Below are 144,179 nucleotides of genomic sequence, written 5' to 3' on the forward strand. Positions count from 1 at the left end.
AAAGTTTCAGGCACAAACCATGGCTTTATGAACAAAACAATCATTTATTATTAATTTACTAGAAAAATTGAAATTACAATTTAATCAACATCTTTGGTTTAGCCAGATTTAGAATTGCTTTAACAACAATAAAACAACACACTCTGAATTCCCAAAATACATAACTGTTTGGAAATTAAATATGTATCTCAGACAGATCCCATAACAACAGTTATATCCTTATGTTTGGCTCAAGCTTGCCGGGAAGATTCCAGGTATTTTCAAGGATAATGTTGTAGTGTAGCGTGAGTTTCTCTTGTATCCAGGTCATCTGCTTCACAGGCAATCTGTAAACCAGCATCGAGGCATCAAGCTGGGAGTTAGCGAGCAATCATGGAGATTCCAGGTGAGGTGGTGCTGCCAGGAAGTGAAAGGGGAGGTTGGAGCAGTCGTGGTGGATCTGTGTCTCTCCACACTCAACATCTGCCCAGATTTTAAAGACCCTTTAAACAAACAATCACACCTCTGGGACGGCGGGTTATCAACAATTGGTTCAGACAAATATAACCCAAGATTGATTGACTCTCAATGTCCACAACGTAACCAAGTTAAGTCGGCAGGAGTTCAAACCACCTATAGCCCTCCTGGAATCGTTCTTGTTGCTATGGTGATCTATCCTCTGCTGTGGCATCTTTTACAATGTGTCATTAACAATCCTTTTAACAGCCCTTCCACCTTTTAATCGTCCTTTTCCTTCAGACATGCTGAAGCTGAATGAATCTCAAGCTTTCGTTTATCAGATGAATGTTTACGACACAGAGCAGCTGGGAAACTCCTGCAGTAAGTAATGGTCAGGGTCAGGTACACAAGGCTGAGTGACTTTATTGTGGGGCCTCCAGGCATCACCTCTCTCTTTGTTTATCTCTGTGGATCGACTTTTCCCATTTCATCCGTCTTTGTTCTATTCTGTTTGTTTCTCACTCTCTTCAGTTGTGCTTCTGTCTACTTCTTTCTCTCCGTTTCTATTTGACTTCTCGATCTCTTCTTTCCATCTGTTTCTGTATTTCATTCCATCTCTCTCAGTCTCCGTTTTAATTTTTGTATTTCTTCCATCTCTCCTGTTTTCTATTATTTTCCTTGCTTTCTGTTCCTCTTTCTCTCTTTCTCTTACTGTATTTTTATGTCTGACACTCTCCTGCTCTGCCTAGCTCTCAGTCTCTCGTTATTTTGAATTGATTTCTTCTGTCTATTTACCTCTCCGCTCCTATCACTTTATAATTATTTGTCAGTGTCTCACTCTCGTTCAATCCATATCTGTGTTGTCTCTCTCTCATTATAATATATGTTTTTTCTCTCTTTATTTTTATCTCCAATCTAAATAACCGACTCCTTGTTTCTCTCCATCTCCGAGTAACTCTGTCTCTGCCACTCTTTGTTTCTGCATTTTTGTAATTGATACATTTCTTTTGTCCTTGTGTACTCTCTCCCTCCGTCTCTCTCTCTCTGTCTCCGTCTCTGTCCTTCCCTCTCTCTGTCTCTCTCTCTCTCTGCCCTCCATGTCTCTCCCTCTCTCTTTCTCTCTGTATCTCTCTCCCTGCCTCTCTCTTTGTGTTTCTCTCTGTCACATTCTCTGTCTCTCTCTCTCGCCCTCTCCCTCTCTCCGCCTCTGTCTCTCTTTCTCTGTCTTCCTCTCTCTGCCTCTTTCGAATTGCCTATCCCTCTCTTTCCCTCTTTCGAGCATCCTCTCTCCCTCTTTCACTCTTTCTCTCTCTCCCTGTCTCTCCCTGTCTCTGTCCCTCTCTAATTGCCTCTCCCTTTCTCTCCCTCATTCTAGCTCCTTCTCTCTTTCTTTCACTCTCTCTCTCTCCCGCTCTCCACCCCCCCCCCCCCCCGCCTCCCTCTCTGTCCCTCTTTCTCTGTCTCTCATGCTCTCTCTCTCTCTGTCTCACTCTTTCTCTCTTCCTCTCCATTCCTCTCTCTCACCATTAATGTGGATTATACACATTCTGAACATGGCCACAGAAATGATTTTGATTTCCAGCTTTGGGCATTTTGCCTTGCACTCAGTCAATTAAAGTCCAGCTGAGCCCTTTAGTGCCGCAATTTTGAGTAACAATGCACGTGTCATCTAAAGAGCAAACTCCACCTCAATAGGTCAGATTATGAATAAAGTATAATCTTAGAATCAGTTTTAAGATCATTTCAGGGCTCTGTGCTGCTAATATAAAATGTACTTTCCATCCCCCGGGAAGTGTAGGGGATGGAGTATGAAATGGGATTTAGTTCTAGTGCTTGAAACCCTTCAGCTCTTTCTATGATTTCAATAATTCAACAATTAGATTGAGTGGGTATTTCACCGCGTTCTTCAGCTCCTCTCTGAATTTAGTCTGGGTCAGGACATAAATACACGTGTTTGTGCAGGAATTGAGAAGCTGCAGCATCTTTGCTGTGTGTTCTGTGATATAACCAGGGTCAGTGACGGAGGAATAATACCAATTGTCTGCAATTCGTATATAAATGTAAAATACAACCCGTGCCATCCACAACAGTATAAAACTGCCCGATATACTGAAGAGTAAAATGATAGATTTTTTTCGGTTCTCCATCTCTGGATCACTCTGATTCTCTCCATTGCTGTGGCCCCGGAGTCCCCTGCGGACTCGACTGGACATTAAAATACGCCTGACAGTCAGAACATTGAGCAGCAAAATCAGACAGAATGGGACAAAAGGGGTTAAAATGAGGTGAACCATGTCAAATGCGGCCCATGCTGGGGAAGTACGGAAGCTCTGTTTAACAACACAAAACCAGGGCACATCATCAATTATAAATCTAGGTTCATTCATAAAGTACCAGGGGACACTCACTGAACAGCCCAGCACACTCACTGTTCCCAGAACCACAGCCGCCGTTCTCTCGGTGCAATATTTAGTTTTCAGCTTCTCACAACAAATGGCCACAAATCGATCAAAAGTGAAAGCGACTGTGAGCCAAACAGAAACCACAGTGACTGCAGCATTCAAGGAGGTAATAAAACTACACACGGGAGTAATGAGCAGGAATGAATCTCTGAAATAAATCGCACTGATCCAATTCAATATCACACTAATGATGACGACCATGAGATCGGCCACTGCCATTCCCACCAGGTAGCGACTGATACATTTGGAGAGACCGCACTTTCCTCGGGACAGGATCACAATCGCCACCAAGTTAACTGTAAGAGAGAGAAAATGAATCAGAGAAATTACTGATCAGACCTGGAGTCAAAGCAGCAGTTTGAGAGGATCTGGGGTGAAATTTCCAGCTTTGTTGCTGCATCGAAGGGTGGAAAGTGATTCATTGACCAGGGCAGAGCTTTCGGGCAGAGAGATGTTTTTAAACACAATGATCAATAATGAATTGGGAGATGGATACAGAAAGTGAATAAAGTGAGCACCAGATCCATTGGAAGGGCTGAGTGAGGGCGCAGTGCCGGTTGGGAAGGGAAAAGGGGTTTTACACACCGGGAATCCAGCGGATTAAAGCCGGATTTGGGCTCCAGACTGACGGGAAAAAGGGGGAAGGGTCGGGAAGGTGAGGGGACAGGGGGAGTTACAGATGGTTTATTTTTCTGGGTCAAGTGAGCCGACAGTGGCTGGCACTAAATGGGAAAGGCTGCTAGAGTCCGAGCGAGTGAGTGAGATTGGGAGGGAGACAAGGAAAAGGACATGGAGGAGCTGGACGGGAGTCAGGAGCAGAAGATTTGGGAAAGTGGACAAATTGAAGCAAGGGATGAGGAGATAGAGGATCCAATGCAGTGGGAGGAGAGGCTGGGATTCACAGGGAGAGACTGCAGCAGAGTGTGAGAGGAAATCTAATCTATTGGTCCCACTAAAACAATCCAACTAATACATTCAACAGTTCATTTCTGTGGTTATTGATATCAGGGAACCTGTGTAGTTATAAAATGTGTGCAATAAATTTACTTTGTAATTCACTTGAAATTAAATTTAAAAGTATTAATTAAATCAACCTCGTTGTTTATTGAATTCACCTAACTTTAACGTACTGTATCCGAACAATTCATTACGATCAAGACATTTCTGATTATATTTCTTTCAGCAAATTTTATTATGTTTAGTGTTAAGTTGGAAAACAAAGAACATTCACAAAAACAGACTGAGGACCTGACAGGGATAGAAACATGAGGAGCGAGTCCCACAATAAAAACTCACCCAATCTGACCACATCATAATGACACATTCAAGTCATTTTTTCTCTGTTTAATTGTACTGGAAGTTTCAGCAGCTCATTCTGATGAATTATTCACACCATAACCTCTCGCTTTCCCTCTCAGTCGCCCTCTCTATCACTCACTCTACTCCCTATCTCAAGTCCATTTTCATATCCGATTAAATCCCATCATCCTGTGCCTGCATTCTGTTCCCCAGCCCCGTGTTCCACCGATCCTATTCTCAGTGTTAGTTTGTTAAATAATGAAGCCTCTGTGCAATAGTTTAATGTTTCTACAGATCATCCGATTCTCCACCTGTTCACTTACACTATTCACTTCATCTACAAATCATGGAATAAACAGAATCGAATCCCTCTCCCAGACAGATCTCACAATAATTGAGATTTCTTCTCCAAGAATTATAGGGTACAGGGATAGATGGCGGGACTGTTCAATTTACAAAACGCCAACATCATACTTATAAACTACAGGTAAATAGAAGGGCTACTGATTCCAACAGGGACAGTGCAAATTGAAACCACAAAACATTAAAACATTTCATTTTACAGTGAAGTCCAGCAATAGACTGTCAGTGAATTCATCCACAGTGAAAAAGAGAAGGAGATGTGAAAGATTCAGCACAAAACTCAGTTCAGTAACCAGACATCTGAAGCGGCGTCAGATACACAAATAATGAAATAATATTTCATAACAGTGATCACCAATAAATACATTGAAATCCCAGTTAAACTGAAGCATGTTATTGAGGAGGGAGGACATTCCGCTGCCTCCTTGTGACACTGAGACCGTGAGCTGTCTCATTATCAATCACTGAAAACACATTGATGAAAACATATTCCAGGACAGGTTAGTTCCACAACAAGAAATTGTTATCATCTCCTGATGGTCTGATACCAGCTCTTAGCCCAATACATTCAGTACAGAGAATAATGCAGTAACAATGCCAGGGTTGGATAGACAAATTCATGACAGATATAATGCAGCGCCTCAATACCGAAAGAGCAGAGACTTAACACATTCCACCATTCAACCAATAGAACAGAACAAGTGACTGTGTAAAATATGTCGGGACAAAAAACAATTTGCCAAGTACAGCAGCAGAGTTAACACCGATTTACACCTTTAACAGATGAGATAACGGCTTACCCGGAACTCCAAATGCTGCAAGAACTGGATAATAAATCCGTATTATCTGATGGATTACTGGATCTTCCATTTCTGTGAAAAGCACTGACTTCTGTTGGCCTGGAAACCACAGCTCCAGCAGGCACTCTGAGCTGATCCATTCCAACAAGCCCTGATTTATACAGGGGATAAGTCTCCACTGACACGGTTATACTCCTGATCATTGCTGTTAGTTACAGTCAGTTTAACAAACACATTATATCAGCAGCTTTGACTCCGCTGTAAATAATGTGGTGAATAAAACACAAACATCTCAAAGTCCAGGTTATTACTTAATCAGACCTCTCTCAGGAATAAAGTTTAAATCTGTTCTCATACAGGACTGATCCAACAATAATAAACGGCGTCATTTACAGCTTTTATATAACTATATTGACCATGTTCACTCCTGGTGCTTCATTTATAATTTAGACAGATGTCTCCGCAGTTTGCACTGAATCCAGGGACACGAGCAGACCCGTTTCACTCTGTTCCTGCAGTTTCCCAGTTAAAATATGAATTGTGAGTCTCTGATACGAGGACAGTTAAAGGGCAGGTTGAGAATTGCAGCCTAGAAATGACTGTGGGTGATATTAGGGGACGGACACTGAACGTGTCCCATTGACATTCCTCTCTCCGCTATTTTACTGCAGATGTTTCCCCGTTTATTCAACATTGGTTCACGGTTCCAGTAAAATTGGTCCCGTGTAAAACCGAGCTGAGCTCATGACCCTTTTTCACCTCCATCACAAGGCCCGGTGATTCCCTCACCCGCCTCCATTCCTTCCTCAGCCCATTGCCATTGAAACCCTCATCAATGCCTCTGTCCCCTCCAGACTCCATTCCTCCAATACACTCCTGACCGGCCACCCAATCCCCACCTTCTATAAACGTGAGCTCGTCCAAAACTCTTGTCCGTGTCCAACCAGCACCAGGTCCTGCTCGGACTCACTGACCCTCACTGGCTCCCAGTTACATATTCATTAAATTTAAAATTCTCATCCTTGGGTTTAAAACACTCCCCATTTCCATACCTACAGACAACCCACCCGTCACCATCTCATTCATCGGACACTGGCCTCTTTTGCTGGGAGTCCCCTCACTTGGTTCCACTCACCTATCTGATCAGAGCCAGGAGAAGCTTCTCTTCCCACCCTATCACCGTTGTCTCTGATGTTTCTAAAGGTTCAATCCTTGGCTCCCTCCTCTTCCTCATCTACATGCTGCCCTTTGGTGACACAGTCCACAGACACGGACCAGCTTTCAGATGGACGCTGACAAAACCACCGCCTCTCTTGACCCTTCCAATATCTTTGTGTTGTCAGGTCCACATTCTGTTTTAGATGAGCCACCAGTTCCTCCAGTTAAAAATTGGGAAGTCATGATCTTTGGCCCCAAAATCTCCACATCCTGGCAAGGGATTCCATCCACACCACTGGTTTTTTGATTGGTGACTCACTCACCAATCACTCAAGCCCTTACTGACTTGTGTTTATAATATATATATATTACCTGTATATTTATGATGTATTTGTATATTTGGAAGTGTATTTCCACAGGGGCAGCACGGCTGCAGGTACGGCAGCCGGGCTTGGACCGAATGGAGGCCAGCGGGGAGTCCGTCCCGGAAAAATGGGGGCGAGCGCGACCAACATTTTTTAAAAAGTCGCCGGTCACGCGTCTCCCATGCCGGACAAAATGAGGCCCGCGTCGCCACCACCTTGGACAAAATGGAGGCCAGCTTGGCTACCTCATTGGACCAAATGGAGGACAGCCAGGCCAACATTATGGAAAAATGGCGGCTGCGCCAGCCGGCATCTTGGTCAGATGGCGGCAAGTAGCCAACCGAGTGTCCCCAGTGATCCCACAGTCAACCCGGAATGATGCCAGGGTGCTGCCAGGGTTCCCAGCTTGCACCCAGTCATGCCAGAGTGATGCCAGAGTGGCGGTCTTGATGTTCAGACCACCACCACAACAATAAGAACTACCACAACAATGTCCCAGTGACCTCCCCCCAGTGTCCCCTGAATGTCCCAGTGACCACCCCAAGTGTCCCCTGAATGTCCCAGTGACCCCCCCCCCCCCCAGTGTCCCCTGAATGTCCCAGTGACCCCCCCCCAGTGTCCCCTGAATGTCCCAGTGACCCCCCCCAGTGTCCCCTGAATATCCCAGTGATCCCAGTGTGCACCCAGTGACCCCAGAGTAACCCAGACATTACTCACGTTCCCCCCATCGGGTCCAGGCTGTGGTGAAGGTCTCAGTCAGTCCGTCCCCAGCGGAGAGAACGATGCTTGGCCCAGGATTTCTCCCACTCCTCCTCCTCCTCACAAAATGTCTCTTTCTGGATCATCTCCTTGCAGCATTTCATCAAAAAGATTCCTGAGGGGAGAGAGAGGGAATTGATTAAAATACAAAAGCAAGGGATTAAAAAGGCACAGCAAGAGGCCAGAACTCTCTCCCTCCTACTCCCTCTCTCACTCTCTCTTTTTCTCCCCCCTCTCTCTCTCTCCCACTCCCTCTCTCACTCTCTCTCACTCTCCCTCCCTCCCACTCTCCCTCTCTCTCTCTCTCCCTCCCTCTCATTCTCTCCCTCTCTCCCTCTCTCCCTCTCCCTCTCCCTCTCTCACACTCCCCCAGTTGCACAGAATCTCTCCCTAATCCAAGTCTGCAGCTTGTTTCTCCCCTGCCTTTCCTCTGAATGCCTCTAACCGGTGCCGCACTGCCTGTCTGAGCTGCTCAGTGTTTGCTGCAGGGTCCAACCCTCCCACTGGGTGTGTTTTCTCTTCTGTCCCTGGGCCCCTCCCACACCTGCTCTGGACATTGTTGCAACTTTAATTCTGTCAGTTGCTGTCAGCGAAAGGTCAACAGCTTTTCCCTCAACTGTTATCTCCTGTTTGAATTAGAAACTCGCCCCTCCCTGTTCAATCTCTACCTTGTATTGTCCAGAATGTAATATAAGATATGGACTGAGTCCACCTCACCTTGTAATATACAGAATGTAATGTAAGATATTTACTGGGTCCACCCAACCTTGTAATGTGCAGAATGTAATATAAGATATGGAGTGAGTCCAACCCATCTTTTATTGTACAGACTGTAATATAAGATAGGGACTGAGTCCAACCCACTGTGTATTGTACAGAATGTAATATAAGATATGGACTGAGTCCACCCCACTGTGTATTGTACAGAATGTAATATAAGATATGGGCTGAGTCCACCCCACTGTGTATTGTACAGAATGCAATATAAGATATGGGCTGAGTCCACCCCACTGTGTATTGTACAGAATGTAATATATGATATGGACTGAGTCCAACCCACTGTGTATTGTACAGAATGTAATATAAGATATGGGCTGAGTCCACCCCAATGTGTATTGTACAGAATGTAATGTAAGATATGGACTGAGTCCAACCCACTGTGTATTGTACAGAATATGACATAAGATATGGACTGAGTCCAACCCACTGTGCATTGTACAGAATATGACATAAGATATGGGCTGAGTCCACCCCACTGTGTAATGTGCAGAATGTTATATAAAATATGGACTGAGTCCAACCCACTGTGTATTGCACAGAATGTAATATAAGATATGGACTGAGTCCAACCCACTGTGTAATGTGCAGAATGCAATATAAGATATGGACTGAGTCCAAACCACTGTGTAATGTACAGAATGCAATATAAGATATGGACTGAGTCCACCCCACTGTGTATTGTCCAGAATGTAATATAAGATATGTAATGAGAACACCAGATATTTAATGAGTAGCCAACAGAGTGTCCCCAGTGATCCCGCAGTCAACCCACAATGATGCCAGGGTGCAGCCAGGATTCCAAGCTTGCACCCAGTCAGCCCAGAGTGATGCCAGAGTGGCGGTCTTGATGTTCAGACCACCACCACAACAATAAGAACTACCACAACAATGTCCCAGTGACCCCCCCCAGTGTCCCCTGAATGTCCCAGTGACCCCCCCCCCCCCCAGTGTCCCCTGAATGTCCCAGTGACCCCCCCCCCCAGTGTCCCCTGAATATCCCAGTGATTCCAGTGTGCACCCAGTGACCCCAGAGTAACCCAGACATTACTCACGTGCTCCCCATCGGGTCCAGGCTGTGGTGAAGGTCTCAGTCAGTCCGTCCCCAGCGGAGAGAACGATGCTTGGCCCAGGATTTCTCCCACTCCTCCTCCTCCTCACAAAATGTCTCTTTCTGGATCATCTCCTTGCAGCATTTCATCAAAAAGATTCCTGAGGGGAGAGAGAGGGAATTGATTAAAATAAAAAAGCAAGGGATTAAAAAGGCACAGCAAGAGGCTAGAACTCCCTCCCATCCACTCCCTCTCTCACTTTCTCTTTTTCTCCCCCCTCTTTCTCTCTCCCACTCCCTCTCTCACTCTCTCTCACTCTCCCTCCCTCCCACTCTCCCTCACTCTCTCCCTCCCTCTCCCTCTCATTCTCTCTCCCTCTCCACCCATATCCCTCTCCCTCTCTCACACTCCCCCAGTTGCACAGAATCTCTCCCTAATCCAAGTCTGCAGCTTGTTTCTCCCCTGCCTTTCCTCTGAATGCCTCTAACCGGTGCCGCACTGCCTGTCTGAGCTGCTCAGTGTTTGCTGCAGGGTCCAACCCTCCCCCTGGGTGTGTTTTCTCTTCTGTCCCTGGGCCCCTCCCACACCTGCTCTGGACACTGTTGCAACTTTAATTCTGTCAGTTGCTGTCAGCGAAAGGTCAACAGCTTTTCCCTCAACTGTTATCTCCTGTTTGAATTAGAAACTCGCCCCTCCCTGTTCAATCTCTACCTTGTATTGTCCAGAATGTAATATAAGATATGGACTGAGTCCACCTCACCTTGTAATATACAGAATGTAATGTAAGATATTTACTGGGTCCACCCAACCTTGTAATGTGCAGAATGTAATATAAGATATGGAGTGAGTCCAACCCATCTTTTATTGTACAGACTGTAATATAAGATAGGGACTGAGTCCAACCCACTGTGTATTGTACAGAATGTAATATAAGATATGGACTGAGTCCACCCCACTGTGTATTGTACAGAATGTAATATAAGATATGGGCTGAGTCCACCCCACTGTGTATTGTACAGAATGCAATATAAGATATGGGCTGAGTCCACCCCACTGTGTATTGTACAGAATGTAATATATGATATGGACTGAGTCCAACCCACTGTGTATTGTACAGAATGTAATATAAGATATGGGCTGAGTCCACCCCACTGTGTATTGTACAGAATGTAATGTAAGATATGGACTGAGTCCAACCCACTGTGTATTGTACAGAATATGACATAAGATATGGACTGAGTCCAACCCACTGTGCATTGTACAGAATATGACATAAGATATGGGCTGAGTCCACCCCACTGTGTAATGTGCAGAATGTTATATAAGATATGGACTGAGTCCAACCCACTGTGTATTGCACAGAATGTAATATAAGATATGGACTGAGTCCAACCCACTGTGTAATGTGCAGAATGCAATATAAGATATGGACTGAGTCCAACCCACTGTGTAATGTACAGAATGCAATATAAGATATGGACTGAGTCCACCCCACTGTGTAATGTACAGAATTTAATATAAGATATGGACTGAGTCCAACCCACTGTGTAATGTACAGAATTTAATATAAGATATGGACTGAGTCCAACCCACTGTGCATTGCACAGAATGTAATATAAGATATGGACTAAGTCCAACCCACTGTGTGATGTACAGAATGTAATATAAGATATGGACTGAGTCCAACCCACTGTGTAATGTACAGAATGTTATATAAGATATGGACTGAGTCCAACCCACTGTGTATTGTACAGAATGTAATATAAGATATGGACTGAGTCCAACCCACTGTGTGTTGTACAGAATGTGATATAAGATATGGACTGAGTACAACCCATGGTGTATTGTACAGAATGTAATATAACATATGGGCTGAGTACAACCCACTGTGTAATGCACAGAATGTAATATAAGATATGGACTGAGTCCAACCCAATGTGTAATGTGCAGAATGCAATATAAGATATGGACTGAGTCCAACCCACTGTGTAATGTACAGAATGTAATATAAGATATGGACTGAGTCCAACCCACTGTGTATTGTACAGAATGTAATATAAGATTTGGGCTGAGTTCAACCCATTGTGTATTGTACCAACTGCAATATAAGATATGGACTGGGTCCACCCCACTGTGTATTGTACAGAATGTAATATTAGATATGGACTGAGTCCAACCCACTGCGTAATGTGCAGAATGTAATATAAGATATGGACTGAGTACAACCCATTGCGTATTGTACAGAATGTAATATAAGATATGGACTGAGTCCAACCCACTCTGTATTGTCCAGAATGTAATATCAGATATGGACTGAGTCCACCCCACTGTGTATTGTACAGAATGTAATATAAGATATGTACTGGGTCCACCCAAGCTTGTAATGTGCAGAATGTATTATAAGATATGGAGTGAGTCCAACCCATCTTGTATTGTACATATTGTAATGTAAGATATGGACTGAGTCCAACCCACTGTGTATTGTACAGAATGTTATATAAGATATGGACTGAGTCCAACCCACTGTGTATTGCACAGAATGTAATATATGATATGGGCTGAGTCCACCCCACTGTGTGATGTGCAGAATGTAATATAAGATATGGACTGAGTCCAACCCACTGTGTATTGTACAGAATATGACATAAGATATGGACTGAGTCCAACCCACTGTGCATTGTACAGAATATGACATAAGATATGGGTTGAGTCCACCCCACTGTGTAATGTGCAGAATGTAATATAAGACATGGACTGAGTCCAACCCACTGTGTATTGCACAGAATGTAATATAAGATATGGACTGAGTCCAACCCACTGTGTAATGTGCAGAATGCAATATAAGATATGGACTGAGTCCAACCCACTGTGTAATGTACAGAATGTAATATAAGAGATGGACTGAGTCCAACCCACTGTGTAATGTACAGAATGTAATATAAGATATGGACTGAGTCCAACCCATTGTGTAATGTGCAGAATGTAATATAAGATATGGACTGAGTCCAACCCACTGTGTAATGTACAGAATGTAATATAAGAGATGGACTGAGTCCAACCCACTGTGTAATGTACAGAATGTAATATAAGATATGGACTGAGTCCAACCCATTGTGTAATGTGCAGAATGTAATATAAGTTATGGACTGAGTCCACCCCACTGTGTAATGTGCAGAATGTAATATAAGATATGGACTGAGTCCAACCCACTGTGTATTGTACAGAATGTAATATAAGATATGGACTAAGTCCAACCCACTGTGTATTGTACAGAATGTAATATAAGATATGGACTGAGTCCAACCCACTGTGTAATGTGCAGAATGCAATATAAGATATGGACTGAGTCCAACCCACTGTGTAATGTACAGAATGCAATATAAATATGGACTGAGTCCAACCCACTGTATATTGTACAGAATGTAATATAAGATATGGACTGAGTCCAACCCACTGTGTAATGTACAGAATGTAATATAAGATATGGACTGAGTCCAACCCACTGTGTATTGTACAGAATGTAATATAAGATATGGACTGAGTCCAACCCACTGTGTGTTGTACAGAATGTAATATAAGATATGGACTGAGTACAACCCATGGTGTATTGTACAGAATGTAATACAACATATGGGCTGAGTCCAACCCACTGTGTAATGCACAGAATGTAATATAAGATATGGACTGAGTCCAACCCAATGTGTAATGTGCAGAATGCAATATAAGATATGGACTGAGTCCAACCCACTGTGTAATGTACAGAATGTAATATAAGATATGGAATGAGTCCAACCCACTGTGTATTGTACAGAATGTCATATAAGATATGGACTGAGTACAACCCATTGTGTATTGTACAGAATGTAATATAAGATATGGACTGAGTCCAACCCACTCTGTATTGTCCAGAATGTAATATCAGATATGGACTGAGTCCACCCCACTGTGTATTGTACAGAATGTAATATAAGATATGTACTGGGTCCACCCAAGCTTGTAATGTGCAGAATGTAATATAAGATATGGAGTGAGTCCAACCCATCTTGTATTGTACATATTGTAATGCAAGATATGGACTGAGTCCAACCCACTGTATATTGTACAGAATGTAATGTAAGATATGGACTGAGTCCACCCCACTGTGTATTGTACAGAATGTAATATAAGATATGGGCTGAGTCCACCCCACTGTGTATTGTACAGAATGTAATAAAAGATATGGACTGAGTCCAACCCACTGTGTAATGTACAGAATAGGACATAAGATATGGACTGAGTCCAACCCCCTGTGTATTGTACAGAATGTAATATAAGATATGGACTGAGTCCAACCCACTGTGTATTGTACAGAATGTAATATAAGATATGGACTGAGTCCACCCCACTGTGTAATGTACAGAATGTAATATAAGATATGTACTGGGTCCACCCAACCTTGTAATGTGCAGAATGTAATATAAGATATGGACTGAGTCCAACCCATCTTGTATTGTACAGACTGTAATATAAGATAGGGACTGAGTCCAACCCACTGTGTATTGTACAGAATGTAATATAAGATATGGACTGAGTCCACCCCACTGTGTATTGTACAGAATGTAATATAAGATATGGGCTGAGTCCACCCCACTGTGTATTGTACAGAATGCAATGTAAGATATGGGCTGAGTCCACCCCACTGTGTATTGTACAGAATGTAATATATGATATGGACTGAGTCCAACCCACTGTGTATTGTACAGAATGTAATATAAGATATGGGCTGAGTCCACCCCACTGTGTATTGTACAGAATGTAATATAAGATATGGACTGAGTCCAACCCACTGTGTATTGCACAGAATATGACATAAGATATGGACTGAGTACAACCCACTGTGCATTGTACAGAATATGACATAATATATGGACTGAGTCCAACCCACTGTGTATTGTACAGAATGTAATAAAAGATATGGGCTGAGTCCACCCCACTGTGTAATGTGCAGAATGTAATATAAGATATGGACTGAGTCCAACCCACTGTGTATTGCACAGAATGTAATATAAGATATGGAATGAGTCCAACCCACTGTGTAATGTGCAGAATGCAATATAAGATATGGATTGAGTCCAACCCACTGTGTAATGTACAGAATGCAATATAAGATATGGACTGAGTCCAACCCACTGTGTATTGTACAGAATGTAATATCAGATATGGACTGAGTCCAACCCACTGTGTAATGTACAGAATGTAATATAAGATATGGACTGAGTCCAACCCACTGTGTATTGTACAGAATGTAATATAAGATATGGACTGAGTCCAACCCACTGTGTGTTGTACAGAATGTAATATAAGATATGGACTGAGTACAACCCATGGTGTATTGTACAGAATATAATATAACATATGGGCTGTGTCCAACCCACTGTGTAATGCACAGAATGTAATATAAGATATGGACTGAGTCCAACCCACTGTGTAATGTGCAGAATGCAATATAAGATATGGACTGAGTCCAACCCACTGTGTAATGTACAGAATGTAATATAAGATATGGACTGAGTCCAACCCACTGTGTGTTGTACAGAATGTAATATAAGATATGGACTGAGTACAACCCATGGTGTATTGTACAGAATATAATATAACATATGGGCTGTGTCCAACCCACTGTGTAATGCACAGAATGTAATATAAGATATGGACTGAGTCCAACCCACTGTGTAATGTGCAGAATGCAATATAAGATATGGACTGAGTCCAACCCACTGTGTAATGTACAGAATGTAATATAAGATATGGACTGAGTCCAACCCACTGTGTATTGTACAGAATGTAATATAAGATTTGGGCTGAGTCCATCCCATTTCTGTATTGTACCAACTGCAATATAAGATATGGACTGAGTCCAACCCACTGTGTAATGTACAGAATGCAATGTAAGATATGGGCTGAGTCCACCCCACTGTGTATTGTACAGAATGTAATATATGATATGGACTGAGTCCAACCCACTGTGTATTGTACAGAATATGACATAAGATATGGACTGAGTCCATCCCACTGTGCATTGTACAGAATATGACATAAGATATGGACTGAGTCCAACCCACTGTATATTGTACAGAATGTAATATAAGATATGGGCTGAGTCCACCCCACTGTGTAATGTGCAGAATGTAATATAAGATATGGACTGAGTCCAACCCACTGTGTATTGCACAGAATGTAATATAAGATATGGAATGAGTCCAACCCACTGTGTAATGTGCAGAATGCAATATAAGATATGGACTGAGTCCAACCCACTGTGTAATGTACAGAATGCAACATAAGATATGGACTGAGTCCAACCCACTGTGTAATGTACAGAATGTAATATAAGATATGGACTGAGTCCAACCCACTGTGTATTGTACAGAATGTAATATAAGATATGGACTGAGTCCAACCCACTGTGTATTGTACAGAATGTAATATAAGATATGGACTGAGTCCAACCCACTGTGTAATGTGCAGAATGCAATATAAGATATGGATTGAGTCCAACCCACTGTGTAATGTTCAGAATGCAATATAAGATATGGACTGAGTCCAACCCACTGTGTATTGTACAGAATGTAATATAAGATATGGACTGAGTCCAACCCACTGTGTAATGTACAGAATGTAATATAAGATATGGACTGAGTCCAACCCACTGTGTATTGTACAGAATGTAATATAAGATATGGACTGAGTCCAACCCACTGTGTGTTGTACAGAATGTAATATAAGATATGGACTGAGTACAACCCATGGTGTATTGTACAGAATGTAATATAACATATGGGCTGAGTCCAACCCACTGTGTAATGCACAGAATGTAATATAAGATATGGACTGAGTCCAACCCACTGTGTAATGTGCAGAATGCAATATAAGATATGGACTGAGTCCAACCCACTGTGTAATGTACAGAATGTAATATAAGATATGGACTGAGTCCAACCCACTGTGAAATGTACAGAATGTAATATAAGATATGGACTGAGTCCAACCCACTCTGTATTGTCCAGAATGTAATATCAGATATGGACTGAGTCCACCCCACTGTGTATTGTACAGAATGTAATATAAGATATGTACTGGGTCCACCCAGCTTGTAATGTGCAGAATGTAATATAAGATATGGAGTGAGTCCAACCCACTGTAAATTGTACAGAATGTAATGTAAGATATGGACTGAGTCCACCCCACTGTGTATTGTACAGAATGTAATATAAGAGATGGACTGAGTCCAACCCACTGTGTAATGTACAGAATATGACATAAGATATGGACTGAGTCCAACCAACTGTGTATTGTACAGAATGTAATATAAGATATGGACTGAGTCAAAACCACTGTGTATTGCACAGAATGTAATATATGATATGGGCTGAGTCCACCCCACTGTGTGATGTGCAGAATGTAATATAAGATATGGACTGAGTCCAACCCACTGTGTATTGTACAGAATATGACATAAGATATGGACTGAGTCCAACCCATTGCATATTGTACAGAATATGACATAAGATATGGACTGAGTCCAACCCACTGTGTAATGTACAGAATGTGATATAAGATATGGACTGAGTCCAACCCACTGTGTAATGTACAGAATGTAAAATAAGATATGGACTGAGTCCAACCCACTCTGTATTGTCCAGAGTGGTGTGTTGTACAGAATGTAATATAAGATATTACATTCTGTACAACAGAATGTAATATAAGATATGGACTGAGTACAACCCATGGTGTATTGTACAGAATGTAATACAACATATGGGCTGAGTCCAACCCACTGTGTAATGCACAGAATGTAATATAAGATATGGACTGAGTCCAACCCAATGTGTAATGTGCAGAATGCAATATAAGATATGGACTGAGTCCAACCCACTGTGTAATGTACAGAATGTAATATAAGATATGGACTGAGTCCAACCCACTGTGTATTGTACAGAATGTAATATAAGATTTGGGCTGAGTCCAACCCATTGTGTATTATACCAACTGCAATATAAGATATGGACTGGGTCCACCCCACTGTGTATTGTACAGAATGTAATATTAGATATGGACTGAGTCCAACCCACTGTGTAATGTGCAGAATGTAATATAAGATATGGACTGAGTACAACCCATTGTGTATTGTACAGAATGTAATATAAGATATGGACTGAGTCCAACCCACTCTGTATTGTCCAGAATGTAATATCAGATATGGACTGAGTCCACCCCACTGTGTATTGTACAGAATGTAATATAAGATATGTACTGGGTCCACCCAAGCTTGTAATGTGCAGAATGTAATATAAGATATGGAGTGAGTCCAACCCATCTTGTATTGTACATATTGTAATGTAAGATATGGACTGAGTCCAACCCACTGTATATTGTACAGAATGTAATTTAAGATATGGACTGAGTCCACCCCACTGTGTATTGTACAGAATGTAATATAAGATATGGGCTGAGTCCACCCCACTGTGTATTGTACAGAATGTAATATAAGATATGGACTGAGTCCAACCCACTGTGTCATGTACAGAATATGACATAAGATATGGACTGAGTCCAACCCACTGTGTATTGTACAGAATGTAATATAAGATATGGACTGAGTCCAACCCACTGTGTATTGCACAGAATGTAATATATGATATGGGCTGAGTCCACCCCACTGTGTGATGTGCAGAATGTAATATAAGATATGGACTGAGTCCAACCCACTGTGTATTGTACAGAATATAACATAAGATATGGACTGAGTCCAACCCACTGTACATTGTACAGAATGTAATATAAGATATGGACTGAGTCCAACCCACTGTGTATTGTACAGAATGTAATATAAGATATGGACTGAGTCCAACCCACTGTGTGTTGTACAGAATGTAATATAAGATATGGACTGAGTACAACCCATGGTGTATTGTACAGAATGTAATTTAACATATGGGCTGAGTCCAACCCACTGTGTAATGCACAGAATGTAATATAAGATATGGACAGAGTCCAACCCACTGTGTAATGTGCAGAATGCAATATAAGATATGGACTGAGTCCAACCCACCGTGTAATGTACAGAATGTAATATAAGATATGGACTGAGTCCAACCCACTGTGTATTGTACAGAATGTAATATAAGATTTGGGCTGAGTCCAAACCATTGTGTATTGTACCAACTGCAATATAAGATATGGACTGAGTCCAACCCACTGTGAAATGTACAGAATGTAATATAAGATATGGACTGAGTCCAACCCACTCTGTATTGTCCAGAATGTAATATCAGATATGGACTGAGTCCACCCCACTGTGTATTGTACAGAATGTAATATATGATATGTACTGGGTCCACCCAGCTTGTAATGTGCAGAATGTAATATAAGATATGGAGTGAGTCCAACCCATCTTGTATTGTACATACTGTAATGTAAGATATGGACTGAGTCCAACCCACTGTATATTGTAGAGAATGTAATGTAAGATATGGACTGAGTCCAACCCACTGTGTATTGTACAGAATGTAATATAAGATATGGGCTGAGTCCACCCCACTGTGTATTGTACAGAATGTAATATAAGATATCGACTGAGTCAAAACCACTGTGTATTGCACAGAATGTAATATATGATATGGGCTGAGTCCACCCCACTGTGTGATGTGCAGAATGTAATATCAGATATGGACTGAGTCCAACCCACTGTGTATTGTACAGAATATGACATAAGATATGGACTGAGTCCAACCCACTGTACATTGTACAGAATATGACATAAGATATGGACTGAGTCCAACCCACTGTGTAATGTACAGAATGTGATATAAGATATGGACTGAGTCCAACCCACAGTGTAATGTACAGAATGTAATATAAGATATGGACTGAGTCCAACCAACTCTGTATTGTCCAGAGTGGTGTGTTGCACAGAATGTAATATAAGATATTACATTCTGTACAACAGAATGTAATATAAGATATGGACTGAGTACAACCCATGGTGTATTGTACAGAATGTAATACAACATATGGGCTGAGTCCAACCCACTGTGTAATGCACAGAATGTAATATAAGATATGGACTGAGTCCAACCCAATGTGTAATGTGCAGAATGCAATATAAGATATGGACTGAGTCCAACCCAATGTGTATTGTACAGAATGTAATATTAGATATGGACTGAGTCCAACCCACTGTGTAATGTGCAGAATGTAATATAAGATATGGACTGAGTACAACCCATTGTGTATTGTACAGAATGTAATATAAGATATGGACTGAGTCCAACCCACTCTGTATTGTCCAGAATGTAATATCAGATATGGACTGAGTCCACCCCACTGTGTATTGTACAGAATGTAATATAAGATATGTCCTGGGTCCACCCAAGCTTGTAATGTGCAGAATGTAATATAAGATATGGAGTGAGTCCAACCCATCTTGTATTGTACATATTGTAATGTAAGATATGGACTGAGTCCAACCCACTGTATATTGTACAGAATGTAATGTAAGATATGGACTGAGTCCACCCCACTGTGTATTGTACAGAATGTAATATAAGATATGGGCTGAGTCCACCCCACTGTGTATTGTACAGAATGTAATATAAGATATGGACTGAGTCCAACCCACTGTGTAATGTACAGAATATGACATAAGAAATGGACTGAGTCCAACCCACTGTGTATTGTACAGAATGTAATATAAGATATGGACTGAGTCCAACCCACTGCGTATTGCACAGAATGTAATATATGATATGGGCTGAGTCCACCCCACTGTGTGATGTGCAGAATGTAATATAAGATATGGACTGAGTCCAACCCACTGTGTATTGTACAGAATATAACATAAGATATGGACTGAGTCCAACCCACTGTATATTGTACAGAATATGACATAAGATATGGACTGAGTCCAACCCACTGTGTATTGTACAGAATGTAATATAAGATATGGACTGAGTCCACCCCACTGTGTAATGTACAGAATGTAATATAAGATATGTACTGGGTCCACCCAACCTTGTAATGTGCAGAATGTAATATAAGATAGGGACTGAGTCCAACCCACTGTGTATTGTACAGAATGTAATATAAGATATGGACTGAGTCCACCCCACTGTGTATTGTACAGAATGTAATATAAGATATGGGCTGAGTCCACCCCACTGTGTATTGTACAGAATGCAATGTAAGATATGGGCTGAGTCCACCCCACTGTGTATTGTACAGAATGTAATATATGATATGGACTGAGTCCAACCCACTGTGTATTGTACAGAATGCAATATAAGATATGGGCTGAGTCCACCCCACTGTGTATTGTACAGAATGTAATATAAGATATGGACTGAGTCCAACCCACTGTGTATTGTACCGAATATGACATAAGATATGGACTGAGTCCAACCCACTGTGCATTGTACAGAATATGACATAAGATATGGACTGAGTCCAACCCACTGTGTATTGTACAGAATGTAATATAAGATATGGGCTGAGTCCACCCCACTGTGTAATGTGCAGAATGTAATATAAGATATGGACTGAGTCCAACCCACTGTGTATTGCACAGAATATAATATAAGATATGGAATGAGTCCAACCCACTGTGTAATGTGCAGAATGCAATATAAGATATGGACTGAGTCCAACCCACTGTGTAATGTACAGAATGCAATATAAGATATGGACTGAGTCCACCCCACTGTGTATTGTACAGAATGTAATATAAGATATGGACTGAGTCCAACCCACTGTGTAATGTGCAGAATGCAATATAAGATATGGACTGAGTCCAACCCACTGTGTATTGTACAGAATGTAATATAAGATATGGACTGAGTCCAACCCACTGTGTAATGTACAGAATGTAATATAAGATATGGACTGAGTCCAACCCACTGTGTATTGTACAGAATGTAATATAAGATATGGACTAAGTCCAACCCACTGTGTATTTTACAGAATGTAATATAAGATATGGACTGAGTCCAACCCACTGTATATTGTACAGAATGTAATGTAAGATATGGACTGAGTCCACCCCACTGTGTATTGTACAGAATGTAATATAAGATATGGGCTGAGTCCACCCCACTGTGTATTGTACAGAATGCAATGTAAGATATGGACTGAGTCCAACCCACTGTGTATTGTACAGAATGTAATATAAGATATGGACTGAGTCCAAACCACTGTGTATTGCACAGAATGTAATATATGATATGGGCTGAGTCCACCCCACTGTGTGATGTGCAGAATGTAATATAAGATATGGACTGAGTCCAACCCACTGTGTATTGTACAGAATATGACATAAGATATGGACTGAGTCCAACCCACTGTATATTGTACAGAATATGACATAAGATATGGACTGAGTCCAACCCACTGTGTATTGTACAGAATGTAATATAAGATATGGACTGAGTCCACCCCACTGTGTATTGTACAGAATGTAATATAAGATATGTACGGGATCAAACAACCTTGTAATGTGCACAATGTAATATAAGATATGGAGTGAGTCCAACCCATCTTGTATTGTACAGACTGTAATATAAGATATGGACTGTGTCCAACCCACTGTATATTGTACAGAATGCAATATAAGATATGGACTGAGTCCACCCCACTGTGTATTGTACAGAATGTAATATAAGATATGGGCTGAGTCCACCCCAACGTGTATTGCACAGAATGTAATATAAGATATGGACTGAGTCCAACCCACTGTGAATTGTACAGAATATGACATAAGATATGGACTGAGTCCAACCCACCATGTAATGTGCAGAATGTAATATAAGATATGGACTGAGTCCAACCCACTGTGTATTGTACAGAATGTAATATAAGATTTGGGCTGAATCCAACCCATTGTGTATTGTACAGAATGTAATATAACATGTGGACTGAGTCCAACCCACTGTGTAATGTACAGAATGTAATATAAGATATGGACTGAGTCCACCCCACTGTGTATTGTACAGAATGTAATATAAGATATTTACTGGGTCCACCCAACCTTGTAATGTGCAGAATGTATTATAAGATATGGAGTGAGTCCAACCCATCTTGTATTGTACATGATGTAATATAAGATATGGACTGAGTCCAACCCACTGTGCATTGTACAGAATATGACATAAGATATGGGCTGAGTCCACCCCACTGTGTGATGTGCAGAATGTCATATAAGATATGGACTCAGTCCAACCAACCGTGTAATGTACAGAATGTGATATAAGATATGGACTGAGTCCAACCAACCTTGGAATGTGCAGAGTGTAATTTCAGATATGGACTGAGTCCACCCCACTGTGTATTGTACGGAATGTAATATAAGATATGGGCTGAGTCCACCCCACTGTGTGATGTGCAGAATGTAATATAAGATATGGACTCAGTCCAACCAACCGTGTAATGTACAGAATGTAATATAAGATATGGACTGAGTCCACCCAAGCTTGTAATGTGCAGAATGTAATATAAGATATGGAGTGAGTCCAACCCATCTTGTATTGTACAGACTGTAATATAAGATATGGACTGAGTCCAACCCACTGTATATTGTACAGAATGTAATATATGATATGGACTGAGTCCACCCCACTGTGTATTGTGCAGAATGTAATATAAGATATGGGCTGAGTCCACCCCACTGTGTATTGTACAGAATGTAATATAAGATATGGACTGAGTCCACCCCACTGTGTATTGTACAGAATGTAATATAAGATATGGGCTGAGTCCACCCCACTGTGTATTGTACAGAATGTAATATAAGATATGGACTGAGTCCAACCCACTGTGCATTGTACAGAATATGACATAAGATATGGACTGAGTCCAACCCACCATGTAATGTGCAGAATGTAATATATGATATGGACTGAGTCCAACCAACCTTGGAATGTGCAGAATGTAATTTCAGATATGGACTGAGTCCACCCCACTGTGTATTGTACGGAATGTAATATAAGATATGGACTGAGTCCACCCCACCGTGTATTGTACAGAATGTAATGTAAGATATGGACTGAGTCCACCCCACTGTGTATTGTCCAGAATGTAATATAAGATATGTAATGAGAACACCAGATATTTAATGAGTAGCCAACAGAGTGTCACCAGTGATCCCGCAGTCAACCCGGAATGATGCCAGGGTGCAGCCAGGGTTCCAAGCTTGCACCCAGTCATGCCAGAGTGGTGGTCTTGATGTTCAGACCACCACCACAACAATAAGAACGACCACAACAATGTCCCAGTGACCCCCCCAGTGTCCCCTGAATGTCCCAGTGACCCCCCCCCCCCCCACAGTGTCCCCTGAATATCCCAGTGATCCCAGTGTGCACCCAGTGACCCCAGAGTAACCCAGACATTACTCACGTGCTCCCCATCGGGTCCAGGCTGTGGTGAAGGTCTCAGTCAGTCCGTCCCCAGCGGAGAGAACGATGCTTGGCCCAGGATTTCTCCCACTCCTCCTCCTCCTCACAAAATGTCTCTTTCTGGATCATCTCCTTGCAGCATTTCATCAAAAAGATTCCTGAGGGGAGAGAGAGGGAATTGATTAAAATACAAAAGCAAGGGATTAAAAAGGCACAGCAAGAGCCCAGAACTCCCTTCCTCTCACACTCTCTCTTTTTCCCTCCCTCACTCTCTCTTTTTCCCTCCCTCAATCTCCCTCACTCTCTCTCACTCTCCCTCCCTCCCACTCTCCCTCTCTCTCTCCCTCCCTCTCCCTCTCATTCTCTCTCTCTCTCCCTCTCTCTACCCCTCTCTCTCTCCCTCTCTCACACTCCCCCAGTTGCACAGAATCTCTCCCTAATCCAAGTCTGCAGCTTGTTTCTCCCCTGCCTTTCCTCTGAATGCCTCTAACCGGTGCCGCACTGCCTGTCTGAGCTGCTCAGTGTTTGCTGCAGGGTCCAACCCTCCCCCTGGGTGTGTTTTCTCTTCTGTCCCTGGGCCTCGCCAACACCTGCTCTGGACATTGTTGCAACTTTAATTCTGGCAGTTGCTGTCAGCGAAAGGTCAACAGCTTTTCCCTCAACTGTTTTCTCCTGTTTGAATTAGAAACTCGCCCCTCCCTGTTCAATCTCGACCTCCACCTCACCTTGTATTGTCCAGAATGTGATATAAGATATGGACTGAGTCCACCTCACCTTGTAATGTACAGAGTGTAATGTAAGATATTTACTGGGTCCACCCAACCTTGTAATGTGCAGAATGTAATATAAGATATGGAGTGAGTACAACCCATCTTGTATTGTACAGACTGTAATATAAGATATGGACTGAGTCCAACCCACTGTGTATTGTCCAGAATGTAATATAAGATATGGGCTGAGTCCAACCCACTGTGTGTTGTACAGAATGTAATATAAGATATGGACTGAGTCCAACCCACTGTGTATTGTCCAGAATGTAATATAAGATATGTGCAGAGTCCAACCCAGTGTGTTGCACAGAATGTAATATAAGATATGGACTGAGTCCAACCCACCGTGTAATGTGCAGAATGTAATATAAGATATGGACTGAGTCCACCGCACTGTGTATTGTACAGAATGTGATATAAGATATGGACTGAGTCCAACCCACTGTGTATTGCACAGAATATGACATAAGATATGGACTGAGTCCACCCCACCGTGTAATGTACAGAATGTAATATAAGATATGTACAGAGTCCAACCCAGTGTGTATTGCACAGAATGTAATATAAGATATGGACTGAGTCCACCCCACTGTGTATTGCACAGAATGTAATATAAGGTATGGACTGAGTCCAATCCACTGTGGATTGTACAGAATATAACATAAGATATGGACTGAGTCCAATCCACTGTGGATTGTACAGAATGTAATATAAGATATGGACTGAGTCCACCCCACCGTGTAATGTACAGAATGTAATATAAGATATGTCCTGACTCCAGCCCACTGTGTATTGTACAGAATGTCACATAAGATATGGACTGAGTCCAACCCACCTTGTAATGAGCAGAATGCAATACAAGATATGGACTGAGTCCAACCCACTGCGTAATGTACAGAATGTAATATAAGATATGGACTGAGTCCAAACCCACTGTGTATTGTACAGAATGTAATATAAGATATGGACTGAGTCCAACCCACTGTGCATTGCACAGAATGTAATATAAGATATGGACTGAGTCCAACCAACTGTGTAATGTGCAGAATGTAATATAAGGTATGTGCTGAGTCCAACCCACTGTGTATTGTACAGAATGTAATATAAGATATGGACTGAGTCCAACCCACTGTGTAATGTACAGAATGTAATATAAGTTATGGACTGAGTCCAACCCACTGTGTATTGTACAGAATGTAATATAAGATATGGACTGAGTCCAACCCAATGTGTGTTGTACAGAATGTGATATAAGATATGGACTGAGTCCAACCCACTGTGTATTGTACAGAATGTAATATAACATATGGGCTGAGTCCAACCCACTGTGTAATGCACCGAATGTAATATAAGATATGACTGAGTCCAACCCACTGTGTAATGTGCAGAATGCAATATAAGATATGGACTGAGTCCAACCCACTGTGTAATGTACAGAATGTAATATAAGATATGGACTGAGTCCAACCCACTGTGTATTGTACAGAATGTAATATAAGATATGGACTGAGTCCAACCCACTGTGTAATGTACAGAATGTAATATAAGATATGGACTGAGTCCAACCCACTGTGTATTGTACAGAATGTAATATAAGATTTGGGCTGAGTCCAACCCATTGTGTATTGTACCAACTGCAAGATAAGATATGGACTGGTTCCACCCCACTGTGTATTGTACAGAATGTAATATAAGATATGGACTGAGTCCACCCCACTGTGTATTGTACAGAATGTAATATAAGATATGGGCTGAGTCCACCCCACTGTGTATTGTACAGAATGTAATATAAGATATGGACTGAGTCCAACCCACTGTGCATTGTACAGAATATGACATAAGTTATGGACTGAGTCCAACCCACCATGGAATGTGCAGAATGTAATATATGATATGGACTGAGTCCAACCAACCTTGGAATGTGCAGAATGTAATTTCAGATATGGACTGAGTCCACCCCACTGTGTATTGTACGGAATGTAATATAAGATATGGACTGAGTCCACCCCACCGTGTATTGTACAGAATGTAATGTAAGATATGGACTGAGTCCACCCCACTGTGTATTGTCCAGAATGTAATATAAGATAGGTAATGAGAACACCAGATATTTAATGAGTAGCCAACAGAGTGTCACCAGTGATCCCGCAGTCAACCCGGAATGATGCCAGGGTGCAGCCAGGGTTCCAAGCTTGCACCCAGTCATGCCAGAGTGATGCCAGAGTGGCGGTCTTGATGTTCAGACCACCACCACAACAATAAGAACGACCACAACAATGTCCCAGTGACCCCCCCCCCCCCCTGTGTCCCCTGAATGTCCCAGTGACCCCCCACAGTGTCCCCTGAATATCCCAATGATCCCAGTGTGCACCCAGTGACCCCAGAGTAACCCAGACATTACTCACGTGCTCCCCATCGGGTCCAGGCTGTGGTGAAGGTCTCAGTCAGTCCGTCCCCAGCGGAGAGAACGATGCTTGGCCCAGGATTTCTCCCACTCCTCCTCCTCCTCACAAAATGTCTCTTTCTGGATCATCTCCTTGCAACATTTCATCAAAAAGATTCCTGAGGGGAGAGAGAGGGAATTGATAAAATTACAAAAGCAAGGGATTAAAAAGGCACAGCAAGAGCCCAGAACTCCCTCCCTCTCACACTCTCTCTTTTTCCCTCCCTCACTCTCTCTTTTTCCCTCCCTCAATCTCCCTCACTCTCTCTCACTCTCCCTCCCTCCCACTCTCCCTCTCTCTCTCCCTCCCTCTCCCTCTCATTCTCTCTCTCTCTCCCTCTCTCTGCCCCTCTCTCTCTCCCTCTCTCACAGTCCCCCAGTTGCACAGAATCTCTCCCTAATCCAAGTCTGCAGCTTGTTTCTCCCCTGCCTTTCCTCTGAATGCCTCTAACGGGTGCCGCACTGCCTGTCTGAGCTGCTCAGTGTTTGCTGCAGGGTCCAACCCTCCCCCTGGGTATGTTTTCTCTTCTGTCCCTGGGCCTCGCCCACACCTGCTCTGGACATTGTTGCAACTTTAATTCTGTCAGTTGCTGTCAGCGAAAGGTCAACAGCTTTTCCCTCAACTGTTTTCTCCTGTTTGAATTAGAAACTCGCCCCTCCCTGTTCAATCTCGACCTCCACCTCACCTTGTATTGTCCAGAATGTAATATAAGATATGGACTGAGTCCACCTCACCTTGTAATGTACAGAATGTAATGTAAGATATTTACTGGGTCCACCCAACCTTGTAATGTGCAGAATGTAATATAAGATATGGAGTGAGTACAACCCATCTTGTATTGTACAGACTGTAATATAAGATATGGACTGAGTCCAACCCACTGTGTATTGTCCAGAATGTAATATAAGATATGGGCTGAGTCCAACCCACTGTGTGTTGTACAGAATGTAATATAAGATATGGACTGAGTCCAACCCACTGTGTATTGTCCAGAATGTAATATAAGATATGTACAGAGTCCAACCCAGTGTGTTGCACAGAATGTAATATAAGATATGGACTGAGTCCAACCCACCGTGTAATGTGCAGAATGTAATATAAGATATGGACTGAGTCCACCGCACTGTGTATTGTACAGAATGTGATATAAGATATGGACTGAGTCCAACCCACTGTGTATTGTACAGAATATGACATAAGATATGGACTGAGTCCACCCCACCGTGTAATGTACAGAATGTAATATAAGATATGTACAGAGTCCAACCCAGTGTGTATTTCACAGAATGTGATATAAGATATGGACTGAGTCCACCCCACTGTGTATTGCACAGAATGTAATATAAGATATGGACTGAGTCCAATCCACTGTGGATTGTACAGAATATAACATAAGATATGGACTGAGTCCACCCCACCGTGTAATGTACAGAATGTAATATAAGATATGTCCTGACACCAGCCCACTGTGTATTGTACAGAATGTCACATAAGATATGGACTGAGTCCAACCCACCTTGTAATGAGCAGAATGCAATACAAGATATGGACTGAGTCCAACCCACTGCGTAATGTACAGAATGTAATATAAGATATGGACTGAGTCCAAACCCACTGTGTATTGTACAGAATGTAATATAAGATATGGACTGAGTCCAACCCACTGTGCATTGCACAGAATGTAATATAAGATATGGACTGAGTCCAACCAACTGTGTAATGTGCAGAATGTAATATAACATATGGGCTGAGTCCAACCCACTGTGTATTGTACAGAATATGACATAAGATATGGACTGAGTCCAACCCACTGTATATTGTACAGAATATGACATAAGATATGGACTGAGTCCAACCCACTGTGTATTGTACAGAATGTAACATAAGATATGGACTGAGTCCACCCCACTGTGTATTGTACAGAATGTAATATAAGATATGTACGGGATCAAACAACCTTGTAATGTGCAGAATGTAATATAAGATATGGAGTGAGTCCAACCCATCTTGTATTGTACAGACTGTAATATAAGATATGGACTGTGTCCAACCCACTGTATATTGTACAGAATGCAAAATAAGATATGGACTGAGTCCACCCCACTGTGTATTGTACAGAATGTAATATAAGATATGGGCTGAGTCCACCCCACTGTGTATTGCACAGAATGTAATATAAGATATGGACTGAGTCCAACCCACTGTGTATTGTACAGAATATAACATAAGATATGGACTGTGTCCAACCCACTGTATATTGTACAGAATATGACATAAGATATGGACTGAGTCCAACCCACTGTGTATTGTACAGAATGTAATGTAAGATATGGATTGAGTCCACCCCACTGTGTTTTGTACAGAATGTAATATAAGATATGTACTGGGTCCACCCAACCTTGTAATGTGCAGAATGTAATATAAGATATGGGCTGAGTCCACCCCACTGTATATTGCACAGAATGTAATATAAGATATGGACTGAGTCCAACCCACTGTGAATTGTACAGAATATGACATAAGATATGGACTGAGTCCAACCCACCATGTAATGTGCAGAATGTAATATAAGATATGGACTGAGTCCAACCCACTGTGTATTGTACAGAATGTAATATAAGATTTGGGCTGAATCCAACCCATTGTGTATTGTACAGAATGTAATATAACATATGGACTGAGTCCAACCCACTGTGTATTGTACAGAATGTAATATAAGATATGGGCTGATTCCACCCCACTGTGTGATGTGCAGAATGTAATATAAGATATGGACTGAGTCCAACCCACTGTGTATTGTATAGAATGTAACATAAGATATGGACTGAGTACAACCCATTGTGTATTGTACAGAATGTAATATAACATATGGGCTGAGTCCAACCCACTGTGTAACGTACAGAATGTAATATAAGATATGGACTCAGTCCAACCCACTGTGTAATGTACAGAATGTATTATAAGATATGGACTGAGTCCACCCCACTGTGTATTGTACAGAATGTAATATAAGATATGTACTGGGTCCACCCAAGCTTGTAATGTGCAGAATATAATATAAGATATGGAGTGAGTCCAACCCATCTTGTATTGTACAGACTGTAATATAAGATATGGACTGAGTCCAACCCACTGTGTATTGTCCAGAATGTAATATAAGATATGGACTGAGTCCACCCCACTGTGTATTGTACAGAATGTAATATAAGATATGTACTGGGTCCACCAAGCTTGTAATGTGCAGAATGTAATATAAGATATGGAGTGAGTCCAACCCATCTTGTATTGTACAGACTGTAATATAAGATATGGACTGAGTCCAACCCACTGTATATTGTACAGAATGTAATATAAGATATGGACTGAGTCCACCCCACTGTGTATTGTACAGAATGTAATATAAGATATGGGCTGAGTCCACCCCACTGTGTATTGTACAGAATGTAATATAAGATATGGACTGAGTCCACCTCACTGTGTATTGTACAGAATGTAATATAAGATATGGGCTGAGTCCACCCCACTGTGTATTGTACAGAATGTAATATAAGATATGGACTGAGTCCAACCCACTGGGCATTGTACAGAATATGACATAAGATATGGACTGAGTCCAACCCACCATGTAATGTGCAGAATGTAATATATGATATGGACTGAGTCCAACCAACCTTGGAATGTGCAGAATGTAATTTAAGATATGGACTGAGTCCACCCCACAGTGTATTGTACGGAATGTAATATAAGATATGGACTGAGTCCACCCCACCGTGTATTGTACAGAATGTAATGTAAGATATGGACTGAGTCCACCCCACTGTGTATTGTCCAGAATGTAATATACGATATGTAATGAGAACACCAGATATTTAATGAGTAGCCAACAGAGTGTCACCAGTGATCCCGCAGTCAACCCGGAATGATGCCAGGGTGCAGCCAGGGTTCCAAGCTTGCACCCAGTCATGCCAGAGTGATGCCAGAGTGGCGGTCTTGATGTTCAGACCACCACCACAACAATAAGAACGACCACAACAATGTCCCAGTGACCCCCCCCCCCTGTGTCCCCTGAATGTCCCAGTGACCCCCCACAGTGTCCCCTGAATATCCCAGTGATCCCAGTGTGCACCCAGTGACCCCAGAGTAACCCAGACATTACTCACGTGCTCCCCATCGGGTCCAGGCTGTGGTGAAGGTCTCAGTCAGTCCGTCCCCAGCGGAGAGAACGATGCTTGGCCCAGGATTTCTCCCACTCCTCCTCCTCCTCACAAAATGTCTCTTTCTGGATCATCTCCTTGCAGCATTTCATCAAAAAGATTCCTGAGGGGAGAGAGAGGGAATTGATTAAAATACAAAAGCAAGGGATTAAAAAGGCACAGCAAGAGCCCAGAACTCCCTCCCTCTCACACTCTCTCTTTTTCCCTCCCTCACTCTCTCTTTTTCCCTCCCTCAATCTCCCTCACTCTCTCTCACTCTCCCTCCCTCCCACTCTCCCTCTCTCTCTCCCTCCCTCTCCCTCTCATTCTCTCTCTCTCTCCCTCTCTCTGCCCCTCTCTCTCTCCCTCTCTCACACTCCCACAGTTGCACAGAATCTCTCCCTAATCCAAGTCTGCAGCTTGTTTCTCCCCTGCCTTTCCTCTGAATGCCTCTAACGGGTGCCGCACTGCCTGTCTGAGCTGCTCAGTGTTTGCTGCAGGGTCCAACCCTCCCCCTGGGTGTGTTTTCTCTTCTGTCCCTGGGCCTCGCCCACACCTGCTCTGGACATTGTTGCAACTTTAATTCTGTCAGTTGCTGTCAGCGAAAGGTCAACAGCTTTTCCCTCAACTGTTTTCTCCTGTTTGAATTAGAAACTCGCCCCTCCCTGTTCAATCTCGACCTCTACCTCACCTTGTATTGTCCAGAATGTAATATAAGATATGGACTGAGTCCACCTCACCTTGTAATGTACAGAATGTAATGTAAGATATTTACTGGGTCCACCCAACCTTGTAATGTGCAGAATGTAATATAAGATATGGAGTGAGTGCAACCCATCTTGTATTGTACAGACTGTAATATAAGATATGGACTGAGTCCAACCCACTGTGTATTGTCCAGAATGTAATATAAGATATGGGCTGAGTCCAACCAACAGTGTGTTGTACAGAATGTAATATAAGATATGGACTGAGTCCAACCCACTGTGTATTGTCCAGAATGTAATATAAGATATGTACAGAGTCCAACCCAGTGTGTTGCACAGAATGTAATATAAGATATGGACTGAGTCCAACCCACCGTGTAATGTGCAGAATGTAATATAAGATATGGACTGAGTCCACCGCACTGTGTATTGTACAGAATGTGATATAAGATATGGACTGAGTCCAACCCACTGTGTATTGTACAGAATATGACATAAGATATGGACTGAGTCCACCCCACCGTGTAATGTACAGAATGTAATATAAGATATGTACAGAGTCCAACCCAGTGTGTATTGCACAGAATGTAATATAAGATATGGACTGAGTCCACCCCACTGTGTATTGCACAGAATGTAATATAAGATATGGACTGAGTCCAATCCACTGTGGATTGTACAGAATGTAATATAAGATATGGACTGAGTCCACCCCACCGTGTAATGTACAGAATGTAATATAAGATATGTACAGAGTCCAACCCAGTGTGTATTGCACAGAATGTAATATAAGATATGTCCTGACTCCAGCCCACTGTGTATTGTACAGAATGTCACATAAGATATGGACTGAGTCCAACCCACCTTGTAATGAGCAGAATGCAATATAAGATATGTCCTGACTCCAGCCCACTGTGTATTGTACAGAATGTCACATAAGATATGGACTGAGTCCAACCCACCTTGTAATGAGCAGAATGCAATACAAGATATGGACTGAGTCCAACCCACTGTGTATTGCACAGAATGTAATATAAGATATGGACTGAGTCCAACCAACTGTGTAATGTGCAGAATGTAATATAAGATATGTACTGAGTCCAACCCACTGTGTATTGTACAGACTGTAATATAAGATATGGACTGAGTCCAACCCACTGTGTATTGTCCAGAATGTAATATAAGATATGGGCTGAGTCCAACCAACAGTGTGTTGTACAGAATGTAATATAAGATATGGACTGAGTCCAACCCACTGTGTATTGTCCAGAATGTAATATAAGATATGTACAGAGTCCAACCCAGTGTGTTGCACAGAATGTAATATAAGATATGGACTGAGTCCAACCCACCGTGTAATGTGCAGAATGTAATATAAGATATGGACTGAGTCCACCGCACTGTGTATTGTACAGAATGTGATATAAGATATGGACTGAGTCCAACCCACTGTGTATTGTACAGAATATGACATAAGATATGGACTGAGTCCAACCCAGTGTGTATTGCACAGAATGTAATATAAGATATGGACTGAGTCCACCCCACTGTGTATTGCACAGAATGTAATATAAGATATGGACTGAGTCCAATCCACTGTGGATTGTACAGAATGTAATATAAGATATGGACTGAGTCCACCCCACCGTGTAATGTACAGAATGTAATATAAGATATGTACAGAGTCCAACCCAGTGTGTATTGCACAGAATGTAATATAAGATATGTCCTGACTCCAGCCCACTGTGTATTGTACAGAATGTCACATAAGATATGGACTGAGTCCAACCCACCTTGTAATGAGCAGAATGCAATACAAGATATGGACTGAGTCCAACCCACTGCGTAATGTACAGAATGTAATATAAGATATGGACTGAGTCCAAACCCACTGTGTATTGTACAGAATGTAATATAAGATATGGACTGAGTCCAACCCACTGTGTATTGCACAGAATGTAATATAAGATATGGACTGAGTCCAACCAACTGTGTAATGTGCAGAATGTAATATAAGATATGTACTGAGTCCAACCCACTGTGTATTGTACAGAATGTAATATAAGGTATGTACTGAGTCCAACCCACTGTGTATTGTACAGTGCCGCATTAAAGAGTAATTCATTATTGTAAATAATCGCCGCACGTTTCATCTCCAAAATTGCTGCTATCATGTGACTGGATCGCGTTCAGTCCGGCTTCAGGTAACCAGGGGCTGATTTTCCAAGGTCCCCGGCAGAGTTCGATAATCAGACAGTGCGAATGTGTGAACCCTTCACTGAGCTGAACTGTGTGTTCGGTCTGAACAGCTGGTCCCGCCTTTGATCAGTTGAATAAAAGTGTACCGGACACCAAACGGTTCAGTGAGTAAAAAGAGCCAGTGTTACAGGAAAAATCCTTACGGAGTTTGAACGACCCAGGTTCAACTTCTGTTTACTGAACTACAAATTCTAAAATCGGGAGGATGGTAAATCCCCAGAGTTCATGTTCCTGCTTTCTCTCCCGTAACCGCTCTTTTCATGTTGTGTCTGTGGGGAGACTAGTGGAGATCAGGAGAGGGTCTCACAGCGACACAACACTGACTGACTTAGCCCCACACCCCACTGAACCCTTCCCACGACCACACCCCAATAACACAGTCCCACACCCACACCCTACTGACCCAATCCCACAACGAGCCACTGACTGAAATCCCCGGTGTAAAATGGCCCGCCTTCAGTCACTGTCCGAGCGAACACTTAGTGAATTGTTACACCCGTGAGGAATACAGAGCTCCCCAATCCGGTGAACATATCTGACGTGGCAAATCGGCTTTAGAAACAAAGAGGAAGGGGTGAAAACGATACCAAAATAACAAAATGAAGCTGAGAAGCTACATTAACTTACCTTGATCCCGCAAGGATTTTCTCTCTCTCAATGTCCGTGTCGATTTTGCAACTTATATCCTTATTATTTCATTACACCCAATCAGGTAGAAATTGCTTGCTTTATGTTAACAAATCACTAATTGTGAATTTGATCTGAACCTTGTGATGTGAGATTCTGAACTCCGCTCTCTGTGTGAAAGCTGTTGTCAAACTTCAGGATGGATTTCAACTCAAACATTCCTCGTTTGTTTCAGAACAGGGAGCGGCCTTTCTGGTGAAATCTTTTCAAACCGGTTTGACAGTTCGCTGACACTTCAACTGTGAACACAGTTAGTTCTACATTTAACTTCATCTCTTGTTCCAGGGAAGCTCAGTGAAACAGATACTTGGTTATAAAGAAATCGTTATATTTCCATCTGGGACATTGTTTGCTGAAAGTTGCTGATGTTTTTGCCCTTTCAACCCGGGACCCAAGAGCCAGTGTGTGTCAGTGAGCTGAGGGGGAGGCTATGTCTGTAAGTGAGGACATTAACCATTTAATCGCCGAATTAAACAATCCCTGAGCATCAATCACCTCAGTTACTGGGGGAATGAGCACTGACTTTCCACAGTTACATTTATCATGGTAAATATTCAGCAGATACACCCGTTACATTGTTAAATCCAGAAGGGACTGTGCTGTGGCCGGTAAAAATATTGGATTATCCTCATTTTCAGGGAGGTTATCAGACAGTTATAAATATCCCTTTGCCCTGGCTCTGTACTTGCTCAAAAACTTTAACTCTTTAAACACCTTTCAGTTCCAATGAAATGTCTTCGACCTGAAGCGTTAACTGTGTTTCTTTCTCCACAGATGCTGCCTGACTTGCTGAGCTTCTCCAGCATATTCTGTTTTCATTTCAGATTTCCAGCATCCACAGTATTTTGATTTTGTATAAATATCCCTTCCCCGGGATCGAAGTGACCGCAGTGAGAAAGTGTTTGAGGACAGATTGTGGTGATAATTCCGAGGGACGGATTGTTGTGATCAATCCCAGGGACAAATTGCGATATTTTCCCTTTCTCTATCTCTAATTTCTCCTTTGTTTTTGACGAGGATTAAGGATTCTTTCGGGCCGGATGCACAGTCTGAAGCGACGGTACCAAAATCCCCCAATATTTGTCTTCATGTGAACTCTCCCTCCCCAGGCCTTCTCTTTCTTTCTTGTTTCAATCTACCGTTGTTTCAAGCGGAGAGTTATTCATTCTAACGAAAACAATCAAACGACCAAGACCATCTCTTTAAATTCACTATTACCTGAACAGTACGGCTATTTTGAGATTTGCATGCAGTCGAGGTGCATTGATTGATGTGTTTAGAATTATAAAACGACTCGATTCAGTAAATACTGAAAAGTTATTTCCAATGATGGGAAAATCCAGAAGAAGGGGGCCAATCTTAAAATTAGAGCCAGGCCAATCATTAGTGAAATCAGGAAGCATTTTTTTTACACAGGGTAGTGGAAATGTGGAATTCTCTCCCCCAAAAGGCCGTGGATTCTGGTCACTTGGAGCTTTCAAGACTGATATCGACACATTTTTATCGGATAAGTGTATCAGTGGATATGGTTCAAAAGCAGGAATAAAATAGGGTTGAGGTACAGATCAGCCCTGATCAAATTAAATGGAGGAACAGGCTCGAGGGTTTGAATGGCCTACTCCTGTCCCAATGTTCTTAAATTTAATCAGCACCCGAATAATGAATTCCGACATTTGGTAAATGTGAAGGCGAGTCAGAGTTTCAGGACATTGAATTCAGCTCTGGAGGGTTTGATCATTCCCTTTAAACGGATGTGTTTGGCTCTTTATTTTTAAGGCTGAGCTCCATCTTTTTTTTATTCGTTCATGGGATGTGGGTGTCGCTGGCGAGGCCGGCATTTATTGCCCATCGCTAGTTGCCCTTGAGAAGGTGGTGGTGAGCCGCATTCTTGAACCGCTGCAGTCCGTGTGGTGACGGTTCTCCCACAGTGCTGTAAGGAAGGGAGTTCCAGGATTTTGAACCAGCGACGATGAAGGAGCGGCGATATATTTCCAAGTCGGGATGGTGTGTGACTTGGAGGGGAACGTGCAGGTGGTGTTGTTCCCATGTGCCTGCTGATCTTGTGCTTCCAGGTGGTAGAGGTCACGGGTCTGGGAGGTGCTGTCGAAGAAGCCATGGCGAGTTGCAGCAGTGCATCCTGTGGATGGTACACACTGCAGCCACAGTGCGCCGGTGGTGAAGGGAGTGAATGTTTCGGGTGGTGGATGGGCTGCCAATCAAGCGGGCTGCTTTGTCCTGGTTGGTTTCGAGCTTCTTGAGTGTCGTTGGAGCTGCATTCATCCAGGCAAGTGGAGAGTATTCCATCACACTCCTGACTTGTGCCTTGCAAATAGTGGAAAGACTTTCGGGAGTCAGGAGGTGAGTCACTCGCCGCAGAATACCCAGCCTCTGACCTGCTCTTGTAGGCAAAGTATTTATATGGCTGGTCCACTTCGGTTTCTGGTCAATGGTGACCCTCAGGATGTTGATGGTGGGGGATTCGGCGATGGTAATGCCGTTGAATGTCAAGGGGAGGTTGTTAGACTCTCTTTTCTTGGAGATGGTCATTGCCTGACAATTGTCTGGTGCGAATGTTATTTGCCACTCATGAGCCCAAGGCTGGATGTTGTCCAGGTCTTGCTGCATGCGGGCTCGGACTGCTTCATTATTTGAGGGGTTGCGAATGGAACTGAACACTGTGCAATCTTCAGCGAACATCCCCAGTTCTGACTTTATGATGGAGGGAAGGTCATTGATGAAGTAGCTGAAGATGGTTGGGCCTAGTACAATGCCGTAAGGAACTCCTGCTGCAATGCCCTGGGGCTGAGATGTTTGGCCTCCAACAAACATTCGGCTCCAGACCTCATTACAGCCCTGGTCCAAACATGGACAAAAGAGCAGAATTCCAGAGGTGAGGTGAGAGTTACTGCCCTTGACATCAAGTCAACATTTGACCGAGTGTGGCACCAAGGAGTCCAAGTAAAATTGAAGTCAATGGGAATCAGGGGGAAAACTCTCCAGTGGCTGGAGTCATACCTAGCACAAAGGAAGATGGTAGTGGTTGTTGGAGGCCAATCATCTCAGCCCCAGGACATTGCTGCAGGAGTTCCTCAGGGCAGTGTCCTGGGCCCAAACATCTTCAGCTGCTTCATCAATGACCTTCCCTGATCATAATCTCAGAAATGGGGATGCTCGCTAATTATTGCATAGTGTTCAGTTCTATTCGCAACCCCTCAAGTAATGAAGCAGCCCGAACCCGCATGCAGCAAAGCCTGGGCAACATCCAGGCTTGGGCTCGTGAGTGGCAAGTAACATTCGGGCCAGACAAGTGCCAGGAAATGACCATCTCCAACAAGAGAGAGTCTAACCACCTTCCCTTGATATTCAACGGCATTACTATCGCTGAATCCACCACCATCAACATCCTGGGGGTCACCATTGACCAGAAACTGGACCAGACATATAAATACTGTGGCTACGAGAGCAGGTCAGAGGCTGGGTATTCTGCGGCGAGTGACTCACCTCCTGACTCCACAAATTCTTTCCAACATCTACAAGGCACAAGTCAGGAGTGTGATGGAATACTCTCCACTTGCCTGAATGAGTGCAGCTCCAACAACACTCACGAAGCTCGACACCATCCACGACAAAGTAGCCCGCTTGATTGGCAGCCCATCCACCACCCGAAACATTCACTCCCTTCACCACCGGCGCACTGTGGCTGCAGTGTGTACCATCCACAGGATGCACTGCAGCAACTCGACAATGCGTCTTCGACACCATTTCCATAACCTGCAACCTCTACCACCTAGAAGGACAAGGGCAGCAGGCACATGGGAACAACACCACCTGCACGTTCCCCTCCAAGTCACACACCATCCCGACTTGGAAATATATCATCGGTTCTTCATCGTCGCTGGGTCAAAATCCTGGAACTCCCTCCGTAACAGCACTGTTGGAGAACCTTCACCACACGGACTGCCGCGGTTCAAGAAGGAGACTCACTATCACCTTCTCAAGGGCAATTAGGGATGAGCAAGAAATGATGGCCTTGCCAGCTACAGCCACATCCCATGAACGAATAAAAACAAAGTACAGAATCAGGCCATTCAGCCAAACAGGTCTATGCCAGGATTCATGCTCCTCGTGAGGCTTCTTCCACACGACTTCATCTCACACTATCAATATGTCCTTTCAATGCTTTCCCCCTCATTTATTTATCCACCTTCCTCTAAAATGCTTCTATGGTTTGCCCCTGAACCATTCCTTTTGTTGGTGAGTTCCATATTCTCATCACTCAGAGGAAATAATTTTCTCCTCAATACCTCATTGGATTTATTCGTAACTATCTTCTATTCGTGGCCTCTAGTTTTGGACTGCCCTCGAGCGGAAACTTCCTCTCTACATCAATCCTAGCGAACCACTTCATAATATGAAAGACAGGTCACCTCTCAGTCTTCTCTTTAGCAGAGAAAAGAGCCTCAGCCTGTTCAGTCTTTCCTGATAATTATTGAATAAATAATGGATTGACGAAGGGACACCAGAAATGATAGGAAGGTAATGCCAAGAAGAACACCCAGGCCATAATATTCTCCCCCAGGATCGGATGAATGCCGATAATCTCGGCACAATCCAGAGCACGGTCGGAATGATTACAACTGCACAATAAAATGCCCGGAGCCGACAGGCCCTGTTTGCACATTGCTGCGCTTAAAGCAGATCAGTTGGTGGATTGCACTGTGAAACTCACATGTTAAAAAACAACGCCAGAGACAGTGCGATGTTCCGACCTGTGTCACAGTTTAAGTTTATCGAATGAAGGTTATTATTAAAACGTGGGTTACGGTGACGGAGGGCGGGGGGGGTGGGGGTGAGGGTGGGGCGGGTGGGTGGTTGATGGTGAATTGCGATCCACAATCCTGGAAACATCAGGTTCGCAGCTGGCCAGATACAAAAACATCAATTTGAGGACCTTAACAATTAAAATCTGGATAGAGAACCTACTGGATAGAACTTTGAACCGTCTCCGAAATAAAATCACAGGTGAAGTTTCAGGGGGTCACTGTTTAATTCTGACACTGGGCGGAACAGTGGGTGTTTTTACTAAAGGATATTTAACAAAGTTTGTCCTCCATTCTCTCGCAACTATTATCTGATCTTTTCTCTCCTGGAATTCTGTGAAGTTCAGACCAGATGGAGTTCAGTCTTAAATAAAAAGAGCCAAACACGTCGGTTTAAAGGGACTGATCAAACCCCTCAGCGCTGAATTCAATGTCCTGAAACTCTGACTAACCTTCACATTTACCAAATGTCGGAATTCATTATTCAGCTGGTGATTAAATATAGGAACATTGGGACAGGAGTAGGCCATTCAAACCCTCGAGCCTGTTCCTCCATTTAATTTGATCAGGGCTGATCTGTACCTCAACTCTATTTTATTCCTGCTTTTGATCCTTACCGCTTGATACACTTATCTCATAAAAATCTGTCGATATCAGTCTTGAAAGTTCCAAGTGACCCAAAATCCACAGCCTTTTGGGGGAGAGAATTCCACATTTCCACTACCCTGTGTGAAAAAATGCTTCCTGATTTCACTACTGAATGGCCTAGCTCTACTTTTAAGATTGCCCCCCTTGTTCTGGATTTTCGCATAAAAGGAAATAGTTTCTCTGCATCTACCGCATCGAGTCATTTTATAATTATAAACACATCAATTAATGCACCACGACTGCATGCAAAACCCCCAAAATAGCCGTACTGCCCATTGAACATTGAATTTAAGGAGATGTTCTTGGTCCTTTGATTGTTTTTGTCAGAATGAATCACTCTCCGATTAAAACAACGGTAGATTGAAACAAGCAAGAAAGAGAAGGTCTGTGAAGGGAGAGTTTACACGAAGACAAATATTGGGGGATTTTTGGGACCGCCCTTCAGACTGTGCCTCTGGCCCGAATGAACCCTTAATCCTGGTCAAAAAACAAAGGGGAAATTAGAGAGAAAAGGGAAATATCGCAATCTGTCCCTGGGATTGATCACAACAATCCGTCCCTCGGAATTATCACCACAATCTGTCCCTGGGATTGATCACAACAACCCGTCCCTCGGAATTATCACCACAATCTGTCCCTGGGATTGATCACAACAACCCGTCCCTCGGAATTATCACCACAATCTGTCCCTGGAATTGATCACAACAATCCGTCCCTCGGAATTATCACCACAATCTGTCCCTGGGATTGATCACAACAATCCGTCCCTCGGAATTATCACCACAATCTGTCCCTGGAATTGATCACAACAATCCCTCCCTTGGAATTATCACCACAATCTGTCCCCGGGATTGATCACAACAATCCGTCCCTCGGAATTATCACCACAATCCGTCCTCAAACACTTTCTCACTGCGGACACTTCCATCCCAGGGAAGGGATATTTATTCAAAAGCAAAACACTGCGGATGCTGGAAATCTGAATTAAAAACAGAAAATGCTGGAGAAGCTCAGCAAGTCATAGAGTCATAGAGTCATAGAGTTATACAGCACGGATAGAGGCCCTTCGGCCCATCGTGTCCGCGCCGGCCATCAAGCCCTGTCAGTCCGTATCTGAGGAGAAAGAAACAGAGTTAACGCTTAAGGTCGAAGACATTTCTTTAGAACTGGAAGGTGTGCAATGAGTTAAAGTTTTGAGCAAGTACAGAGCCAGGGCAAAGGGATATTTATAACTGTCTGAGAAACCCCCTGAAAATGAGGATAATCCAATCTTTTTACCGGCCACATCACAGGAATAGTCCTTTCTGGATTTAACAATGTAACGGGTGTATCTGCTGAATATTTACCATGATAAATGTAATTGTGGAAAGTCAGTGCTCATTCCCCCAGTAACGGAGGTGATTGATGCTCAAGGATAGTTTAATTCGGCGGTTAAATGGTTAATGTCCTCACTTACAGAAACAGCCTCCCCCTCAGCTCACTGACAAGACACTGGCTCTTGGGTCCTGGGTTGAAAGCATAAAAACATCAGGGATTTTAGCAAACAATGTCCCAGATGGAAATGTAACAATTTCTTTCGAACCAAGTGTCTGTTTTACTGAACTTCCCTGAAACAAGAAGAGATAAATTTAAATGTACAACTGAATTTGTTCACAGTTGAAGTGGCAACGAACTGTCAAACCGGTTCGATTAGATTTCACCAGAAAGGCCGCTCACTGTTCTCAAACAAACGAGGAATGTTTGAGTTGAAATCCATCCTGAGGTTTGACAGCAGCTTTCACACAGAGGGCGGAGTTCAGAATCTCACATCACAAGGTTCAGATCAAATTCACAATTCGTGATTTGCTAAAATAAAACAAGGAACTTCTACCTGATTAGTTGTAATGAAATAACAAGGATATAAGTTGCAAAATCTACACGGACATTGAGAGAGAGAAAATCCTTGCGGGATCAAGGTAAGTTAACGTAGCTTCTCAGAGTCATTTTGTGATTTTATTATCGTTTTCTCCCCTTCCTCTTTTTTTCTAAAGCCGATTTCCCGCTGTCAGATATGTTCCCCGGCGTGGGGAGCTCTGTATTCCTCGCGGGTGTAACAATTCACTAAGTTTTCGCTCGGACAGTGACTGAAGGCGGGCTATTTTACACCGGAGATTTCAGTCAGTGGCTCGTTGTGCGACTGGGTCAGTGGGGTGTGGGTGCGGGACTGTGTCAGTAGGGTGTGGGTGTGGGACTGTGTCAGTGGGGTGTGGGTGTGGGACTGTGTCAGTGGGGTGTCGGTGTGGGGCTGTGTCAGTGGGGTGTGGGTGTGGGACTGTGTCAGTGGGGTGTGGGTGTGGGACTGGGTCAGTGGGGTGTCGGTGTGAGACAGTGTCAGTGGGGTGTGGGACTGTGTCAGTGGGGTGTGGGTGTGGGACTGGGTCAGTGGGGTGTCGGTGTGGGACTGTGTCAGTGGGGTGTGGGTGTGGGACTGGGACAGTGGGGTGTCGGTGTGGGACTGTGTCAGTGGGGTGTGGGTGTGGGAAGGGTTCAGTGGGGTGTGGGACTGGGTCTGTTGGGTGCCGGTGTGGGGCAGAGTCAGTTGTGTTGTGTCGCTGTGGGACCCTCTTCTGGTCTCCACTAGTCTCCCCACAGACACAACATTATAAGAGCGGTTACAGGACAGAAAGTAGGAACGTGAACACTGGGGATTTACCATCCTGCCCATTTTAGAATTTGCAATTCAGTAAACAGAAGTTGAACCTGGGTCCGTCTAACTCCGGACGGATTTTTCCTGTAACACTGGCTCTTTTTACTCACTGGACCGTTTGGTGCCCGATACACTTTCATTTAGCTGATCAAAGGCGGGACCAGCTGTTCAGACCGAACACACAGTTCAGCTCAGTGAAGGGTTCACACATTCGCACTGTCCGATTATTGATCTCTGCCCAGCACTTGGAAAATCAGCCTCTGGTTACATGAAGCCGGACTGAACGCGAACCAGTCACAGGATAGGAGCAATTTCGGAGATAAAACGTGCCGGCGATTAATTACAACAATGAATTACTGTTTAATGCGGCAGGTAGCAACGGACGCGCATTCGGTGGGAAAATGGAGCAGGGACTTTTGTTTTTGCTAAAATAAGTTCATGTTAATGAGAAAGTTATTTGCCAAACTTACTCAACTGAAAAAAACAAAGGCCGCTCCCTTTAGACAGAAATAAACTTCAGGAATGTTTTCAATCGAAACTGATTCAGGGCTGAAACGATCTTTCAGACACATAGGAGGTTCCTGATCGTTAATCTTGGTAATTAGTGCAGTTACTTTTTATATCTACAGGTAGGAGGGTCCATCACTAATCTATATATAAAAAGTAACTCCACAAATTACCAACAGGGAGGAGAGTCCATCACTAATCATTATATAATAAGTAGCTCCTCAAATTACCAACAGCTCGGAGGGTCTATCACTAATCTATACATAAAAAGTAACGACACAAATTACCAACAGGTATTAGAGTCCAACAGATAGGAGGGTCCATCACTAAACTTTATATGAAAAGTAACGACACAAATTACCAACAGGTCGGAGGAAAAATCACTAATCTTTATATAAAAAGTAACTACACCAACTATGGACAGGTAGAATCGTCCATCACTAATCTTTATACAAAATGTAACGACATTAATCACCAACAGGAAAAAATCTTTCGATAAGATATAACTACTCTAATTACCAACAGGTTGGATGATGTCCGTGTGGCTGGGTCATTGGGCTATTGGTGTGGTACTGCCTCAGTGGGGTTTGGGCCTGGTCCAGTAGGGTGTCGGTGTGGGTCTGCATCGGTGGGTGTTGGTGTAGGTCTGGGTCAGTGGTGTGTGGGTGTGGGACTGGGTCAGTGGGGTGTCTGTTTGGGACTGGGACAGTGGGGTTTGGTGTGGGACTGGGTCAGTGGGGTGTGGGTGTGGGACTGGGTCAGTCTGGTGTCGGTGTGGAACTTGGTCATTGGACTATTGGTGTGGTACTGCCTCAGTGGGAATTGGGACTTGGTCAGTGGGGTGTCGGTGTGGGTCTGCATCGGTGGGTGTTGGTGTGGGTCTGGGTCAGTGGGGTGTGGGTGTGGGACTGGGTCAGTGGGGTGAGGGTGTGGGACTGGGTCAGTGGAGTGTGGGTGTGGGACTGGGTCAGTGTGGTGTGGGTATGGGACTGGGTCAGTGGGGTGTGGGTATGGGACTGGGTCAGTGGAGTGTGGGTGTGGGACTGGGTCAATGGGGTGTGGGTGTGGCACTGGGTCAGTGGGATGTGGGTGTAGGACTGGGTCAGTGAGGTGTCGGTGTGGGACTGGGTCAGTGTGGTGTCGGTGTGGGACTGGGTCAGTGGGATTTCGGTGTAAGACTGGGTCAGTGGGGTGCCTGTCCAGTCGTAGCCGGAGAACCTCCTTACATGGCTTCTCTGCTTCCGTACTGTGAACTCTGGGAGACCCCATGGATCTCACCTCACCCCTTCCTATTTCTCATCCACATGCTGCCCCTTGGAGACATTATATGAAGACAAGGGTTCAGCTTTCACATGTGCACTGGCAACACTCTGCTCGACATCTCCACCATCTCTCGGCCGATCCACTGCCTCTGCTTTTTCGCGCTGCTCGTCCAACATCCAGTCTTGGACGAGGGACACATTTCTCCAATTAAACATTGGGAAAAACGAAGACACCATCTTCAGACCCCGCCATGAATTCTGTTACTTCGCAAAACACACATACTAGTGGAGAATTCTGTTGTCGAACAGCAGTCATGCCGACCACTGAAATTCATGGTTTTATCGGAGATTCTAAAATCCCCAATGAGATTCCAAACATAAATTTTGTGAATTAGCTCACGGTTTAAAGTTATCGATTGATAACATTATAGCTTAGAGTTAATATTAGAACAGTGCTAAATTTCCTCACCTCCGAGAGTGCTCATTAGTGTTCATATTAGAACAGTGGTGAATCTCCTGACCTCCTACAGTGCTCATTAGTGTTAATATTAGAACAGTGGTAAATCTCCTGACCTCCTACAGTGCTCATTAGTGTTAGTATTAGAACAGGGGTAAATCACCAAAACTCCGACAGTGCTCATTAATGTTAATATTAGAACAGTGGTAAATCTCCTCACATTCTACATTGCTCATTGTGTTAATATTGGAGCAGAAGTAAATCTCCTCACCTCCTACGGTGCTCATTAGTGTTAATATTCGAACAGTGATAAATCTCCTCACATTCTACATTGCTCATTGTGTTAATATTGGAGCAGAAGTAAATCTCCTCACCTCCTACAGTGCTCATTCGTGTTAATATTAGAACAGTGTTAAATCTCCTCCCCTCGTACAGTGCTCATTGGTGTTAATATTAGAACAATGGTAAATCACCTCACCTCAGACATTGTTCATTTCTGTTAATATTAGAACAATGGTAAATCTCCTCACCTCCGACATTGTTCATTTGTGTTAATATTGGAACAATGGTAAATCACCTCACCTCAGACATTGTTCATTTCTGTTAATATTAGAACAATGGTAAATCTCCTCACCTCCGACATTGTTCATTTGTGTTAATATTAGAACAGTGGAAAATCTCCTAACCTCCTACAGAGGTCATTAGTGTTAATATCAGAACAGTGGTAAAACTCCGCACATTCTGCAGTACTCATTAGTGTTCATATTAGAACAGTGGTGAATCTCCTCACCTCCTATCGTGGTCATTAGTGTTAATATTGGAACAATGGTAAATCTCCTCACCTGCTACAGTGCTCATTAGTGTTAATATTTGAACAGTGGTAAATCCCCTCACCTCCTACAGTGCTAATTAGTGTTAATTTTACAACAGTAGTAAATCTCCTCACCTCCGACATTGTTGATTTGTGTTAATATTCGAAAAATGGTAAATCTCCTCACCTCCGACATTGTTCATTTGTGTTACTATTAGAACAGTGGTAAATCTCCTCACCTCCTACAGTGCTCATTAGTGTTAATAATGGAACAGTGGTAAATCTCCTCACCTCCTACTGTGCACATTAGTGTTAATATTGGAACAGTGGTAAATCTCCTCACCTCCTACAAATGTCATTAGTGTTAATATTGGAACAGTGGGAAATCTCCTCACCTCCTACAGTGCTCATTAGTGTTAATATTAGAACAGTGGTAAATCTCCTCACCTCCTACAGAGCTCATTAGTGTTAATATTAGAACATTGGTAAAACTCCGCACATTCTGCAGTGCTCATTGGTGTTCATCTTAGAACAGTGGTAAATCTCCTCACCTCCTACAGTGCTCATTAGTGTTAATATTAGAACAGTGGTAAATCTCCTCACCTCCTACAGTGTTCATTAGTGTTAATATTAGAACAGTGGTAAATATCCTCACCTCCAACAGTATTCGTTAGTGTCAATATTGGAACAATGGTAAATCTCCTCACCAGCTCCAGTGCTCATTAGTGTTAATGTTAGAACACTGGTAAATCTCCTCACCTCCTACAGTGCTCTTTCTTGTTAATATTTGAACAGTGGTAAATCTCCTCACCTGCTCCAGTACTTATTTGCGTTAATATTAGAACAGTGGTAAATCTCCTCACCTCCTACAGTGCTCGTTAGTGTTAATATTGGAACAGTGGTAAATCTGCTCATCTCCTGCAGTGCTCATTAGAGTTAACATTGGAACAATGATAAATCTCCTCACCTCCTACAGTGCTCATTAGCGTTAATATTTTTATTTTTTTATTTTTTTTATTCGTTCACGGGATGTGGGCGTCGCTGGCGAGGCCGGCATTTATTGCCCATCCCTAATTGCCCTCGAGAAGGTGGTGGTGAGCCGCCTTCTTGAACCGCTGCAGTCCGTGTGGTGACTGTTCTCCCACAGTGCTGTTAGGAAGGGAGTTCCAGGATTTTGACCCAGCGACAATGAAGGAACGGCGATATATTTCCAAGTCGGGATGGTGTGTGACTTGGAGGGGAACGTGCAGGTGGTGTTGTTCCCATGCGCCTGCTGCCCTTGTCCTTCTCGGTGGTAGAGGTCGCGGGTTTGGGAGGTGCTGTCGAAGAAGCCTTGGCGAGTTGCTGCAGTGCATCCTGTGGATGGTACACACTGCAGCCACAGTGCGCCGGTGGTGAAGGGAGTGAATGTTTAGGGTTTTGGATGGGGTGCCAATCAAGTGGGCTGCTTTATCTTGGATGGTGTCGAGCTTCTTGAGTGTTGTTGGAGCTGCACTCATCCAGGCAAGTGGAGAGTATTCCATCACACTCCTGACTTGTGCCTTGTAGATGGTGAACAGTGGTAAATCTCCTCACCTCCCACAGTGCTCATTAGTATTAATATTAGAACAGTGGTAAATCTCCTCACCTCCCACAGTGCTCATTAATGTTAATATTAGAACAGTGGTAAATCTCCTCACCTCCCACAGTGCTCATTAGTGTTAATATTAGAACAGTGGTAAATCTCCTCACCTCCTACAGAGCTCATTAGTGTTAATATTAGAACAGTGGTAAATCTCCTCACCTCCTACAGTCTCATTAGTGTTAATATTAGAACAGTGGTAAATCTCCTCACCTCCTACGTGCTCATTTGTCAGGTACTGACTCCATGAGAAATATGTTTAATATATATATCCAATAGACGCACCAACCAGGACCCATCTCCATGAATTCACGGAGACTGTCACTGCCGATAGACACCAGAGGAATCACACCCAGCTGTATTTTGTGTATGTCGATAGATATCATATTCATCAAGTACCAGGATTTAATATCAAAACACAACCAGTCAAAAATATAAAACACTTCTGTGAATAAAATAATAAAACAGCGCCAGAAGTTAAAACCGAGTGAAGGGTCATTTAAATCATCAATGATCACCCCGCTCCATATTTCCCTCCAGAATATTCACTGCCTCAGGAATAAAGCTTTTCTGGCCTGCACTATGATTAAACCTAACGAATGGGCGCTCCGAGTGCAGAGTCTCTGCCGATGGGAGCCAGTCTGGAACTTGGATATTGTGATCAACGGGACTCACTGGATTTCACTGGGCAGCTGTCTGTGTCACACCTGATGTGGAGTGTTGTTCATCACACTCGGGAAATGCTCCATCCCAGAGCTAAAAGCTGTTGAACTGATGGCGGAGGAGAGACTTGGTATCATGTTTAACAAGGGAACGTTCTCCTGCTCATTTTAATATTGCTGCCTAACCTCCTATTAATATTGTATTGATTACAGTTCATCAGAACCTGGGAACGTCTGTCACAGCCTTGGCTGAAGCTTCAAACAGGGGAGAAAATCCAACACCCTCAACAAGAATGACAATGGACACAGGTAGGTTCACAGAATTCTTTAAAATTTCAATTGTGTCCTGACAAAAGCTCCAGATCACAAACAAGAAACTGCAGCTCACACAGGAAGAGGTAACAGCACAGATACTGTGTCGATAGCGGGAAGTGAGTGACCATCAAGAAGGACAGTGCAGTCACAGGTGGAGGGATCTCCTGAGTATTGTAACTGTCCAATAGATACCTGGTGTTGGGGACTGTAAGGTGGAGAGAGACAGTGAATCAGAGAATGGGCTTTCCGAGTAACAGTGTGAGACCGGGGAGCAGGGGGACACCCCGAGAAGGGCAGGTGGTTAGAGGCAAGTACGACACAGGAATAGGAGAACGATAATAGTGGAAGATTCTATTGTCACGGAACAGACAGACTCTTCTGCAGCCCTGAGCACGGCCCCAAATGGTAAGTTACCTCCCTGGTGTCAGAGGGAAGAACATCCTGGAACAGGTGGGTCCATCTCTGGGAAGTAATGGAGAGCAGAAAATCGCCATGGTCGGAAACAATAACACGGATAGAAATACGTTTATCGAGGGAATATTGAGACTTAGCACTCGACTAAAAAACAAGGCTTAGAGTTGGCGATCTCTGGATTGTTTTCACTGGGCCGCTTAAAGGGGGAAATATGAGGCCGGTCAATGTGTGGCTGCAGGGCTGGAGCAGGAGGGAAGGGTTCACGGTCTTGGGGATAGAGTGAGTTCAGGGAGAAGGGAAGGGACGGTCACGGTCTGAACTGACCAACAATGGTTTTACAGACTGGGTGAATGGAGCAGGAGGGAAGGGTTCACGGTCTTGGGGACTAGCGTGAGTTCAGGGAGAAGGGAAGGGACGGTCACGGTCTGAACCGACCAACAATGGTTTTACCGACTGGGTGAATGGAGCAGGAGGGCAGGGTTCACGGTCATGAGGACTGGAATGAGTTCAGGGAGAAGGGAAGGGACGGTCACGGTCTGAACCGACCAACAATGGTTTTACAGACTGGGTGAATGGAGCAGTGGGAGGGTTTCAGCTCATATGACTGGAGGGTGGGAAATCTCAGGTTCTGAGATTAGAGATTGGAATTAATAAAACTGTTGGACCAGTACAGAAGATTTATAAAATAGTGAAAAGTTATTAGCAGGAAAAAAGCAAGGTGGTGTTGAGAGATAAAGTCACTTGGTATTTAAAAAAAGCAAAGAAACGGAAACGGGTCAACATTCCAAAAAATCGGAGTTAGGTTTGTGTGTTATGTCTGTGAATATACAGATCATTCCAAAAACATTCGGAAAATCAGAAGCATCAGAGATGTGATCGAGTATCTGTAAGACAGGGCCTGAGATTTCACAGGGTTCAGAGCGAAATGTTTCTGATTAAAACATTTTGAGGGGAGAGAAAAATAGTTCTGGACGCCAGTATTAATAAAAGTTTATAAGACAGAGTTAGAACAATAAAAAACTTGCATTTATAGCGCCTTTAATATTGAAAGACGATACAGGTTGCGTCAAGGTGCGATTATCAAACAAAATTTGACACCGAGACAAATAAGGAGATTTTCGGACGAATGACCAAAAGCTTGGGTAAAGTTGTCGGTTTTAAGGAGCGTCTTAAAGGAGAAGAGAGAGAAGGAGAGGTTTCGAAAATAAGGATGTTCCAGTGAACAATATTAAGATAGAATCCATATGAATGCAGTTAAGCAATAGGAAGGGAAATAGCACAATACTCGGTCGGTTTTGCAGGCCAGCAAGAAGTTGAGCTGAGATAGAGGGAGAACTGGGAGAAATTAGTTGTGGATGAAGGTTTGGGGAGATCAAAAAATATTTCCTTCAGTTTCTAAAAATGATGGTGGAATTGAAAATGTTGGTGTACGAGAGGACGATGTGGGACCATAGTTAGAGATAACTGTAGAGTAGGATTTGGATCTGAGAAACATCGCCGAGGTGGATAAATCACTGGGCCCAGAGATAACACACCCGAGGCTAATAAAGGAAGTCAGAGCGGAGATAGGATGGACTCTGATCACAATTTCTCAATCCTCGTTTGTTATCAAAAATATCCAGGTGGACTGAAGGAGCCCAAGTAATGTCTCTTTTAAAATAGGGAGAGAGCGCCAACGGGTAACTGGAGACCAACTAGTTTCCGTCAGTCGTCGGCAAACTCCAGGTCGAATTACTGAACATTTAGAGACACAGGGGATGATCAGGGGAGGCTGGAACGGATTCGCTGCAGACAAGTCGTATTTGACAAATCTGATACAGCTTTGTTGAGAGGTGACCATATAGATCAATGGAATGCAGCACATGCGGTGTATATGGGTTTTCAGAAGGTGTTTGATAATGTGGCTCACAGGAGGCTTCAGCCATTTGGTATAAGAGGAAATGTAGCCGCCCGGAGAGAAAGTCGATAATGTGTTTAGTTTTCTCCATTTTTTTTCACAGATCCGAACACTGCAATCACTGAGTTCCTGACAAATTGCGACGATTACCAGCTGTTCCAGTTGACGAAATTCTACCGGGACAGACTGGAACAGGCGATTGAAGAAGTGGTGGACGGAGTCAGCTCGTTGTTAACGTACGAGAGGCATTTCAGTGGACAGGAACATCGGGTAAGTGGGAGGGACACAGAATGAGTTTGGATTGTTTCAACATCACAGAACGAAAAGGATATCAGATCTTAGAATCATAGAATGTGACAGAACAGAAACAGGCCAAATAGGAAAGAAATTGATCAAACTGAAAATACAGTGAATCTGAAGCAATGATACGAAGACGTGAAAATACCCAGTGGATCGGTCAGTGTCTGTGCAAAGGATAGGGGAACGGTTCGGGTGTAACTCTTGTGTGGACTGAAAACAAAAGGGAATCAGTTTTACTGGGACTGGGAAAAGGAGAGACCAATATATTCATTGTTATTCTTTACAGAAAGTCATTGATCTCGTGGAGAAGGGAAACAGGGCGGACAGTTCCAAACTTGTCCTAAATCTGGTGATGGAGAAAGGCTCTCGGGCCCGAAGGGTGATGTGGGAATCCTTTGTGAAAATGCACCATGTGGTACCAAAGTTGGACAAAATACTGAAAGAGATGCAGGAACTTGGTACAGTAAAATCAGACACTGAATTCAATTTCAGATTGAAACACTGCAGAATTTACGATAACATTACACAGATCTGATTTCATGAAAGCTCAATGATTTAAACAGGTCCTGATCCATTTGATTATATGAACATCGGACGAGGTTTATCTGAAATACCCAGTCACCTGAAAGGTAAGTGATGAAATGGAAATTTTAAACCGTTTATTTCACTTCTGAGAATCAGAATGTTTGACTGTAGACTTTTGTTTAGAGATTGTCGGAATCTGGGAATCCGAAATTGAAAGGCTGGAGGGAATAGAAATGAACCTCGTTTGAACTTGTCATCAACACCCAACTTTTCAAGTTCTAATTCATGCGGTTTCTGACATATTTTCTAAATATACAGAAGTTCCACTGTTGCACTTAATCCAGATGCTGATCACTATCACTTCTTAATTCTTATACTCAACTGACATTGTCCTGATACACTGTGAAATCCCATGGACACCTGGCAGGATCCTGATGCACTGTGAATCCCCATACAAAACTGGCAGGATCCTGATACACTGTGAATCCCCATACACAACTGTCAGGATCCTGATACACTGTGAATCCCCATACACACCTGGCAGGATCCCGATACACTGTGAATCCCCATACACACCTGGCAGCGACCCGGTACACTGTGAATCCCCATACACACCTGGCAGGATCCCGATACACTGTGACTCCCCATGCACACCTGGTAGCGACCCGATACACTGTGAAACCCCAAACACACCTGACCGGATCCTGATACACTGCAAAACCCCAAACACACCTGGCAGGATCCTGATACACTCTGAAACTACATATACATCTGGCAGGATCCTGATACACTGTGAATCCCCATACACATCTGGCAGAATCCTGATACCCTGTCAAACCCCATACACACCTGTAAGGATCCCAACACTGTGAAACCCAATACACACCTGGCAGGATCTTGATACACCGTGGATCCCCATACACACCTGTCAGGATCCTGATACAATGTGAATCCCAATACACACCTGTCAGGATCCTGATACACTGTGAATCCCAATACGCACCTCCTTCGTGCTGCCCAGACATTCTGGTTTTCATAATTGAAGAGCAGTGCCTTGAGCCAGATGTTACTGCCCCCCCCCCCCTTGGAATCTCCCCACCACCAACTGGAAGGAAAGAGGTGGAGAAAAGCGAAACTTTAAAATGTTATCATTTCACAGCACAGAGCGAGACGCCAAAATGTTCGATCTGATCTGAGAAGTTCACACTTCCGAGATGTTCACACAAGGAAGTTATGGGCTGGCTCCCTAATGGCAGTGGAAGAGAGAACCTTATTTTACTCAAAGAATAGCCCTTTAACTCAGGGTCTTTTAAGACCTAATGTAATGACTAATGGAAACAGATTTAATTTCCCAAACCTTCATTGGAGGAATATCAGACCAAAATGAAACAACGGAGTATAATTACTGGGGAACAGTTGAAATGAACTGTGAATGTTTTCTGCTCTAACATTACACTGAGTGAAGTGAGCAACAGTTGTATTATTAATAATAATCGGTGATATGACAGGACTGTTATAAAAACACATTCAATTAATATACATAATAATTGCTGAAAAAGTGTTCACTATTTCTGAAACACAATACAACAGGAGAATGATTAGAGACAGGAAAAGACCATTTGGCCCAAATAAGCCTGTCCCTGTTAGAGAGATGACCCCACTTTTGCTTCCTCTCAGTGAATCCACAGAAACACGTTCAATTATCACTTCACCCCACTTACACTGTCCCTTTAGTGTCCTTCCCCGGTATCTGGTGCCTGCTTTCCAAAGCTTTGGGTGATTTCCCTTCGTATTTCTGACTTTCAATTTTCTCTGTTATTAATTATTTTGTTGATTGTGAGCCTGTTTCCTGCACTCATGTTCTGAATTCCATTAAAACATTTCAGAACCGAAGTTTCTCAGCCAAACAAAATACATTAATGCGCCACCCTTCCCTCAACGCAAACTCCGATATCTTAAATCATCTTTCTGATTCCCCACTGTACATTAAGAATGGCATCAAGATTTACTTGCTATCACGTGATATTGAACAACAGGTAATACCCCAGATAACTTATCCGAGTCCCGTTTCTGAAAGCTTCCCCTCCATCGAGGTTAAACAGTGGAACTTCTGTCCATTCACAGTCTGTCCCTCTCCCAGTGCCCACAATATCCCAGATAACCTGCCTGAGGTCTGATACAATAACAGTGGAACTTCTGTCCATTCATCGTCTGTCTCTGTCCCACTGATACGCAAAACCCTATTTACCATTTCCGCAGAAGGACAGCACCACTGACAGTTTCATAGATTGATCAAATGGAACCTCCACTGTCGTATAACCAGGATCATGTTAAGGTTTCTATCAGATGTCTCCAGTGCAGTTCAGGGCTGATAGGATTAATTATCAGAGCGAAAATATCACCTTCATCGAAATCTCCATGTTCAGTAAATATTAGAATCAAGTGAGGATTTGAAACTTTTCACAGCCCTTGTTCACTTTCAAGCGAGGTTTTCAGCAACTGAGTTTAATTTCCTGCTCGCACCTCAATTGAAGCTATGAATTCAATCTCGGAACATTTCACTGAATAGTAAAGTGATATTGAGAATTTGTTTTTATATCAATACAACTAACATTGAGAACCACTTTCTGTCTGTTCTCATTGAAGATGTTCAACAGAAACACAAGGAAACACTCCGGGTCCAAACTGAAACACTGAGAGTGAACACGATCCTAACAAAGGAGAAGGTTAAGATTTTCCAGCTGGTCAATCTATACACTGAACTAACGGTCATTTCCACTGTTCGTGATCGGACACTTGTAGAACATGAACTGCTGGCAAGAGGCCGAGACCATGAAGAGTGGAGAAAGAAACATCTCCGGAGAGAACTGGAAAAAATCCGAACTGATCAACTGTTCCAGAGCAGTTTTTCCCGGAGAAAATCCAAATCTGGGAGTTCAGCAGCAGTGAGCGGAGTCGCGGGGATTGGAAAAACAACAATGGTACAAAAGATTGTTCATGACTGGGCCACTGGGAAAGTATACCCACACTTTCAATTTGTTTTCAGCTTTAGGTTCCGGGATTTGAATGCTATTATCTGTAGAATAAACCTGAGGAATCTGATACTGGATCTGTATCCTTACTTTGGAAATATTCTGGGAGAACTCTGGAAGAACCCAGAGGGATTACTGTTTACATTCGATGGTTTAGATGAATTCAAGGACAGTATCAATTTTGCTGACAATCGGAGAAATACAGAACCTCAGTACATGTGCACAGATCCTGAAGACTGGTGTGAAGTGTCTGACATTGTGTACAGTTTATTACAGCACAAGCTGCTCCCAGGATGTTCAGTGCTAGTGACCAGCCGCCCCACTGCATTACATTTATTGGAAAAGGCTGAGATCAGTGTCTGGGCTGAAATCCTTGGATTTGTTGGTGAGGAACGGAAGGAATATTTCAACAAGTTTTTTGAAGATCAGTCGGTGGCAGCAGCTGTTTTCAATCATGTGGAGGAGAACGAGATCCTGTACACCATGTGTTACAACCCTTCCTACTGCTGGATCCTCGGTCTGTCACTGGGTCCCTTCTTCACACAAAGGGAAAGGAAACAGCAGCGTGTTCCCAAGACCATCACCCAACTATATTCCTACTATATTTACAACATTCTGAAAAACCATGGCCGAGAGATTGAATCCCCCCGTGATGTGTTACTGAAGATCGGTGAGATGGCTTTCACTGGGGTCTCCAAGAAGAAGATTGTGTTCAGAAATGGAGATTTGATCAAGTACAATCTGCAACCTTCCCAGTTCCTGTCTGGGTTCATGATGGAACTTTTGGAGAGAGATGATTCTGCCCAGAGTGTGGTTTACACATTCCCGCACCTCACCATCCAAGAGTTTGTAGCTGCACTCGCACAATTCCTGACTGCAGATCCAGGGGACATCCGGAAACTCCTCAGTGAAGCCCACAACAAGGAAGATGGGAGATTTGAGATATTTCTCCGTTTTGTTGTTGGTCTCTCCTCCTCACAGTCAGCTCGGCCCCTGGAGGAGTTTCTGGGTCCATTTCTTCATCAAACGATCTGCGGAGTGATTGACTGGGTGAAGGAGAAGGTTGAAGGACAGATTGGAAAGACAGAGCGTGAAACTGGGAAAAGGAACCTCCTGAACACATTCCACTACCTGTTTGAGTCTCAGAATAAAACACTGGCTCGGGTCACAGTGGGATCTGTGGAAACACTTACATTTCATGGATTGGGACTGACCCCGATTGACTGTGCGGTGCTGTCTCATGTCATTTGACTCTGTGATACAATAAAACACCTCAATCTGGGGGGCTGCTCCATTCGGTGTGAAGGACTCCAGCGGCCGAGATCCGTACTGCACAAATGCCAGGTGTTGAGGTGAATGATTATTTGTCTCTAACTGTCAGGCCAATTGTAGAACAGTCACGGATTGTATTGCTGATCCGAAATGAAGGGAAACAAACAGTTCAGTTAAACCAGAGAGAAACAGATTCAACACAAATATGACAAATGATAAGAGGATCGGTTAGTAATTCCCTCAGGACTGGAGAATCTAAAATGGATCCTTGTGAACAATTCGGGATTTCACAATTTTTATCCGATCAGTAAATACAGGTCACGGAAAGAGTCTGATAATTTAATTGTAATAAATGATATTTATTGTTGTTTTTCTCACTGACTGAGATGCGTCCATTGAAGAGGCTCCTTCTCACTGTTACTTACAAGTAGATCGACACTAATTGCAGCAGTCTGTGTGTCGGAGCATCCCACCCTCTTACCGAGGTGTGGGGGCAAGTGACAGTCACCGGACTGTCAACGTGTGTTGGAGAGGGAAGCAGAAACACCAAACATTCAGTAACAAACAGCAAAACACAGCTTTCGGGCAGTCAACCGCCAGTGGGCGAGCTGAGCTTTCCCCGCAGGACGACGGTCCGTTATCTTAACTCATCAATGACACAGCCCTTCACACTCTCCAATACATCCATCATCTCTTCACCCAGCTGGCAGCACTCGTGCCTCTGAGTCAGAAGGTCGTGGATTCAGGCCCCTCGCTCATTAATCCAGGCCGACACTTCAGTGAGATTTGGGAACTAAAATCTGCCTTTGAAAAGGTTCCAATCTAACGGGTTGTGGGGTATTAGGCCAGGAGTACAGACACACACCGGCCAGCGGTGGGGCCTCACACACAGCGGGAGGCTCCTGGGTCAACCAGGGGGCAGTGAACCCGGGAATTTCCCATAATCTGCCCCCTGTGTGTGAGGCCCCGCTCGGGGAGGGAACTTCAGAAAAATCCCCATAAACTGTCGGGAACGTTGCGCCTGAAATAAATGTGGAGAGAATTTAATGGGAATAAAGTGAGAGACTCCCCTCCCCGATAAACTAGAAGTACAGGGACATTTAAAACTAGTAACAGGACAGAATAAACTCTCCTTGTTACATAAAATCCTGGGGGATGGATTTTACAGCAGCCTTTAGTGCCGTTTCACAATATAACTCACCCCGAGGTTTGAAACAGATTAATATAATACTGCATAAAGTACAGGTAATCACCACTTTATCATTTAATTCAGGAAAATTGCCCCATTCCCATAAAATCTGGGATTTAAGAATCAGCAGAAATGAGACAATTTCCCCAAACATGACGGGACCTCCAGGAGGGTGATTCTGAAGGCTTCACACAGACAGCACTTTATTTAATAAATATATTTACTGACAGTCCCTGAATATATGGGGCGTTGGACAGAGTAAGATTCATTGTCAGCGACAGGGAAATCCAGTTATTAATTTCCTGAAGATACTACAGGAAACACTGAAAAATCAGAGAGAAATTGTGTCAGATCGGGGATTGGATTCAGTTTGTTTCTCACTCTCTGTATGTTTGTGTTCAGACTGGCAGGAAATCAACTGGAAGATTCAGGAGTGAAACTATTGTCTGCGGCTCTGAGGAACCCGGACTGTAAAATACAGACACTGGAGTAAGTATCAGACTGTGTGAGATTGTGTTTGTAATAACTGGATGTCTAACACTGTACATTAAGGTCAGTATAAGTAATAATAATACAAATAAATACTGGGAATTTACTCTGATTCCTGTTATCTCTGCTCGTCTCTCTCCTCACTCTGATCTCTAGGTTATGGTACAACGGTCTCACAGCTTCTTGTGCCGATGATCTCTCCTCCGCTCTCTGTACAAACCGGTCACTGACGGTTCTGAACCTGGGTAATAATAAACTGGGAGATTCAGGAATGAAACTACTGTTTACGGCTCTGAGGAACCCGGACTGTAAAATACAGGAACTGCGGTAAGTATCAGATTGTGTGAGATTGTGTTTATAATAACTGGCTGTCTAACATTAAACATTATTATTAGTAAAATTAAGTGTTACTAATAATGTACATTATTATTATTATTATCAGTAATAGTGTTATTAATAAACACTGGGGAATTACCCTGATTGCTGTTAATTCTCTCTCTCTCATCCCCAGTCTGGATGATGTCGGTCTCACAGATTCTTGTACCGAGGATCTCTCCTCCGCTCTCAGTACAAACTGGTCACTGACGGATCTGAACCTGGGATCAAACTCCTTCACAGACCGATCTGTCCCCGCTCTCCGCTCCCTCATACTGACCCGCAGGAGTCTGGAGCGGATCTGGTGAGTATTAGTGTTAATGTTTAATGTAATAAATAAAATATCAGTGGGATTCAGTCCCTTTTATGGGTAATATTTCTCTGTAATTATTATTGAAATATTAACCCCAGTCTCCCTGTTATTTCCACTGTTGTTCAATCTGTTTATTTCCTGTTTAATCTTTAATCTGTTTCAGGCTGAGGGAGAATCTGTTCAGTCCAAACGGAAAGAGACACCTGGAGTCACTGCGGGAATCCAGACCCGGACTAAGTGTGGAAATGTGAACATTGCAATTTATAACCATTCCTGGTCTCATTGTATGAACATTTCAATTTATAACCATTCCTGGTCTCATGATATGAACATTTTTGGCCGATTCTCTGTCCCTCCCCTTTAATCGGCCGCGCTCCAGGTTTAAATCCGAACGGCCCTTTAACGGTTTCCAGCTCGAGCTGAGCGAGCGTCGTCTCCCATTGTGACGTCAGAGGCCCAGCGACAGGGTCACGAGACTCAGTCACCCGGTCCCACAGCGCTGATTCTGCCGGATATCCGGGGCTGGATGGTCACCAATGGGGCACTGGGTCAATGTACAGACAGGAAGGGCCCAGGGTGGGGCTCAGTCTGGGCGGCAGTGGGACACTGGGTCAATGTACAGACAGGAAGGGCCCAGGGTGGGGCACAGTCTGGGCTGCAGTGGGACACTGGGTCAAAGTACAGACAGGAAGGGCCCAGGGTGGGGCTCAGTCTGGGCTGCAGTGGGACACTGGGTCAAAGTACAGACAGGAAGGGCCCAGGGTGGGGCTCAGTCTGGGCTGCAGTGGGACACTGGGTCAAAGTACAGACAGGAAGGGCCCAGGGTGGTGCTCAGTCTGGGCTGCAGTGGGAAACTGGGTCAATGTACAGACAGGAAGGGCCCAGGGTTGGGCTCAGTCTGGGCTTCAGTTGGACACTGTGTCAATGAACAGACAGGATGGGCCCAGGGTGGGGCTCAGTCTGGGCTGCAGTGGGACACTGGGTCAAAGTACAGACAGGAAGGGCCCAGCGTGGGGCTCAGTCTACGCTGCAGTGGGACACTGAGTCAATGTACAGACAGGAAGGGCCCAGGGTGGGGCTCAGTCTGGGCTGCAGTGGGACACTGGGTCAATGTACAGACAGGAAGAGCCCAGGGTGGGGCTCAGTCTGGGCTGCAGTGGGACACTGGGTCAATGTACAGACTGGAAGGGCCCAGGGTGGGCCTCAGTCTGGGCTGCAGTGGGACACTGGGTCAATGTGCAGACAGGAAGGGCCAAGGTTGTGGCTCAGTCTGGGCTGCAGTGGGAAACTAGATCAATGTGCAGACAGGAAAGGGCCCAGGGTGGGGCACAGTCTGGGCTGCATTGGAACACTGGGTCAATGTGAAGACAGGAAAGGCCAAGGGTGGGGCTCAGTCTGGGCTGCCGTGGGAGACTGGATCAATGTACGGAGAGGAAGGGCCCAGGGTGGGGCTCAGTCTGAGCTGTACTGGGACACTGGGTCAATGTACAGACAGGAAGGGCCCAGGGTGGGGCTCAGTCTGGGCTGCAGTGGGACACTGGGTCAATGTACAGACAGGAAGAGCCAAGGGTGGGGCTCAGTCTGGGCTGCAGTGGGAAACTAGGTCAATGTGCAGACAGGATGGGCCCAGGGTGGGGCTCAGTCTGTGCTGCAGTGGGACACTGGGTCAATGTACAGACAGGAAAGGGCCCAGGTTGGAGCTCAGTCTGGGCTGCATTGGAACACTGGGTCAATGTAAAGACAGGAAGGGCCCAGGGTGGGGCTCAGTCTGGGCTGCAGTGGGACACTGGGTGAATGTACAGGCAGGAAGGGCCCAGGGTGGGGCTCAGTCTGGGCTGCAGTGGGACACTGGGTGAATGTACAGGCAGGAAGGGCCCAGGGTGGGGCTCAGTCTGGGCTGCAGTGGGTCACTGGGTCAATGTATAGACAGGAAGGGCCCACGGTGGGGCTCAGTCTGGGCTGCAGTGGGTCACTGGGTCAATGTACAGGCAGGAAGGGCCCAGGGTGGGGCTCAGTCTGGGCTGCAGTGGGACACTGGGTGAATGTACAGGCAGGAAGGGCCCAGGGTGGGGCTCAGTCTGGGCTGCAGTGGGAAACTGGGTGAATGTACAGGCAGGAAGGGCCCAGGGTGGGGCTCAGTCTGGGCTGCAGTGGGACACTGGGTCAGTGTGCAGGCAGGAACAGCTCAGGTTGGGCTACAGTGGGACATTGTGTCAATATTGGATCAATGTTCATCGGAACACCAGGGGATTCCCCATCTCTTCTTGTGTTATTGTTGCTGGATCTGTTCTGTCCACCGAGGGGGCCCTGGTTTAACATCTCATCGGGAAATGCAACAGTGAATGGAAAATAAAATCTGGCAGCGTGGAAGACGAACTGCAAATACGCTATCGCCCGTTTTGCTCTCACGCCAGAGGTGATTTTATTCTCTCATCTGTTCCTTAAGCTGGCGATCGAATGGGGTTTAATTGTCAGATATCTAAATAGTGAATCCTAAATTAACCTGACCAATCTGCCCTCGTTTCAGACACTGATCTAAATTATAATGTGATAATCAGTGATCCAACTAATGCTGAATTACGGTGATAATCTCAGCTGCTTTTACAATCGGTATTCATTGTGTTAAGTATCTGCCGATTAGTTAAGTTATTAAAATTGCTGGATGACCCTGTCTACAACTGTTTATATGTGATTATTACTGGTGTACTCAATGATTAAATTATGATAATTATGAATTCCAAGTCAATAAACCATTGTTGTGCATGATTTGCTGTCCGATTTCTTCTTTGACGGTTTGGTGAGAAAGAAATTTCAGCCCTTCAATCAGTCGCCTGTGGGGATCCTAATTAATGGTCGGTGAGGTGAACTCATTCAATCTGAACTGGGAGATCGAAGACAGTTCAGCGAGCAACATGAGGCATCATTCACTTCTAGATATCGGTCACAATCGAACAGGAACATGTTAAACCGAGGCCCCAAAACCAGGGCCCAGAGAGGAAATTAAACCCCAGGGCAGTGAACAGACCGAACTCACTGGGCACTGTTTCGGTGCAGCCTGTGGAGGAGGCCTCGGTCGGTAATCTCTGGGGAAGGTCTCGATCGGTCCCCTCTGGGGAAGGTCTCGATCGGTCCCCTCTGGATGTGGCCTTGGCCGGTCCCATCTCAGGGAGGCACAACAACAACAACAACATGTATTTATTGTATATATATATATATATATGTGTGTGTGTGTATTCACACACGTCGAGCATGATCGATTCGTGGACAAAATAGCGGAAAGTGTGGCGGCCATCTTGCACAAAATGGCGGCAAGTCACGCGGCCTTCTTGGACAAAATTTCCTCAAGTATGGCATCGGTCTTGGTCAAATGCCGCGAGTGCGGCAGTCATCTTGGACAATATCGCGGAAAGTACCGGGCAGAGTGTCCCCAGTGATACCACAGTGAACGCATAATATTCCTTTTACCCCAGAGAGCACCCAGTCACCCCAGAATGATCCCATTGAGCACTCAGGGATCCCAGAATGGCAGTCTTTATATTTAGACCACGACCACAACAACAACTACTACAACAACAATGCGTATTTATAATAAATAGAATAAATATATATATATATATACTACGTATATGTGTATTTGCACACGACCAGCATGGCGGAATTTTGGACAAAATGGCAGCAAGTATGCCGCCATCTTGGATAAAATGGCAGAGATTACCATGCAGAATGTCGACATTGATACGACAGTCACCCCAGAATGTCCCAGTGAACGCACAGGGATCCCAGAGTACACCCAGTCACCCCAAAGTGCTCCCGGAGTGCTCGCAGTATCCCAAAATGAACCCAGGCACATCAGAGGGATCCCAGAATTCACCCAGTCAACCTAAATTGATCCCAGAGTGCGCCCAGGGATCTCAGAGTGCATCCAGTCACTCCAGAGTGATTCCAGAATGCACTCAGGAATCCCGAGTGCAACCAGTAACACCAGAGGGATTGCAGAGTGGCAGTCTTTATATTTACACCACCACAACAACAACTACTACCAAAACAGCAACAACTTGTATTTATAACATATATGTATGTATTTACACAAGCAAAGTACGGCGGCCATCTTGGACAAAATGGCGCCAGAGTTTCTGCAATCTTAGACAAAATGGCCGCAATGAGTGCAGCCATTTTGGTCAAAATGGCGTCAACCACTGCCGCCATCTTGGACAAAATGGCGGCAAGTACGGTGGCCATCTTGGAAAAAAATTGGCAAGAACGGCCTACCATCATGGACAAAATGGCGGCAAGTGCAACAGCCATCTTAGAAAAAATGGCGGCAAGTACAGAGAAATGGCTAAAATTAACATGCAGAGTGTCGACAGTGATACGACAGTGATCCCAGAATGTCCCAGTGAAACCTCAGTGACTCCAGAGTGCACCTGGTCACCACAGAGTGATTCCAGAGTGCACCCAGAGATCCCAGCATGCACCCAGTCACCCCAGAGTGATCCCTGATTGCACGCCATATCCCAGAGTGAACCCAGTCACCCCAGAGTGATCCCTGATTGCACGCCATATCCCAGAGTGAACCCAGTCACCCCAGAGTGATCCCTGATTGCACGCCATATCCCAGAGTGAACCCAGTCACCCCAGAGTGATCCCAGAGTGCACCGAGGGTTCCCAGATTGCATCCAGTAACCCCAGAGTGCAACCAGTCACACCAGAATGATCCCAGGGTGGCAGTCACTATATTTAGACCAATACAACAAATACTACTACAAGAACAACAACCTGAATTTATAACTTATATGTATGTGTATTGATACACGGCCTGCATGACGGTTGCCATCTTGGACAAATTGGCGGCAAGTACGGCGACATTCTAAGACAAAATGGCAGCATGAAAGGCGACCATGTTGGACAAATGGCGGCAAGCTCCTCAAGGCTGTAGGACAGGAACAGCAGGAGGACATTGAGCCCTTCGAGTCTGTTATACAGTAACAGGTGGAGACCATTTAACTCCTCGAGCCCGTTACTCCAGAACTGGAGGCAAATCATCCCCTCCAGCCTGTTACATCGGAACAGGAGGAGCCATTCAGCCCTTCGAGCCAGTTATTTGGTAACTGAAGTCTATTCAGACCCTCCAGCCGATTACACTGGAACAGAACAAGGCCAATCAACCCTCGAGCGTGTTAAGTAGGACCACGAGGAGGCCATTCAGCCTTTCGAGCCTATTATACAGAACAGGAGGAGGCCATTCAGCCCGTCGAGTGTGTTGCCTAGTAAAGGGAGTAGGCCATTCAGCCCCTCGAGCCTGTTACAATGGAACAGAAGTACACAATTCGGCTCTTTGAGCCTGTTCCGCCATTCAATTAGATCATGACTGATCTGTGTCTTAACTCCGTCTACCCGTCTTCGATCCAGAATCCTTTATACCCTTGCCTAACAAAACATTATCAATTTTCCTTTTGAAATTTAGTATTGAAATCCGCCTGAACAATCTTTTGTGGGAGAGAGTTCCAGATTTCCACGACCCTTTGTGTGAAGAAATGTTTCCTGACATCACCCCTGAACGGCCGAGATCCATTTTATGCCCCCTTGTTCTGGATTCCCCACCAGGGGAAGTAGTTTCTCTATCTACCCTATCAACTCCTTTAATCAACTTAAACAACTCAATTAGATCATCCCTTAACCTTTTATATTCATAGGAATACAAGTCTAGTCTATGCAACCTGCTCTCATAAATTAACTCATCTTGCCCAAACATAATTCTGCTGAATCTGAGCTGCAGCCCTTCCAAGGCCAATATATCCTTCCTGAGGGTCAGTGCCTAGAACTGAATGCAGGAACTCCAGATGAGGTCTATCCAGAGCTCTGTACAGCTGGAACATAACTTCCACCCCTTTATATTCCAGCCCTCTTGAAATAAAGGCCGACATTCTTCGCCTTTTTAATTATTTTTGTAACTCTCCACTAGCTTTTAATGATTCCTGTACTTGGACCCCCAAATCTCTCTGCTCCTCCACAGTTCCGAGCTCCTCACCATTTAGAAAACTCTCTGATCTATCTTTCTTAGATCCGAAGTGGATGACCTCACATTTCCCCACATTGAACTCCATTTGCTACAGTTTTACCCACTCACATAATCTCTCAATATCCTGGGAATGCTTGGTACTTTTGTTTGGTTGGAAAATGCTTTATGTCAGATCGTTATTTTAAAAAGATTACAATTGATTTTTATTTTGTACAGTTTGAACAAGATCATTATTCCCCGATCAGTAAAATGTCTGTTTTTCAGATAGTGGCGACAGTTCAGAGATAGTTGTCTTTATGCCGACTTTAATGAAGTGAAATTTTGCTGATTTAAAATCAGATATATTTCTAAGCTTGATAAAGCAGCTCCTCTGTCAGTTGAGGCTTCACTCCCAATGTCTCAGTGTTTCCGCTTGTCCTGATATCAATGTAACATTTGAAGGGCTCCAGATAATGAATAGTGCCTGCTCTTCAGAGGGTGTAGATTCACACTACACTAGGCCTTGTTTCAGACTTTAACTGTCAAACAAATTGATGAAACAGTAAGAGAGAAAAAACATAGTAGCAGTAAGACAATAGTTTTACTGTAAAGCTCAACCAGATCCTTATTGGAAAAGAAAATAATAAATAATTCACAAATACTATACGAAAATGTGACTGAACTTTCGATAATCCTCGTTCTTTGTTGTCTTTTTCTCACAAACTATGGAAACTGTCGACTTGATTAACATTCTCAGAGATTCCAAACAGACTCACCAGTTTGAAAAAGACAGGCTGATAAATGCCTTCAAAACAGTGACTGGGAGCCAGTCATTTTAAGCAATGGTCTGTTTAATTCAAAATAAACTTCCAATCAGAACTGTACGAGAAGAAATGACCCCGGAGGTTTGTATCTGAATCAAATTTTTGACATTGTGAGGTGCAGCCTGCCTTTCAGAGGTGCGAAGCACTGACGCAATATCTGGGCCCCCTGCTGGTGAGAAGCGGTTCAACAGCGCAGCCAGGCCTGACTGCTCGCAGGAATCAGGCAAATCACCAGGCAGCACCAATATCACGGACTGTCTGCATCTCAATGACCGGGTGCAGCTTCATGATCTGGGGGGTTAATCGACCCCCGCGCACGGATTCGGGGGTTATCGAATTTAACCCCGTACATATCTTTATATATATATTACATACAATACAGCACGGGACAGAAACAGGCCATTCAGCCCCTCTGGGTAAAGAAGTTCCCCTGAATTTCTTATTTGACAACAACTTCTGCAGTAGAAAATATAATACAAGTATAATCAAATATTATGTGTATATATATTTAACATCGAATGTACAGTACAGCACAGTACAGAGGCCATTCGGCTCGACTACTATTTCTGTTTTACAACAGCTACTTCCTAATATAAAATACAATACAATATATCTTTATATAAATATTACATAGAATTCAGCACGTCACCGAAACAGGCCATTCGGCCCACCTGGATAATTAAATATCCCACAGTGTTCCCACAATGACCAAGTGATCCCACAGTGCACCCAGTGATAGTGCCCCATTGATCCACAGTGTCCCAGTGATCCAAAGTGCACCCAGTGATCCCACAGTGATTGCAGAGTGACCCATTGATACCACAGTGCATTCGTGATATTGACTCAGTCATGCGCAGTGTCCCAATGATCCACAGTGCACCCAGTGATCCTACAGTGATCGCAGTGTGACCCAGTGATCCTACTGTGCACCCAGTGATATTGCCGCAGTGATCCAAAGTGTCTCAGTGATCCCAAAGTGCCCCAGTTCTCTCAAAGTGATCCCAGTGATCCCACAGTGCCCCCAGTGATTGCACGGTGCACCCAGAGGTACCAGTATCAAATTGCATTTGTGTAAACGTTTGAGAGACTTTCTTTATTTACAACAACGTGTGCATATAAAATAACGTGTTTTATATATGTATTACATATTACATAGAATGGGTAATGAAATTCCTCCTGAATTGCAATGAAGCTGAAACGAAATGGCGGTCATTAAGGCGGTCATCTTAAACAAGGTGGTCGCCAGTTTCCCAGTGCTCCCACATTAACCCAATGATTCCACAGTGTCCCACTGATCTCACAGTGTCCCAGTGATCCCATAATACCCCAGTTAACCTGCAGTGTCCCAGAGATCCAACAGCAACCTGTGACCCCACAGCGCACCCATTGATCCCACAGTGACCCAGACAAAACTCATGTAAGTGTCATTGGGTGCAGCCTGTGGTGAAGGCCTCGGTCAGTGCCCTGTGGAGAGAAAGCCTGTAGTTTGTGGTCAACTTACAGTTTGTGGCTTTTTCCAATCAGCCAAAGAGTTCAAAAAAATTCATGACATTCAAAAGAGCCAAAGCAAAAAGTTTTTTCAAAAACCTAACACACGGCATGATCCCTCATCAGTTGCAGGGACAATCTCTCAGCAACAGTCAATTACACAGAAACAAAGCCCAGTTTATAAAGGAGAAGAAACTAAGTAGTAAAAGATTGAGAGACAATCTTTATCGACAACAACTTGTATTAATATCTTACAGCAACTACCACAACATCAATTTGCATATATACATAAATATATATATTTACATAATACAACTACTCTTACAAAGCCTCGATAAAGGATGTGGGGAAAGATCAAAGGGGGAAATTGGACGAATTGGACAGCCGTTTCAAAGAGCTGGCACAGGCACAGTGGGGCGAAAGGCCTCCTCTTGTGCCATAGTTACCATGAAACCATAAAACTATGAACAACAACTTCAATGTCATGAAACCGAAACAAAATGGACACCAGTAAGGCAGTCATCTTATTGAGGGGAAAGCTGGACATCTTACTGAGGGGCAAGCTGGACATCATACTGAGGGGCAAGGCGGCCATTTAACTGAGGGGCAAGGCGGCCATTTAACTGAGGGGCAAGGCGGCCAAATTACTGCGGGACAAGATGGTCATATTGAACAAATTGGCCGCCATGCAGCTTGAACAAATTGGGCGCCTTGATCCTGAAACCTAATGGCCACCAAGAAGGCAGCCATCTTACTGAGGGGCAAGATGAAGCTGGCTGTGTTGTGAGACACGGAGAGGGTTCATTTGCTGTTCCTGTTAAATCACTGCTGAACGATAGTTAAAGATGCAAACGGAGTGAGACTGGCACCAGCTGGTGTTTAACACAAAGACAGCGGAGCAGTGAGGAAATCAAGGACCAAAATGTGAACTTCTGCAAAAAAATGGATTAATATTTGGTTATTTGGACTTAATTCTTACAGAGAAGGAGAGACCAGACATTCGGAGGAAAGGTCAAATGAGCCATGTGTGTAGAGAATGTAATTCTAGCTTCTATTAAATAAATCAGAGTAAAATTGGATTCAATCTGAATGTAGTTCTGATCTGGGATTTGGTTTAATTCTACATTTTTCATATTTTTCTTTAATCTGAAACAATAACAGTATTTGTAACAGTAACAGAACAGGAGAGTGCTGCGGGTCTCTGCCCGGTTTAGTGAGACAGCAGAAGGGGTAAGAGAACATTGTGATTTATTACAGAATCCCAGCAGCTCACTGGGAAAGTTACACATGGTACAGATGGAGGAATAAAAAGGTGCAAAGTGATTTTATACTTTAATTTGGGGCAGTGACTTTTTATCTCCAAAAGGTTAAAATTTATGTTTAAATAATGGGCTCTTTCTCCGAAAGAAACTTTAGGCACAAGCCATGGCTTTATGAACAAAACAATCATTTATTATTCTTAATACACTAGAAAAAATTACATTAGAATGTAATCAACATCTGGGGATTATACCCGATTTAGAATTGCTTTAACACCAATAAAACTACACATTCTGAATTCCCAAAATGAATAACCGTTTGGAAATCCAATGTCTATCTTCGAATAAGCTGATAACGAAAGTTATATCCTTGTGGTTGACTCAAGCTTGTCTGGAGGATTCCAGGTATTTTGTTGGATACCGTTGTAGGGTAGCCTGTCTTACTCTGGCATCCAGGTCATCTGCTTCACAGGCAATCTGTAAACCAGCATCGAGGCATCAAGCTGGGAGGTAGCGAGCAGTCATGAAGATTCCAGGTGAGGTGGTGCTGCCAGGAAGTGAAAGGTGAGTTTGGAGCAGCAGTGGTGGATCTGCGTCTCTCCCCACTCAACTTCTGCCCAGCTTCTTTGTAACACAGAACCACACTTCTTGGACGTTAGCTGATCAAAAATAGGTTCCTACAAATACAACCCATGATTGATTGACACTTCACTTGTTTTCTCTCAGTGTCCACAACGTAACCAAGTCAAGCCGGCAGGAGTTCAAACCATCTCCAGCCCTCCTGGAATCGTTATTATTACTATGGTGATCTATCCTCTGCTGTGTGATCTTTCACAACGTGTCGTTAACAATCCTTCCAACAGCCCTTTCTCCTTTTAATCGTCCTTTTCCTTCAGACATGCTGAAGCCGATTTAATCTCAGGCTTTCGTTTATCAGATGATTTTTTTACGACACAGGACAGCTGGGAAACCCCTGCAGTAAGTAATGGTCAGGGTCAGGTACACAAGACTGAGTGACTTTGTTGTGCAGCCTCCCGGCTTCAACTCTCTCTTTGTTTCTCTCTGTGCATATACTTTTCCCTTTTCCTTCTTTCTATCTGTCTCTTCCTCCTTCCCTTTCCATCTGTCTTTACATCATTCTGTTTGTTTCTCACTCTCTCCAGCTCTACTTCTGTCTACTTCTTTCTCTCTGTTTCTATTTGACTTCTCGAACTCTTCTTTGCATCTGTTTCTGTATTTCATTCCATCTCTCTCAGTCGCTGTTTTAATATTTGTATTTCTCCCCCTCTATCCTGTTTTCCATTTTCTCCCTGCTTTCTGTTCCTCTTTTCCTCTTTCTCTTTGTCGTTTTATGTCTGACACTCTCTTGCTCTGAATCTTCCTCAGTCTCTCGTTATTTTGAATTGATTTCTTCTGTCTATTAACCTCTCCTCTCCTTTGTAATTATTTGGCAGTGTCTCTCTCTCATTATATATAGAGAAAGAAAGTATAAATATATATATATATATATATATGTATATATATATATATATATATAGATATACTTTCTTTCTCTCTTTATTTTTCTCTCTTGTCTTAATAACTTACTCTTTATTTCTCTCCGTCTCTGAATAACTCTGTCTCTGCCTCTCTTTATTTCTGCACTTTTCTAATTGGTACATTTATGTTGTCCTTGTGTTCTCTCTCTGTCTGTCCTTCTCTCTGTCTCTCGTCTCTCTCCCTCTGCCTCTCTATCTATCTGTTTATTTCCCTTTCTCTGCCCTCTCTGTCTCTCATTCTCTCTGTGTCTCTCTCTCCCTGCCTCTCTCTTTGTCTTTCTCCTGGTCTCTCTCTCTGTCTCTCTCTCGGTCAATCTATGTGCCACTCTCTCTGTCTCTCTCTCTCTCTGTCATTCTCTTTCCCTCGCTTCCCTCTCTCTATATCTCCCTCTCTGTCTCTCTGCCTCTCCTTCTTTCTCTCCCTCTCTCTCTCCCACCCTCTCTCGCCCTTTCCCTCTCTCTTCCCCTTTGTCTCTCTTTCTCTGTCTCTCTTTCTCTGTCTCTCTCCAAATCTCTCTTTGTATCTGACTCTCCCTCTCTCATTCTCTCTGTCTCCCTCTCTCTGTCTCTGTCTCTCCCTAATTGCCGCTCCCTTTCTCTCCCTCTTTCTCGCTCCCTCACTCCTTCTTTCTCACTCTCTCTCTGTCTCCCGTTCTCCCCCTCCCCTCTCTCTCTCTGTCCCTCTCTCTGTCTCCCCTCTCTCTCTCCCTCTCTCCCTTCCCCTCTCCATCTCTCTCACCATTTATGTGAAGGACACACATCCTGATCAGGTCCACAGAAGTGACATTGATTTCCAGCTTTGCCCATTTTGTCTTGCGGTCAGTTAATTAAAGTCCAGCTGAGCTCTTTGGTGCCGTCGTTTTGAACAACAATTCACGTGTTGTCTGCAAAGCAAACCCTGCCTCAATAGGTGAGATTATCAATAAAATATAATCTCAGAATCAGATTTAAGATAATTTCAGGGCTCTGTGCTGCTAATATAAAATGTACTTTCCATCCCCCGGGAAGTGTAGGGGATGGAGTATGAAATGGGATTTAGTTCTAGTGCTTGAAACCCTTCAGCTCTTTCAATGATTTCACTAAATTAACAATTAGATTGAGTGGGTATTTCACCGCGTTCTTCAGCTCCTCTCTGAATTTAGTCTGGGTCAGGACATAAATACACGTGTTTGTGCAGGAACTGAGAAGCCGCAGCATCTTTGATGTCTGTTCTGAGATATAACCAGGGTCAGTGAAGGAGTAATAAGACCGAATGTCTGCAATTCGCACATAAATGAAAAATACAACATATGTCAGCCACAACAGTATAAAACTACCCGAGATACTGAAGAGCAAAATGATGGATTTCTTTCGGTTCTCCATCTCTGGATCACTTCGATTCTCTACATTGCTGCGGCCCCGGAGTCCCCTGCGGACTCGACTGGACATTAAAATACGCCTGATCGTCAGAACATTGAGCAGAAAAATCAAACAGAACGGGAGACAAGGGGTTAAAATGAGGTGAAACATGTCAAATGCGGCCCATGCGGGGGAAGTACGGAAGCTCTGTTTACTCACACAAAACCAGGGAGCATTATCAATTATATATAAAGGTTCATTGGTAAAGTACCAGGGGACATTCACCAAACAGCCCAGCACACTCACTGTTCCCAGAACCACAGCCGCCGTCCTCTCGGTGCAATATTTAGTTTTCAGCTTCTCACAACAAATGGCCACAAATCGATCAAAGGTGAAAGCGACCGTGAACCAGACAGAAACATTCGTGGTTACAAAACTCAAGACTATAATAAAACTACACACGGGAGTGATGTCCAGGAATGACATTGTGAAATAAATCGAAGTAATCTGACTCAATATCGGATCAGTGATAACGACCAGAAGATCGGCCACTGCCATTCCCACCAGGTAGTGACTGATACATTTGGAGAGACCGCACTTTCCTCGGGACAGGATCACAATCGCCACCAAGTTAACTGTAAGAGAGTGAAAAGGAAGCAGAGAAATTATTGATCTGACCTGGAGTGAAAGCAGCAGTTTGAGAGGATCTGAGGTGAAATTTCCAGCTTTGTTGCTGCATCAAACGGTGGAAAGTGATTGATTGACCTGGGCAGCACTTTCGGTCAAAGGGATGTTTTTAAACACAATGTTCAGTAATGAATTAAGAGATGGATGCAGAAAGTGAATAAAGTGAGCACCGGATCCACTGGAAGGGCTGAGTGAGGGCACAGTGCCGGTGGGGAATGGAGAAGGGGTTTTGCACACCGGGAATCCAGCTGATTAAAGCCGGATTTGGGTTCCAGACTGATGTGAAAAAGGGGGAAGGGTGGGGAATGTGAGGGGACAGGGGTAGGTACATCTGGTTTCTTGCTCTGGGTTAAGTGAGCCGACAGCGGCTGGCACTAAATGGGAAAGGCAGCTGGAGCCCGAGCCAGTGAGTGAGATTGGGAGGGAGACAAGGAAAAGGACATGTAGGAGCTGAACGGGTGTCAGGAGCAGATGGTTTGGGAAAGCGAACAAATTGAAGCAACGGATGAGGAGACAGAGGATTCAATGCAGTGAGAGGAGAGGCTGGGATTCACAGGGAGAGACTGCAGCACAATGTTAGACGAAATCTAATCTATAGGTCCCACTAACACAATCCAACTATTACATTCAATAGTTCATTTCTGTGGTTATTGATATCAGGGTACCTGTGTCGATATAAAATGTGTACAATAAATTTACTTTGTAATTCACTTGAAATTAAATTTAAAAGTATTAATTAAATCAACCTCGTTGTTTATTGAATTCACCTAACTTAAACGTACTGTATCCGAACAATTCATTCCGATCAAGACGTTTCTGATTATATTTTTTTCAGCAAATTTTAATTATGTTTAGTGTTAAGTTGGAAAACAAGGAACATTCACAAAAACAGACTGAGGACCTGACAGGGATATAAACATAAAGAGCGAGTCCCACAATAAAAACTCACCCAATCTGACCACATCATAATAACACCTTCAAGTCATTTTTTCTCTGGTTAATTGTACTGGAAGTTTCAGCAGTTCATTCTGATGAATTATTCACACCACAGCCTCTCGCTTTCCCTCTCAGTTGCCCTCTCTATCACTCACTCCACTCTCTTTCTCAAGTTCATTTTCATATCCGATTAAATCCTATCATCCTGTGCCTGCATTCTGTTCACCAGCCCCGTGTTCCACCGATCCTATTCTCAGTGTTAGTTTGTTAAATAGTGAAGCCTCTGTGGAATAGTTTAATGTTTCTACAGATCATTAAAGTCTCCACCTGTTCACCTACACTGTTCTCTTCATCCACAAATCATGGAATAAACCGAATCGAATCCCTCTCCCAGGCAGATCTCACAATAATTGAGATTCCTTCTCCAGTAATTATAAAGTAAAGGGACAGATGGCGGGACTGTTCAATTTACAAAACACCAACATCATACTTATAACCTACAGGTACATAGAAGGGCTGCTGATTCCAACAGGGTCAGTGCAAATTGAGACCACAAAACATTAAAACATTTCATTTTACAGTGAAGTCCAGTGACAGTCAGTGAATTCATCCACAGTAAAGCAGAGAAGGAGATGTGAAAGAGTCAGCAGCAAACCCAGTTCAGTAACCAGACATCTGAAGCGGCGTCAGATACACACATAATGAAATAATATTTCATAACAGTGATCACCAATAAATACATTGAAATCCCAGTTAAACTGAAGCATGTTATTTGAGAGGGGGACATTGCACTGCCTCCTTGTAACACTGAGACCGTGAGCTGTCTCATTATCAATCACTGCAAACACATTGATGAAAATATATTCCAGGACAGGTTAGTTCCACAACAAGAAACTGTTATCAGCTCCCGATGGTCTGATACCAACTCTTAGCCCAATACATTCAGTACAAAGAATAATGCAGTAACAATGCCAGGGTTGGATGGACAAATTCATGACAGATATAATGCAGCACCTCAATACCGAAAGAGCAGAGAATTAACACATTCTATAATTCAACCATTACAACAGAACAAGTGACTGTGTAAAATATGTAGGGACAAAAAACAATTTGCCAAGCACAGCAGCAGAGTCAACACCGATTTACACCTTTAACAGCTGAGATAACGGCTTACCTGGAACTCCAATGGCTGCAAGAACAGGATAATAAATACGTACTATCCGAATTATTACTGGATATCCCATTTCTGTGAGAAGCACTGACTTCTGTTGGTCTGGAAACCTCGGCTTCGGCAGACACTCTGAGCTGATCCATTCCAACAAGCCCTGATTTATACAGGGGATAAGTCTCCACTGACACGGTTATACTCCTGACCATTGCTATTAGTTACAGTCAGTTTAACAAACACATTATATCAGCAGCTTTGACTCCGATGTAAATAATGTGGTGAATAAAAGACAAATATCTCAAATCCCAGCTTATTATCTTAATCAGACCTCTCTCAGGAATAAAGTTTAAATCTGTTCTCATGCAGGACTGATCCAATAATAATGAGCGGCTCCATTTACAGTTTTTATATAATTGTATTGACCATGTTCACTCCTGGTGATTCATCTATAAATGTTATCGATTCTTCGCAGTGTAGACTGAATCCAGGGACACAAGCAGACCCGTTTCACTCTGTTCCTGCAGTTTCCAGTTAAAATATGAATTGTGTGTCTCTGACACGAGGACAGTTAAAGGGCAGGTTGAGGATTGCAGCCTAGAAATGACTGTGGGTGATATTAGGGGACGGACACTGAACGTGTCCCATTGACATTCCTCTCTCCGCTATTTTACTGCAGCTGTTTACCCGTTTATTCCACATTGGTTAACGGCTCCAGTAAAATTGGTCCCGTGTAACACCGAGCTGAGCTCATGACCCGATTTGACCTCCTTCACAAAGGCCCTGTGATTCCCTCACCCGCCTCCATTCCTTCCTCAGCCCATTGCCATTGAAACCCTCATCAATGCCTCTGTCCCCTCCAGACTCCATTCCTCCAATGCACTCCTGACCGGCCACCCAACCTCCACCTTCCATAAACGTGAGCTCGTCCAAAACTCTGTTGCCCGTGTCCAACCAGCACCAGGTCCTGCTCGGCCTCACTGACCCTCACTGGCTCACAGTTCCATATCCCTTAAATTTAAATTACTCATCCTTGGGTTTAAAACCCCCCATGTCCCACTACTGCACATCTTCATACCTGCACACAACCCACCCGTCACCATCTCATTCATCGGACACTGGCCTCTTTTGCTGGGACTACCCTCTCTTGGTTCCACTCACCTATCTGATCAGAGCCAGAAGAAGCTTCTCTTCCCACCCTATCACCGTTATCTCTGATGTTTCTAAAGGTTCAATCCTTGCCTCCCTCCTCTTCCTCATCCACATGCTGCCCTTTGGTGATACAGTCCACAGACATGGACCAGCTTTCAGATGGACGCTGACAAAACCACCGCCTCTCTTGACCCTTCCAATATCTTTGCGTTGTCAGACCCACTTTCTGTTTTAGATGAGCCACAATTTCCTGCAGGTAAAAATTGGGAAGTCATGAACTTTGGCCCCAAAATCTCCACATCCTTGCCACAGATTCCATCCCTACCCCTGGCTTTTTGATTGGTGAGCGGCTAACCAATCACCAAAGCCCTTACTGACCTGCATTGGATTCCAATCTCCAAAGCCTGTAGTATATTTTTGTTCCTTCTTACATTTAAATCTATCAGGGCCTCACCCTTCCCTATCTCTGTTACCTCCTCCAGTCCGACACCCCTTCGCAAACACTCTGCTCCTCCACCTGCGGTCACTTGTGCATCCGCAGTCCATTTGCCCTACTTTTGACAGCCGTGCCTCAAGCCATATCCACGTTCCAGAAAGCACAACCTGAGCCCCTCCATCTCCCTCTCCCCCTTTCAGGTCTCAGACGTGGCTCAGTGGCAGCAGTCTCGCCTCCGATTTAGAAGGTTGTGAATTCAAGTCCAACTCCAGAGACTTGAACACATATTCCGGGCAGACACCACAGTGCCATTCTGAGGGAGCACTGTACTGTCGGAGGGTAAGTACTGAGGGAGTGCTGCACTGTCGGAGGGGCAGTACTGATGGGGTGCTGGACTGAGGGAACACACTACTGATGGACGATCAGTACTGAGGGAGCTCAGTGCTGTCGGAGGGTCAGTACATAGTGAGTGTTGCACTGTCGCAGGGTCAGTACTAAGGGAGGGCTGCATTGCCGGAAGGGCTGTATGGACGGAGTGCTGCACTGTCAGAGGGGCAGTACTGCAGGAGTGCTAAACTATCATAGAGTCAGTAGTGAGGGAGTGCTGCAATGCGGGAGGGCCAGTACTTAGGCAACGCTGCACTGTCAGAGGGTCAGTACTGAGAGAGCACTGTACTGTCGGAGTATCAGTACGGAGGGAGCGCTGTACTGTCGAAGGGGCAGTATTGAGGGTGTGCTGCACTGTCGGAGGGTCAGTAGTGAAGGAGCGCTGTACTGTCGAAGGGGTAGTATTGAGGGTATGCTGCACTGTCGGATGGTCAGTAGTGAAGGAGCGCTGTACTGTCGAAGGGGTAGTATTGAGGAAGTGCTGCACTGTTGTGGATGCCGCCTTGCAGACGAGACGTTAAATCGAAGCCCTATCTGCCTTCCCAGGTAGATGTCAAAGATCCCACGGCACTGTTCGAAAAGGGCCAGGCGAGTTCGTCCCGGTGTCCTGGGCAATATTTATCCCTCAATGAACATCACTGAAGCCGATTTTCTGGTCATTCATCTCATTGCAGTATGTGGGATCTCGCTGTGAACAAATTGTCTGCAGCATTTCCAACATGACCACAATGACTACACTTCAAAATCAGAGAATCATGGAATGGTTACAGCACAGGAGGAGGCCATACGGCCAATCGATCCCGTGCCGGCTCTTTGTAAGAGCAATCCAGTTAGTGCCAATCCCCCGCTCTACCCCGGAGCCCTGCAAAGTTTTTCACTTCAAGCATTTATCTAATTCCTTTTTGAAGGCCATGATTGAATCTGCTTCCACCACCGTTTCAGGCAGTGCATTCCAGATTATAACAACTCGCTGTGTAAAAAAAGGTTTCCTCATGTCGCCTTTTGTTATTTTGCTAATCACCTGAAATTATTTTGAACGCTTTTATCAAATCACCTCTTAACCTTCTCTGCTCTAAGGAGAACAATCTCAGCTTCTCCAGACTCTCCACGTAACTAAAGTCCCTCATCACTGGAACCATTGTAGTAAATATTTTCTGCACCCTCTCTATCTTCTTCACATCCCTCCTAAAGTGTGGTGCCCAGAATTGGACACAATACTCCAGTTGTGGTCGAACCAGCGTTTTATAAACGTTCCACATAACTTCCTTGCTTTTGTCCTCCATGTCTGTATTTATAAAGCACTTGACGCCACATGCTTTTTTAACCGATTTCTCAAACTATCCTGCCAACTTCAAAGATTTCTGTACATATACCCCCAGGTCCCTCTGTTCCTGCATCTCCTTCAGAAATGTACCATTTAGTTTCTATTGCTTCTCCTCTTTCTTCCAGCCAAAATGTATCACTTCGCACTTCTCTGCGTTAATTTCATCTGCCACGTGTCCACCCATTCCACCAGCCTGTCTATGTCCTCTTGAAATCGATCACTATCCTCCTCACTGTTCACGACACTTCCAATCGTTGAGCCATCTGCAAAATTTGAAATTGTGCCCTGTGCACCCAATACCAAGTCATTGATGTATACCAAGAAAAGCAGTGGTCCCCGCACCGACCCCCGGGGAACACTACCTCCAGTCAGAAACACAATCGTTCACTACTACTCCCTGTTTACTGTCACTGAGTCAATTTCGTATCCATGCTCCCACTGCCCCTTTAATTCCTTGGGTTTCAATTCTGCTGACAAGCCTATTATGTGGAACATTATCAAACAACTTTTGAAAGTCCACATACACATCAACTGCATTGCCCTCATCAACCCTCTGTTACCTGATCAAAAAACTCAGTCAAGTTAGTAAAACACGGTTTGCCTTTAACAAATTCATGCTGGCTTTCCTTTATTAATCCACACTTGTCCAAATGACTGTGAATTTTGTCCCGGATTATCTTTTCTAAACGCTTCCCCACCACCGAGGTTAAACTGACCGGCCTGTAGTTGCCGGGTTTATCCTTGCACTCTTTTTTGAATAAGGGTGTAACATTTGCAATTCTCCGGTACTTGGACTCCACCCCCATATCTAAGGATGATTGGAAGATTGTGGCCAGAACCTCTGCAATTTCAACCCATACTTCCCTCAGCAATCTAGGATGCATCCCAGCCGGACCGGGTGACTTATTTATTTAAGTACAGCTAGCCTTTCTAATAGTTCCTCTAACAATTTTTAGCCTATCCAGTATCTCAACTTCCTCCTTTTTTTCTGTGACTTAGCAGCATCTTCTTCCTTGGTAACGACAGATGCAAAGTACTCATTTAGTACCTCAGCTAGGACTTGGGGACGTAGCCAAACATTTAGAGCCAGGACGTGCAGGAATGAAGTTCGGAAATGCTTCTACGCACTAAGGGTGGGAGAAGTTTGGAACGCTGTTCTGCAAGCGGCAGTTGATGTTAGCTCAATCGAGAATTCTAAATCTGAGATTGATGGATTTCTGTGAACCAATGGTATTAAGGGATGTGGGGCTAAGGCGGATATATGGAGTTAGGTCACAGGTCCACCCTGATCTGATCGAATGGTGGAAAAGGCTCGAGGGGCAAAATGCCACCGCCACTTGCTGCCTCCTGATATGTGCCAGCTTCTCCTGCAAGAAAGTGGGACGTGTGTCTGGGTGATGTTCCTATCATGTTTGAATAGCTGCCAGTGTGTGTGGCCTGTGAGTTGTGGGTGGGCGGCTTGCAACGGTGGTAGTGGGTAAGGGTGAGAAGATTTAGTACCGATGGAAATAGTTTGTTGGTATGTGGGTGATGGGGTGTGTCGTGCGTGGAGCAATGGGTGCGGCTATTGGTGTAGTTGGTAGGAGACGCCACTTGACAGTTGACCTCACTCATCTTGACCACTCATGTCAAAGCATTTAACTTCTTCCTTACTGCATCCATGTTCATGATGCTGTGCGCCTGGCATTGACCTCATCCCCTCGTGCCTCCCACTACCTTTTGGATGTATGTCTGGAGGATATATTGCCCTCCGCTGATATAGGATGTCCCTCCTTCAGTCCACCTCTTGCACCAAGGCCTCTGGTGAATCAGCAGATAACTTTGGTGCACGGACTCTCAGACCGGCGGATTGGTGAGGTCTGGCCTGCAGATTTGGAGGATGTGGGATTTAGTGGTGCACAACCTTTATTCAACATTTTAAATTAACTCATCAGTATGTAAAAATAGGGATGGGACCTGCATCTGTGCTTTCCGTGTGCGATGTCTGATCTCTGTTCAGACTCTGTGCAGATATATTCGGCATAAGCTGCACAGAGAGACCTCTGGTGATCAGCAGCCTGAAGGAGGAAGAGGTCTCGGTGCCGTCTTCACAGACCGACATACTGAGAATCAGCAAGTCCTTTCATGCCGGGCTCTATGACGCGAAGCCCAGAGACAACACGGCCTCCCAATCCTTCCTGTCCTCTCTCTCTTGGAGGAGAGCGAGCGGGAGGGCCTGGATTGGTCACTGACCTTGGAGGAGCTAACAAAGGCCGTCTGGTCCTTCGAGAAGAGTAGATCTCCCTGGAGCGATGGTTTACCCGTTGACTTGTACTCGGCTCTGTGGAACTGGATAGACCCAAACCTACTGGAAGTGTACGGGGGTATGCTTCTGGCAAGTAGCATGTCAGAATCCATGAGGAAAGGCTTCATCACCCTCATCCACAAGCGGAAGGGGGAGAGGAAAGAAATCTGAAATTGGCGACCCATTTCCTTGCTAAATGCTGACTACAAGATTCTGTCGAAGGCCATCGCCGACAGGCTCGAATCTGTTCTGGAGCGGAAGATCCACCCGGATCAGACCTGTAACTGTACCCGACAGGAAGATCTCTGATAGACTTGCGTTGCTCAGGGAAACGATCGCCTACGTGCAGGACAGAGGGGTGAACACATGCGTCATCACCCTGGACCAGGAGATGGCCTTCGACAGAATATCCCACGCTTACATGATTAACGTGTTATCCAAAATGGGGTTTGGTTCAGCGATTGGATCCGACTGCTCTACATGGACATCCATTGCACAGTCCTAATCAATGGGCGAGAGTCGGAGAGTTTTACGATCAGATCTGGAGTCAGACTGGGTTGTCCTCTCTCTGCGGTCTTGTTCATGTGTTGTGTCGAGCTATTTGCTGCGTCCATCAGAAAGGACAGAGTAATTAGGTAGGGTGAAGATCCCAGGCAACGGAGGCTCTCAGGTTCAGGCCTCCCTGTACATGGAGGACGTCACCGTCTTTTGATATGATCAGCAGTCGATCCACAGACTGATGGACATCTGCCATCGTTTCAAGCTGGCCTTGGGGTCCAGAGTGATCTGCAGTAAGAGTGAGGACATGTTCTGTGGCAGGTGGGAGAACCGATCCTTTGTTCCCTTCACCGTCAGGTCCGACTACCTGATGGTGTTGGAGATCGGGTTCGGGGGTCTCAGGACTCCACCAATAAATGGGAAGAGCGCATCGCCAAGGCCAAACAGAAGCTTGCTATGGTGGGGGGACGATCCCTCTCCAAAACCAACAGGAACCAGATGATAAAGTGTGAGGTACTCGCGCTTTTGTACTACGTGGCACAGATCTGGCCCATTCCCCACAGCTCCGTCACTACAGTCACCCGAGCATTCTTCCACTTTGTCTGCAGGTCCTAAGTAGAATGCGTCCACAGGGACACCATGTACAACACACTGAGAAAACTGGTTCCAGCCAACCGAGCAGACGCAGGAGGTCCCGTTCAGCTGGACTGTCCCCCACCACCTGTCCCAGGTGTCGAAGTTCCTGAGTTGGAGCCACTTCGACCACAAGGCCGTCAGACAGTGGAACGTTCAGGGGGCTCTGCAGGAAAAGGAGAGGGTGGATCCGATCGACCAGTTCCCCGACCAGATGGTTGATGCCATTTGACAGAACGTCTCGTCGCCAGAACTGACCAACAGGCACCAGGATGTGGCCTGGATGGTGGTGAGAAGGGCCCTCCCAGTGCGGTCCTTCCAACACGCATGGAATCTCAGCATCACCTCGAGCTGCCTTCAAGGCTGCGGGAATGGGACCGTCGTCTGTTTCCTGGTGGACTGGACCTTCATGCAGAATGTGTGGGGAGAGATGCGTTGGTATCTGTCCCAGTTCATCCCCAACACCTCAGTAACACAGGACGCTGTGCTCTATGGACTGTTCCCCGGGAGGCACACCGAGACAGATATCAACTGCTACTGGAAGACCATCAACTCGGTGAAGGAGGCCCTTTGGCCCGCCCGAAACCTGCTGGTCTTCCAGCTGAAGGAGCTGTCCACGACCGAGTGTTGCCGACTGGCACACTCCAAGGTCCAGGAGAACATGCTGCGGGACGCACTGAGGCGCGTTGCGGCCTACGCAAGGGCCCTATGGGGAAAGAGCACCGTGTAAAGCCATCCCACCTTTTATTATACGGAATGTATTATAAGATATGTCCTGTACTTTGTATACACTGTGTATTGTATTGAAATAACGGGATCATAGTGAGTGCGATCTGTTTTGTATTGTTTTGAATTGAAATTGCGATTCTTACCCTGAACTGCAGGTATCATTAAATATTATGAAATAAAGTATATTTTGAAAATAAAATTGCCGCTCAACCGCACTCCTTTGATCAGCGAGAGACCTGTCCGAAAGACTGACAGAATTCTTTTTTGCCTGAAAGTGAGTCCGGTTTGACGTGTTGTTGCACAAAGGCGCTCCCTGCTGGTGAGCAGAGGCAAATGCTCGAGCAAAACAGCCGTGTTCGGACAGACACAGAACGCGTTCAGGTTTGAGAAAGGACAAATGCCAACATTTGAAGCAGTAAGCAGTCTGTAAAGTTAAGAATGCGGCCTTGAGCTCAATACCGCTTACTCCAAAAGCACGTTCATTATTTTGAGCCAGAATTAAACCAACGATTTAAGAGTGATTGTGCTTTCAAGTTTGAATCTCTACAAGTTTTCCACACTACCAGCTGAACGATTGAAGGGAAGCAGCAAAGGTCTCTCTCTTTGGTGATTGCTCACCGTGTGCCTTTTGACACTCCCGGACTCGTGGAGACGCGTGGGCATGACCGAGACTGACTCGGTCCCTGCTCATACCGCAGCGCTGTGAGCGTGTGAGCTCCGACTTATTCTCCACACCTTTGGCCAGTCGAGCAATGGGGAACGTGTCTGACCAAAATTCAGAAGATTGTTGGTTCGATTTCCACCTGGATGGAGAGTTTTTGCAAACTGCCGATTAGTTTATGATTTTACACCTTGCAAACTGTCCTACTTGATAGTGCTGCCTGGAGTTTTATACATCAAGTGCCTTCTTAGCGCAGTTGGCAGCGCGTCAGTCTCATAATCTGAAGGTCCTGAGTTCAATCCTCAGAGAAGGCATCATTAAGCTTTTTTTTTTCCATCTTTGCTCAAGACCAAAATCAAGAATTTTTGCTTCCTGCAGCACACAAAAAGATTTGCTGCCCCTTGACCTCTCTGTACCGTAGCACGCAGTGAAGCTTAAGAAGCACATGGACCATGGGCTCGCTGAAAACTGACGCCACTTTTGTTTCTGGACAATTGACCCAAGTCAAAAGGTGAGTGGAGAATGCAAGAATCTATCTTGATATCTCTCACCTGCTCAGCGAGCATTCGACTTGAATCATAGAAACATTCCAGCACGGAAGGAGGCCATTCGGCCCATCGAGACCACAACAGCTCTGTGCAAGAGCAATCCAGCTGGTCCCACTCCACCGCCCCATCGTTTTTCCTCATGTCATATTTGGTGCTTTTGCCAATCATGTTACATCTATGCCCTCTGCTCCTTCACCCTTCTGCAAATAGGAACGATTTCTCTCTATACACTCTGTCTAATCCCTTCATGGTTTTGACAATCTCTATCAAATCTCCAGCTTCTCCAGTCTATCCACGTAACTAAAGTCCCTCATCCCTGGAATCATTCTAGTAAATCTCTTCTGCACCCTCTTTAACGCCTTCATATCTTTCCTAAAGTGCGGCGCCCAGAAGTGGACAGAATACTCCAGTTGTGGCTGAACCAGTGTTTTCTAATGACTTCCATACTTTAGTGCTCTCTGCCTCTATTTATAAAGCCCAGGATCCCGTATGCTTTTTTAACCACTTTCTCAACCTGCCCTGCCACTTTCAATGATATGTGCACATATACCCGAAGATCTCTCTGTTCCTGTATCACTGTTAGAATTAAGCCCTCTAGTTTATATTGCCTCTCCTCGTTCTTCCTACCGAAATGCATCAATTCGAATTTTTCTTCGTTAACTTTCATTTGCCATGTTTCCGCCCATGCAGCCAGTCTGTATATATTCTCCTGAAGTCTATCACTATCCTCCCCACTGTTTTTAACCCTTACAAGTTTTGTGTCATCTGCAAATTTGGAGATTGTGCCCTGTACACACAAGTTCAAGTCATTAACATATATAAAGGAAAGCAGTGGTCAAAGCACCGACTCCTGGGGACCATCACTGTCCACCTCCCCCCAGTCCCAAAAACAACCGTTCACCACTACTCTGTTTCCTGTCCCTTAACCGATTCTGTATCCATGTTGCTACTGCCACCTTTATTCAATGCCCTTCACAGTAGTTGTTTCGCACTCGCCTCCAAGCAGCTCCACGTTCAGCAGAGAAATCTCGCCTTGGGTTGGCCCCCTGCCTGACGACAATCAATACTTTGTTCCAATCGGTGGTTTCGAGAATAAGCAAGTGAGCAACAGCAGAACGGGAAGCCACAGTAATCGTGAATGATGCTGAGAATAGCCCGAGCCTGCGGAAGATAGATGAGATCACAGGAAAGGAACAGCGGCCCCGAGCTTGAGGGAGCAGCGAGAGCCCTGTCTGTCTGCCTGATCGAAGACATTTTTGCCTGAAAGCGGTTTGAAGTGTTGTTGCTCAAAGGCACTCCCTGCTGGTGAGCAGAGGCAAATGCTCGAACAAAACAGCCGTGTTCTGACAGACACAGAAAGCTTTAAGGTTTGACAAAGGAATAGAGGTCTCCTGTGCCTCAGCGCCAACATGTTAAGCTATAGGCTGCCTGTAAAGTTAAGAGAATGGCCGAGAGCTACTTACTCCAAAAGCACGTTTATTACTTCGAACCAGCAAACTTTGATCTGTTAATTGTACTATAGTTCTCCGCTCGACAAGCTGAGCGATCGAAAGGAAGCAGCTCATGTCTCTCTCTTTGGTGATTGTTCACCGTGCACCTTTTGACACTTCCGGACTCGTGGAATCGCGTGGGCATGACCGAGACTGACTCAGGAACAGCTCATTCTCCAGCGTTGTGGAAGTGTGAGTTACTGCATGCTTTTTGAAAACTGGGCCAGTGGAGCAATGGATAACGTGTGGAGGTTCAATTCCCGTTTGAATCGAAAGTTTCTGCGAATTTTTTTTATTACAAAACATACATTACTGCATAAAATTTAAGAATACACAGAGTTAAAATTAAATTTCACAATTTCGAAGCAATACAGTGCAATACAGACCGTATCTCACGGTATGAACCGTCCAGTTAAAGGGGCCTCATGCTGTGATCTCACGGTATGAACCGTCCAGTTAAAGGGGCCTCATGCTGTGATCTCACGGTGTGAACCGTCCAGTTGAGGGGGCCTCATCCTGTGATCTCATGCTCTGAACCGTCCAGTTAAAGGGGCCTCACCTTGTGATCTCACGGTGTGATCCATCCAGTTAAAGGGACCTCAAAGATTATCTTTCGTTCCAGAGTCCGCTCCGTGGAGCAGGACGAGAAGTGATCGCGCTTCTTCTTCCAGAAGCTGCTCAGGGAGACTTCTGTGATCAGCAGCCTGAAGAAGGAAGAGGGGTCGTTGACGTCTTCACAGACCAACATACTGAGTCCACCCCACCTGGTAATTTGCTAATTTACCTCATGCTTTAATATTGCATTTTTTTGATAAAGATTAGAAAGCTATTTGATAAACTTGAGTAATGAAGAAGGAGAGTCAGAAAGCGATAGAGAAACAACAACAGAGCAATAAACAGGTGGAGTGAGAAACAGATATAGAGACATAGGGAGATAAAGGTAAAAAGATAGATAGCTATATAGATAGATAGATGGATAGATAGAGATCGATAGATAGGTAAGTCTACATATTGATAGATGGCTAGAGAGATGTATAGATAGAGAGAGTTGGATAGAGAGATATATAGATAGATGGATGGCTAGATAGATGGATAGAGAGATATATAGATAGAAATATAAATAGATAGGTAGATGGATAGAGAGACAGATGGATAATTAGATAGATGGATAGAGAGATAGATAGATAGAGAGATAGATAGATAGAGAGATAGATAGATAGAGAGATAGATAGATAGAGAGATAGATAGATAGTGAGATAGATGAATAGATAGATAGATAGATAGATAGATAGATAGATAGATAGATAGATAGATAGATAGATAGATAGATAGATAGATAGATAGATAGATAGATAGATAGATAGATAGATAGATAGATAGATAGATAGATAGATAGGTTGATAGAGAGATAGATAGATAGGTAGATAGTTAAACAGATGGATGGATAGATAGATGGATAAAGAGATATATAGATAGAAAGATAGATAGATAGGCAGATGGATAGAGAGATAGATGGATAGAGAGATAGATAGATAGAAAAAATACATTTAAAGCAGTGGAGAGACAATGATACATTCGAATCGGTCGAAGGAGATTGATACTGATTTTTAATAAGGTGAAAATAACAATGGATATAGTTGAAAGAGATAAAGAAACATAAAATTCGGAGAAAGAGAGCACGATAGACAGATTTATAATTAGAGACAGAGTGAGAGATTGGCAGAAGCAGCGATGGAGAAATGGAGTAAGTTGGAACATTGGAGGGGGGGCGGGGAGTGGGTGCAGGAATAGTCCGTCTTTTTGTGATAGTTTAATTGAAATGTATTGTGTCAATTGAAGATCAATTAGCAATGGACAGCTACAGATTGCCCGGTACAAACTCAAATACCCCTCGCCCCAATAAAGCAATGCTGGTAAAGAAACAACTCCAATCAAACCCAAACTGAACTGCAACAAATCAGCAAAGGTTACTTGAAAGGCATCGAGTGATGAGCTTCAGACGAAATGTACTGGGGATGTTGCACTGAATTATGCCGATAATGGAAGGCCCTGCGGTGATATTACGCACCACGTGTTTCTCTGCTCTAATGTTGAGAAAAGACTCGAAATTAATTGAATTGCAGCTCCTGAACGGGACTTTCTCCTGCAGCTTAATATCCTCTTAACAGATCCGCCACCTGTCAAGGTCAACCTGCTTGTCCTGGTCGGACTTTGACATTTCAGTTAATGGTTAGTTTTGGGGTACTGTATTTGTTTGAGTTGAACTATTAGTTTGAGGTGCTGTATTGTTTGAGGAACACTATTAGTTTGAAGTGAGGTATTTGTTTGAGGAACACTATTGGTTTGAGGTGCTGGATTTGTTTGAGGAACACTATTAATTTGAGGTGCTGGATTAGTTTGAGGAACACTATTAGTTTGAGGTGCTGTATTTGTTTGAGGAACACGATTAATTTGAGGTGCTGGATTAGTTTGAGGAACTCTATTAGTTTGAGGTGCTGTATTTGTTTTAGGAACACTATTAGTTTGAGGTGCTCTATTTGTTTTAGGAACAATATTAGTTTGAGGTGCTGTATTTGTTTGAGGAACACTATTATTTTGAGGTGCTGGATTAGTTTGAGGAACACGATCAGTTTGAGGTGCTGTATTTGTTTTAGGAACACTATTAGTTTGAGGTGCTGTATTTGTTTGAAGAACACTATTGGTTTGAGGTGCTGGATTAGTTTGAGGAACACTATTAGTTTGAGGTGCTGTATTTGTTTGAAGAACACTATTAGTTTGAGGTGCTGGATTAGTTTGAGGAACACTATTAGTTTGAGGTGCTGGATTAGTTTGAGGAACACTATTAGTTTGAGGTGCTGTATTTGTTTGAGGAACACTATTAGTTTGAGGTGCTGGATTAGTTTGAGGAACACTATTAGTTTGAGGTGCTGTATTTGTTTGAGGAACACTATTAGTTTGAGGTGCTGGATTAGTTTGAGGAACACTATTAGTTTGAGGTGCTGGATTAGTTTGAGGAACACTATTAGTTTGAGGTGCTGTATTTGTTTGAATAACACTATTAGTTTGAGGTGCCGGATTAGTTTGAGGAACACTATTAGTTTGAGGTGCTGTATTTGTTTGAGGTACACTATTAGTTTGAGGTGCTGTATTTGTTTGAGGAACACTATTAGTTTGAGCTGCTGTATTTGTTTGAGGAGCACTTTTAGTTTGAGGTGCTGTATTAGTTTGAGTAACACGATTAGTTTGAGGTGCTGTATTTGTTTGAGGCAAACTATTAGTTTGAGGTGCTGTATTAGTTTGAGGAACACGATTAGTTTGAGGTGCTGTATTTGTTTGAGGAACACTATTAGTTTGAGGTGTTGTATTTGTTTGAGGTACAGTATTATTACGAGGTACTGTATTAGTTTGAGGTGCTGTATTTGTTTGAGGAACACTATTAGTTTGAGGTGTTGTATTTGTTTGAGGTACACTATTAGTTTGAGGTGCTGTATTTGTTTGAGGAACACTATTAGTTTGAGGTGCTGGATTAGTTTGAGGAACACTATTAGTTTGAGGTGCTGTATTTGTTTGAGGTACTGTACTAATTCGAGATACGTTATTAGCTTGAGGTACTGTATTAGTTTGAGGTACTGTATTTGTTTGAGGCACTGTATTAATTCGAGGTACAGTGTTAGTTTGAGGTGCTGCGTTAGTTTGAAGTGCTGTGTTAGTTTAAGATGCTGTACTAATTTGAGGTAATATATTAGTTCGAGGTACTGTATTAGCTTGAGGTGCTGTATCAATTTGATGTGCTGTATCAGTTTGAGGTGCTGTATTAGTGTGAGGTGCTGTATTAGTTTGAGTTGTTGTATTAGTTTGAGGTGTTGTAGTAGTTTGTGGTGTTATATTATTTTCAGAATCTGTGTCAGTTTGAGGTTCTGTGTTAGATTAAGGTGTTGCATTCGTTTGAGGTACTGTATTAGTTTGAGGTACTGTATTAGTTTGAGGTACTGTATTAGTTTGAGGTACTTTTTTAGTTTGAGATACTGTATTAGTTTGAGATGCTGTATTAGTTTGAGGTATTCGATTAGTTTCAGGCTCTGTATCGGTTTGAGGTATTTATTAGTTTGAGATGATGTATTAGTTTGAGGTACTATATTAGTTTCAGGTTCTTTATCGTTTGAGGTACTTTATTAGTTTGAGCCACTGAATTAGATTAAGATGCTGTATTAGTTTGAGGTATTATATTAGTTTCAGGTTCTGTATCGGTTTGTATTAGTTTAAGGTGTTGTATTTGTTTGAGGTACTGTATCAGTATGAGACGATGTATTAGCTTGAGGTATTATATTAGTTTCAGGTTCTCGATACGTTTGAGGTACTGTATTAGTTTGAGGTACTATTTTAGTTTGAGAAACTCGATCAGTTTGAGGTGTTATATTAGTTTGGGGTATCTGGATTGTAAGGAAAGAGTTAGTCTTTATATTGAAGTAATATTAACCTTTAGCTTTTGCCTCTTAAGTAAGGAAGTATAAATCTCTGTTGGGAGAATGAAACTACAATCATAAGACAGATTTGCTTCATTTTATATGCATGCATATGTTTAACATAGAGACTAGTAGATTCTGAAGTCCAGAAACTCTTGGATTGCAGCTGATATCATAATACTCGTAAGTTAATTGTCCTTTTGATATAAACAATTCTCTGACAATCATAACAAGGCCTTTAAATCATTCAGAGTTGGTGAGTATGTGTATCATACAGCATTGTGTGCTATTCGTCTTACCAGCTTCACAGGGAAGCAGGAGAGGTGTGACATCTGTACGATTGCTCCGTATCATTCCATACTGACGCAGCGGGAAAGGGCTGTACTGGTGAGAGATAAACACCATTCTGCTTTTCGGTCAATGGGCAAGGCCATATGTTTTAACTCACAAGTTCAAAAGTTATAGTTATAATTAATGCCTAAAGCAGAACACCTGGCTGTGTGGAAGGAGCCTGCTTGCCCCACAAGGCGACATCTAGTGGAGGAGTGTAGTTAGGTGATGAGGGAAGTGATACTCTGATAACATGGACAATGCTGGAAACCCTCAGCAGGTCAGGCAGAATCTGTGGAGAGAGAAACCGAGTTAATGTTTCAGGTCAATGACCTTTCATCAGAACCAAGTTGGGCAGTTGTGTTAGGTAATAGTATGAAACATAGGAATTGTTTCACTCATGTGAGGTGATTTGGGTACGTTTCTGTCTTTGGACGTTCAAGATCAAAAGTAAAATAAGGGCTCGTCCGGGATCTCTCACATATTTGGACAAACAACCCCGAAGCGAGAATCATAACCCTGGACCAACATGCCCATTGGCAAAAGCCAATGCACTCAAAAGCCAGCCATCATAAAACCCCTTTTGGTGGCTATCCTTGATAAGCAATTATGAGGACAGGTTGCATAGACTGGACTTGCATTCCCTTGAGTATAGAATATTAAGGGGTGATCTAATTGAGGTGTTTAAGATGATTAAAGGATTTGACAGGGCAGATAGAGACTATTTTCTCTGGTGGGGAAAGTCCAGAACAATGGGGCGTAACCTTAAAATTAGAGCTCAGCTGTTCAGGAGTGAGGTCAGGAAGCACTTCTTCACACAAAGGGGAGTGGAAATCTGGAACACTCACCCCCAAAAAGCTGTTGAGGCCGGGGGTCAATTGAACATTGCAAAACTGAGATTGATTGATTTTGGGGCTAATTCGGGAGTTTAATGACTTTGACATTTTTCCCTGTGACTTGTATAGTTTCGATCGATGAAATATTCGTGAAAAGAGTCAGTGTAAAGAGACTCAGCAGTTCATGTTTCCCCGAGACACTTCCTTCAGACCTGAGACCGAAAAGTTTGTCCTTTCCGTAGTGTAGCGGTTATCATGTTCGCCAGTTACATGCAGAAAGTCCCCGATTTGACCTCGGAGGGAAGCATGTTGTAGGGACTTGCTCCCCATAAACCTCCAGGGTCGAGTTTGTTCATGCGTGAACGGGGCGACAAACCTTTTTAAATTTAACAGCGGCTGCACCGGATTCCTTGTATAATAAGCACTAAACATTTTTAAGCAGACTCCTAAAATACAGTATGTAAAATGGGAAGGGATAAAAGTTCATGACATGCAAAGCTCAAAGATTTATTGACGTTTTAATTGTCACTTGGAAAACAAGTTAGCATTTCCTTCAGTGTGCAACAGAACGTATTAATGGCGATTAAAGAAAACATTAAGTGTCTCACAGACTTGAATTATTTTTGTGCAATGATCTATTCCCAACCACAAGGGAACACTGCATCAAATGTTTATATATTTAAGGATATAATAAGTTTTTATACATATATAATCTATGCCATCAGTAGACCCCGTGGAGAAACGGCAGCGCGTCTGACTCCAGTTTCTGAAGGCTGCGTATTTAAATCATGTCGAAATCACTATTTATCTTACCATTCATATCAGCCTGGATAATTTCGGAATCACTGCTTTTTAATAATAAACGGAACTTTGCTCACTAGTTCATTGTTCATTGCTCCCTGTCATTGATAATTGAAATGAAATGTTAATCTGGCAAAACCGGAGAACAAAATATTAAACAAGCGAAACAAATACTGAGCAAAATTATTTGCAATGTTTTGGGGAAGTGCAGCTGAAAAGCAGAAGATCTGAATGGAATTATCAATGATTGAGCGGAATACATTGCTCGATTTGTTACTCGGTTGCCTTCGACACCATGGAATTCAGGAGAACCTGTTTCATGGTTTGCACTGAACCCTTGGAGCGGAGCCAACAGCCGGCTCGCTGCAACAACAGACAAGGAAGTAACAGTTTCCTCAGGCTTGGCTAGCTCAGTCGGTAGAGGCATTCCCCTCGGGATCGTGGGTGCGAGTTGCAACTTTTACGCTGCACTCATGAGCGGACCCCAGCGCTCCATTTTCGCTGAAATGGAGAATTTCTCCGCCATCTTTTTCATGATATCACAATTGCTGCCGGTGCGAGGGAAAAGGGCCCTCCGCTTCACTGTGAGGGCAAGAGACAAGTCTGGAGGGGCCGCGTGGCGTCCAATGAATGTCAAAACTTTAAAAGAAGAGTTAGCGATTCAGGTACACAAACCTCGCTGGTGGGCAAGAGATTTATTGTCAGAGGTTCCAGCCTTGCCTTCATCTCTTGCCCTCTGCGAGGCACTTGTTCCGGTTTAAATTTACAAACTGGGTGAGTTGGTGATCGGGGGGATTGCAGGAGACTCAGCGGCCCCGAGTGAGACACAGAAAAATCCGCCCAAGCCCTGTCCCAATGTACGTATGTGGAAGTAAAGACGGGAGGGGACGGTGTGACGCTCCAGTCATACCCCCTCTCCGGGAACGCCTCGATTTTAAAATTCTCATCCTTGCTTTCAAATCCCACCATGGCCCTCGCTCCCTCACTATCACTGTAACCTCCTCCAGCCTTACAACTCTTCGAGATCATGTGTCCACAAGAGCAGGTCAGAGGCTGGGTATTCTGCGGCGAGTGACTCACCTCCTGACTCCCCAAAGCCTTTCCACCATCTACAAGGCACAAGTCAGGAGTTTGATGGAATACTCTCCACTTGCCTGGATGAGTGCAGCTCCAACAACAGTCAAGAAGCTCGACACCATCCAGGACAAAGCAGCCCGCTTGATTGGCACCCCATCCACCACCCTAAACATTCACTCCCTTCACCACTGGCACAATGTGGTTGCAGTGTGCACCATCCACAGGATGCACTGCAGCTGCAGCAACTCGCCAAGGCTTCTTCGACAGCACCTCCCAAATCCGCGACCTCTACCACCTAGAAGGACAAGTGCAGCAGGCACATGGGAACAACACCACCTCCACGTTCCACTCCAAGTCACACACCATCCAGACTTGGAAATATATCGCCGTTCCTTCATCGTCGCTGGGTCAAAATCCTGGAACTCCCTTCCTAACGGCACTGTGGGAGCACCTTCACCACACGGACTGCAGCGTTTGAAGAAGGCGGCTCACCACCACCTTCTCAAGGGCAATTAGGGATGGGCAATAAATGCCGGCCTCGCCAGCGACGCCCACATCCCATGAACGAATAAAAAAAATCTCTGTGCTCCTCCAATTCTGGCCTCTTGCGCATCCCCGATTTTAATCGCTCCACCATTTGCGGCTGTGTCTTCAGCTGCCTCGGCCCTAAGCTCTGGAATTCCATCCTTAAACCTCTCCGCCTCTCTCTCCTTTAACACATACCTTAAAACCGACCTCTTCGACTCAGCTTTTGGTCACCTGTCCCAATATCTCCTTATGTGGCTTAGTGTCAAGTTTTGTTCAAAAACTCTTCCTGTGAAGCACTTTGTGAGGTTTTACTGCATTAAAGGTGCTATATAAATGCAGGTTGTGTCCTCTGGTTATCGACCCTCCTGCCAATGGAAATAGCTTCTCCCCATCCATTCTATCAAAATCCCCTCATAATTTTGAACACCTCTATTAAATCTCCCCTTAACCTTTTTTTTTGCTCGAAGGAGAACAATCCCAGCTTCTCCAGTCTCTCCACATAACCCATCCCTGGACACGATGGAAGGCGGAGGGCTGCAACCAGGTTTGCAAATTATTGCCAATCGGGAGCTGGACAAATCGAAAGGAACCGAAATGACAAAGAGCTTTGTGTATCTGTAGATACGCTTTGGGAAACGGAATTGGAGACGAATAAAGGACTGAGCAGACAGGCGGCCAAGACGCAGTTGAGTCGGCATGTCCCCCTGGAACAGTTACTCTGATGTTGTGGGTGAAATTAAGAGGTCGGAGCCATTTAAAGCGCTCCCAGTTACTGCAGATCAGGCATCAAAACCTGATAACAGCGTCAGGACGCTCAGAATACTTTTTCTTCATTCGTTCATGGGTTGTGGGCGTCACTGGCGAGGCCGGCATTTATTGCCCATCCCTGATTGCCCTTGAGAAGGTGGTGGTGAGCCGCCTTCTCGAATCGCTGGAGTCCGTGTGGTGAAGGTTCTCCCACAGTCCGACTCAATAACAGACAAAGCACCGGTGGGCGCGCCGGTTGCAGGAGAGCTGGTTGGCGGTGATATCGATGCTGTGAGCGAGACCAGACCGTTTCCATGTTTCCATAAACAATGTCCCATCCTTTATTTCTGGAAAAGTAACACTGATAGTGGACAATTGCATTTCTGTGCCTGCAACATGTAACTTTGGCTCGGTGACACGCTGCTTTAGTGTATCTTGCAAGAAAAAGCACCGGGCGGTTTCTGTGGCGCAATCGGTTAGCGCGTTCGGCTGTTAACCGAAAGGTTGGTGGTTCGAGCCCACCCAGGGACGAAAATTGCGCTTTTTTTCTTCCCACTTTCGGATTCATTGTCTCATTCTGATCGACCTGAAGCCGGTGCCAGGTTTTAATTCCTGATCTGCAGTAACTGGGAGCACTTTAAATGGCTCCGATCTCTTCATCTCATTGCACGTTTTCTAATGTGTGATTTGGCTGCAAGAAAACACTCTGTGAACAATGTCATCTGAGCATGCCTGATTCGCCATAATTTACACTGCGGTCGGATATCAGGCACATGAAAAAAAACAGTGAAATGTTTGTGTGGGCGCGATGCTCTGGGATTCCCTGCCTGACCTTCGCCACCGATCCTTCTCTGCAGCCTTCCGAAATACAGCGCAGGAAATGTATCTCTGTGAAATGAGCTCCTGGACAGTAGTACGGAAATTAGTTTGGCTGAGGGGTTATATCCCTAACACGGAGTTTGCAGTATCAGGTTTCCGTAGTGTAGTGGTTATCACGTTCGCCTTACACGCGAAAAGTCCCCGGTTCGAAACCAGGCGGAAACATTTTAAAACCTTGTCCCCATTAAAAATTAGTAAATATTTAACGATTCACATTGCTGAATAATATGAACAAAGTCCATATCTCCCATCCCTGTTAATGCAGTCCGCTGAGAGCAGGCGATGAAAGCCAGCGTGATCGTGGGGGTGAAGGCTGCTTCCAATACTGTCTCATTCCCGGTGGGATCTGGCGGAGATTTGATAAGCCCCATCGATTCAACCAAGGTGGGAGAAATGAAACGGTGTTTGAGAAACATTCATATAAATGATAACATCCAGGATCCTGTCTTCAGAGCGCGTGGTGCAAAGGTCTGACTCCAGATCAAAAGGCTGCGTGTTCACATCACATCGGGGTCAGTGTTTCTTTCACCGCTCACATGAGACTGGATAATTCCCGAATGAAGGTTTTAATTGCTTTTTCACAAAAAAACCCAGAAGTTTGGTCTAAACCCTGACTCAGTACCGACCCAATGGCAGGGAGGGGAGCGCCTGATACTCTCATTTATTTCATGCAACAAACTGACACGAACACTGGTATTGATTCAAAATTGACCTGCAGATGGACACACATATAAAAAAGACAGCCACAGAAACAGACAGCAACGACTTGCATATATTACATATATATATACATATTTATATATATGTATATAGCGCCTTTAACGTGGCCAGACGATTTAAGCTCGGTGAACTTGCTTCAGCTTTCTGAAATGTACTTGTACATCCTTCAGAGGTCACGGGAAATATATTTTTTTCCCTTTCGAAAAAAGACGCGAAAAGCAGAGACATGTTTTGTTTTCAAAACGGCTGGAGAAATGGCGGACGATCATAAATTAGGAGTCGCCTTTGAAACATTTAAAGGCGACTACCTAAAAATCACTTAGTGCAAATTTCAAATCACGGTTACTATTTATTTAGGTCTGAAATAAATAACAATAAACATGTCAGTCAGCGCCCGCGGTGAGACGGTGATGAACTTGTTTGTTGTGAAGTTCACCGCTGGGCTAAAGTTGACGCCGTTTAAAGGACGTGAACCCACTCAATGTAAAGGATGAGCTCATAACCAACAGGTCCCGTCATCGTCAAACACCTCCTTTCTTGTTTAATAGAGGGAGCAGAGGCGTGTACATCATCAGACACCAGCAACTTTAAGAAATGGAACAGATAAAGGCACAGATGCAAGTTCCAAATCTTTTCAATGCAAAGTTATTTCACTTTACTTAAAGTGCCGTGAGGCTGAAAACGGGTCCCAGATGATTTGCGTTCACTCGTGACTTGCTTTCCAGTGTTGGTCCGTCAGGTTTGCAATTCAATTTGTGTTGGATATTGAAGATATTTCAGGATGATTGCACAACATACCATGTGTAAAGAAACATCTTGATAACTTCATTGACGCTGCAGAGGCCCCAGCACCCCTTTCAATATTGTTTTTTTAACTCACAGTTTTCAAAAGGGAATTGGATAAACGCTTGAATGGAAACATTTTCAGGGTTATGGGGAAACAGCAGGCGAGTGGGACTAACTGGACAGCTCTTTCAGAGAGCTGGCACAGGCACGATGGGACGAATGCCATTCGAATGGCGCTGTCCTATTCCATGATTCTATTAATAGGTCAATTTCCGCCTTTCACTGAGCCTCTCTAAATGGTGCACAGTAATCGTGTCCCTGTGAAATGAATCTGAACAGTAATACGGAAATTAGCGTGGGTGAGCGGTTTAAAACTCTGGTTAGGCACCTAACAGGAAATTTCCCCTCTCAGTTTGATGAGATTATCAATTATCTCCCCCCCTTTCGATCTTAAATGTTTTTATATTTTTTTGATCTCTTCTTCCACTGTCATGCACTCAATGCTGGTCTCCCTGGTAAATACTGAAGAAAAGTGATTATTTAATATTTCTGCCATTTCGCTGTCATTGCCTGTGAGTTTGTCGTGTGTATCCCTTAGTGACCCTATTCCTATCCTAAACTTTCTTTGGCTGTTGATGTGTCCAGAATACTTTGCTTTTTTTGATATTCCTTTTTGCCTTTCTAATAGTTCTTTAGACTTCTTTCCCAGTCTTTTCACATTCCCCCTCTCCTTTATTGTCCAGTGTGGGCCTTTTTCTTCAGTTTCAATTTTGACCTTATTTCTTTATTCATCCCTGGTGTGTCATTTCTGGCTAGTTTGTTCTTACTTTTCAGTGGGATATATTTCTCCTGGACTCCATTGATCACCGTTTTAAATGTTTCCCACTGCTGTTCTATTTCTTTGTCCAGGTCATTAATATGTCAACCATTTCACCGTTCGAAACTTCTCAAGTCACATTTCCATCACAAAGCCAGTTGCTTTTGTGGGAGGAGCAAATCGACTTGGCAGGAAAATCAGCTGCAGCCCAATCCACAAATAAAATATTTCCACGCAACAGTAAAGATAACAAATGTCAGAAGTGGGATTCGAACCCATGCCTCCAGAAGAGACTGCGACCTGAACGCAGCGCCTTAGACCACTCGGCCATCCTGACGACCGATTTCATGTTTCATTCTGCATAATTTCTGCACTGTTGGCCAGTGAAAGCATCATAAAAGTTTAAAATGGCACTCGCCTAACGTGGGGCTCGAACCCACGATTAAAAACTTCGTGCTCTGTCCGACTGAGCGAGCCGGGACTGAGTATTGTTCACCGCCTGATCTGTCATGACAGCAAGCAGGAGAAAGACTCCATTTCGAATTATTGCAATCAATTCTGAGGGATCGGATGAACTGTCACTTCGAAAGTCACGGATGAATCAAGGACAGTCAGCATGGATTTTTTAAGTGGAGGTCGTGTCTGACTAATCTGATTGAATTTTTCGAGGAGGTGACAAGGAGGATCGATGAGGGTAGCGCAATTGATGCAGTCGACATGGATTTTCGCAAGGCTTTTGAAAAATTCCCACATGGCAGATTGGTCAAAAAAGTAAAGGCCCATAGGATCCAAGGGAATGTGGCTTATTGGAGCCAAAATTGGCTCAGTGGCAGGAAGCAAAGGGTAATGGTCGACGGGTGTTTTTTGTGGCTGGAAGACTGTTTCCAGTTGGGTGCTGCAGGGCTCCGTACTTGGTCCTATGCTTTTTGTGGTATACATTAACAATTTGGACTTAAACGTCGGGGGCATGATTAAGAAATTTGCCGGTGACACAAAAATTGACCGTGTCGTTGATAGCGAGGAGGAAAACTGTAGACTGTGGGGGTTCAGGCAATTTTCTGATAACAAAGCACTCAATCTATCTCTGAATGAATTTTGAACGAATACGTGTGTTTGACCCAGCACAGGCACGATGGGCCGAATGATCTCCTCTTGTGGACTAACATAATACGATGATACCAAGTGTTGTCAGACGGAAAAGCAACACATTCCAAATAAGAGCAGAGAGATGAAACTCGTCTAACAGCATAACAGCACGGTGAGATATTGTATTTGGGAAGGATGAGGAGGGTTAGTTTTTCAAGGTGGTAGTCACTTAGGGTATCATTTGTGACTTTGATAAGGACCATTTCATGCTGCGACAGTCTCTGGCACTGTGTGTGAGTGTGGGATTCATTCTGTATCTGTCAGTCTCTGGCACTGTGTGTGAGTGTGGGATTCATTCTGTATCTGTCAGTCTCTGGTACTGTGTGTGAGTGTGGGATTCATTCTGTATCTGTCAGTCTCTGGTACTGTGTGTGAGTGTGGGATTCATTCTGTATCTGTCAGTCTCTGGTACTGTGTGTGAGTGTGGGATTCATTCTGTATCTGTCAGTCTCTGGTACTGTGTGAGTGTGGGATTTATTCTGTATCTGTCAGTCTCTGGTACTGTGTGTGAGTGTGGGATTCATTCTGTATCTGTCAGTCTCTGGTACTGTGTGTGAATGTGGGATTCATTCTGTATCTGTCAGACTCTGGTGCTGTGTGTGAATGTGGGATTCATTCTGTATCTGTCAGACTCTGGTGCTGTGTGTGAGTGTGGGATTCATTCTGTATTTGTCAGTCTCTGGTACTGTGTGTGAGTGTGGGATTCATTCTGTATCTGTCAGTCTCTGGTACTGTGTGTGAGTGTGGGATTCATTCTGTATCTGTCAGTCTCTGGTACTGTGTGTGAGTGTGGGATTCATTCTGTATCTGTCAGTCTCTGGTACTGTGTGTGAGTGTGGGATTTATTCTGTATCTGTCAGTCTCTGGTACTGTGTGTGAATGTGGGATTCATTCTGTATCTTGTCACTCTCTGATACTGTGTGTGAGTTTGGAATTGATTCTGTATCTTGTCAGCAGTGTGTGTGAGAGTTTGTGATTAATTCTTCATATAAAACTGTGTGTTAGTGTGGGATTCTTTCGGTATCTGTCAGTCTCTGGTACTCCATGTGACTGTGGGACTCATTCTGTATATACAGTCTCAATTACTGTATGTGGGAGTTGAATTCATCCTATATATGCAGTTACTCATACTGCATGTGATTGTGGGATTCATTCTGTATATACAGTCTCCAGTACTGTATGTGGGAGTTGAATTCATCCTATATATGCAGTTACTCATACTGCATGTTAGTGTGGGATTCATACTGTACCTGTCAGTCTCTGGCACTGTGTGTGAGTGTGGGATTAACTGTGTGTCTGTCAGTCTCTTGTACTGTATGTGAGTTTGGGATTCGTTCTGCATCTGTGAGAGTTGGAGTCATTCTGTGTCTGTGTGTCTCTGGTACTGTCTCTGAATGTGAGATTCATTCTGTATCTGTACGTAATTATTCTCTCAGATTAAATTATGGTGTTCAATATTGCAGCTTTTATATCTCAATGTTTAAATAGTTTTACTCCTTGTTTAATTGGTAAATATGGACATACTTTCGGATTTGATGCTGGAGGTTTTAACCAGATTATTTGTGTGCTTTTTGGAGTACTATTAAATCTGTATCTCTGTGAGTACTGTTGTGGATGATAATGTATCTTTAAAACTGATAAGGTGACATTTTTGAATTGGTATGTAATGTGTAGATCAGTCTGTAGAAATGGAATTGATACCGTATCTTTCAGTCTAATATTGTATGAGATTTTTGGACTGGTATGTAATGTGTATCTCAGTCTGCACTAATAGAATTGATACTCTATCTTTAAATCTCATTCTACGAGTTCATTCTGAACAGGTATCTAATTTGTCTCTCAGGTTTACTGTCTTTCAATATTTCTCAATCTGATACTCTGCCTGAGTTTTGGACTTGTGTGCAATTTGTAACATATGATACACATTTCGAATGGATATTGCATGGATTAAAGTCATGTGTGTGAGAGTTCTGGGCTAGTATTCAATTTGAATCTCGGGGTACATTATTGGGATTCATTCTGTACCTTTGAATCGGGTACCATGTGTGATTTCTATCTGGTATTTAATTCGTAGCTAATGTTGCCCTATTGTGAGATTGACACAGTGCCTTTCACTCTGAGAGTGTGATTTTGGACTGGGATTTTTGTATCTCCCTGTCAGCGGGACTGAGTTAGGGGGAAATGGAACAGTGTCTGCCTCACCTACTCTGCTTGACTGTTGGATTGAAAATGTGTCTCTGGAAATTGTGATCATTGTGGGACTGACTACTCCTGCTGTCTGAGACTGTGGAACTGATGACCTGTCTGTGTCTCTGTGCTCTGTGAGTGATAATATACTTACTGTGTGTGAGAAGGAGCTGGCTGCACTGTTCCTTCTGCCTCGGGTGGAGGAAGCATCACATTTATTCTGGATCGTTCAAGGGTTTGCCTGGAGAAAGAAAATGATCTCTTGTTACTCAGGAACAGGTGAGGTAGAAAAGACAGAAGTGATCAGTTTAATATCTCTGTTAATGATCATTTTGAATATCCACAAATGAAATCCAGTGATACAAACAGTGTCAGTGTCTGACTCCACTGCAGTACTGCAGCACTCAGCTTCTGCATACCAGGTGTGTTGGGCTGTTTTACAACAATTTAATAACATCCAGACACGGCCCAACCCCTGCACTGATCCATGAATGGGACTACCCGATGGGGCAGGGACCTTTGTACAGGTCAGGTTTCTAATCCCCTCTCCCATGGGACTAACCGTTCAACCGAAACCAAACAGCCGCTGTTTAAATTGTGTCCTTCACACTTCTCACCTGATGCCTGCAATAGATGCTCTTTGTATAACTCCCCACATCCTTACTGTCCGGCTCTGTTTCCACTCTTCACTGTCCAATAACAATAAACAGGGTGAGGCTGGAACTAAACCAGGACCATTCACTACTGGTTTGGGGAGAGAAAGCAGCAATGATTTTAATAGCAGGTTCTTCCCATTCTCTCTCCCTTCCCCTGGACACACCCTGTACACACACAGTCCGAGAATGACCTCTCCCTTCCCCCCTCTCACTCCATGTTCCGGGACCAGTTCCTGATCCACTCCGCCTCTTACAAACAGCCCCCGGACTCCCCCTGACCTTCCCCCGGACTCAATGCCGATGTCTGAGCCCATCTGCGGACACGGTCCCGAAGCGATGATCTGCTGTAACGAGGCTGCTCTTTGCTCCCTTCCCCCGGGGGCCGTGATCTCTCCATTCCCGGCTGTTTTAAACCATCTTCTTCCGCTCACTGAGGGAATGGCGCCCACAATTCCCAATCCAAAAATCGATGGAAACTTTCCCCAATTGGAATTTTTCCGAGTCTGAGCAAAGGAAGTGGGACTGGGGGAAAGGTCAGAGGGAATGGGGTCCACAGGCAGTGCAGGAACAGGAACCAGAATGGGAAACAGATGGGATTCCACCAGTGCCTAACGCTGGAATCCAGACTGACTTTACAATCTCCAACTATTAAACTAGATGTTTCCATCCCTACTGTTTCTCTCGGGGTCTTTTGATGGTAAAGAGCCTTTCAGAGATAAAGTGAGCGGCTGTGAAATCAGCCAATGGATTCCCTTCATTCATGGCCCCTACAATGTGCGACTGAGAGAGGATTTCTCAAACCAATCCTGGAGAAACATGGGAGGAAAGTGGGAGTCGGTGTATTTGCTGGGACCGTGTAGGGTTAATATCAGGCAGCAACAGTCGCAGATTAATTTAACCGGAGTGAAACTGTAGGTCACTGAGAGTAATATCGAACAGCCCTGAGCTGTAAAACTGCAGATAGTACAACAGTCATTAGAGGGTTAAATGTGACCCATTGTTTCTGTCCCTCTCTGTACTGTCCCTGAGTGTGGGATTAATAGTGTTTCTGACCCTTGTACAATATCAGTGAGAGATGAGATTGCATCTTCTGTCTCTCCAACGCGATCTTTCTGGATAAAACGGCACTTTACCGGTCAGTCTGGAACTAATACTGTTAACGTCTGTCTGTCACTGTGTCTCACCGCTCTCTCTGTCTCTATCACCGTGTCTGCCTCCCTCTCTCTCTCTCTGGTGCTGTATATGAAGGTGGATACTGGTATTGAGCGTGATTTGGACACAGATAGGGAGTGCAAGACTGATACCGTCTCTCTCTCTCTCCATTGCTGGACATGAAAGTTGGATACTGTCTGATATAAAATAGAGAGAATGAGATGTCCGGGCCGGGCCTCACTGTAAATGGGGATGTTTCGGCTCCAGTCCCAGTTCATGGTCATAATCTTTTCACAGATTCAGGGCGAGAGTCTCTGTGAGACGGGAACACTGGTGGAGAAACTCCGCGTCATAACTCAAACCCCAACAGATGAGATTCTCCAAATAAGCTGGAATAAGGTGTTTGTAAAACGCTGAACCCGTCTGGGAGGGGATGTGTGGGGAGATAGAACAAGGAAACAGACTGAAATGGAGGAGCCGAGTTGATTGTTATAGAATGGACTGAATTTAGGCAGGAATATTAACGATTTCTCATTGTAACGGGGCTTATTTGAAAGCTTCGGGTTTTGGGAATCCTTGAATATGAAGCCCGGGTCTGTCAGGGTTTGTGCGGAGCGCTGAGGTTCGGTTCTATTATCGATAAACGGTTTGAAACTGTCGGATGGAGAGAACTGGAGGTGGAGCTGGAAGATCAGAGGCCGCTCTCCGCTCTGTCACTCTGACTGTCTCCTCCCCTCCCGATTTCTCTGTTTAATCCCCCATATGGAACCAAAGCGGGTCGGTGGACTCGAAACACGGTTTACTCGTTAACAGGACGAAAGGCGAGTAATATTCCTGATCTCCTGGGCACCAGGCAATTCACTGTTATTTGTTTCTGTACAGAGTTACATTTCAGTGATTCCCCAGTGAGTTTGATGCGTTCTGTAAATAATCCAACAAAATAGAACAGAAACGGAGCGAAGCGCTGAATCCCACAGATGTAGAAAGGTTAGTCGAGCAGTTCTGGTGATTCTTTACGAGCCCAGCATGGCAAGTAGTTTAAATAAATACAAGAAATCTGGTGATGTGTGGGCTGGGGTCTATAAGTCACCGTTTAAAGTACCGGACTGTGGTCACTGCCCTGACTCCAGTCCCATTAATTCCTCATCTCGTCCACAACGAGACAAAAGCAGCTCAAAGCCACACTGGTAGCATGATATCAGGGTCTCCCTTCAGACAGTAACCAGTCCTTTCACAGATACAGAGGGTGGCTCTGAAAAGAGCCTTTACATCGAGTTACATTGAAACTACAGCACAGAAACAGGCCATTCGGCCCAACTCGTCTATGCCGGCGTTTATGCTGCTCATGAGCCTCCTCCTTCCTTACTTCATCTCACCCTATCGGCATATCCTTCTATTCCTTTCTCCCTCATGTGCTGATCTATCTTCTCCTTAAATGTCCCTCTGTTATTTGCCTCAGTCACTCCTCGTATTTGCAAGTTCCACATTCTAACCACTCTCTGGGTAAAGCAATTTCTCCTGAATTCCCTATTTGGTTTATGAGCGACTATTTTATATTTATTACCTGAAGTTTTGGACTCCCCACAAGTGGAAAAATTTTCTCTACATCTGTCCTAACAAACCCTATCATTATCTTAAAAACCTCGATCAGATCAACCCTCAGTCTTCTCTTTTCCAGTGAAACGAGACCCAGTCTGTTCAGTCTTTCCTGATAAGAATATCCTCTCATTTCTGGTATCATCCTTGTGAATCTTGTCTGCACCTTCTCCAGTGTCCCTATGTCTATAATATGGAGACGAGACCTGTTCGCAGTATTCCAAGTCTGGTCTAAACAAGGTTCTGTACAAGTTTAACATAACTTATTTGCTTTTTAACTCTATCCCTCTAGAAATGAATCCTAGTGTTTGATTTGTCTTTTTATGATCTGATTAACCTGGGTCGCTACTTTTAGTAATGTGTGTATCTGTACCACTAGATCCCTTTGCTCCTCTATCCCGTTTAGACTCTTATTATCCAAGCAGTGTGTGACCTCCTGATTCTTCATTCTGCAAGTTTATTAATGGCCTCTTGCATTATGATGCTTTCTTCCTTTGTATTAACTAAATCCCCCAATTTGGTGTCGTCCACAAATTTTGGAATTGTACTTCCGATTCCCGAATCCAAATCGTTAATGTAAATTGTTAAGAACAGTGGTCCCAGCAACTGGAACTCCACTTCCCACCTTTTGCCAGTCTGAGTAGCGACCCTTAACCTCTATTCTCGGCTTTCAGTTTTGTAGCCAACTTACTATCCATTCTGGCACCTGACCCTGACTCCACGGGCTCTGAACTTAGCCATGAGTCTACAATGTGGTACATTATAGAAGGCCTTCGGAAAATCCAAATATATCACATCTACTGCATTAAACTTGTCTACACTTTCTGTTCCTTCTTCAAAGATTTCAATAAGGTTGGTCCTGTCCTTTGGGTTATCAGATTAAGCCTTGGCCGGTTTATTTGCTCTTGGAGCTCACAATGCTGGATTTCTTCGGCAGCAGCACGGCCTGGATATCAGACAACACCCTGAGCGATGGTCACCCGTCCCAGCAGCTTGTTGAGCTCCTCGTCGTTGCGGATGGCCAGCTGCAGGTGTCTGGGGATGATGCGGGTCTTCTTGTTTGTCCAGGGCCGCGTTGCCGGTCACCTCGAGGATTTCAGCCGTCAGATACTCGATGCACAGCAGCCAGATAGACGGGGGCTCCGGCACCCACACGTTCAGCATGGTTCCCCTTTCGCAGGAGCCTGTGAACACGGCTCATGGGCAACTGCAGTCCGCCCCGGGATGAGCGAGACTTGGCCTTGGACCGAGCTTTACCGCCGGTTTTTCCTCTTCCAGACATTTCCACAATCTCACAAACACTTTCACAAAGAATGAAGAAATCCTCCCGCACTCGCCCTTCTTATACCTTCTGGAGGAGTACAGTGGGGGCACTTGTGATGGGTCTCTCTCAGAGTGTTTACACTGCCCGCTCACCCTCACTGATATTCTATCTTTGAACTGCTGTAATATTGTCCTTTAGTAATATTGCTGCTCCTCCTCCTTTCCCTATTTCCCTGTCCTTTTTAAAGTTCTTATGGACTTGAATATGAAGCTGCCATTCCTGCCCAGTTGGTAGTCAGGTCTCTGTAATGATTTAATGGAATTATTTAACTTTACTCAATGGCTGATGTGAGCTGTGGTAAAATGTATTTCCAGCTGGTCAAGTATTGCAGGTATCGACTATCTCTTCAGTCCGATATCAGGTGAAGAATTACTGGCTGGTGTGGAATTTCCATTGATTGGGGGTTGGTGAAATCTACTGGGCGGAAACAGGAACTGCAACAGAGCGAGAAAGGATCCGTCAGAAACCAGTTCAAATGAAGAACAAAATCCAACAGCCTGCAGTGTCTGTTCAGGATCTGATGTTTGGGAACTATTTTAATGTTGATTATTTTCAGCGATGGTGGTATAGTGGTGAGCATAGCTGCCTTCCAAGCAGTTGACCCGGGTTCGATTCCCGGCCATCGCAATTAAGTGTTCTTATTAGTTTATTTCCATCAGAAACTCTTAAGTTTACAATCGAATTTGATGCAGTTCAGTTGGAAATTGTTTCCAAGACAGAATCGAGTGTAATTGCAGTAAAATGTTATCAACCTTCATTTATTTTCCCTATCGAAGGAAAAGAGGAAAAACATGCTGGAAATACTGATTTGCCAAGGGTCGAATGAGAGTGAGGAAGGAAAATGATATGTTAGCCTTTTTTGGAAGGGTGTTGGAATATAAGAGTGAGGAGGTCTTGCTGCAATTGTAGTATGAGGAAATATTGTGCAAAATTGGACAATATTGGTTGGAGTTTAGAAGAATGAGAGTTGATCGCATTGAAATGTATAAAATTCTTAGACGGCTTGACAGGGTCGATGCTGAGAGTCTGATTCCCCTGGCTGGAGAGTCAAGAACGAGAGCTCATAGTCTCAAGATGAGGGGTCGGCCATTTAGGACCAACATGAGGAAACATTTCTTCACTCGAAGGATTGTGAATCTTTGGAATTCTCTACAACCCAGAGGGCTGTGGATGCTCAGTCGTTGAGTTATATTCAAAGCTGAGATCGATAGATTTTAAGAGAGCAACATGCATTATAAAGAGTTGGACGACCATGCATTATAAACATTGAGAGCACCATGCATTATAAAAGTGAGAGCACCATGCATTGTTATCAGTGAGAGCACCATGCATTATAAAAGTGAGAGCACCATGCATTGTTATCAGTGAGAGCACCATGCATTTAAAAAAGTGAGAGCACCATGCATGACAAACAGTGAGAGCAGCATTGATTATGAACAGTGAGACCAATATGCATTTTAAACAGTTAGAGCACCGTGCATTATAAACAGTGAGAGCACCGTACATTATAAACAGTGAGAGCAACATGCATTATAAAAAGTGAGAGCACCATGCATTATAACCAGTGAGAGCACCATGCATTATAATCAGTGAGAGCAGCATTGATTATGAACAGTGAGACCAATATGCATTATAAACAGTGAGAGCACCATGCATTATAAACAGTAAGAGCACCGTGCATTATAAACAGTGAGAGCACCATGCACTATAAACAGTGAGAGAACCATGCATTGCAAACAGTGAGAGCAGCATTGATTATGAACAGTGAGACCACGATGCATTTAAAACAGTGAGAGCACCGTGCATTATAAACAGAGAGAGCACCATGCATTATAAGCAGAGAGAGCACCATGCATTGTAAACAGTGAGAGCACCATGCATTATAAACAGTGAGAGCACCATGCATTTTAAACAGTGAGAGCACCATGCATTTTAAACAGTGAGAGCACCACGCATGATAAACAGTGAGAGCACCGTGCACGATAAACAGTGAGAGCACCGTGCACGATAAACAGTGAGAGCACCATGCATTATATACAGTGAGTGCACCATGCATTACAAGCAGTGAGAGCACTATGCACATTAAACAGTGAGAGCACCATGCATTATAAACTGTCAGAACACCATGCATTATAAACAGTAGGAGCACAATGCATTATAAACAGTGAGAGCACCATGCATTATAAACAGTGAGAGCACCGTGCATGATAAGCAGTGAGAGCACAAAGCATTATAAACAGTGAGAGCACAATGCATTGAATGCAGTGAGAGCAACATGCATGATAAACAGTGAGAGCAACGTGCATTATAAACAGTGAGAGCACCATGCATTATAAACAATGAGAGCAACGTGCATTATAAACAGTGAGAGCACCATGCACATTAAACAGTGAGAGCACCATGCATTATAAACTGTCAGAACACCATGCATTATAAACAGTAGGAGCACAATGCATTATAAACAGTGAGAGCACCATGCATTATAAACAGTGAGAGCACTGTGCATTATAAGCAGTGAGAGCACAAAGCATTATAAACAGTGAGAGCACAATGCATTGAATGCAGTGAGAGCAACATGCATGATAAACAGTGAGAGCAACGTGTATTATAAACAGTGAGAGCACCATGCATTATAAACAATGAGAGCAACGTGCATTATAAACAGTGAGAGCACCATGCATTATAAACAGTGAGAGCACCATGCATTATAAACAGTGAGAGCAAGATACATTATAAACAGTGAGAGCACCATGCATTATAACCAGTGAGAGCACCATGCATTATAATCAGTGAGAGCAGCATTGATTATGAACAGTGAGACCAATATGCATTATAAACAGTGAGAGCACCATGCATTATAAACAGTAAGAGCACCATGCATTATAAACAGTGAGAGAACCATGCATTATACACAGAGAGATACCAAGCATTATATACAGTGAGAGCACGATGCATTATAAACAGTGAAAGCACCATGCATGATAAACAGTGAGCGCACCATGCATTAAAAACAGTGAGAGCACGATGCATTATATACAGTGAGTGCACCGTGCATTACAAGCAGTGAGAGCACTATGCACATTAAACAGTGAGAGCACCATGCATTATAAACTGTCAGAACACCATGCATTATAAACAGTAGGAGCACAATGCATTATAAACAGTGAGAGCACCATGCATTATAAACAGTGAGAGCACTGTGCATTATAAGCAGTGAGAGCAACATGCATGATAAACAGTGAGAGCACAATGCATTGAATGCAGTGAGAGCAACATGCATGATAAACAGTGAGAGCAACGTGTATTATAAACAGTGAGAGCACCATGCATTATAAACAGTGAGAGCAACGTGCATTATAAACAGTGAGAGCACCATGCATTATAAACAGTGAGAGCACCATGCATTATATACAGTGAGTGCACCATGCCTTATAAGCAGTGAGAGCACTATGCACATTAAACAGTGAGAGCACCATGCATTATAAACAGTGAGATACCAAGCATTATAGACAGTGAGAGCACGATGCATTTTAAACAGTGAGAGGACCATGCATTTCAACCAGTGAGAGCATCATGCATTATAAACAGTGAGAGCGCCATGCATTATAAACAATGAGAGCGCCATGCATTATAAACAGTGAGAGCGCCATGCATTATAAACAGTGAGAGCGCCATGCATTATAAGCAGTGAGAGCACCATGCATTTTAAACAGTGAGAGGACCATGCATTATCAACAGTGAGAGACCAATGCATTTTAAACAGTGAGAGCACCATGCATTACAAACAGTGAGAGGAGCATTGATTATGAACAGTGAGACCAATATGCATTATAAACAGTGAGAGCACCTTGCATTAGAAACAGTGGGAGCACCATGCTTTATAAAGAGTGAGAGCAACATGCATTATAAACATTGAGAGCACCATGCATTGTAAGCAGTGAGAACACCATGCATTTAAAACAGTGTGAGCACCATGCATTATAAAGAGTGAGAGCCCCATGCATTTTAAACAGTGAGAGCACCGTGCATTTTAAACAGTGAGAGCACCGTGCATTATAAACAGTGAGAGCACCGTACATTTTAAACAGTGAGAGCACCTTGTATTTTAAACTGTGAGTGCACCTTGTATTTTAAACTGTGAGTGCACCTTGTATTTTGAACTGTGAGAGCACCGTGCATTTTAAACAGTGCACCTTGTATTTTAAACTGTGAGAGCACCATGCATTATAAATTGTGAGAGCACCATGCATTAAAAACAGTGAGAGCACCATGCATTGCAAACAGTGAGATACCAAGCATTATATACAGTGAGAGCACCATGCATTTTAAACAATGAGAGCACACTGCATGACAAACTGTGGGAGCACCATGCTTTATAAGCAGTGAGAGCACCATGCATTATAAACCGTGAGAGCACCATGCATTTAAAACAGTGAGAGCACCATGCATTTTAAACAGTGAGAGCACCATGCATTATGGGCAGAGAGAGCACCATGCATTTTAAACAGTGAGAGCACCGTGCATTATAAACAGTGAGAGCACCGTGCATTTAAAACAGTGAGAGCACCGTGCATTTTAAACAGTGAGAGCACCTTGTATTTTAAACAGTGAGAGCAACGTGCATGTTTATCAGTAAGTGCACCGTGCATTTTAAACAGTGAGAGCACCGTGCATTTTAAACAGTGAGAGCACCATGCATTATGAACAGTGAGAGCACCGTGCATTTTAAACAGTGAGAGCACCGTGCATTTTAAACAGTGAGAGCACCGTGCATTTTAAACAGTGAAAGCACCTTGTATTTTAAACCGTGAGTGCACCTTGTATTTTAAACTGTGAGAGCACCGTGCATTTTAAACAGTGAGAGCACCGTGCATTTTAAACAGTGAGTGCACCTTGTATTTTAAACTGGAGAGCACCGTGCATTTTAAACTGTGAGAGCACCGTGCATTTTTAACAGTGAGAGCACCGTGCATTTTAAACAATGAGAGCACCGTGCATTTTAAACAATGAGAGCACCGTTCATTATAAACATTGAGTGCACCGTGCATTTTAAACAGTGAGAGCACCTTGTATTTTAAACTGTGAGAGCACCTTCTATTTTAAACTGTGAGAGCACCGTGCATTTTAAACAAGGAGAGCACCGTGCATTTTAAACAATGAGAGCACCGTGCATTTTAAACAGTGAGAGCACCGTGCATTTTAAACAGTGAGAGCACCGTTCATTATAAACATTGAGTGCACCGTGCATTTTAAACAGTGAGAGCACCGTTCATTATAAACATTGAGTGCACCGTGCATTTTAAACAGTGAGAGCACCTTGTATTTTAAACTGTGAGTGCACCTTGTATTTTAAACAGTGAGAGCACCGTGCATTTTAAACAGTGAGAGCAACGTGCATTTTTATCAGGAAGTGCACCGTGCATTTTAAACAGTGAGAGCACCTTGTATTTTAAACAGTGAGAGCACCTTGTATTTCAAACTGTGAGTGCACCGTGCATTTTAAACTGTGAGTGCACCTTGTATTTTAAACTGTGAGAGCAACGTGCATTTTAAACTGTGAGAGCACCGTGCATTTTAAACAGTGAGAGCACCGTGCATTTTAAACAGTGAGAGCACCGTGCATTTTAAACAATGAGAGCACCGTGCATTTTAAACAATGAGAGCACCATACATTTTAAACAGTGAGAGCACCGTGCATTTTAAACAGTGAGAGCACCGTGCATTTTAAACAGTGAGAGCAACGTGCATTTTTATCAGTAAGTGCACCGTGCATTTTAAACAGTGAGAGCACCTTGTATTTTAAACTGTGAGTGCACCGTTCATTTTAAACAGTGAGAGCACCTTGTATTTTAAACTGTGAGAGCACCTTGTATTTTAAAGAGTGAGAGCACCGTTCATTATAAACATTAATGCACCGTGCATTTTAAACAGTGAGAGCACCTTGTATTTTAAACTGTGAGAGCACCGTGCATTTTGAACAATGAGAGCACCATACATTTTAAACAGTGAGAGCACCGTGCATTTTAAACAGTGAGAGCACCGTGCATTTTAAACAGTGAGAGAACCGTTTATTTTAAACAGTGAGAGCACCGTGCATTTTAAACAGTGAGAGCACCGTGCATTTTAAACAGTGAGAGCAACGTGCATTTTTATCAGTAAGTGCACCGTGCATTTTAAACAGTGAGAGCACCTTGTATTTTAAACTGTGAGTGCACCGTTCATTTTAAACAGTGAGAGCACCTTGTATTTCAAACTGTGAGAGCACCTTGTATTTCAAACAGTGAGAGCACCTTGTATTTTAAACAGTGAGAGCACCGTTCATTATCAACATTAATGCACCGTGCATTTTAAACAATGAGAGCACCGTGCATTTTAAACAGTGAGAGCACCGTGCATTTTAAACAATGAGAGCACCGTGAATTTTAAACAATGAGAGCACCGTGCATTTTAAACAGTGAGAGCAACGTGCATTTTTATCAGTAAGTGCACCGTGCATTTTAAACAGTGAGAGCACCTTGTATTTTAAACTGTGAGTGCACCGTTCATTTTAAACAGTGAGAGCACCTTGTATTTCAAACTGTGAGAGCACCTTGTATTTCAAACAGTGAGAGCACCTTGTATTTTAAACAGTGAGAGCACCGTTCATTATAAACATTAATGCACCGTGCATTTTAAACAATGAGAGCACCGTGCATTTTAAACAGTGAGAGCACCGTGCATTTTAAACAGTGAGTGCACCTTGTATTTTAAACTGGAGAGCACCGTGCATTTTAAACTGTGAGAGCACCGTGCATTTTAAACAATGAGAGCACCGTGCATTTTAAACAATGAGAGCACCGTTCATTATAAACATTGAGTGCACCGTGCATTTTAAACAGTGAGAGCACCTTGTATTTTAAACTGTGAGAGCACCTTCTATTTTAAACTGTGAGAGCACCGTGCATTTTAAACAAGGAGAGCACCGTGCATTTTAAACAATGAGAGCACCGTGCATTTTAAACAGTGAGAGCACCGTGCATTTTAAACAGTGAGAGCACCGTTCATTATAAACATTGAGTGCACCGTGCATTTTAAACAGTGAGAGCACCGTTCATTATAAACATTGAGTGCACCGTGCATTTTAAACAGTGAGAGCACCTTGTATTTTAAACTGTGAGTGCACCTTGTATTTTAAACAGTGAGAGCACCGTGCATTTTAAACAGTGAGAGCAACGTGCATTTTTATCAGTAAGTGCACCGTGCATTTTAAACAGTGAGAGCACCTTGTATTTTAAACAGTGAGAGCACCTTGTATTTCAAACTGTGAGTGCACCGTGCATTTTAAACTGTGAGTGCACCTTGTATTTTAAACTGTGAGAGCAACGTGCATTTTAAACTGTGAGAGCACCATGCATTTTAAACAGTGAGAGCACCGTGCATTTTAAACAGTGAGAGCACCGTGCATTTTAAACTGTGAGAGCACCATGCATTTTAAACAGTGAGAGCACCGTGCATTTTAAACAGTGAGAGCACCGTGCATTTTAAACAGTGAGAGCACCGTGCATTTTAAACAGTGAGAGCACCGTGCATTTTAAACAATGAGAGCACCATACATTTTAAACAGTGAAAGCACCGTGCATTTTAAACAGTGAGAGCACCGTGCATTTTAAACAGTGAGAGCAACGTGCATTTTTATCAGTAAGTGCACCGTGCATTTTAAACAGTGAGAGCACCTTGGGCTCGAATTTAGCAGGCCTGCGGGTTCCCAGCGGGTGGTCCTCCGGGAGCGTCGAAAACGCGGACGGGTAATTGTTCGCGTCCCCCACGCGATCGCGGGATAATTGGACCCATTAAGGCCTGCTTCCGGGTTCTGCGCTCCCCAGCTGCGTGCCGGCCGGCTGCGCATGCGCAGTACCGTCGACGCGATGTAGGAGCTCCAGTTAAAGGGGCAGTCTCCCAAAGCCCCTCCTGCTGCAAGCAAGAGGTCTGGGAGAATGGCTCAACCAAGGGGAAAGGCTGCGCCCCGTTTTTCAGATCTGGCACTGCAGCTGATGCTGGAGGGCGTGAGGAGGAGGAGGGAAACACTCTTCCCTGAGGATGGGCGCAAGTTCCCTGCCACCGCAACCAGGAAGGCATGGGCAGAGGTGGCGGCGGAGGTGAGCAGCAGGGGCAACACCCCAAGGACTTGGGAGCAGTGCCGCAAGCGCTTCAATGACCTGACTTGGTCTGGCAAGGTGAGTACACCAACGCACCCTCCCACATCCCGTCCCCACCATCACGCCAAGCAGATCACAACCCCTCCTGCACAGCCACCACTGCGCACCATCAGCAATCCTCACAGCCACTCATTCACCATCCTCGCCGTGCACGCAAGTACCCACCGTCCCTGACCCCACCCGAACACTACCACACACCCCAATCCCCATGCAATGGGATGGGCACGTGGCCCACACTTCCTCCCATCCGTTCCGCGCCACGCTCAACCCAACCACACCGATGCTCGATGCGTCTCACGATGCAAGACGCACCCACTCACACATCTGTGTTTTGCCTTCACAGGAGAAGAGGAGCAAGAACAACCGCGAAAGGGCACGCACCGGAGGTGGGCCGCCGCAAGTGGTGGAGCTCACCGACGCAGAGGTGGAGGCGCTCGACCTCGCCCGCACGCGACATTGCCTGTCGGTGGCCGATGGCGAGTGTGTCGCTGCCGAAATGGGCGGTAAGGGAAAGCTGACACTCAACACCCATGATCGCGAGTGACCGTATCATCACCTGCCATCAGGCGCACTGTCAAGTTGGTCCACATGCCTCAAAGTGCCCTCTGTTCTCTTGCAGGTGCGTCTTTGGATCAAGCGAGCATGGAGGGCGATTCCTCAGAGGACATGGCGGTCTCTGAGGGTGCATCGTCACATCAGAGCCAACCATCCACCAGCGCAGAGACACGCACCTCGGTGGGTCCCCCTCGCCAACTAGTTGGGGTAGCACTTGGTGAGTCACTGCGCACGAGTGAGCATGAGCAGACCCTGGTGGCAGGGGCAGCCGCGGAGGGTCCGCGACGGAGGGAGCACTCATCTCCAGGCTCTGCTCAGCCGGACCCAGATGCTGAACCCAGGGGGCCACCAGAGAAAAGGAGAGTCGTCGAGGGCCACCAGCTAATTGCTGAGGTGCTGGCAGAGATGCCGCGCGCATTGTCCACAATAGCGCAGGCGATGGAGGAGTCCACCTCCTGCATGTGGGCATTGGTGGCGCAGGCACAGGAGGGTACCGACGACACAGTGTCGCAGGTAGGTGCGGGACTGTCTGCGGTGGAGGACAGGCTGGCCTCCCTCGAGCGTCACGCACAGCTCCACTTCGAGTCCTTGCAGGCCCTCACAACGTCTGTACGGATTCAGGGTGAGCAACATTCCGACGCCACCAACAGGCTGAGGGATACACTAGGGGTGGCCTTGCAAGGCCTCACACATGCCATCCAAACTGCCGTCCAGCAGGGTGGAAGGGGTGATGTGGGCCGAGGCCAAGAGAGGGATGATGGTGACCGGGGACATGGAAGCGGGGACGCCTCTCAAGGCGTCCCCACGTCCCACCCGTCGCCCACCTCTCAACCAGCACCCGCAATGGTGCCTCCTCTCCAGGTGGCCGAGTCTGCCCCTGCCCCGGTGCAGGAGGAGCAGTCTGTGGAGGTGCCCTCACGGGCACCGAAACCCAGGGGCCGTCCGCCAAAAGCATCTACCCGGTCAAGGCAAGAAGACGAGCAACCTGCCACTACCTCTGCTGGAGCCACAGGGGTAGCACCACGTAGGGGTTCCCGGAGAAGAATTCCAAAGGCCTTATAATCACAAAGGGAATACACCAGGGTGTTTATTATTTTGTACTTTGTTTCTTAAATGATGTCACATTCCACATATTAAATAGTCTATTCTCACCACTCCTGCCACCTCTCGTCCATTCTTCCGCGGCTTGTGCAGTAGTTGCGTTCCGTGGAGGCCATCATGACGGCGAACACCTGCTGCCACCCATTGGGCACACTGCTGTGGGTGCAGGATTACTGGCAGCACTCTTCAGTGGAGGGGGCTGGTATGGCCGCTCGCATGTGCAGGTGAGGAGATGTGAGCGCCTCGCAGTGTCTGACTCTAGGAGAACCGTTGACGTATGAGTGCGTCCCTGGCCCGGCGACCATCCCGGTGAGTCGCGGCTCGGCGCATGGGTCGTCCAACATCCTCGGGCGCGTCCTCCTCCTCCTCCTCCGCCTCCGCCTCCTCCTCCTCCTCTTCCTCCTCCTCCTCCTCCTCGCCCTCGCCTTCCTCAATGTGGGTGGCGGGTGTGGATGGGGCCTCCTCCAGCGGCACCCCTCTCTGTTGGGCCATGTTGTGCAGGGCACAGCAGACAACTATGATTCGTCCCACTCTGAATGGTGTGTATTGGAGCGCTCCCCCAGAACGATCAAGGCACCTGAAGCGCATCTTGAGAAGCCCTATGGTCTGCTCAATTGTAGACCTGGTAGCAGTGTGGCTGTCATTGTACCGACGCTCCGGCTCGGTGATGGGGTTCCTCAGAGGTGTCATGAGCCACGTGTGGAGGGGATACCCCTTGTCGCCGAGGAGCCAGCCGTTGCCGGCGTTGGGTGCCTGCAGGATGGGCGGGACGGCGGACTCCCTGAGGACGAAGGCATCGTGGCAGCTGCCGGGGTATCTGGCGCACACGTGTAGGAATCTCTGGCGGTGGTCACAGATGAGCTGGGCGTTCATGGAGTGATACCCCTTCCTGTTGATGAACAGCCCTGGCTCATGCGGAGGTGCCCGTATTGCGATGTGGGTGCAGTCGATTACACCCTGCACCCGTGGGAAGCCGGCCATGGCATGGAATCCAACCGCCCTCTCCATCTGGCTGCGCTCGTCCATGGCGAAGTTGATGTAGTGGGAGGCCCTGCGGAACAACCCATCGGTGACCTGCCTTATGCACTTGTGTGCAGAGGACTGACAGACCCCGGTGATGTCCCCGGTGGCACCCTGGAAGGAACCGGATGCGAAGAAGTTGAGGGCAGTGGTGACTTTGACGGCGACAGGTAAGAAGATGCTGCTTGGTCCATCAGGGAGCAGCTCGTCGTTAAGGAGGCTGCAGATGTCGGCGACTACCTGGCGATTGACTCTGAGCCTCCGTATGCACTGCTCCTCGGAGAGGTCCATGAAGCTGAGCCTCGCTCTGTACACCCTGTGCGGAGGGTAGTGCCTCCTGCGACGCATCTCTCTCTGCGGTTGCCCTCCCTCCTGCTGTGCAGGTGGGTGTGCCGCAGCACCGTGTTGGGGGGCCCCACCTCTCCGAGGCGGACGGCGTGGACTGTGAGGCTGCTGGGGCTGGTCATCCTGTTCGTCCTCCGACGATGTCAACGCACCACCCATCTGGCAGGTGTTGGTGTGAGGGGTTGTGCAGGGTAGGTGGGTGGGTCCTCGGACTGGGGCTGCGGTTTCGTGTCGGTCTGTCCTCTGGCTTGGCGGGGGTTGGTGGAGGGCAGGGGTTGCCCTATGTGACGCGGTGGCCTCCTGCGTGGGTGAGGGCGCTCCCCCGTGGAGCGCACCTTGGCACCTGGCACAGGCTGCTGGCTGCAACACGCCTGGTTTGAAGGGTCCTGTTTCCCCCAGTGTGGGAAACTGACTGCTTTGACCGTAAAATCCCACACTTCCTCTTTTGACAGCTGCTTCAGCTCATTAACTGACCACAACGAGCAAGTTAAGTGCTCTCAAGTGGAACCCCGCTGGCTTTAATTGCCTGCGGGATTCCCACCAGCGGGGCTTGCGCGCGCAGCCCCGCACGTCAGCGCGGTACCCGGAAGTGGCCGGGATTTCGTCTGAATCCGGTCACGTGATCGGAGATCGGGATTTTCGGGGCCCCCCCGCTGGAAACCCGCAGGTAACCCGACCCTAAAATCGAGCCCCTTGTATTTTAAACTGTGAGTGCACCGTTCATTTTAAACAGTGAGAGCACCTTGTATTTTAAACAGTGAGAGCACCGTGCATTTTAAACTGTGAGTGCACCGTGCATTTTAAACAGTGAGAGCACCTTGTATTTTAAACTGTGAGAGCACCGTGCATTTTGAACAATGAGAGCACCATACATTTTAAACAGTGAGAGCACCGTGCATTTTAAACAGTGAGAGCACCGTGCATTTTAAACAGTGAGAGAACCGTTTATTTTAAACAGTGAGAGCACCGTGCATTTTAAACAGTGAGAGCAACGTGCATTTTTATCAGTAAGTGCACCGTGCATTTTAAACAGTGAGAGCACCTTGTATTTTAAACTGTGAGTGCACCGTTCATTTTAAACAGTGAGAGCACCTTGTATTTCAAACTGTGAGAGCACCTTGTATTTTAAACTGTGAGAGCACCGTGCATTTTGAACAATGAGAGCACCATACATTTTAAACAGTGAGAGCACCGTGCATTTTAAACAGTGAGAGCACCGTGCATTTTAAACAGTGAGAGAACCGTTTATTTTAAACAGTGAGAGCACCGTGCATTTTAAACAGTGAGAGCAACGTGCATTTTTATCAGTAAGTGCACCGTGCATTTTAAACAGTGAGAGCACCTTGTATTTTAAACTGTGAGTGCACCGTTCATTTTAAACAGTGAGAGCACCTTGTATTTCAAACTGTGAGAGCACCTTGTATTTCAAACAGTGAGAGCACCTTGTATTTTAAACAGTGAGAGCACCGTTCATTATAAACATTAATGCACCGTGCATTTTAAACAATGAGAGCACCGTGCATTTTAAACAGTGAGAGCACCGTGCATTTTAAACAATGAGAGCACCGTGAATTTTAAACAATGAGAGCACCGTGCATTTTAAACAGTGAGAGCAACGTGCATTTTTATCAGTAAGTGCACCGTGCATTTTAAACAGTGAGAGCACCTTGTATTTTAAACTGTGAGTGCACCGTTCATTTTAAACAGTGAGAGCACATTGTATTTTAAACTGTGAGAGCACCTTGTATTTTAAACTGTGAGAGCACCTTGTATTTTAAACAGTGAGAGCACCGTTCATTATAAACATTAATGCACCGTGCATTTTAAACAGTGAGAGCACCTTGTATTTTAAACTGTGAGAGCACCGTGCATTTTAAACTGTGAGAGCACCTTGTATTTTAAACTGTGAGTGCACCGTGCATTTTAAACAGTGAGAGCACCTTGTATTTTAAACTGTGAGTGCACCGTTCATTTTAAACAGTGAGAGCACCTTGTATTTTAAACAGTGAGAGCACCTTGTATTTTAAACTGTGAGAGCACCTTGTATTTTAAACAGTGAGAGCACCGTTCATTGTAAACATTGAGTGCACCGTGCATTTTACACAGTGAGAGCACCTTGTATTTTAAACTGTGAGTGCACCTTGTATTTTAAACAGTGAGAGCACCGTGCATTTTAAACAGTGAGAGCAACGTGCATTTTTATCAGTAAATGCACCGTGCATTTTAAACAGTGAGAGCACCTTGTATTTTAAACAGTGAGAGCACATTGTATTTCAAACTGTGAGTGCACCGTGCATTTTAAACTGTGAGTGCACCTTGTATTTTAAACTGTGAGAGCAACGTGCATTTTAAACTGTGAGAGCACCATGCATTTTAAACAGTGAGAGCACCGTGCATTTTAAACAGTGAGAGCACCGTGCATTTTAAACAGTGAGAGCACCGTGCATTTTAAACAATGAGAGCACCGTGCATTTTAAACAATGAGAGCACCTTGTATTTTAAACCGTGAGTGCACCTTGTATTTTAAACTGTGAGAGCAACGTGCATTTTAAACAGTGAGAGCACCGTGCATTTTAAACAGTGAGAGCACCGTGCATTTTAAACAGTGAGTGCACCTTGTATTTTAAACTGGAGAGCACCGTGCATTTTAAACTGTGAGAGCACCGTGCATTTTTAACAGTGAGAGCACCGTGCATTTTAAACAATGAGAGCACCGTGCATTTTAAACAATGAGAGCACCGTTCATTATAAACATTGAGTGCACCGTGCATTTTAAACAGTGAGAGCACTTTGTATTTTAAAGTGTGAGAGCACCTTCTATTTTAAACTGTGAGAGCACCGTGCATTTTAAACAAGGAGAGCACCGTGCATTTTAAACAATGAGAGCACCGTGCATTTTAAACAGTGAGAGCACCGTGCATTTTAAACAGTGAGAGCACCGTTCATTATAAACATTGAGTGCACCGTGCATTTTAAACAGTGAGAGCACCTTGTATTTTAAACTGTGAGTGCACCTTGTATTTTAAACAGTGAGAGCACCGTGCATTTTAAACAGTGAGAGCAACGTGCATTTTTTTCAGTAAGTGCACCGTGCATTTTAAACAGTGAGAGCACCTTGTATTTTAAACAGTGAGAGCACCTTGTATTTCAAACTGTGAGTGCACCGTGCATTTTAAACTGTGAGTGCACCTTGTATTTTAAACTGTGAGAGCAACGTGCATTTTAAACTGTGAGAGCACCATGCATTTTAAACAGTGAGAGCACCGTGCATTTTAAACAGTGAGAGCACCGTGCATTTTAAACAATGAGAGCACCGTGCATTTTAAACAATGAGAGCACCATACATTTTAAACAGTGAGAGCACCGTGCATTTTAAACAGTGAGAGCACCGTGCATTTTAAACAGTGAGAGCAACGTGCATTTTTATCAGTAAGTGCACCGTGCATTATAAACAGTGAGAGCACCTTGTATTTTAAACGGTGAGTGCACCGTTCATTTTAAACAGTGAGAGCACCTTGTATTTTAAACTGTGAGAGCACCTTGTATTTTAAACAGTGAGAGCACCGTTCATTATAAACATTAATGCACCGTGCATTTTAAACAGTGAGAGCACCTTGTATTTTAAACTGTGAGTGCACCGTTCATTTTAAACAGTGAGAGCACCTTGTATTTTACACAGTGAGAGCACCTTGTATTTTAAACTGTGAGTGCACCTTGTATTTTAAACAGTGAGAGCACCGTGCATTTTAAACAGTGAGAGCACCTTGTATTTTAAACAGTGAGAGCACCGTTCATTATAAACATTAATGCACCGTGCATTTTAAACAGTGAGAGCACCTTGTATTTTAAACTGTGAGAGCACCGTGCATTTTGAACAATGAGAGCACCGTGCATTTTAAACAGTGAGAGCACCGTGCATTTTAAACAGTGAGAGCACCGTGCATTTTAAACAGTGAGAGCACCATGCATTTTAAACAGTGAGAGCACCGTGCATTTTAAACAGTGAGAGCACCGTGCATTTTAAACAGTGAGAGCACCGTGCATTTTAAACAATGAGAGCACCGTGCATTTTAAACAGTGAGAGCACCGTGTATTTTAAACAGTGAGAGCACCGTGCATTTTAAACAGTGAGAGCAACGTGCATTTTTATCAGTAAGTGCACCGTGCATTTTAAACAGTGAGAGCACCTTGTATTTTAAACTGTGAGTGCACCATTCATTTTAAACAGTGAGAGCACCTTGTATTTTAAACTGTGAGAGCACCTTGTATTTTAAACAGTGAGAGCACCGTTCATTATAAACATTAATGCACCGTGCATTTTAAACAGTGAGAGCACCTTGTATTTTAAACTGTGAGAGCACCGTGCATTTTGAACAATGAGAGCACCATACATTTTAAACAGTGAGAGCACCGTGCATTTTAAACAGTGAGAGCACCGTGCATTTTAAACAGTGAGAGAACCGTTTATTTTAAACAGTGAGAGCACCGTGCATTTTAAACAGTGAGAGCACCGTGCATTTTAAACAGTGAGAGCAACGTGCATTTTTATCAGTAAGTGCACCGTGCATTTTAAACAGTGAGAGCACCTTGTATTTTAAACTGTGAGTGCACCGTTCATTTTAAACAGTGAGAGCACCTTGTATTTCAAACTGTGAGAGCACCTTGTATTTCAAACAGTGAGAGCACCTTGTATTTTAAACAGTGAGAGCACCGTTCATTATAAACATTAATGCACCGTGCATTTTAAACAATGAGAGCACCGTGCATTTTAAACAGTGAGAGCACCGTGCATTTTAAACAATGAGAGCACCGTGAATTTTAAACAATGAGAGCACCGTGCATTTTAAACAGTGAGAGCAACGTGCATTTTTATCAGTAAGTGCACCGTGCATTTTAAACAGTGAGAGCACCTTGTATTTTAAACTGTGAGTGCACCGTTCATTTTAAACAGTGAGAGCACATTGTATTTTAAACTGTGAGAGCACCTTGTATTTTAAACTGTGAGAGCACCTTGTATTTTAAACAGTGAGAGCACCGTTCATTATAAACATTAATGCACCGTGCATTTTAAACAGTGAGAGCACCTTGTATTTTAAACTGTGAGAGCACCGTGCATTTTAAACTGTGAGAGCACCTTGTATTTTAAACTGTGAGTGCACCGTGCATTTTAAACAGTGAGAGCACCTTGTATTTTAAACTGTGAGTGCACCGTTCATTTTAAACAGTGAGAGCACCTTGTATTTTAAACAGTGAGAGCACCTTGTATTTTAAACTGTGAGAGCACCTTGTATTTTAAACAGTGAGAGCACCGTTCATTGTAAACATTGAGTGCACCGTGCATTTTACACAGTGAGAGCACCTTGTATTTTAAACTGTGAGTGCACCTTGTATTTTAAACAGTGAGAGCACCGTGCATTTTAAACAGTGAGAGCAACGTGCATTTTTATCAGTAAATGCACCGTGCATTTTAAACAGTGAGAGCACCTTGTATTTTAAACAGTGAGAGCACATTGTATTTCAAACTGTGAGTGCACCGTGCATTTTAAACTGTGAGTGCACCTTGTATTTTAAACTGTGAGAGCAACGTGCATTTTAAACTGTGAGAGCACCATGCATTTTAAACAGTGAGAGCACCGTGCATTTTAAACAGTGAGAGCACCGTGCATTTTAAACAGTGAGAGCACCGTGCATTTTAAACAATGAGAGCACCGTGCATTTTAAACAATGAGAGCACCTTGTATTTTAAACCGTGAGTGCACCTTGTATTTTAAACTGTGAGAGCAACGTGCATTTTAAACAGTGAGAGCACCGTGCATTTTAAACAGTGAGAGCACCGTGCATTTTAAACAGTGAGTGCACCTTGTATTTTAAACTGGAGAGCACCGTGCATTTTAAACTGTGAGAGCACCGTGCATTTTTAACAGTGAGAGCACCGTGCATTTTAAACAATGAGAGCACCGTGCATTTTAAACAATGAGAGCACCGTTCATTATAAACATTGAGTGCACCGTGCATTTTAAACAGTGAGAGCACTTTGTATTTTAAAGTGTGAGAGCACCTTCTATTTTAAACTGTGAGAGCACCGTGCATTTTAAACAAGGAGAGCACCGTGCATTTTAAACAATGAGAGCACCGTGCATTTTAAACAGTGAGAGCACCGTGCATTTTAAACAGTGAGAGCACCGTTCATTATAAACATTGAGTGCACCGTGCATTTTAAACAGTGAGAGCACCTTGTATTTTAAACTGTGAGTGCACCTTGTATTTTAAACAGTGAGAGCACCGTGCATTTTAAACAGTGAGAGCAACGTGCATTTTTTTCAGTAAGTGCACCGTGCATTTTAAACAGTGAGAGCACCTTGTATTTTAAACAGTGAGAGCACCTTGTATTTCAAACTGTGAGTGCACCGTGCATTTTAAACTGTGAGTGCACCTTGTATTTTAAACTGTGAGAGCAACGTGCATTTTAAACTGTGAGAGCACCATGCATTTTAAACAGTGAGAGCACCGTGCATTTTAAACAGTGAGAGCACCGTGCATTTTAAACAGTGAGAGCACCGTGCATTTTAAACAATGAGAGCACCGTGCATTTTAAACAATGAGAGCACCATACATTTTAAACAGTGAGAGCACCGTGCATTTTAAACAGTGAGAGCACCGTGCATTTTAAACAGTGAGAGCAACGTGCATTTTTATCAGTAAGTGCACCGTGCATTTTAAACAGTGAGAGCAACGTGCATTTTTATCAGTAAGTGCCACGTGCATTATAAACAGTGAGAGCACCTTGTATTTTAAACGGTGAGTGCACCGTTCATTTTAAACAGTGAGAGCACCTTGTATTTTAAACTGTGAGAGCACCTTGTATTTTAAACAGTGAGAGCACCGTTCATTATAAACATTAATGCACCGTGCATTTTAAACAGTGAGAGCACCTTGTATTTTAAACTGTGAGTGCACCGTTCATTTTAAACAGTGAGAGCACCTTGTATTTTAAACAGTGAGAGCACCTTGTATTTTAAACTGTGAGAGCACCTTGTATTTTAAACAGTGAGAGCACCGTTCATTGTAAACATTGAGTGCACCGTGCATTTTACACAGTGAGAGCACCTTGTATTTTAAACTGTGAGTGCACCTTGTATTTTAAACAGTGAGAGCACCGTGCATTTTAAACAGTGAGAGCAACGTGCATTTTTATCAGTAAATGCACCGTGCATTTTAAACAGTGAGAGCACCTTGTATTTTAAACAGTGAGAGCACATTGTATTTCAAACTGTGAGTGCACCGTGCATTTTAAACTGTGAGTGCACCTTGTATTTTAAACTGTGAGAGCAACGTGCATTTTAAACTGTGAGAGCACCATGCATTTTAAACAGTGAGAGCACCGTGCATTTTAAACAGTGAGAGCACCGTGCATTTTAAACAGTGAGAGCACCGTGCATTTTAAACAATGAGAGCACCGTGCATTTTAAACAATGAGAGCACCTTGTATTTTAAACCGTGAGTGCACCTTGTATTTTAAACTGTGAGAGCAACGTGCATTTTAAACAGTGAGAGCACCGTGCATTTTAAACAGTGAGAGCACCGTGCATTTTAAACAGTGAGTGCACCTTGTATTTTAAACTGGAGAGCACCGTGCATTTTAAACTGTGAGAGCACCGTGCATTTTTAACAGTGAGAGCACCGTGCATTTTAAACAATGAGAGCACCGTGCATTTTAAACAATGAGAGCACCGTTCATTATAAACATTGAGTGCACCGTGCATTTTAAACAGTGAGAGCACTTTGTATTTTAAACTGTGAGAGCACCTTCTATTTTAAACTGTGAGAGCACCGTGCATTTTAAACAAGGAGAGCACCGTGCATTTTAAACAATGAGAGCACCGTGCATTTTAAACAGTGAGAGCACCGTGCATTTTAAACAGTGAGAGCACCGTTCATTATAAACATTGAGTGCACCGTGCATTTTAAACAGTGAGAGCAACGTGCATTTTAAACTGTGAGAGCACCATGCATTTTAAACAGTGAGAGCACCGTGCATTTTAAACAGTGAGAGCACCGTGCATTTTAAACAGTGAGAGCACCGTGCATTTTAAACAGTGAGAGCACCGTGCATTTTAAACAATGAGAGCACCGTGCATTTTAAACAATGAGAGCACCATACATTTTAAACAGTGAGAGCACCGTGCATTTTAAACAGTGAGAGCACCGTGCATTTTAAACAGTGAGAGCAACGTGCATTTTTATCAGTAAGTGCACCGTGCATTATAAACAGTGAGAGCACCTTGTATTTTAAACGGTGAGTGCACCGTTCATTTTAAACAGTGAGAGCACCTTGTATTTTAAACTGTGAGAGCACCTTGTATTTTAAACAGTGAGAGCACCGTTCATTATAAACATTAATGCACCGTGCATTTTAAACAGTGAGAGCACCTTGTATTTTAAACTGTGAGAGCACCGTGCATTTTGAACAATGAGAGCACCATACATTTTAAACAGTGAGAGCACCGTGCATTTTAAACAGTGAGAGCACCGTGCATTTTAAACAGTGAGAGAACCGTGCATTTTAAACAGTGAGAGCACCGTGCATTTTAAACAGTGAGAGCAACGTGCATTTTTATCAGTAAGTGCACCGTGCATTTTAAACAGTGAGAGCACCTTGTATTTTAAACTGTGAGTGCACCGTTCATTTTAAACAGTGAGAGCACCTTGTATTTCAAACTGTGAGAGCACCTTGTATTTCAAACAGTGAGAGCACCTTGTATTTTAAACAGTGAGAGCACCGTTCATTATAAACATTAATGCACCGTGCATTTTAAACAATGAGAGCACCGTGCATTTTAAACAGTGAGAGCAACGTGCATTTTTATCAGTAAGTGCACCGTGCATTTTAAACAGTGAGAGCACCTTGTATTTTAAACTGTGAGTGCACCGTTCATTTTAAACAGTGAGAGCACATTGTATTTTAAACTGTGAGAGCACCTTGTATTTTAAACAGTGAGAGCACCTTGTATTTTAAACTGTGAGTGCACCGTTCATTTTAAACAGTGAGAGCACATTGTATTTTAAACTGTGAGAGCACCTTGTATTTTAAACTGTGAGAGCACCTTGTATTTTAAACTGTGAGAGCACCTTGTATTTTAAACAGTGAGAGCACCGTTCATTATAAACATTAATGCACCGTGCATTTTAAACAGTGAGAGCACCTTGTATTTTAAACTGTGAGAGCACCGTGCATTTTAAACTGTGAGAGCACCTTGTATTTTAAACTGTGAGTGCACCGTGCATTTTAAACAGTGAGAGCACCTTGTATTTTAAACTGTGAGTGCACCGTTCATTTTAAACAGTGAGAGCACCTTGTATTTTAAACAGTGAGAGCACCTTGTAATTTAAACTGTGAGAGCACCTTGTATTTTAAACAGTGAGAGCACCGTTCATTGTAAACATTGATGCACCGTGCATTTTAAACAGTGAGAGCACCTTGTATTTTAAACTGTGAGTGCACCTTGTATTTTAAACAGTGAGAGCACCGTGCATTTTAAACAGTGAGAGCAACGTGCATTTTTATCAGTAAATGCACCGTGCATTTTAAACAGTGAGAGCACCTTGTATTTTAAACAGTGAGAGCACATTGTATTTCAAACTGTGAGTTCACCGTGCATTTTAAACTGTGAGTGCACCTTGTATTTTAAACTGTGAGAGCAACGTGCATTTTAAACTGTGAGAGCACCATGCATTTTAAACAGTGAGAGCACCGTGCATTTTAAACAGTGAGAGCACCGTGCATTTTAAACAGTGAGAGCACCGTGCATTTTAAACAATGAGAGCACCGTGCATTTTAAACAATGAGAGCAACGTGCATTTTTATCAGTAAGTGCACCGTGCATTTTAAACAGTGAGAGCACCGTGCATTTTAAACAGTGAGAGCACCTTGTATTTTAAACTGTGAGAGCACCTTGTATTTTAAACAGTGAGAGACCCGTTCATTATAAACATTAATGCACCGTGCATTTTAAACAGTGAGAGCACCTTGTATTTTAAACTGTGAGAGCACCGTGCATTTTGAACAATGAGAGCACCATACATTTTAAACAGTGAGAGCACCGTGCATTTTAAACAGTGTGATCACCGTGCATTTTAAACAATGAGAACACCGTGCATTTTAAACAGTGAGAGCACCGTGCATTTTAAACAGTGAGAGCACCGTGCATTTTAAACAGTGAGAGCACCGTGCATTTTAAACAGTGAGAGCAACGTGCATTTTTATCAGTAAGTGCACCGTGCATTTTAAACAGTGAGAGCACCTTGTATTTTAAACTGTGAGTGCACCGTTCATTTTGAACAGAGAGAACACCTTGTATTTCAAACTGTGAGAGCACCTTGTATTTCAAACAGTGAGAGCACCTTGTATTTTAAACAGTGAGAGCACCGTTCATTATAAACATTAATGCACCGTGCATTTTAAACAGTGAGAGCACCGTGCATTTTAAACAATGAGAGCACCGTGCATTTTAAACAATGAGAGCACCATACATTTTAAACTGTGAGAGCACCGTGCATTTTGAACAGTGAGAGCACCTTGTATTTTAAACTGTGAGAGCACCTTGTATTTTAAACTGTGAGAGCACCTTGTATTTTAAAGTGTGAGAGCACCGTGCATTTTAAACTGTGAGAGCACCGTGCATTTTAAACAGTGAGAGCAACGTGCATTTTTATCAGTAAGTGCACCGTGCATTTTAAACAGTGAGAGCACCTTGTATTTTAAACTGTGAGTGCACCGTTCATTTTAAACAGTGAGAGCACCTTGTATTTTAAACAGTGAGAGCACCTTGTATTTTAAACTGTGAGAGCACCTTGCATTTTAAACAGTGAGAGCACCGTTCATTATAAACATTAATGCACCGTGCATTTTAAACAGTGAGAGCACCTTGTATTTTAAACTGTGAGAGCACCGTGCATTTTAAACTGTGAGAGCACCTTGTATTTTAAACTGTGAGTGCACCGTGCATTTTAAACAGTGAGAGCACCGTTCATTATAAACATTAATGCACCGTGTATTTTAAACAGTGAGAGCACCTTGTATTTTAAACTGTGAGTGCACCTTGTATTAAACTTGTATTTTAAACATTTTAAAATTATAAAATTTTAAACATTTGCCTGAGGAAGGAGAAAATCTCCGAAAGCTTGTGAATTTAAAATAAAATTGCTGGACTATAACTTGGTGTTGTAAAATTGTTTACAATTGTATTTTAAACAGTGAGTGCACCGTGCATTTTAAACTGTGAGTGCGCCTTGTATTTTAAACTGTGAGAGCACCGTGCATTTTAAACAATGAGAGCACCTTGTATTTTAAACAGCAATTGCACCTTGTATTTTGATCAGTGAGAGCACCGTGCATTTTAAACTGAGAGCACCGTGCATTATAAACAGTGAGAGCAACGTGCATTTTTTTCAGTCAGTGCACCGTGCATTTTAAACAGTGAGAGCACCGTTCATTATAAACATTGAGTGCACCGTGCATTTTAAACAGTGAGAGCACCTTGTATTTTAAACAGTGAGAGCACCTTGTATTTTAAACAGTGAGTGCACCGTGCATTATAAAGTTGCAACAATGTCCAGAGCAGGTGTGTGTGAAGCCCAGGGAGGGAAGAGAAAACACACCCAGGGGGAGGGTTGGACCCTGCAGCAAACACTGAGCAGCTCAGACAGGCAGTGCGGCACCGGTTAGAGGCATTCAGAGGAAAGGCAGGGGAGAAACAAGCTGCAGACTTGGATTAGGAAGAGATTCTGTGCAACTGGGGGAGTGTGAGGGAGAGAGTGAGAGGGAGGGAGAGAGAGAGGAGGGATAGGGGGAGAGAGCACCTTGTATTTTAAACAGTGAGTGCACCTTGTATTTTAAACAGTGAGTGCACCTTGTATTTTAAACAGTGAGAGCACCGTGCATTTTAAACAGTGAGAGCACCGTGCATTTTAAACAGTGAGAGCACCGTGCATTTTAAACAGTGAGAGCAACGTGCATTTTTATCAGTAAGTGCACCGTGCATTTTAAACAGTGAGAGCACCGTGCATTTTAAACAGTGAGAGCACCGTGCATTTTAAACAGTGAGAGCACCGTGCATTTTAAACAGTGAGAGCACCTTGTATTTTAAACAGTGAGAGCACCGTGCATTTTAAACAATGAGAGCACCTTGTATTTTAAACAGTGAGAGCACCGTGTATTTTAAACAGTGAGAGCACCGTGCATTATAAAACAGTGAGAGCACCTTGTATTTTAAACAGTGAGAGCACCGTGCATTTTTATCAGTAAGTGCACCGTGCATTATAAAACAGTGAGAGCACCTTGTATTTTAAACTGTGAGAGCACCGTGCATTTTAAACAGTGAGAGCACCGTGCATTTTTATCAGTAAGTGCACCGTGCATTTTAAACTGTGAGAGCACCTTGTATTTTAAACTGTGAGAGCACCGTGCATTTTAAACAGTGAGAGCACCTTGTATTTTAAACAGTGAGAGCACCGTGCATTTTAAACAGTGAGAGCACCTTGTATTTTAAACAGTGAGAGCACCTTGTATTTTAAACAGTGAGAGCACCGTGCATTTTAAACAGTGAGAGCTCCGTGCATTTTAAACAGTGAGAGCAACGTGCATTTTTATCAGTAAGTGCACCGTGCATTTTAAACAATGAGAGCACCTTGTATTTTAAACAGTGAGAGCACCTTGTATTTTAAACTGTGAGTGCACCGTTCATTTTAAACAGTGAGAGCACCTTGTATTTTAAACTGTGAGAGTACCTTGTATTTTAAACTGTGAGTGCACCGTTCATTTTAAACAGTGAGAGCACCTTGTATTTCAAACTGTGAGAGCACCTTGTATTTTAAACAGTGAGAGCACCTTGTATTTTAAAAGTGAGAGCACCGTTCATTTTAAACAATGAGAGCACCGTGCATTTTAAACAATGAGAGCACCGTGCATTTTAAACAGTGAGAGCACCGTACATTTTAAACAGTGAGAGCACCGTGCATTTTAAACAGTGAGAGCAACGTGCATTTTAAACTGTGAGAGCACCTTGTATTTTAAACAGTGAGAGCACCGTGCATTTTTATCAGTAAGTGCACCTTGTATTTTAAACTGTGAGAGCACCTTGTATTTTAAACAGTGAGAGCACCGTTCATTATAAACATTAATGCACCGTGCATTTTAAACAGTGAGAGCACCTTGTATTTTAAACTGTGAGAGCACCGTGCATTTTAAACTGTGAGAGCACCGTGCATTTTAAACAGTGAGAGCAACGTGCATTTTTATCAGTAAGTGCACCGTGCATTTTAAACAGTGAGAGCACCTTGTATTTTAAACTGTGAGTGCACCGTTCATTTTAAACAGTGAGAGCACCTTGTATTTTAAACAGTGAGAGCACCTTGTATTTTAAACTGTGAGAGCACCTTGTATTTTAAACAGTGAGAGCACCGTTCATTATAAACATGAATGCACCGTGCATTTTAAACAGTGAGAGCACCTTGTATTTTAAACTGTGAGAGCACCGTGCATTTTAAACTGTGAGAGCACCTTGTATTTTAAACTGTGAGTGCACCTTGTATTTTAAACAGTGAGAGCACCTTGTATTTTAAACAGTGAGAGCACCTTGTATTTTAAACAGTGAGAGCACCGTTCATTATAAACATGAATGCACCATGCATTTTAAACAGTGAGAGCACCTTGTATTTTAAACTGGGAGAGCACCGTTCATTATAAACATTAATGCACCGTGCATTTTAAACAGTGAGAGCACCGTGCATTTGAAACTGTGAGTGCACCTTGTATTTTAAACTGTGAGTGCACCTTATATTTTAAACTGTGAGTGCGCCTTGTATTTTAAACTGTGAGAGCACCGTGCATTATAAACAGTGAGAGCGCCGTGCATTTTAAACAATGAGAGCACCTTGTATTTTAAACAGCAATTGCACCTTGTATTTTGATCAGTGAGAGCACCGTGCATTTTAAACAGTGAGAGCACCTTGTATTTTAAACTGAGAGCACCGTGCATTATAAACAGTGAGAGCAACGTGCATTTTTTTCAGTAAGTGCACCGTGCATTTTAAACAGTGAGAGCACCTTGTATTTTGAACAGTGAGAGCACCTTGTATTTTAAACTGTGAGTGCACCGTGCATTTTAAACAGTGAGAGCACCTTGTATTTTAAAATGTGAGAGCACCTTGTATTTTAAACAGTGAGAGCACCTTGTATTTTAAAATGTGAGAGCACCGTGCATTGTAAAGTTGCAACAATGTCCAGAGCAGGTGTGGGCGAGGCCCAGGGAGAGAAGAGAAAACACACCCAGGGGGAGGGTTGGACCCTGCAGCAAACACTGAGCAGCTCAGACAGGCAGTGCGGAACCGGTTGGAGGCATTCAGAGGAAAGGCAGGGGAGAAACAAGCTGCAGACTTGGATGAGGGAGAGATTCTGTGCAACTGGGGGAGTGTGAGAGAGGGAGAGGGAGAGGGGTAGAGAGAGGGAGAGAGAGAGAGAATGAGAGGGAGAGGGAGGGAGAGAGAGAGGAGGGATAGGGGGAGAGAGCACCTTGTATTTTAAACAGTGAGTGCACCTTGTATTTTAAACTGTGTGAGCACCTTGTATTTTAAACAGTGAGATCACCGTGCATTTTAAACAGTGAGAACACCGTGCATTTTATATTACATTCTGCACATTACAAGGTTGGGTGGACCCAGTAAATATCTTATATTACATTCTGTATATTACAAGGTGAGGTGGACTCAGTCCAGATCTTATATTACATTCTGGACAATACAAGGTGAGGTAGAGGTCGAGATTGAACAGGGAGGGGCGAGTTTCTAATTCAAACAGGAGAAAACAGTTGAGGGAAAAGCTGTTGACCTTTCGCTGACAGCAACTGACAGAATTAAAGTTGCAACAATGTCCAGAGCAGGTGTGGGCGAGGCCCAGGGACAGAAGAGAAAACACACCCAGGGGGAGGGTTGGACCCTGCAGCAAACACTGAGCAGCTCAGACAGGCAGTGCGGCACCGGTTAGAGGCATTCAGAGGAAAGGCAGGGGAGAAACAAGCTGCAGACTTGGATGAGGGAGAGATTCTGTGCAACTGGGGGAGTGTGAGAGAGGGAGAGGGAGAGGGGTAGAGAGAGGGAGAGAGAGAGAGAATGAGAGGGAGAGGGAGGGAGAGAGAGAGGAGGGATAGGGGGAGAGAGCACCTTGTATTTTAAACAGTGAGTGCACCTTGTATTTTAAACTGTGTGAGCACCTTGTATTTTAAACAGTGAGATCACCGTGCATTTTAAACAGTGAGAACACCGTGCATTTTATATTACATTCTGCACATTACAAGGTTGGGTGGACCCAGTAAATATCTTATATTACATTCTGTATATTACAAGGTGAGGTGGACTCAGTCCAGATCTTATATTACATTCTGGACAATACAAGGTGAGGTAGAGGTCGAGATTGAACAGGGAGGGGCGAGTTTCTAATTCAAACAGGAGAAAACAGTTGAGGGAAAAGCTGTTGACCTTTCGCTGACAGCAACTGACAGAATTAAAGTTGCAACAATGTCCAGAGCAGGTGTGGGCGAGGCCCAGGGACAGAAGAGAAAACACACCCAGGGGGAGGGTTGGACCCTGCAGCAAACACTGAGCAGCTCAGACAGGCAGTGCGGCACCGGTTAGAGGCATTCAGAGGAAAGGCAGGGGAGAAACAAGCTGCAGACTTGGATTAGGGAGAGATTCTGTGCAACTGGGGGAGTGTGAGAGAGGGAGAGGGAGAGGGAGAGAGAGAGGGAGAGAGAGAGAGAATGAGAGGGAAAGGGAGGGAGAGAGAGAGAGAATGAGAGGGAGGGAGAGAGAGAGGGAGAGAGTGAGAGTGGGAGGGAGGGAGAGGGAGGGAGAGAGGGAGTGGGAGAGAGAGAGAGGGGGGAGAAAAAGAGAGAGGGAGTAGGAGGGAGGGAGTTCTGGCCTCTTGCTGTGCCTTTTTAATCCCTTGCTTTTGTATTTTAATCAATTCCCTCTCTCTCCCCTCAGGAATCTTTTTGATGAAATGCTGCAAAGAGATGATCCAGAAAGAGACATTTTGTGAGGAGGAGGAGGAGTGGGAGAAATCCTGGGCCAAGCATCGTTCTCTCCGCTGGGGACTGACTGACTGAGACCTTCACCACAGCCTGGACCCGATGGGGAGCACGTGAGTAATGTCTGGGTTACTCTGGGGTCACTGGGTGCACACTGGAATCACTGGGATATTCAGGGGACACTGCGGGGGGGTCACTGGGACATTCAGGGGACACTTGGGGTGGTCACTGGGACATTCAGGGGACACTTGTGGTGGTCACTGGGACATTGTTGTGGTAGTTCTTATTGTTGTGGTGGTGGTCTGAACATCAAGACCGCCACTCTGGCATCACTGGCATGACTGGGTGCAAGCTGGGAACCCTGGCTGCACCCTGGCATCATTCTGGGTTGACTGCGGGATCACTGGGGACACTCTGTTGGCTACTCATTAAATATCTGGTGTTCTCATTACATATCTTATATTACATTCTGGACAATACACAGTGGGGTGGACTCAGTACATAACTTAAATTACATTCTGCACATTACAAGGTGGGTTGGACTCAGTCCATATATTATATTACATTCTGTACAATACAAGGTGGGTTGGACTCAGTGCACATCTTATATTACATTCTGTACAATACACAGTGGGTTGGACTCAGTCCATATCTTATATTACATTCTGTACAATACACAGTGGGTTGCACTCAGTCCATATCTTATATTGCATTCTGCACATTGCACAGTGGGTTGGACTCAGCCCATATCTTATATTACATTGTGTACAATACACAGTGGGTTGGACTCAGCCCATATCTGATATTACATTGTGCACATCACACAGTGGGGTGGACTCAGTCCATATCTTATATTACATTCTGTACAATACACAGTGGGGTGGACTCAGTCCATATCTTATATTACATTCTGTACAATGCACAGTGGGTTGGACTCAGTCCATATCTTATATTGCATTCTGTACAATACACAGTGGGGTGGACTCAGTCCATATCTTATGTCATATTCTGTACAATGCACAGTGGGGTGGACTCAGTCCATATCTTATATTACATTCTGCACATTACACAGTGGGTTGGACTCAGTCCATAACTTATATTACAGTCTGTACAATACAAGATGGGTTGGACTCACTCCATATCTTATATTACATTCTGCACATTACAAGGTTGGGTGGACCCAGTACATATCTTATATTACATTCTGTACAATACACAGTGGGTTGGACTCAGTCCATATCTTATATTACATTCTGTACAATACACAGTGGGGTGGACCCAGTCCATATCTTACATTGCATTCTGTGCATTACACAGTGGGTTGGACTCAGCCCATATCTTATATTCCATTCTGCACATCACACAGTGGGTTGGACTCAGTCCATATCTTTTATTACATTCTGCACATGACACAGTGGGGTGGACTCAGTACATATCTAAAATCACATTCTGCACATTACAAGGTGGGTTGGACTCAGTCAATATCTTATATTACATTCTGTACAATACAAGGTGGGTTGGACTCAGTAAATATCTTATATTGCATTCTGCACATCACAAGGTTGGTTGGACTCAGTCCATATCTTATATTACATTCTGTACATTACACAGTGGGTTGGACTCAGTACATATCTTATATTACATTCTGCACATTGCACAGTGGGTTGGACTCAGTCCATATCTTATATTACATTCAGTACATTACACAGTGGGTTGGACTCAGTACATATCTTATATTACATTCTGCACATTACACAGTGGGTTGGACACAGTCCATATCTTATATTGCATTCTGTACAATACACAGTGGGTTGGACTCAGTCCATATCTTATATTGCATTCCGTACAATACACATTGGATTGGACTCAGACCATATCTTATATTACATTCTGCACATTACAAGGTGGGTTGGACTCAGTCCATATCTTATATTACATTCTGTACAATACAAGGTGGGTTGGACTCAGTAAATATCTTATATTGCATTCTGCACATCACACGGTTGGTTGGACTCAGTCCATATATTATATTACATTCCGCACATTACGCAGTGGGTTGGACTCAGTCCATATCTTATATTACATTCTGCACATTACAAGGTGGGTTGGACTCAGTCCAGATCTGAAATTACATTCTGCACATTACAAGGTGGTTTGGACTCAGTCCAGATCTGAAATTCCATTCTGTACAATACACAGTGGGTTGCACTCAGTCCATACCTTATATTTCATTCTTTTCAATACACAGTGGGGTGGACTCAGTCCATATCTTATATTACATTCTTTTCAATACACAGTGGAGTGGACTCAGTCCATATCTTATATTACATTCTGTACAATACACAGTGGGGTGGACTCAGTCCATATCTTATATTACATTCTGCTCATTACAAGGTGGGTTGGACTCAGTCCATATCTTATATTACATTCTGCACATTACAAGGTGGGTTGGACTCAGTCCATATCTCATATTACATTCTGCACATTGCACAGTGGGTTGGACTCAGTCCATATTTTATGTTACATTATGTACAATACACAGTGGGGTGGACTCAGTCCATAACTTATATTACAGTCTGTACAATATACAGTGTGTTGTACTCAGTCCATATCTTATATTACATTCTGGACAATACAAGATGGGTTGGACTCAGTCCATATCTTATATTTCATTCTGCACATTAGAAGGTTGGGTGGACCCAGCAAATATCTTACATTACATTCTGTATATTACAAGGTGAGGTGGACTCAGTCCATATCTCATGTTACATTCTGTACAATACACAGTGGGTTGGACTCAGTCCATATCTGAAATTACAGTCTGTACAATACAAGATGGGTTGGACTCACTCCATATCTTATATTACATTCTGCACATTACAAGGTTGGGTGGACCCAGTAAATATCTTATATTACATTCTGTATATTACAAGGTGAGGTGGACTCAGTCCATATCTTATATTACAGTCTGTACAATACAAGATGGGTTGTACTCACTCCATATCTTATATTACATTCTGCACATTACAAGGTTGGGTGGACCCAGTAAATATCTTATATTACATTCTGCACATTACAAGGTGAGGTGGACTCAGCCCATATCTTATATTACATTCTGGACAATACAAGGTGAGGTAGAGGTCGAGATTGAACAGGGAGGGGCGAGCTTCTCATTCAAACAGGAGAAAACAGTTGAGGGAAAAGCTGTTGACCTTTCGCTGACAGCAACTGCCAGAATTAAAGTTGCAACAATGTCCAGAGCAGGTGTGGGCGAGGCCCAGGGACAGAAGAGAAAACACACCCAGGGGGAGGGTTGGACCCTGCAGCAAACACTGAGCAGCTCAGACAGGCAGTGCGGCACCGGTTAGAGGCATTCAGAGGAAAGGCAGGGGAGAAACAAGCTGCAGACTTGGATTAGGGAGAGATTCTGTGCAACTGGGGGAGTGTGAGAGAGGGAGAGGGAGAGGGGTAGAGAGAGGGAGAGGGAGAGAGAGAGAGAGGGAGGGAGAGAGAGAGGGAGAGTGGGAGGGAGGGAGAGTGAGAGAGAGTGAGAGAGGGAGTGGGAGAGAGAGAGAGGGGGGAGAAAAAGAGAGAGTGAGAGAGGGAGTGGGAGGGAGGGAGTTCTGGCCTCTTGCTGTGCCTTTTTAATCCCTTGCTTTTGTATTTTAATCAATTCCCTCTCTCTCCCCTCAGGAATCTTTTTGATGAAATGCTGCAAGGAGATGATCCAGAAAGAGACATTTTGTGAGGAGGAGGAGGAGTGGGAGAAATCCTGGGCCAAGCATCGTTCTCTCCGCTGGGGACGGACTGACTGAGACCTTCACCACAGCCTGGACCCGATGGGGAGCACGTGAGTAATGTCTGGGTTACTCTGGGGTCACTGGGTGCACACTGGAATCACTGGGATATTCAGGGGACACTGGGGGGGTCACTGGGACATTCAGGGGACACTTGGGGTGGTCACTGGGACATTCAGGGGACACTGGGGGGGTCACTGGGATATTCAGGGGACACTGGGGGGGTCACTGGGACATTCAGGGGACACTTGGGGTGGTCACTGGGACATTCAGGGGACACTGGGGGGGGGGTCACTGGGACATTGTTGTGGTAGTTCTTATTGTTGTGGTGGTGGTCTGAACATCAAGACCGCCACTCTGGCATCACTCTGGCATGACTGGGTGCAAGCTGGGAACCCTGGCTGCACCCTGGCATCATTCTGGGTTGACTGCGGGATCACTGGGGACACTCGGTTGGCTACTCATTCAATATCTGGTGTTCTCATTACATATCTTATATTACATTTTGGACAATACACAGTGGGGTGGACTCAGCACATATCTTAAATAACATTCTGTACATTACAAGGTGGGTTGGACTCAGTCCATATCTTATATTACATTCTGTACAATACACGGTGGGTTGGACTCAGTCCATATCTTATATTACATTCTGCACATCACACAGTGGGTTGGACTCAGTCCATATCTGATATTACATTGTGCACATCACACAGTGGGGTGGACTCAGTCCATATCTTATATTACATTCTGTACAATACACAGTGGGGTGGACTCAGTCCATATCTTATATTACATTCTGTACAATGCACAGTGGGTTGGACTCAGTCCATATCTTATATTGCATTCTGTACAATACACAGTGGGGTGGACTCAGTCCATATCTTATGTCATATTCTGTACAATGCACAGTGGGGTGGACTCAGTCCATATCTTATATTACATTCTGCACATTACACAGTCGGTTGGACTCAGTCCATAACTTATATTACAGTCTGTACAATACAAGATGGGTTGGACTCACTCCATATCTTATATTACATTCTGCACATTACAAGGTTGGGTGGACCCAGTACATATCTTATATTACATTCTGTACAATACACAGTGGGTTGGACTCAGTCCATATCTTATATTACATTCTGTACAATACACAATGGGGTGGACCCAGTCCATATCTTACATTGCATTCTGTGCAATACACAGTGGGTTGGACTCAGCCCATATCTTATATTACATTCTGCACATCACACAGTGGGTTGGACTCAGTCCATATCTTATATTACATTCTGTACAATACACAGTGGGTTGGACTCAGTCCATATCTTATTTTACATTCTGGACAATACACAGTGGGGTGGACTCAGTCCATATCTTATATTTCATTCCGCACATTAAGCAGTGGGTTGGACTCAGCCCATATCTTATATTACATTCTGCACATTACAAGGTGGGTTGGACTCAGTCCATATCTTATATTACATTCTGTACAATACACAGTGGGTTGGACTTAGCCCATATGTTATATTACATTCTGCACAATACACATTGGGTTGGACTCAGTCCATACTTTATATTACATTCTGTTCAATACACAGTGGGGTGGACTCAGTCCATATCTTTTATTACATTCTGCACATGACACAGTGGGGTGGACTCAGTACATATCTTATATTACATTCTGCACATTACACAGTGGGTTGGATTCGGTCCATATCTTATATTACATTCTGGACAATACACAGTGGGGTGGACTCAGTACATATCTTATATTACATTCTGCACATTGCACAGTGGGGTGGACTCAGTCCATATCTTATATTACAGTTGGTACAATACACAGTGGGTTGGACTCAGCCCATATCTTATATGACATTCTGCACATGACACAGTGGGTTGGACTCAGTCCATATCTTATATTACATTCTGCACATTGCACAGTGGGTTGGACTCAGTCCATATCTTATATTACATTCTGCACATTGCACAGTGGGGTGGACTCAGTCCATATCTTATATTACATTCTGTACAATACACAGTGTGTTGGACTCAGCCCATATCTAATATTACATTCTGTACATTACACAGTGGGTTGGACTCAGTCCATATCTTATATTACATTCTGTACAATACACAGTGGGGTGGACTCAGTCCATATCTTATATTACAGTTGGTACAATACGCAGTGGGTTGGACTCAGCCCATATCTTATATGACATTCTGCACATTACACAGTGGGTTGGACTCAGTCCATATCTTATATTACATTCTGTACAATACACAGTGGGTTGGACTCAGTACATATCTTATTTTACATTCTGGACAATACACAGTAGGGTGGACTCAGTCCATATCTTATATTTCATTCCGCACATTAAGCAGTGGGTTGGACTCAGCCCATATCTTATATTACATTCTGCACATTACAAGGTGGGTTGGACTCAGCCCATATGTTATATTACATTCTGCACAATACACATTGGGTTGGACTCAGTCCATACCTTATATTACATTCTGTTCAATACACAGTGGGGTGGACTCAGTCCATATCTTTTATTATATTCTGCACATGACACAGTGGGGTGGACTCAGTACATATCTTATATCACATTCTGCACATTACAAGGTGGGTTGGACTCAGTCAATATCTTATATTACATTCTGTACAATACAAGGTGGGTTGGAATCAGTAAATATCTTATATTGCATTCTGCACATCACAAGGTTGGTTGGACTCAGTCCATATCTTATATTACATTCTGTACAATACACAGTGGGGTGGACTCAGTCCATATCTTATATTACATTCCGCACATTACGCAGTGGGTTGGACTCAGTCCATATCTTACATGACATTCTGTACAATACACAGTGGGTTGGACTCAGTCCATATCTTATATTACATTCTGTACAATACACAGTGGGTTGGACTCAGTCCATATCTTATATTACATTCCGTACAATACACAGTGGATTGGACTCAGACCATATCTTATATCACATTCTGTACAATACACAGTGGGTTGGACTCAGCCCATATCTTATATTACATTCTGGACAATTCACAGTGGGTTGGACTCAGTCCATATCTTATATTACATTCTGCACATTACAAGGTGGGTTGGACTCAGTCCATATCTTATATTGCATTCTGTACAATACACAGTGGGTTGGACTCAGTCCATATCTTATATTACATTCTGGACAATACACAGTGGGGTGGACTCAGTACATATCTTATATTACATTCTGCACATTACAAGGTGGGTTGGACTCAGTCCATATCTTATATCACATTCTGTACAATAAAAGGTGGGTTGGACTCAGTAAATATCTTATATTGCATTCTGCACATCACACGGTTGGTTGGACTCAGTCCATATCTTATATCACATTCTGTACATTACACGGTGGAATGGACTCAGTCCATATCTTATATTACATTCTGTACAATACACGATGGGTTGGACTCAGTCCATATCTTATATTACATTCTGTACAATACACAGTGGGCTGGACTCAGTTCACATCTTATGTTACATTCTGTACATTACAAGGTGGGTTGGAGTCAGCCCATATCTTATATTACATTCTGCACATTACAAGGTGGGTTGGACACAGTCCATATCTGATATTACATTCTGCACATTGCACAGTGGGGTGGACTCAGTCCATATCTTATATTACATTCTGTACAATACACAGTGTGTTGGACTCAGTCCATATCTTATATTACATTCTGCACATTGCACAGTGGGTTGGACTCAGTCCATATCTTATATTACATTCTGGACAATACACAGTGGGGTGGACTCAGTACATATCTTATATTACATTCTGCACATTACAAGGTGGGTTGGACTCAGTAAATATCTTATATTGCATTCTGCACATTACAAGGTGGGTTGGACTCTGTCCATATCTTGTGTTAAATTATGTACAATACACAGTGGGTTGGACTCAGTCCATATCTTAGATTACATTCTGGACAATACACAGTGGGGTGGACTCAGTACATATCTTATATTACATTCTGCACATTACACAGTGGGTTGGACTCAGTCCATATCTTAGATTACATTCTGCACAATACACGGTTGGTTGGACTCAGTCCATATCTTATATTACATTCTGTATATTACACAGTGGGTTGGACTCAGACCATATCTTATATCACATTCTGCACATCACACAGTGGGGTGGACTCAGTCCATATCTTATATTACATTCAGTAAATTACACAGTGGGTTGGACTCAGTCCATATCTTATATTACATTCTGCACATTGCACAGTGGGGTGGACTCAGTCCATATCTTATATTACATTCTGTACAATACACAGTGTGTTGGACTCAGCCCATATCTAATATTACATTCTGTACATTACACAGTGGGTTGGACTCAGTCCATATCTTATATTACATTCTGTACAATACACAGTGGGGTGGACTCAGTCCATATCTTATATTACAGTTGGTACAATACACAGTGGGTTGGACTCAGCCCATATCTTATATGACATTCTGCACATTACACAGTGGGTTGGACTCAGTCCATATCTCATATTACATTCTGCACATTGCACAGTGGGTTGGACTCAGTCCATATCTTATATTACATTCTGCACATTGCACAGTGGGTTGGACTCAGTACATATCTTATATTACATTCTGCACATTGCACAGTGGGTTGGATTCAGTCCATATCTTATATTACATTCTGGACAATACACAGTGGGGTGGACTCAGTACATATCTTATATTACATTCTGCACATTACAAGGTGGGTTGGACTCAGTAAATATCTTATATTGCATTCTGCACATCACACGGTTGGTTGGACTCAGTCCATATCTTATATTACATTCTGTACATTACACGGTGGAGTGGACTCAGTCCATATCTTATATTACATTCTGTACAATACACAGTGGGCTGGACTCAGTTCATATCTTATGTTACATTCTGTACATTACAAGGTGGGTTGGACTCAGCCCATATCTTATATTACATTCTGCACATTACAAGGTGGGTTGGACACAGTCCATATCTGATATTACATTCTGCACATTGCACAGTGGGGTGGACTCAGTCCATATCTTATATTACATTCTGTACAATACAAGGTGGGTTGGACTCAGTAAATATCTTATATTACATTCTGTACAATACACAGTGGGGTGGACTCAGTCCATATCTTATTTTACATTCTGGACAATACACAGTGGGGTGGACTCAGTACATATCTTATATCACAATCTGCACATTACAAGGTGGGTTGGACTCAGTCCATATCTTATATTACATTCTGTACAATACAAGGTGGGTTGGACTCAGTAAATATCTTATATTGCATTCTGCACATCACACGGTTGGTTGGACTCAGTCCATATCTTATATTACATTCTGTACAATACACAGTGGGGTGGACTCAGTCCATATCTTATATTACATTCCGCACATTACGCAGTGGGTTGGACTCAGTCCATATCTTACATTACATTCTGTACAATACACAGTGGGTTGGACTCAGTCCATATCTTATATTACATTCTGTACAATACACAGTGGATTGGACTCAGTCCACATCTTATATTACATTCCGTACAATACACAGTGGATTGGACTCAGACCATATCTTATATTACATTCTGTACAATACACAGTGGGTTGGACTCAGCCCATATCTTATATTACATTCTGTACAATACACAGTGGGTTAGACTCAGTCCATATCTTATATTACATTCTGCACATGACAAGGTGGGTTGGACTCAGTCCATATCTTGTGTTAAATTATGTACAATGCACAGTGGGTTGGACTCAGACCATATCTTATATCACATTCTGCACATCACACAGTGGGGTGGACTCAGTCCATATCTTCTATTACATTCTGTACATTACACAGTGGGTTGGACTCAGTCCATATCTTATATTACATTCTGCACATTACACAGTGGGTTGGACTAAGTCCATATCTTATATTACATTCTGCACAATACACGGTTGGTTGGACTCAGTCCATATCTTATATTACATTCTGTATATTACAAGGTGGGTTGGACTCAGTCCATATATCATATTACATTCTGTACAATACACAGTGGGTTGGACTCAGCCCATATGTTATATTACATTCTGCACAATACACATTGGGTTGGACTCAGTCCATATCTTATATTACATTCTGTATATTACAAGGTGGGTTGGACTCAGTCCATATATCATATTACATTCTGTACAATACACAGTGGGTTGGACTCAGCCCATATCTTATATTACATTCTGTTCAATACACATTGGGGTGGACTCAGTCCATATCTTATATCACATTCTGCACATTACAAGGTGGGTTGGACTCAGTCAATATCTTATATTACATTCTGTACAATACAAGGTGGGTTGGACTCAGCAAATATCTTATATTGCATTCTGCACATCACAAGGTTGGTTGGACTCAGTCCATATCTTACATGACATTCTGTACAATACACAGTGGGTTGGACTCAGTCCATATCTTATATTACATTCTGTACAATACACAGTGGGTTGGACTCAGTCCATATCTTATATTACATTCCGTACAATACACAGTGGATTGGACTCAGACCATATCTTATATCACATTCTGTACAATACACAGTGGGTTGGACTCAGCCCATATCTTATATTACATTCTGTACAATACACAGTGGGTTGGACTCAGTCCATATCTTATATTACATTCTGCACATTACAAGGTGGGTTGGAGTCAGCCCATATCTTATATTACATTCTGCACATTACAAGGTGGGTTGGACACAGTCCATATCTGATATTATATTCTGCACATTGCACAGTGGGGTGGACTCAGTCCATATCTTATATTACATTCTGTACAATACACAGTGTGTTGGACTCAGCCCATATCTTATATTACATTCTGTACATTACACAGTGGGTTGGACTCAGTCCAGATCTTATATTACATTCTGTACAATACACAGTGGGGTGGACTCAGTCCATATCTTATATTACAGTTGGTACAATACACAGTGGGTTGGACTCAGCCCATATCTTATATGACATTCTGCACATTACACAGTGGGTTGGACTCAGTCCATATCTTATATTACATTCTGCACATTGCACAGTGGGTTGGACTCAGTCCATATCTTATATTACATTCAGTACATTACACAGTGGGTTGGACTCAGTCCATATCTTATATTACATTCTGTACAATACACAGTGGGTTGGACTCAGTCCATACCTTATATTACATTCAGTACATGACACAGTGGGTTGGACTCAGTACATATCTAAAATTACATTCTGTACAATACACAGTGGGTTGGACTCAGTCCATATCTTATATTACATTCTGCACATTACACAGTGGGTTGGACTCAGTCCATATCTTATGTTACATTCTGTACAATACAAGGTGGGTTGGACTCAGTAAATATCTTATATTGCATTCTGCACATCACACGGTTGGTTGGACTCAGTCCATATATTATATTACATTCCGCACATTACGCAGTGGGTTGGACTCAGTCCATATCTTATATTACATTCTGCACATTACAAGGTGGGTTGGACTCAGTCCAGATCTGAAATTACATTCTGCACATTACAAGGTGGTTTGGACTCAGTCCAGATCTGAAATTACATTCTGTACAATACACAGTGGGTTGGACTCAGTCCATACCTTATATTACATTCTTTTCAATACACAGTGGGGTGGACTCAGTCCATATCTTATATTACATTCTTTTCAATACACAGTGGAGTGGACTCAGTCCATATCTTATATTACATTCTGTACAATACAAGGTGGGTTGGACTCAGTAAATATCTTATATTGCATTCTGCACATCACAAGGTTGGTTGGACTCAGTCCATATCTTATATTACATTCTGTACAATACACAGTGGGGTGGACTCACTCCATATCTTATATTACATTCCGCACATTACCCAGTGGGTTGGACTCAGTCGATATCTTATATTACATTCTGTACAATACACAGTGGGTTGGACTCAGTCCATATCTTATATTACATTCCGTACAATACACAGTGGATTGGACTCAGACCATATCTTATATCACATTCTGCACAATACACAGTGGGTTGGACTCAGCCCATATCTTATATTACATTCTGTACAATACACAGTGGGTTGGACTCAGTCCATATCTTATATTACATTCTGCATGTTACAAGGTGGGTTGGACTCAGTCCATATCTTGTGTTAAATTATGTACAATACACAGTGGGTTGGACTCAGACCATATCTTATATCACATTCTGCACATCACACAGTGGGATGGACTCAGTCCATATCTTATATTACATTCTGTACATTACACACTGGGTTGGACTCAGTACATATCTTATATCACATTCTGTACATTACAAGGTGGAGTGGACTCAGTCCATATCTTATATTAAATTCTGTACAATACACGATGGGTTGGACTCAGTCCATATCTTATATTACATTCTGTACAATACACAGTGGGCTGGACTCAGTTCATATCTTATGTTACATTCTGTACATTACAAGGTGGGTTGGAGTCAGCCCATATCTTATATTACATTCTGCACATTACAAGGTGGGTTGGACACAGTCCATATCTGATATTACATTCCGCACATTGCACAGTGGGGTGGACTCAGTCCATATCTTATATTACATTCTGTACAATACACAGTGTGTTGGACTCAGTCCATATCTTATATTACATTCTGCACATTGCACAGTGGGGTGGACTCAGCCCATATCTTATATCACATTCTGTACATTACACAGTGGGGTGGACTCAGTCCATATCTTATATTACATTCAGTAAATTACACAGTGGGTTGGACTCAGTCCATATCTTATATTACATTCTGCACATTGCACAGTGGGGTGGACTCATTCCATATCTTATATTACATTCTGTACAACACACAGTGTGTTGGACTCAGCCCATATCTTATATTACATTCTGCACATTACACAGTGGGTTGGACTCAGTCCATATCTTATATTACATTCTGTACAATGCACAGTGGGGTGGACTCAGTCCATATCTTATATTACAGTTGGTACAATACACAGTGGGTTGGACTCAGCCCA

General features: G+C 43.7%; 1 protein-coding gene, 1 long non-coding RNA gene and 5 other non-coding genes across 7 annotated transcripts; 5 read left to right on the forward strand and 2 right to left on the reverse strand.

Annotated features, from left to right (window-relative positions):
* Positions 1–27,110: 27,110 nt before the first annotated feature.
* LOC137315437 (uncharacterized) lies at positions 27,111–35,224 on the reverse strand. The gene is made up of 3 exons (XR_010961437.1): positions 34,897–35,224; positions 31,271–31,427; positions 27,111–27,228 (listed from the first exon to the last, which is right to left on the reverse strand). It is a non-coding gene; the product is annotated as an uncharacterized lncRNA (long non-coding RNA).
* Positions 35,225–42,223: 6,999 nt separating this feature from the next.
* On the forward strand, positions 42,224–58,417 carry LOC137315436 (NACHT, LRR and PYD domains-containing protein 12-like). The gene is made up of 8 exons (XM_067980117.1): positions 42,224–42,379; positions 48,644–48,739; positions 51,160–51,326; positions 51,643–51,985; positions 54,528–56,265; positions 57,777–57,863; positions 58,020–58,190; positions 58,375–58,417. The coding sequence occupies exons 4-5, from the start codon at positions 51,940–51,942 to the stop codon at positions 56,162–56,164; spliced, it is 1,683 nt and encodes a 560-aa protein (XP_067836218.1). The 5' UTR covers positions 42,224–42,379; positions 48,644–48,739; positions 51,160–51,326; positions 51,643–51,939; the 3' UTR covers positions 56,165–56,265; positions 57,777–57,863; positions 58,020–58,190; positions 58,375–58,417.
* A 23,712-nt stretch (positions 58,418–82,129) lies between these two features.
* Positions 82,130–82,202, forward strand: trnam-cau (transfer RNA methionine (anticodon CAU)). Its single transcript has one exon. It is a non-coding gene; the product is annotated as a tRNA-Met (tRNA).
* A 10,963-nt stretch (positions 82,203–93,165) lies between these two features.
* trnan-guu (transfer RNA asparagine (anticodon GUU)) lies at positions 93,166–93,239 on the forward strand. The gene has a single exon. It is a non-coding gene; the product is annotated as a tRNA-Asn (tRNA).
* Positions 93,240–93,679: 440 nt separating this feature from the next.
* Positions 93,680–93,752, forward strand: trnav-uac (transfer RNA valine (anticodon UAC)). Its single transcript has one exon. It is a non-coding gene; the product is annotated as a tRNA-Val (tRNA).
* A 2,412-nt stretch (positions 93,753–96,164) lies between these two features.
* trnal-cag (transfer RNA leucine (anticodon CAG)) lies at positions 96,165–96,247 on the reverse strand. Its single transcript has one exon. It is a non-coding gene; the product is annotated as a tRNA-Leu (tRNA).
* Positions 96,248–104,526: 8,279 nt separating this feature from the next.
* On the forward strand, positions 104,527–104,598 carry trnag-ucc (transfer RNA glycine (anticodon UCC)). The gene has a single exon. It is a non-coding gene; the product is annotated as a tRNA-Gly (tRNA).
* Positions 104,599–144,179: the final 39,581 nt, after the last annotated feature.

This window comes from Heptranchias perlo, unplaced genomic scaffold (genome assembly GCF_035084215.1).
Source record: "Heptranchias perlo isolate sHepPer1 unplaced genomic scaffold, sHepPer1.hap1 HAP1_SCAFFOLD_55, whole genome shotgun sequence".
In the NCBI taxonomy this organism is placed as follows: domain Eukaryota; kingdom Metazoa; phylum Chordata; class Chondrichthyes; order Hexanchiformes; family Hexanchidae; genus Heptranchias; species Heptranchias perlo.

Excerpts from the sequence above, each read along its gene's own strand:
- LOC137315436 (XM_067980117.1), top strand. The coding sequence starts at position 51,940 with ATGAACATCGGACGAGGTTTATCTGAAATACCCAGTCACCTGAAAG. Across the intron at positions 51,986-54,527 it reads AATACCCAGTCACCTGAAAG|ATGTTCAACAGAAACACAAG; the intron begins GTAAGTGATGAA and ends TTCTCATTGAAG.